At 47.8% G+C, this 129463-nt stretch overlaps 1 protein-coding gene across 1 annotated transcript; it reads right to left on the reverse strand.

Moving 5' to 3' along the window:
• Positions 1-35648: 35648 nt before the first annotated feature.
• Positions 35649-112550, reverse strand: LOC144503027 (NMDA receptor synaptonuclear signaling and neuronal migration factor-like). The gene is made up of 15 exons (XM_078227530.1): positions 112439-112550; positions 107999-108466; positions 102601-102676; positions 87259-87264; positions 87070-87138; positions 85299-85351; positions 74827-74916; positions 72629-72753; positions 69489-69572; positions 65971-66004; positions 61788-61858; positions 57201-57280; positions 56008-56110; positions 41007-41082; positions 35649-36783 (listed from the first exon to the last, which is right to left on the reverse strand). Exons 1-15 carry the CDS (start codon positions 112548-112550, stop codon positions 36686-36688), a joined length of 1545 nt encoding a protein of 514 aa, XP_078083656.1. The 3' UTR covers positions 35649-36685.
• Between the last annotated feature and the right edge of the window lie 16913 nt (positions 112551-129463).

Here is a 129463-nt window from a genome sequence, read left to right on the forward strand (position 1 = left end):
GTCTCTAAACAAGGAGGTGATGGAGGGATATGAGGGGGGAATGGAAGGGAGGGAAGGAAGGGAGTGGAGGGGGGAAAGGATGGGAGAGGGGGAAAAGTGGAGAGGGAGAGAGGGGGAAAGAGGGAGAGGGGGAAAGGGTCAGAGAGGGGGGAAAGGGGGAGAGGGGGAATGGGGGAGAGGGGGAAAGGGAGAGAGGGGGAAAGGGTCAGAGGGAGGAAAGGTGGAGAGGGGGAAAGGGGAAGAGGGGGAAAGGGGGAGGGGGAAGGGTCAGAGAGGGGGAAAGGTGGAGAGGGTGTGGTAAACCACTGTTAGCTTATTGCCTGTGTGTGTGTGACATGCCTGGACATGCCCCTGCTGGCCCTGCCTGAGACTCCTCCCCCCCCAGTCCAGGTATAAAGGTGACTGCTCCCCACCCCCCTGCCTCAGTCTCTGGACCAGTTCATCGGCATGGGTGTGCTCCAAGTCTTTTGCTAATAAAAGCCTATTTGTTCTTGCATACAAACTAGTCTTTGCTTGATTGATAGTGCATCAGAGGGGAAAGGGTCAGAGAGGGGGAAAGGTGGAGAGGGGGAAAGTGGAAGGGGGAGAGGGGGAAAGGGTCAGAGGGGGGAAAGGTGGAGAGGGGGAAAGGGGAAGAGGGGGAAAGGAGAAGAGGGGGAAAGGGTTGGAGAGGGGAAGAGGGAAGGGTTTGGATTTTACATTAAGAAAAAGGTAAAATATTGCGGATGCTGGAATCTGAAACAAAAACAGAAAAATCTGGAAAATCTCAGCAGGTCTGACAGCAACTGTGGGGAGAGAGTAATGGGCACCTTCAACACCTTCTCAGCCTTCAACGTGCTCATTTACATTCCCTTTATCCAATTCCACCACCCCTCCCTCCCCTCATAATATAAATCTCTGCTAACTCTCTTCCTCTCAGTTCTAGGCTTGAAACGTTGGCTCTAACTCTCTCTCCACAGATGCTGTCAGACCTGCTGAGGTTTTCCAGGATTTGTCTGCTTTTGTTTGGATTTTACACATAGCTTGACTCTTCCGCACCTGCATCAAAGCCTCAAAAAGAACTTCAGTTAAGAAGTCCAAATGAAAAGCGCGATGTACCAGTGGTGGTGGAACATGACTCCAGATGTTCAATCTGCACTGGATTCTGCAAAAACTATCAGAGAGATAGTTCACATCAGCTTACTGATCAGCTTACAAGTTCACATCAGCTTACAGTAGACTTGCATATGTCATCTTAAAGAATATTTTCCTAAAGCATTTGAACTAGACAGTTGCATAAGGATCAACATTGCATCAGGAAGACTTCAAAAATTGGGATAGATACTGCTTAAAATACATAGCAAAATCCAAATGGCCTTCAGCTGAAGTTTATTGCAAACACTAACATCCACTTTGTTATATATGGATGCACTGTTTACTGGAATTAGTTGTCATTTATTTTAGTCTTTCTTTCACTTACTGTGTATTACATATATGTTAAACATCTTTTGAAAATATTTACAGAAACGGTTAGCCCTCCCAAAGAATGTCTGCTGCCTCTACTCACTGCAACTAGATCAGAAAATAAGAGAGCAAATCAATAAGGGCAAAAACTTACCTGCCCACAAGTGAAGGAAGTTGGTGCGAGATTGTAGCTCAGCGCTCCAATACAGGCAACTTTACACACCCCAATCAGAGGATCAAACTTGGTGCTCTTTCAGCACGTGTGTGCATGCACTTCCGTGTTAGAATCATAGAATCCTACAGTGCAGAGGAGGCCATTCGGCCCATTGAGTCTGCACCGACCACAATCTCACTCAGGCTCTATCCCCATAACCCCATGCATTTACCCTAAATAGTCCCCCTGACACTAAGCAGCAATTTAGCATGGCCAATCCACCAGACCTCCGCATCTTTGGACTATGGGAGGAAACCGGAGCACCCGGAGGAAACCCACGCAGACACGGGGAGAACATGCAAACTCCACGCAGACAGTGACCCGAGGCTGGAATTGAACCCGGGTCCCTGGCGCTGTGAGGCAGCAATGCTAACCACTGTGCCACCGTGCCACCCCATGCCAACACGCTTGAGTTGGGCACAGTCGGTTTAAGCCGGTATTCAGGCCAGATGTTACGGGCCAATGAATTCATTTCTTCAAACACCATCTTCAACAAAAACAGCAATGCGTTTGTGTGGCTTTGTTACTGTACAAACAATATCTCAAGGTGCCTCACCGGAACAGTGCTGAGCAAGGAAAGGGAGGAGCCTCATTCGTCCCGACCCAGTACTGAGTCCAAATTAATCATTGACTGCCAAGTGATTCAGGGAATTCTGGGTAAATGCAGACAGGAAATTGCACACGTGATCAGCCTTCAATGAAGAACAGCTGCAGGTGGAGAGATGCGTCACTGAAAAGGCAGGACCCGGGCAGTCCAAGCTCTCTGCAACTGAAGACAGCAGTCAGCCTTCCATCCAATCGGTCCTCTGCAAAGCCTCATGGTTCTCAAGCTCCAATCAGATGACACCTGGGCCCGATCTTCATGTCAAAGGCGGGAATCAGGAGCTGGGTCTAATCCTGCCATTGCAATCCTGTCTCCTTCCCAAGAGTGTTAGGAGGCAGGATCTTCAAGGTGCCCAGACCCTGGGTGGCCTGGACATTGGCTCGCCTCCTCCAGCCACAGACCCAGGTGGAAATGGAGATGGCTTAACTCCAGAGGCCAGTGGAGGTGGGCCTGGGACTTCCTATGCAACCGGCAGCTCATCTAAATACAGTTGCATTTTTGATCACTAAACTCATCCATCGAGATGGGTTCCAGGGCCTGGTCCCTTTCTCGCCCACGTGAAAATGGCCAAGAGTGGAAATGGAGATGGGAAATCTGGCCGTCCTGGCTGGCAGCCATTTTCTTCTGGCCCTGCCTCCATTTGGTCCTGATTGGGTGAAGTAACAGAAAGTTGGGTTGTATTGGCTGTACAGTGAAAGGTTAAGGGGGTGACTCGATCAAAGTTTTCAAAGTATTAAGGAGAACACGGGGTAGATAGCGAGAGACTATGTCTGCCGATTAAGGGAGCCTAGTACGAGGGTTTATGGTGTAAAGATTGGAGCAGGACCTTTCAGGATTGAAGTTAGGAAACATGCTAAAAGTTTGGAAATCTCTTCCACAAACGAGAATTGGTGCGAGACCAAATGTTCATGGTAAATTAGACATTGATAGATTTTTTGTTAACCAATGGTATGATGGAATATGGGGCAAAGGAGGGTATGTGGAATTAGGTCACAGATTGGCATGAACTGACTGAATAGTGGGATGGGCTTGAATGGCAAAGTGGCCGATTCCTGTTCCCCAGTTCCCATGTTTCTCTCCATGTCCCAGCTCCGATCGTTTCCATCCTGGGAGCTCGTACTGACACCTTTGCGATTGACTGGGTTGCTCCATACCAGGTGGACCAGGTGGACTCCATGGGCCGAATGGCCTTCTTCTGTGCTGCAATGACTCTACAAGTCTCTGTAGCCTGGGAAGATATTCAGGTGTTTGCCCCGGAGGCCAGATCAATGGGTTCCGAGCTTTCCCCTTTCTTCTGCTGACCTTTGACTCGCACTTTGCGTTCACCTTTGTGATTGGCCCTCCGAAAGGGCAAAGGGCAAATGGACTGCGCATGCCACCTATTCACTGAAATAACTTCCGAGGGGCCCGTATCTCTTCACCAAAACTGATTTGTTTGTAATACTCAGTCAGGTTCTGTCCAGTACAGAGTATTCACCCCGAGTGCCAGTGACCCAGACGCCCCACATTATAGCACTCTGTAGAGCTCCCTCATTGGGCAGCATTAACAGCCTCAGTGAGGGAGCTCGTATTCCAGCAGGTCCAACTCATGGACCTCGTTGAGGTCATTACATTAACCTCCATCACAACTGTGTGACTCAATAGAAGCTAGCAAAGAGAACATGTGACCATCTAGAATGGGGACAGGAGTAGGCCACTAAGCCACTCCAGCATGCTCCACCGTTTGATAGGATCTAACTTGACCCTGACCTTTCATGGTATTTTTTCTGTGATGCGGACATTGAAAAAATTCCTAACTACAACTATCTTTGAGACTGGCCTGGATTATAGGAAGGACGTGGACGCACTGGAGAGGATGCAGAGGTGATTTACCAGGGTGCTGCCTGGGATGGAACATTTAAGTAATGAAGAGAGGTTGAGTAAGCTTGGGTTGTTTTCGTTGGTGTGGAGATGCCGGCGTTGGACTGGGGTAAACACAGTAAGAAGTTTAACAACACCAGGTTAAAGTCCAACAGGTTTATTTGGTAGCAAAAGCCTTGCTACCAAATAAACCTATTGGACTTTAACTTGGTGTTGTTAAACTTCTTACTGTATTTTCGTTGGAGCAGGGAAGACTGAGGGGGGCGACCTGATTGAGGTGTTCAAAGTTATGAGGGGCATGGACAGAGTGGATAATGAGCAGCTGTTCCCCTGAGTTGAAGGGTCAGTCATGAGGGGACATAGGTTCAAGGTGAGGGGCAGGAGGTTTAGGAGATGTGAAGAAAAAGGTTCTTATCCAGAGGGTGGTGATGGTCTGGAATGAGCTGCCTGGGAGGGTGGAGGCGAGTTGCCTCACATCCTTTAAAAAGTATCTGGATGAGCACTTGGCACATCATAACATTCAAGGCTATGGGCCAAGTGCTGGTGAATGGGGTTAGATGGGAGGTCAGCAGTGCTAACCACTGTGTTACCGTGCCGCCCAGGGGAGTCTATGATTCTATCTAAAAATGTAGACGGTAAGTTGAATTGGAGAGAGCAGTGTGTAAATAGGATCAAGTCCACTTTATTGCATGAAGTGTGTTTTAGTCCAATGGTGGCGTTTTCCTTCTCTGCTCCTGCGGCTGTTCCCAGTAACGATCCAGGTTCGCCTGCAGCTTGCAGGCACATTGCCCAGTTATTAACGAGCCCGGTCAGCAAAGCCAGGGTGGAGGAGATGATGGGCTCTGGGATTCTGCCAAACTTTACGATGGGAAATTGGAAAAAGCTTTGCTAAAATTCCAGACAAAAGAATCAACAGTTTCTCTCTGTGACAGCGACTAGGTGGCCCTGATCAAACCTTTCGACAGCACAAAAAAAATGTATTTTTAGAAAGAATATCCCAAAAGGCCATCGCTGTTTCAGTATCAAAAAGGAAAATAATTGCATCAATTATGGAGCTGAGTGCCATTGATTCCCTGCCTGTGCAATGCCACAGGTTCCCTTCCTACTAGCTGCTGGCAAGGATTGGCTGAATCGAATCGAGAGCAGTCTCAGAGAGATACTGCTCATTATTGCATCCCATTTCCCTTCCTGTACAGAGCCATCTTTTTAATTGGAAGCTGAACATAATTGACAGCAAATGGAAATCTAATTTATTAACCAAATTTCCTGCCATAAGTTGTCAATTGTGCTTTAAGATTCAGTGCCCTCCAACTTTGGAGCCATGTTGGGTTGGGGGGGGGGGGCTAGGGAGGGGTTTGTGGGGGGGGGTGAGGGGTTGTCAGGCGAGACCTTCGCTGCTCTGAAAGCAGGCTGATGGAACGGTTAGGCTGCTGCGGGATGTTGCCAGTGAGAGGCCTGCTCCATTTCTCAGGTAAACGTTCAGCTGGGGCAGGGCATTGAATGGGCATTGACCACTGCAGTCCACCGCTTAGTGTCGGGCAGGAAATCAGATGGTCCCTACCTTGAGCCGCAGGGGCAGGGAGCATGACTGCCCCAGAGGAAGAGAATGACAGTGGGGGATGGGGTGTGGAGTGTGGGTTGAGTCTTTTTGTAGAGAGCCTTCCTGCAAACCTACAAACAAAATAAAACCCCATTTCTGGGCATTCCGTTCTGGGGATTCCAGAACTAGGGGTCATAGTTTGAGGATAAAGGGTAAACCTTTTAGAACTGAGGTGAGGAGAAATTTCTTCACCCAGAGGGTGGTGAATGTGTGGAATTCACTACCACAGAATGTAGTTGAGGCCAAAACGATGTGTGATTTCAAGAAGAAATTAGATATAGCTCTTGGGGCTAAAGGGATCAAGGGGGGAAGGGGGGAATCAGGATATTGAATTTGATGATCAGCCATGATCAAAATGAATGGTGGAGCAGGCTCGAAGGGCCGAATGGCCTACTCCTGCTTCGAGTTTCTGTTTCTATTCTGTCGAGCGGCTGGTTAGGTTTATGCATTGACTGGTTCCATTGACATGGGCTCACTATACACCCATTGCACATGCAAACCACAGTCAGGGTCTGAAGACAGATATGGGACCCCAGGTCAAGTATATAACTCCTCTCTCCACCCCCCACTAAAACAAGCAAGTGTACTGATTGCCAAACGCTACAAATGTAAAGTTGGTGAAATTATTAAGTTTTAAACCATCTGAAGATAAAATAGAGCAATGCAATGAAGCGATTCACATGGTCTGTTATTGTGTTCTGCCCAGCAACAGGTTGTTAATTTCATTAATCATATAATGAGGAGATCTTGAATCTAAAGTTTAAGTTTATTTATCAGTGTCACAAGTAGGCTTACATTAACCCTGCTATGAAGTTACTGTGAAAATCCCCGAGACGCCACACTCCGGTGCCTGTTCGGGTACTCTGAGGGAGCATTTAGCACGGCCAATGCACCCAACCAGCGCGTCTTTCGGACTACGGGAGGAAACCGGAGCACCCGGAGGAAACTCACACAGACACGAGGGGAACGTGCAGACTCCACAGTGAATCTGAAGTCAGTCTTTTCCTTAAGTCTTTCCAAGACTATAGAGTAAAGACACAGATTTGTCTCATCCAGTCCCGACACCAAGTGTGAACTGGTTTTTAAACTCTCGCAATGATTCTCTCGTCTTTCCCCATTAGCAGCTCTTCATTTCCAGCTGAAGGCATGTACTCTATTGCAGCATGACCCCAATATTAACTCAAGGTGGCTCGGTCACCATGGAGACAAGGGGGGCCCAAGTCAATAATTACGAAGAACAATGTGCAAAGTGTTCATTCCTGAAACAGACAGGAGCAGGTGGACACAGCTGGAGAGACTGAGTGTGCCGTTGGGACTGAGAGGAAAGCAACACTTCCTGCTCCAGGTAGCTGGACATTGGAGACCCCTCAGTCCTGACTCACTCCACTGAGATTCCTCACAGATCCTCAGCTGACTGTGGGTAGACTTTCTGGGTGGGACTTTATGGCCTCACTCGTCCCGACAGCATAAAATCCCGCCCGGGCTCAACGGACCTTTCCATGGTCCGTCCCTCACCCGCTCCGATTCCCGTGGCGGGCGTGGTAGTAAAATACTGGCCTCTGTCTCCGAGGTTTCAGACAGAAAATGAGAGCGAGAGAGACAAAGGACTACAGCCAGTGTGGTCAGTAAAGAGGAAAGTGTGGTCTTGCTGCGGACAACCAGGCAGAATGCAGGAGGGAAGATGGTCTCAGGTGAAGAGATGCCTTCTAAGGAATCTGGAAAAATTTGTCCTGACTGGCTAGGGAGTTGAGGGCCGGGGGGAGGGTGGGGGGGGGGGGGGGGGGGGGTGGGGGGTGGGGGGTGGGGGGGGAATTAGGAGCCAGGGGAGCGGGGGTGGGGGGGGGGCAGTGGGTGGAGTTGAGGGCCGGGAAGGGAGGGGGCTGGGGGAGTTGGGGGCCAGAGGAGGGTGGGGGGTGGAGTTGGGGGCTGAAGGAGTTGGGGCCGGGGCGTGGGGGTGGTGGGCAGGGGTGGGGAGGGGGGTGCTGAAGAATTGTTAGAGTATGGAACTTCCCTGAAAAGTGAGAGAAGCACCTTTTGAAAGTCACTTCTGACATTATGACTTGTTGAAACGGTGAGAAGTGACCCTGTTGGAAGCTAGGGGTACTGTTGGTGGACTGGTTTCCGTAAAAGCTGCAATTCTGTGGATAACCGCGGTGAAATAAAAGAGTGGCAGGGAGGTTTCAGTCTTGTTAAACAATTAAAAGGGTGGGTTATGATTTCTGCAGTTTAAAGTACTAGCTGCCGACTAAATAATGTTTGGTTGATATTGCTTTTAGTTTGTTTGTTACATTAAAAGGCTCGAAATCTTGTCATGCCATTCCTTTATATGGTACAAAAATAGAAAATGTTGGAAAATCTCAGCAGGTCTGACAGCATCTACGGGGAGAGAACAGAACTAATGTTTCAAGTCTGGATGACCATTCGGCAGAGCTGAGAAGAGCAGTACTTCCTCAGGGAAGGCATTCCTAAAAGAGAAGTGGCAGTGAGTTAAACACTAACATAAAACAAATTACTGTGGATGCTGGAATCTGAAACAAAAACAGAAAATGCTGGAAAATCTCAGCAGGTCTGACAGTATCTATGGGGAGAGATCAGAGCCAACATTTCGAGTCTAGATGACCCTTCGTCAGAGCTTTACGAGGTCACTGGGAATTCAAATAACTTTTCAGAAGTTAACAGACTCTATGGGGAATCGTAATGCAAATTACAGGCCCACCACTGAATTGCATTTTGTGTCCCCTCAACTCTCGATTTTCAAATGATATCTATCCATGTTTTAGATGTGAAACAGTTGTCCAGAGATTGAAAACCTACTTTGGGATTGTTGTACCTGGCTGGAGTGACTAGGTGCGCCTACTGGAGCTTGGAGGAAGGCAACATTGTCTGCCCCAAATAGCTGGACACTAGAGACCCTTTAATGCAGGCCCACTTCACTCCTTACACCTCCACACCCAGTGGGAGACAGGATTCCTCTGTTCAGCTCCCACTTGCCTGAAGTGGCTCAGGCTGGGAACAGAATAGAATGGGGATCAAACATTCAATTATTCCTCGCCTCCTTCCAAGAGATCTGGCACTGGGAATCTCTTCTCAAACAGGATATATGAGTGCGAAGCTCTCCTTGGAAGGGAATCTGATGGCAAGAATCCCCCTGAAATATGAGACTTCAAGTCCCGAATTGCATGGACTGGAGTTCAGTGAAGGACTGTAATGTGTATGGGTCAGCTGTGGAATTATCTCTATATCAGGAAGTTACCCCTCATCATTCTCCCACCTTTCCAACTACAGGTAGTTAGGAACATAGGAATTAGGAGCAGAAGTAGGCAATTCAGCCCTTCGAGCCTGCTCCGCCATTCAATCAGATCCTGGCTGATCTCTCCCTGGTCTCAAACCCACTTCCCCACCTGTTCCCCAAATCCCTTTGATCCGTTTTTAAAATCAGAAATATATCTATCTCCTTCTTGAAACCATTTACTGATTCAGACTCCACTTCGCTATGAGGCAGCAAGTTGTAGTTGCCTAATATATCTTTCTGCCAATGGGTGGATGTATTCATGAGACAGGTGAACACAGGAACTCTTGTATATTTTACATATTTGATTTGTTTCAAAGCAATGTAGTGATGACAGTAGTTTCTAAGTGAGCTGGAATGTTATTTACGGCGTTTTATACAAAGCTTTAAAATGTCTGCCACAGAGCTCCCTCTGTGGATTCTGTTTGCTTTTCTCAGAGTCAACACCCAGGTTTAAGCAATCCAGCACAGTGAGCAAAGATCAGTTACCAGATTCACATAATCAAACTCAGAGCTACTGAACTATTGAACATTCCAGGAACTATGATTTTCTGATGTGTCTTCTGCCATTCATCTCAAGCAATGTTGGGCAAGTGATTGCTTTCAGTCTGTGGTGAACAGTCAATACTTGGGACTGGCGCAATAGGGAAGTGCATCCGATTCCGAGGACTTGGCACAGGGTAAGTCAACATCATTTTTTTTCATTCGTTCATGGGATGTAGGTGTTGCTGACTGGGCCAGCATTTATTGCCTATCCCTAATTGAACCGAGTGGCTTGCTAGGCCATTTCAGAGGGCAGTTAAGAGTCAACCACATTGCTGTGGATCTGGAGTCACATGTAGGCCAGACCAGGTAAGGATGGCAGATTTACGATTTACGTAGATGATTTGGAGTTGGGGACCAAGCGTAGTGTGTCAAAATTCACAGATGACACTAAGATGGGTGGCAGAGATTAGTGTGCAGAGGACGCTGAAAGTCTGCATATAGATAGTCTAAGTGAATGGGCCAGGGTCTGGTAGATGGAGTACAATGTTGGTAAATGTGAGGTCATCCATTTTGGTAGGAATAACAGCAAAATGGACTATTAATTAAATGGTCAAAAATTGCAGCATGCTGCTGTGCAGAGGGATCTGGGTGTCCTTGTGCAGGAATCTCAAAGAGTTGGTTTATAGCTGCAGCAGGTAATTAAGAAGGCAAATGGAATTTTGTCCTTCATTGCTAGAGGGATGGAGTTTAAAAACAGCGAGGTTATATTGCAGCTGCATAAGGTGCTAAAGAGGCCACACCTGGAGTACTGTGTACAGTTTTGGTCTCCTTACTTGAGAAAGGATATACTGGCTCTGGAGGGGGTGCAGAGGAGATTCACTAGGTTGATTCCTGAGTTGAGAGGGTTGGCTTATGAGGAGAGACTGAGTAGACTGGGGCTATACTCATTGGAATTCAGAAGAGTGAGGGGAGATTTTATAGAAATATATAAGGTTATGAAGGGAATAGATAAGATAGAAGCAGGGAAGTTGTTTCCACTGGCGGGTGAAACTAGAACTAGGGGGCATAGCCTCAAAATAAGGGGAATAAGATTTAGGACTGAGTTGAGGAGGAACTTCTTCACACAAAGGATTGTGAATCTGTGGAATACCCTGCCCAGTGAAGCAGTTGAGGCTACCTCACTGAATGTTTTTAAGGCAAGGATAGATAAATGTTTGAACAGTAAAGGGATTAAGGGTTATGGTGAGCGGGCAGGTAAGTGGAGCTGAGTCAGATCAGCCATGATCTTATTGAATGGCGGAGCGGGCTCGAGGAGCCAGATGGCCTACTCCTAGTTCTTATGTCCTTCCCTAAAGGATATTGGTGAACCAGATGGGTTTTTCCAACAATCGACAATGGTTTCATGGTCATCAGTAGATTCTTAATTCCAGATTGCTTTTTATTGAATTCAAATTTCACCATCTGCCATGACGGGATTCGAACCTGGGTCCCCAGAACATTACCCTGGGTCTCTGGATTACTAGTCCAGTGACCATACCACTATGCCACCACCTCCCCTGTGCCACTTCTACCCCGAAAAGCCCTGATGCATTTCTTGACCCCTTCTCCTTAAAACATGTCCTGATGGTGAAACCAGCTTTTAATTGATATGATTAGCTTGGGAATGAATTGATGAGTTAAGGATGGTGCTGTCCAGTCTGACTGGCTCAGGTGACTTGCTCTATGAGCAGGGCTGCTCACACTTTGTTTGCTGATTTGCCCCATGCGCTAGGCAATCTATGCTGATACAACGGCCCTCAAACATTGCTTAAACACAGGCATGCCCTCCTGGAATGAGTGCTCACATCTGTGCAATGATATTAAAGCCTAAGCTAACCTAATGCCTTCTTACTCTTTACGATGTTAAATTAGGAGGACAACCCAGAGATCATTAGTTTCAGCAGCTTTGCAATAATAACTGCAGCTGAGCCTGTAGATTACGTGGAGCTGGCCCCTGGGGAGATATTGGGACTAGAATGATGAAAGACCAAGTGAATCCAATCCAACCAGGTGTCCATTCTAATCCCGAATGCCCTGTCGATACAAAGAGACTGAGTTCAGCCTTGTTTAAAGGCTCTCATGTCTTTGGTCGATGTGTTACACTTTGTGCAATGCTGTCTCTTCTATTCCATCAAACCTGGGAGATTATTACATCGTAAAATCAAACATTTGGAGCTGGCTAAGAGCCATCAGTCTTGGCTTTCAGTTCTTGTAAGGACTAAAGAAGGCGATGGCCGAGTGGTATTGTCACTAAACTATTAATCCTGAAACTTGGCTAATGTTCTGGGAACCCGGGCTCAAATCCCACCACGGCAGATAGTTAAATTTGAATTCAAGAAAAATATCTGGAATTAAGAATCTACTGATGACCATGAAACCATTGTCGATTGTCGGAAAAATGCAACTGGTTCACTAATGTCCCTTAGGGAAGGAAATCTGCTGTCCTTACCTGGTCTGGCCTACATGTGACTCCAGAGCCACAGCAATGTGGTTGACTCTGAACTGCCCTCTGAAATGGTCAGGCACGACTCAGTTGTATCAATCACAAAGGCTGGTCACACTTTGTTTGCTGATTTGCCCATGCGCCAGGTAGTCTATGCTGATACAACGGCCCTCAAACGTTGCTTAAACACAGGCATGCCCTCCTGGAACGAGTGCTCACATCTGTGCAATGATATTAAAGCCTAAGCTAATATCAAGAAGGCAGCTCACCACCACCTTCTCAAGGGCAACTAGGGATGGGCAATAAACGCTGGCCAGCCAGCAACGCCCATGTCCCACGAATGAATAATAAAAAGTTCCTCTGGTCACTGTATGGATCCTGGATAAATATTGTCCAGGGTATCGGTGGAGCACTTCTCCTTCTCTGGGATTCGTTATTTCCATAAGTGGGGGCAGGCAGGACCTCAGTTCAACATTTCATCCCAATGATGGAATTTCTGACAATGCAGCGTGAGTACTGCTACTAGAATGCTGGACACAACCATGAATTCAAGGCTCTGGAGTAGGACTTAATCTCGCAACCTTCTGACTCCGTGTCAAAAAATCTGCCACTGTGTCAAAGCTGCGGGAATCATCAAAACCCAATGTTGATGTTTTCCCACTCGATACATTATCCTCAATTATTACAGTAGACAATAATATAAAGCATGGTTTAGTTTTAAAGAGTTGATCAGAATCTCTCCCCTGAGGAGCCCCAGAGGTGACAGCGTGGGAGTGAGTAGAAAAGCCATTGCAAGCGATGCTCTGTCCATGATTACATAGATAAGAATGGAACTAGGCAAGAGCAACCCCACCCAGCTGGACAACAGGGGATGGTGTACATAGATGTTTCAAAGAATGAGAGAATCCCAACAGTGCAGAAGGAGGCCTTTCAGCCCATCACGTCTGCACCTACTCTCCGACAGAGCATCCTACCCAGGCCTACACCCTGCCCCATCCCAGTAACCCCACATATTTTCCCCGTTAATTCCCCTAACTTACACATCTTGGGACACTAAGGGGCAATTTAGCATGGCCAATCCACCTAACCTGCGGGAGGAAACCAGAGCACCTGGAGGAAACCGATGCAGACTCGGAGAGAATGTGAAAACTCCACACAGATAGTGACCCAAACCGGGAATTGCACCTGGCTCCCTGGGACTGTGAGGCAGCAGTGCTAACCACTGAGCCACCGTGCTGACCAAAGGCTTCAGACAGATCAGAAAGGAGGTTAGTTCACATAATCCCTGTGGCACTCATAGAATCATAGAATCCCTTCAGTGCAGAAGGAGGCCATTCAGCCCATCGAGTCAACACCAACCACAATCCCACCCAGGTCCTAGCCCCATAACCTCATGCATTTACCCTAGCTAGTCCCCCTTACACTAAGGGGCAATTTAGCATGGTCAATCTACCTAACCTGCACATCTTTGGACTGTGGGAGGAAACCAGAGCACCCAGTGGAAACCCACACAGACACGGGGAGAACGTGCAAACTTCACACAGACAGTGACCCAAGCTGGGAATCGAACCCAGGTCCCTGGCACTGTGAGGCAGCAATGCTAACCTCTGAGCCACCATGCCAGCCAAGGGCTGCAGACAGATCAGAAAGGAGGTTAGTTCACATAATTCCTGCTGCACTCGGTCCCATTCCAATTCCCTCACCCACTCAGATCTTTCTGTTTAAAATATTTATTCATTTTCCTGGACATTTGTTTTGGGTTTGATCCTGGCTGGGTCTTTAAATCTGCCTATTCCTCTGGTAGCCCCAGTTCCCAGCATCCCTGGCTATTCTTTGCAGCGAATGAAGTTATGAAATGGTTTATCTATCGGGACAGCTGTGATGATTACTGAGTGAGTGAAAGCTGACTCCTCTGAGCCTCTTTTATTGGAGGCCACTACACTGACCTCAGAGTGAAGCACCAACCTCAGGCGAGCCTTTGTTGCTATGGCAAACGTTTTTGATGGTGGATAATGAGTAGGGTTTAAACTCTCTCTGCTTCAAATTGGACCAATTTAAAACCAATTTGTTTGCCTTCCCAATCAGCTGCCATTTACTTTCCCTTAATTTCCCAGAGTAACCATTTGGACAGAGAATTTCTTATACAAAGCAAAGCAGCCTTGTGCGTCTGGTGGAGCTAACTTTGAGACGAGAGATTGTACAGCCTGAGTGGTGATGTACAATGCCATCTGTTTCAAAGCATTCTGAAAATGCTGCTTCCTTTCCTCCTCCTCATCCATTTTTCCTCATTCTTTCCCCACTCCTCCACCCCCAAAAGTCAACTGATTAGGTTGAGACCACCTGGATGCCAGTAGCCCTAATTCAAACCCAGGTCTTGGCACAGATCACAGTTAATTCCCACCAACCCCCTTGCCCACCAATGGCCCGCCACCCTCACTATCCAGAGGATTAGTTCTAGTAAAGCCTGCAGGATGGTGACTGGGAGAGGGAGTCATGGGCGGCACGGTGGCACAGTGGTTAGCACTGCTGCCTCACAGCTCCAGGGACCCGGGTTCAATTCCGGCCTTGGGTCACTGTCTGTGCGGAGTCTGCACACTCTCCCCGTGTCTGCGTGGGTTTCCTCTGGGTGCTCTGGTTTCCTCCCACAGTCCAAAGATGTGCGGGTTAGGTGCATTGGCCATGCTAAATTGCCCTCTAGTGTCCCGGGATGCCTAGAATAGAGGGATTAGCGGGTTAAATATGTGGGGTTACGGGGATAGGGCCTAGGGGGGATTGTTGTCGGTGCCGAATAGCCTCCTTCTGCACTTTCGAGTTCCTATGATTCTATGAGTCCCGGTCACTATCAGCCAACCAGAGAGAGACTACTAGTCCTGAATTTGATGTCACATCCAATCCAACACGTCAAATGCAAGGGGTGGGATTTACCGGACAAACCCGCTGCTTGTTTCACGGCGGAGGGAGGTGACCCGCCATAGGCCAGTGGTGCGATCTTCTGGTCCCACCGTTGTCAACAGGGTTTCGTACTGAATGCCCCCCCTCGCTGCTGTGAAACCCATGGTGGGGGGGGGGGGGGGGGGGGGGGGGGGAACGGGACGTCATCGACGAGACCGGAAGATCCTGGCGATGTAAACAGCTGGAAAATTCCAGCCAAGGTTTCCAACCCTACCCAGGAGCATCAAATACCTGGGAGACCAGACCTCAATGTTATAGTTTTATACAAAGCCTCCACCCCATGAAAACATGAAACATAAACTTTCAAAAATAATCCCCACAAGATGGATAGGAACATCTTGTTTCAGCATGCGGTCAGGGTCTACACCGAGGTCCAAATTCTCCGGCCGCTCACACCCCAGCACCTAGGTGCTAGGCTAAAAAGTAAGACCTCCAGTGTAGCAATCTCTGGACTGCTCCCGGTGCCTAGTGCAAGTGAGGCTCGGAACAGGGAGATTCTACAGTTGAACGCGTGGCTAAAGGACTGGTGCAAGAGGGAGGGTTTTAAATTCATAGATAACTGGGAAATCTTCAAGTCAGGATGGCAACTGTACAGAAAGGATGGGATACACCTTAACTGGAAGGGAGCAAATATCCTGGCTGGGAGTTTTGCTCGAGTGTTTCGGCAGGATTTAAACTAGTGTGGCAGGGGGGTGGGGAACAAAACAGGAGGTCAGTAAATACTGAGGCTGGGGTCGAGCTGGGGGCCAGGGCAAGGCTAGCTAAGAAGAGGAGCACTCTGGAGGAGGAGGACCTGACTGGGCCTGGAGGTCTGGAGTGCATCTGCTTCAATGCGAGGAGTGTAACGGGTAAAACAGACGAACTTAGGGCCTTAATGCTTGTGCGGAATTTGGATGTGGTTGCGGTGACGGAAACTTGGTTAAAAGAAGGACAGGACTGGCAGCTGAATATTCCGGGGTATCAGTGTTTTAGGCGAGACAGAGGAGGGGCTAAAAAAGGTGGGGGAGTAGCGATATTAGTTAAGGAGCATATTACCGCGGTGCAGAGGGTAGACAACTTAGAGGGGTCATGTACTGAGTCGCTGTGGGTGGAACTCAGAAACAGGAAGGGTGCAGTCACTATGCTGGGGGTGTACTACAGACCACCCAACAGCCCACGGGAAGTGGAGGAAAGGATATGTCAGGAGATTCTGGATAGGTGCAGAAAACATAGGGTTGTTGTAGTGGGGGACTTTAATTTCCCTGGCACAGACTGGAAAGTGCTTAGAGCTGGGGGACCGGACAGGGAGGAATTTGTAAAATGCGTACTGGAAGGTTCTTTGGAACAGTATGTAGATAGCCCGACTAGAGAGGGGGCTATACTGGACCTAGTTCTGGGAAATGAGCCCGGTCAGGTCGTCAAAGTTTCGGTAGGGGAACATGTGGCAAATAGTGACCACAACTCTGTTAACTTTAGGATAGTAATGGACAAGGATGAGTGCTGTCCTACGGGCAGGGTGCTAAATTGGGGGAAGGCTGACTATAGCCGGATTAGGCAGGAATTGGTGGATGTTGATTGGGAGAGGATGTTCGAGGGTAAGTCCGCGTCTGGCATGTGGGAGTCTTTTAAGGAACTATTGATAAGGCTGCAGGATAGGCATGTGCCTGTAAAAAGGAAAGATAGGAAAGGTAGGATTCGAGAGCCGTGGATAACCAGGGAAATTGAGGATCTGATTAAAATGAAAAGGGAGGCGTACGTTAAGTCCAGGCAACTGAAAACAGATGGAGCTCTGGAGGAATACAGAGAGAGTAGGAAAGATCTCAAACGGGGAGTTAGAAGGGCAAAAAGAGGGCACGAGATGTTCTTGGCAGGCAGGATTAAGGAGAATCCTAAGGCATTCTATTCATACGTTAGGAACAAAAGAGTTGTCAGGGAGAAAATCGGACCTCTCAGGGACAAAGGAGGGGAATTATGCTTAGAACCCAAGGGAATAGGGGAGATCCTAAATGAATACTTTGCATCGGTATTCACGAAGGAGAGGGGCGTGTTAACCGGGAGTGTCTCGGAGGGAGGTGTTGACCCGTTAGAGAAAATCTCCATTACGAGAGAGGAAGTGTTAGGTTTTCTAGGGAACATTAAAACTGACAAAGCCCCAGGGCCTGATGGCATCTATCCTCGACTGCTCAGGGAGACGAGAGAGGAAATTGCTGGGCCTCTGACGGAAATCTTTGTCGCTTCTTTGGACACGGGTGAGGTCCCTGAGGATTGGAGGATAGCGAATGTGGTCCCGTTGTTTAAGAAGGGTAGCAGGGATAACCCAGGAAATTATAGGCCGATGAGCTTGACGTCCGTGGTAGGGAAGTTGTTGGAGAGGATTCTTAGAGACAGGATGTATGTGCATTTAGAACGGAACAATCTCATTAGTGACAGACAGCATGGTTTTGTAAGAGGGAGGTCGTGCCTTACAAATTTGGTGGAGTTTTTTGAGGAAGTGACAAAAACGGTTGATGAAGGAAGGGCCGTGGATGTCGTCTATATGGATTTCAGTAAGGCATTTGACAAAGTCCCACATGGCAGGTTGGTTAAGAAGGTTAAGGCTCATGGGATACAAGGAGAAGTGGCTCGATGGGTGGAGAACTGGCTTGGCCATAGGAGACAGAGGGTAGTGGTCGAAGGGTCTTTTTCCGGCTGGAGGTCTGTGACCAGTGGTGTTCCGCAGGGCTCTGTACTGGGACCTCTGCTATTTGTGATATATATAAATGATTTGGAAGAAGGTGTAACTGGTGTAATCAGCAAGTTTGCGGATGACACAAAGATGGCTGGAATTGCGGATAGCGAAGAGCATTGTCGGGCAATACAGCAGGATATAGATAGGCTGGAAAATTGGGCGGAGAGGTGGCAGATGGAATTTAATCCGGATAAATGCGAAGTGATGCATTTTGGAAGAAATAATGTAGGGAGGAGTTATGCAATAAATGGCAGAGTCATCAGGAGTATAGAAACACAGAGGGACCTAGGTGTGCAAGTCCACAAATCCTTGAAGGTGGCAACACAGGTGGAGAAGGTGGTGAAGAAGGCATATGGTATGCTTGCCTTTATAGGACGGGGTATAGAGTATAAAAGCTGGAGTCTGATGATGCAGCTGTATAGAACGCTGGTTAGGCCGCATTTGGAGTCCTGCGTCCAGTTCTGGTCGCCGCACTACCAGAAGGACGTGGAGGCATTGGAGAGAGTGCAGAGAAGGTTTACCAGGATGTTGCCTGGTATGGAGGGTCTTAGCTACGAGGAGAGATTGGGTAGACTGGGGTTGTTCTCCTTGGAAAGATGGAGAATGAGGGGAGATCTAATAGAGGTATACAAGATTATGAAGGGTATAGATAGGGTGAACAGTGGGAAGCTTTTTCCCAGGTCGGAGGTGACGATCACGAGGGGTCACGGGCTCAAGCTGAGAGGGGCGAAGTATAACTCAGACATCAGAGGGACGTTTTTTACACAGAGGGTGGTGGGGGCCTGGAATGCGCTGCCAAGTAGGGTGGTGGAGGCAGGCACGCTGACATCGTTTAAGACTTACCTGGATAGTCACATGAGCAGCCTGGGAATGGAGGGATACAAACGATTGGTCTAGTTGGACCAAGGAGCGGCACAGGCTTGGAGGGCCGAAGGCCTGTTTCCTGTGCTGTACTGTTCTTTGTTCTTTGTTCTTTGAAGGGGGGGAGGTTTAACACAGATATCAGAAGGACATATTTCACACAGAGGGTCGTGGGGGCCTGGAATGTGTTGCCGGGCAAGGTGGTGGAGGCGGACACACTGGGAACGTTTAAGACTTATCTAGACAGCTATATGACCGGAGTGGGAATGGAGGGATACACAAGAGTGGTCTAGTTTGGACCAGGGAGCGGCGCGGGCTAATTGTTCCTTGTTTCTCGTTTCAAGGCTTCATTCTATGATCATCTTGCTGGTGCCAGTACAGAGCGAGACTGCGGATAGTTGGGAACCTGTCTCGGGGGTAGGGAATTCATATGGTGTTCATGGAAGTGGAAATGACTAGGGTTGGGAAGCATTTTCCGATCAGGGCCATTGTGATCTCCTGGACTCGTTTCGATCGCCTCAGGGGGTCGGAGAGGAATTTCCCAGATTTTTTTTTTCCCCATATTGGCCCTGGGGTTTTTCACTCTGGGTTTTCGCCTCTCCCTGGGGATCACATGGTCTGGAATAGGGGGGTGGGGGTGAGTTAATAGGTTGTAATGAACAAAGCATCGTAGCTGTGAGGGACAGCTCGGTGGATAGGATATTGGTATGTAGATAGGCTGGAAAATTGGGCGGGGATCCTGGATTCAGGATTCAATCCTGGACCGGGGAGCGGCGCGGGCTTGGAGGGCCGAAGGGCCTGTTCCTGTGCTGTATTGTTCTTTGTTCTTTGTTCACCACTGCCAGCAAGGATGGAGAATTTAGGCTCTGCTGTGGGTGAGGTCAGGGAATCTGCCCTGGGTGTTTTCCCAAAGTACGCAGCTCAAGGCTGTCGTTCCTTATTTTCCTTATTTTCCAGCGAGTGTGCTGCTTCCAGCTGGAATGTGCCACGAGGTTGGAACTTCTGTTCCGAGACCGTCCTCAGTACTCAGTCATCTGATCTGACATCGTTATGACATCAGCGTCGTGTCTGCTTCTGATGTGAACCCTTTACTTTACATCTCCCCCAAAGTCTTTATTCCCATCATATTTACATCCTCCCACATCTCCCCCCAAGAGTCTCCCTCATCACAGGGGTGCTGTCTGAGGTGCCTTGATCAATCTCCCTGACCTCGTTCTGATCTCCCTTTGAGGGTGAGGATAGTCCGCTCTCTCGTTTCTCTCTGGTGTGAGTGTTCTTCTCCTGGGCTGCTGTAGAGCTTGCAATAAATATTTCCTTATCAGGATCTGAGTACCAGAGAACTATAGAATCATCGAATCCCTACAGTGCAGAAGAGGCCATTCGGCCCACCAAATCTGCACTGACTCTCTGACAGACTATCTTACCCAGGCCCTCTTCCCCACCCTATCCTGTAGTCCCACACATTTACCATGGCCAATCCACCTAACCTGCACGTCTTTTGGACTGTGGGAGGAAACCGGAGCACCCAAAGGAAACCCACGCAGACACGAGGGGAACGTGCAAACTCCACACAGTCACCCAAGGCCGGAACCGAACCCGGGTCCCTTCCGCTGTGAGGCAACAGTGCTAACCACTGTGCCACCGTGCCTACAGTGCAGAACGCGGCCATTCAGCCCAGTGAGGCTACACCGACTCACCGAAGGAGCATCTTATTATTGCATCAGCAAATATGTTCCTGATGTTAACCCTTTACTGTGCAGCTCTGTTTGAGGAAGCTGTGATTCTGGTTTGTTGCCTCTATGCTGAGGTTTCCAGGTTAAGGCATGAGTGGGTAATGTGTTTTTTTCAGTGAGTCTGATCTGCTGTTAATGACAGCGACTGTAATCGAGTGGCGTCAAACTGCTTATGTGCTGCAAACCCGTCTTTCTCAACAGTTTACCTGATAAAGGCCCTAACCCTGTCACTAACTAATAGTGTCTCAGCACGCTGAACAAGGCCACAGTCGGAGGGTCACTATCACATTCTGGCCTCTTGCCAGAGTCCAGTGTTTGCTGCTGCATCAGCAAGCTAGTGTGAGACAGAGAGAAGAAAGCTGAGAGAAGAGAGAGAGAGAAGAGGAAAGAAAAGTCGCTGGCTGGCCAACATTTATTGCCCATCCCTCGTTGCCCGAGAGCAGCTGAGAGTCAATCACATTGCCATGGCACTGGAGTCACATGTAGGCCAGACCAGGTAAGAACGGCAGATTTCCTTCCCGAAAGGACATTAATGAACCAGATGGGTTTTTTCCAACAATCGACAATGGTTTCATGGCCATCAGTAGATTCTTAATTCCAGATACTTTTTATTGAATTCAAATTCCACCACCTGCCGTGGCGGGATTCGAACCCAGGCTGCCAGAACATTAGCTGAATTTCTGGATTAATAGTAGTGATAATACCATTAGGCCATCACCTCCCCCACATTCCATTATCCATAAACTTGAGGACATCCAAAGCTCTGTTGCCTGTGTCCTCACGTTTTTTAAAGTTATTTCATAGGGCAGGGATGTCACTGGCCAGGCCGGCATTTTTACTGGTGGTGAGCTGCCTTCTTGAGCCACTGCAGTCCCTGTGGTGTAGGTGCATCCACAGTGCTGTTAGAAAGGGTGTTCCAGTATTTTGATCCAGTGACAGTGAAGGAACGGCACTATATTTCCAAGTCAGGATGGTGTGTGGCCTGGAGGGGGACCTCCGGGTGGTGGTGTTCCCATATGTCTGCTGGCCTTGTGCTTCTAGATAGGTTGCAGATTTGGAAGGTGTTGGCGAAGGAACTTTGGTGAATTGCTGCACTGCATCTTGTAGATGGTACACACTGCTGCTACTGTGCGTTAGTGGTGATGGAATGGGTTTTGGAGGTGGCAGATGGGGTGCCAATCAAATGGGTACTTTGCCCTGGATGGTGTTGAACCTGTTGAGTTTTGATGGAGCAGCACTCATCCAGACAAGTGGAGAGTATTCCACCACACTCCGGCCTTGTGCCCTGTAGATGGTGGACAGGCTTTGGGGAGTCAGGAGGTGAGTTACTCGCTGCAGGATTCCCAGCCTCTGACCAGACTATAGCCACAGTATATATATGGCTCGTCCAGTTCAGTTGCTGGTCAATAGTAACTCCCATGATGTTGACAGTGGGGGGTTCAGCGATGGTGATGCCACCGAATGTTGGATTGTCTCTTGTTGGGGATGATCATTGCCTCACACTTGTGTGGCGTGAATGTAACTTGCCTGAAGTCCCACTCAGCCATCCCCCCTGTGCTCACTGACCCACACTGGTTCCCGGTTAAACAGCTCAATTTTGAAATTCTCATCATTATCATTTTCACATGCCCCCAGGGACTCGCCCTCCCCATCTCCATGACCTCCTTCAGCCCCAGAACCCTCCCAAACAGCTTAGAGTCATAGAATTCCTGAAGTGCAGAAGGAGGCCATTCGGCCCATTGGGTCTGCACTGACAACAATCCCACCCACACCCTATCCACGTAACCCCACATATTTACCCTATTTATCCCCCTCACACTAAGGGGCAATTTAGCATGGCCAATCCACCTAACCCGCACATTTTTGGAGTGTGAGAGGAAACCGGAGCACCCGGAGGAAACCCTCGCAGACACGGGGAGAATGTGCAAACTCCACGCAGACAGTGACCTGAGGTTGGAATTGAACCCAGGTCCCTGGTGCTGTGAGGCTTATGGTATTTGCTACCAAATAAACTTGTTGGACTTTAACCTGGTGTTGTGAGACTTCTTGCTGTGAGGCAGCAGTGCTAACCACTGTGCCACCGTGCTGCCCACCTTCACTTATTCAATTCTGGCCTCATTATTAAGTTGCTCCACCATTGGTGTCTGTGCCTTCAATTGCCTGGGCCCTAAGTTCTGGAATTCCCTCCCTAAACATCTCTGCCTCTTTCACACTCTTTCCTTCTTTAAGATGTTCTGTGAAATCTATCACCTTCATATGTGACTTGGTGCCAAGTTGTGCTTTCCCACATTCCTGTAAAACACTCTGGAGCATTTCATTATAATGAAGCTGCTGCTTAAATATAAGTTGTTGTGGTTTGTGCTGTTGAATGCTCTGCCAAGGCACAAGGCTGAGTCTCTGGGGCTCAGCTGCTCCCTTCCAGTCCTTCCCAGATGATACCTTTTTAAGAACTTAGGTGGACCCCTCAGAATGAAATACATAATCATTCATTATGTAAAACGGAGTGTAGATTCACTATGAGCCCATTTCCCACGGCTGGTTTCCCACCAGCCTATGTCTGTGATGGTGTGTGAATGAATAAGAGAGACAGTATAAAGACACAAGTACATTGACTCTCTGGATTGGATTTTATGGGCATCACAGTCCCTTTGGGTTCCCCCCCCACCCCCGCCCCCCCCCCCCCCCCAGCTATCCAGCAGAATGACAACGACCCTGCTGAGCTCTCTCTACCCTGCAAACTGTGTAAACAGAGACCAGAGAGCTGAGTCTATTATCCATGCTTGAAGCTCAGCCAGGCATTTATAATGAGGCCATCTGAAAAAACACGGCTGGCCATCCAGAGTGGCACGGTGGCACAGTGGTTAGCTCTGCTGCCTCACAGCGCCAGAGACCTGGGTTCAATTCCTGGCTTGGGTCACTGTCTGTGTGAAGTCTACACGTTCTCCCCATGTCTGCGTGGGTTTCCTCCGGGTGCTCCAGTTTCCTCCCACAGTCCAAAGATGTGCGGGTTAGGTAGAATAACCATGGTAAATGTGCAGGGTTATGGGGATAGGTTGGGGGAGGTGGTCCTGGGTAAGATGCTCTTTCAGAGAGTCGGTGCAGACTCAATGGGCCGAATGGTCTCTTCCTGCACTGTTGGGAATCTATTCTATCTGCTCAACCTGTTTTTATTGATACAATTATCAACCTAACCCACACATCTTTGAACCGTGGGAGGAAACCGGAGCACCCGGAGGAAACCCACGCAGACATGGGGAGAATCATCATAGAATCATAGAAACCCTACAGTGCAGAAAGAGGCCATTTGGCCCATCGAGTCTGCACCGACCACAATCCCACCCACCCCACATATTTTACATGCTAATCCCTCTAACCTACGCATCCCAGGACTCTAAGGGGCAATTTTTTTAACCTGGCCAATCAACCTAACCCGCACATCTTTGGACTGTGGGAGGAAACCGGAGCACCTGGAGGAAACCCACGCAGACACGAGGAGAATGTGCAAACTCCATACAGACAGAATCGAACCCGGGACCCTGGAGTTGTGAAGCAGCAGTGCTAACCACTGTGCTACCGTGCTGCCCCACTGTGCTACCGTGCTGCCCCATGATTTGCACAAGAATGTGCAGACTCCATACAGATAGTGACCCAAGCTGGGAATTGAACCCGGGTCTCTGGCGCTGTGAGGCAGCAGTGCTAACCACTGTGCCAACGTGCACCCCCTCAGAAGCAGGTACCCAGTGTGACCAATCTCCTGGTTTGACAGGGATTTTGATGTGAGTTCTCAGCCTACTGACAGAGTTTCTTTTTATTTATTTGTGGGACATGGGCGTCGCTGACTGGCCACCATTTATTGCCCATCCCTAGTTACTCTTGAGAAGGCGGTGGTGAGCTGCCTTCTTGAATCGCTGCAGTCCACGGGCTGTAGGTTGACCCACAATGCTGTTAGGGAGGGAATTCCAGGATTTTGACCCAGCGACTGCGAAGGAACCGCGCTATATTTCCAAGTCAGGATGGTGAGTGGCTTGGAGGGGAACTTGCAGGTGGTGGTGTTCCCATGTATCTGCTGCCCTTGTCCTTCTCGGTGGAAGTGGACGTGTGCAAAGATGTTACTCCAGGAGTTTGACGGATTAGTGTCCTAGGCCCAAACATCTTCAGCTGCTTCATCAATGACCTTGCCTCTATCATAAGGATGATTGCAGTGTTTGGCCCCAATAAAGCATTCATGCTATAAGACCTGGACAACTTTCAGGCTTGCGATGGATGATAAGTGGCAAGTAATGTTTGTGCAACACAAGTGCACAATGACCACCTCCAGCAAGGCAGAGCCTAACTCCCCTTGACATTCAATGGCATTACCATTGACCAGAAACTGAACTGGACCAGCCGCATAAGTACTGTGGCTACAAGAGCAAGTAAGAGGTTAGGCATAACTCATCCCCTGACTCCCCAAAGCCTGTCCACCATCTACAAGGCACAAGTCAGGAGTGTGATGGAATACTCCCCACTTGCCTGGATGGGTGCAGCTCCAACAACACTCGAGAAGCTCAACACCATCCAGGACAAAGCAGCCCGCTTGATTGGCACCCCTTCTATCAAACTGAACATCCACTCCCTCCTTGACCCCACACAGTGGCAGCAGTGTGTACCATCCGTAAGTTGCAACTCACTAAAGTTCCCTTGACATTGCTTTCAAATCTGTGATCTTTACCAGCCAGGACAAGGGCAGCAGACACATGGGAACACCACCAATTCTGTCTAAGTCACTCACCATCCTGACTTGGAAATATATCGGCCATTCCTTCACTGTGGCTTAGTCAAAATCCTGGAACTGCCTCCCTAACAGCACTGTGGGTGTACCTATACCACATGGGCTGCAGCAGTTCAAGAAGGCAACTCTCCACTACCTTCTCAAAGGCAATTTGAGACAGGGAATAAATGCTGGCCAGCTGGCGGTTCTCACATCCAGTCAACAAATAAAAAGAAATTGGCTGCTGTGTTTCCAACATTACAATAATGACTACATTTCAAAATACTTCATTGGCTTTTTTTGGGATGTCCAGAGGCCATAAAAAGGTGCTATAGACTAGAATGTCTACAGTGCAGAAAGACGCCATTCGGCCCATTGTGTCCACACTGACCACAATCCCACCCAGGCCCTATTCCCGTAACCGCACATATTTACCCTGTTAATCCCCTGACACCAAGGGTTAATTTATCATGGCCAATCAACCTAACCTGCACATCTTTGGAGCGTGGGAGGAAACTGGAGCACCCGGAGGAAACCCACGCAGATACAGGTAGAAAGTGCAAACTCCACCCAGACATAAAAATGAATACTCTCATTTTCTGTCAGGTCCTTTGGGTGAGATATTAAACTGGGTAAAAATGGCATTATTTGAAGATTAGGGAAGCTTCCCAAACTACCATTTCTCATTGAACCAACCTTACCATAGCAGATTGACATGATTGTGGGATCTTACTGGGTGCTAATTATCTGTGGAATTTTCCTGCATTCTTCTTCTTCTGTGAGTCTGACCCATGATGATAAGTGGAGTAAAAGGTGCGTGTTTTTCTGTAGGATTCTCTGATGTCTTTAGGATGTTTTGAAGCTCCTTCCCAGCCAATAGGCTGCTCCTGGAGTGCCCTTGTCAGGGAGCGGGGTCAAGCTCTAACTCATTGAGCTGCTCCCAGCTCCATCATTCCATAGCCCTCCGACACGAGCAGTAAATAAAACACACAACTATATGTATTTTTTTTCTCTCAAAACAGTTTATTAAATAACATCTCGAAACTGTAAAACGATAAAGATTATCCAAATGGTACAGAATACAGAAAGTGCAGAGCTCCACAGCTCAAGAGGGTCTGTACATTTACATATTAATCAGAGAGTGGTGGGTAAAACACAAGGGGTTGAAAGAGATGGCATCCCCAGACCTGGATCTGGCCAGGCTGCATTGGTAACTCAGTGCTCCACAACACGCGCACCCTGCAAAAGGGTGAAAGGCCACAGACCTGAAACTTCTCTCTCTCTCTCCACACACGCTGTGCTGGACCTGCTGAGTGTTTCCAGCATTTTCCATCTTTATTTCAGATTGCCAGCATCTGCAGTGTTCAGCTTTCACCAAAGGACCTCTCTGTCTGACCACGCTTTCTTTTTAAGGCCAATTGTGTAAGAATGGCACAGGTTGTACTGTTTTGGAAGACTAGGCTATATGAGGGGGAGGGGCTGATCACTCATCTCTCGCTCTGGGTCTTACTGGAACATTCCTGATGCTTGGTGAGAAGCCGGGATGAGGTTTTTAAAAATTCATTTGTGGGAACTGCTGCAGTTGAAGAACGGAGGGAATAAGTGTACTTGCTAAGAAGCTGGGAAATGGGGAGGGGGAGCATATGGATGGGGTGATGGGCAGAAGAACAAAGTTCCAGGGGTAGGGGAGAGAAATTGTTTTCTTGAAACCGAGGAAAAGATTGGGTTGGGGGGGAGGTTAGTTGATAAAATTGGGTTACTTAACAGCAGCACAGAACAAGCTAACACCAGAGAGCAAGCTAGAGCAATGACACTGAGGCAAGAAAAGGCAAATGTTTTTATTCACTTATGGGATACGGGCATCACTGGCAGGGCCAGCATTTTATTGTCTTGAATTGAGTGGCTTACTGGGCCATTTCAGAGGGCAGTTGAGAGTCAACCACATATGGCTCTGGAGTCACATGTAGGCCAGACCAGGTAAGGACGGCAGATTTCCTTCCCTAAAGGACATTAGTGAGCCAGATGGGTTTTTCTGACAATTGACAATGGTTTCATGGTCATCAGTAGATTCTTACTTTAACGTCTTAACATTGGGACGAGGTGGTTGAAACTGGAATCGTCAGAATAGAAAAGGATCCGCGACCCTATGCTGAGGTGCTAAGACACAATTAGCATTAACAAGGAAGACGCTGAAAAAGGGAAATGTTTGCTAGAACTACAAAGTGAATCCACTGTGGAGTTTGGCCAACACCTTGGCACCAATTCAGAGGGATAATCTGCTTTGTTGGCTGTTTGTCTCCCCATGAGTCAGAATGTCCTCCCCACTCCCAAGCCTGTGGAAGCAAGAGTTGAAAAACCCAACACAACCTAGGACTAGGATTTGAAAAAGGGTTCAACCAACCAACAGCCACCCAGTTGGGGCCTCTGTGCCACCAGTTACACTGGCCCTCCCTCCCAACCAGGTTAGCCTCCTTCCCCTCTTAATGAAGAAACTAATGTGAGAAGAGCCAGTGTAAAGGGAGTGAGGGAGCCATCTCTCGTAACGCCAACACTGCACTGTGATTTTATTGCTCCAAGTGTTCAACACAGTTATTTCACGGAGATAAAGTAGAAAAATCTGTGCTTTAAGTAAACTATATAAAGGCAAATCTAAACAAGCTCAGACATATCATGTAGATCAAAAGGATTAATGGCAGATTGGGTCAAATTGTCCTAATCAGCACCATGTCAAATATCAAACCATCTTAACTAGTATCCACACCAATCAAACCATCTTAACCAGTATCACACTAATAAACTCTGCTAACCAGCACTACACCAATAATCTCTGCTAACCAGCACTACACCAATAATCTCTGCTAACCAGCACGACACCGATAAACTCTGCTAACCAGCACTACACCGGTAAACTCTGCTAACCAGCACTGAGTCAAGTATCAAATTCCTACCAACCCAAATATTAAAAACTATTCTTAGCCAGAGTGGCAGCAACTCCAAACCAGTCCAAAGTCAACCATCAAACTCTCCGAATCAGTCTTATACCAAATTTCAAGCACTTAACCAAGGCGCTGCCAAATAATAAACTTTTGGAAAGACCAGTGTGCCATCTTTACATTGTCCGACCCAGTACTGTATCACATTAATCTACAGTAACCGTAATCCCACAGAGTCCAAACTCGTTGCATTTGGTGTTACACATCAAACTCCTGGGTTAGAGTGCACCAAATTTCCAAATCTCAGAATCCTTACCATGCCAAATATTTCTGCCTGAAGCAACCGGATTTAACTACCCAATAGAACTGAAATAGCGAGAACATCAGTGATTGTGTTCCTAGGTCCTGGACTCTAACCGCAATCAGTCCAAGGCTATGTCATTACACACTCAGAAAGCAGCATCTTGGAGCTGAGCTGCTGTCTGTGCAGTGAGCGGAGATTAAGCTGGGCTGACCTTCTGCCAAAAAGCTGCCTTTCCCAATGATCTGCCTTGTAACCTCTTGACTGTTACCAATCAAAGCAACAACAGGGGCTGGTTACTGACTGACCTTTCAAAATACTTCCTGTCCACTTGCCCTGGGAAGCCGTGTGTTCCCCACTGCAGTTTATGATTAGCTGAATGTATGTGCTGTTGCATTGGTGTAGTGCCCATTATTTCAATGGGAAGGATCCCAGATGCTTTATGGGGACGATTTAATCTTAACTCATGATTCCAAGGCATAGATTGTGATTGCGAGGAGTCTCAGAGCGTCTGAGAGATGGCCTCCTGCTAGAGTTTCAGAATCACAGAATCATAGAATCCCTACAGTGCAGAAGGAGGCCATTCAGCCCATTAAGTCTGCGCTGACAACAATCCCGCCCAAGCCCTATCCCTGTAACCTCACGTATTTACCCTGCTAATCCCCCCAACACTAAGGGGCAATTTAGCATGACCAATCCACCTAACTTGCACATCTGTGGAATCTTTTAATAAGTATTTTAACGGCGTGATTTAGTTCTGACACAGAACCAGCGTTCTCACCACCTCTGCAACCTCTTTACGTGAAGTCATTGTATTTGAGCAAATGCTGTTGTGTCCAGTGAGTGCAGAAACCAGTAGGACTGAGGTCAGACTGAAAACTAATCCAGCATAGGAAAAAGGGGGTTTCAGAAACAGGAAAAAGAAGATTTGGGGCAGAGGGGAGTTAACCAAAGGAAGATTTCTTTTTGCAATGTATTGAGGCTAATGTCAACTGCCGTTCAAAACATTAGTTAGCCTCTGACCCAAGACGTGACTCTGGCAAATTCAGCCTGTTTGCCTGAGGGAAATGTACAGCCTCCCTCATGCTATGTGGTCAGGGACTGTACAGAGACTGGAAGTAGATTTTAAATGTATTGAGAATTCGACACTTGCTAAGCAATAACCCAAACTTAGTTACACTGCTTCACACTTTGGACACTGGCACTGTAACTTGGCCAGAGAATCATTTCATACTTACTTCAATGGGCATCGAACCCTGGTGCCAACCTCAACCAGCCTGTATGGGGCAGCAGCTTACCCAGCAGAGGATGGGCCCTTGTGCAGCCCCAATGGTTCAAAAGCAGCAACAACTCTATAGTGCCAACAGCTGCCCCCTCTGACAGTACCGGGGGTAAGGGTAAGTTAATGGGCAGGGTGACCATTTAGCCAAAGTTAAAGGGAAGCTGAAAGGGATTTTAAACAGGCCACAGCAGGTTTGTCAATATAATCACATCAAATGAATGATTCTGCAAATTGACTCTAAATTCCTTTGTCCTTGTGTTTTTATTTGTTATGAGGTGATTTTAGGCGTTTGTATTGTTTTATCATCTGGCTGATCATTACTCCTAGATGCCAATGTGTGCCAGTGCTAATATCGCAGTCTCTGCCACAAGGGCATAGGCAGTGCCATTCTGCTGACACTTTGAACTTTCAACTTTTGCCACCCACTCTGAGTGACGTGGACAGAGAGATCCACAACATTGAGAGTAAATGAACAGAGCGCCGGACTGCAGGAGCCTGGGGCACGGGGATTGTTAATATTCCAAACAAGCTTTCACCTAGATGCTGAAACCAGGATAATGCTAACAGCCCAGGATGAGTCACCACTTCAGTACTGCAGAGTGTTCAGTGGGATTCTTTCTCAGCCGTGACTCAGTGGCTAACACGCTCATCTCTAAATCAGAAGCCTATGGATTCAAGTCCCATTCCAGAAACCTAATTGGGGCAACACAGGGTTAGCACTGCTGCTTCACAGCGTCAGGGACCCAGGTTCGATTCCCAGCTTTGGGTCACTGTCTGTGCAGAGTCTGCACGTTCTCCCCATGTCTGCGTGGGTTTCCTCCGGTTTCCTCCCACAGTTCGAAAGAGATACCGTTTAGGGGCATTGGCTATGCTAAATTCTCCCTCAGTGTACCCGAACAAACACCGGAGTGTGGTGACGAGGGGATTGTTCACAGTAACTTCATTGCAGTGTTAATGTAAGCCTATTCGTGGCACTAATAAATAAACTTTTTAATCACATGATTGAGGCTGCTCAGAGGGAAGCACTGCCGGCGGTGCTACTTTCAGATGAGGTGATAAACCAGAGGCCCTATCTGCCCTTTCAGGAGGAAGTAAAAGATCCCAATGGCATTATGTAAAGAGCAGCAGGGAATTCCCGACCAATACTTATCCCTCAACCAACACCTCAAACAGATGCTCTGGTCATATATTTCAGTGCTGTTCATGGGAGCTTGCTGTGCCCAAATTGACTGCCACTTTTCCCACATTACAACAGAGACTAGTCTTCAAGAAGTATTTAATTGGCTGGAAGGCGCTTTGCGATGTACTGGGGTCATGAAATGCTTGGGGCTGTTGTATCACATCAGGTTCCACTTGCTGGGCGAAAGCTCAGGCTCATGTTAACTTCCTTATCTTGGATGAGGCAAAGGGCAGAAGTTTAATGTTTTTTATCAGCTGATTGAATAATTTTGAAGTTGCAGTCCAGTCAGATTATAAAGCCCGATGCTTGCACTGTAAGCAAAGTCTCTAATACGTTGCCATATCAGAAATCATTCCATTTTCTCTATAATAGTTAACACTCCCACTGCCCAGGAATGGTTCTATCAATTAAACATTGTTAATAAGTTATGGGTGACCTGAGGGTTGAGCGATACAGTGCAACAAACAGACCAAGGGGGGGCTGAGGCAAAGAGAATCGACAGAATAGGTCTATCTCATTGCTTCCTCTTGCCGCATTCACCCAAATACAGGTGTGTTGTGTGGCCAGATATGAAGACATGAAACTCTTACTTTCCCACATTGTAACATAAACAGTCTAATCTTACTGGGACCCAACCGATGTGGGATAGTTTCTACAGGGGCCACTGCTAATGTTAATCCAAGACCTCCACACGGTGGGTGGCAATGATCTGGATGTGTACAGCGCCCATCTGATAGGAGAACATTTCAGAGTGTTTGAGGAGAGGGGAGAAAGCACAAAATGGGAGATGGGGATTGTTCAGTCGGGAGGGTTGCTGGTGATGTGGTGGAGGGAGTTTGAGGGAGCAGTTTTGACCTGAATGGTAAACAGCAGCAGCAAACAGTGCAGCAATCCAAGACTGGGCTGTCCCTCTGGAAGGCACCTTGAACTGGATTCACTGACACAGTCAGTGGTGAAGGCAGTTACAGCTTCAGTGATATTTCACTGTCACCAACAAACTTAAATGTGGCGCAGTGGGTAGCATCCCTGCCTCTGAGCCAGAAGGTCCAGGTTCGAGTTCCATCCCAGGACTTGATGGTCAAGGAAGGTGCGTTCATAACGCGGTCAAACAGGTTGAGTATCAGCCTGTAAATATTTCCAAACACGGCAATGGCTGGCGGTAAGAGCGAGAGAGACTCCTGGTCAGCCATGCTTGATACGGAGTGCTGCCCCTCAGGCTATAAGCCCCCGGGTGACAGACCAGAGACCTGTTCCGGGAATTACTAGCTATGGGAACAGACAAAAGTGTGGGAAAAGAACAGGAAATACGGTTAAATAATAAGGGTGCACTGACAGCAACAACGAATTGGAAAGCTTTCACTGTACACAGTACCTTTAGAATCGGTTGAGAAACCATCACATGCGAGGTAGAAGATGCTTTATCCGTTTGCAACCAATGCATGCCAGTGGGCATAGAATCAGAGAATTCCCTACAGTACAGGAGGGGGCCATGTGGCCCATCGAGCCTGCACCAACAACAACCCCACCCAGGCCCTATTCCCGTAACCCCACATATTTACCCTGCTAATCCCCCTGACACTAAGGGTCAATTTAGCATGGTGAATCCACCTAACCCGCATATCTTTGGACTGTGAGAGGTAACCAGAGCACCTGGAGGAAACCCACGCAGCCACAGGGAGAACGTGCAAACTCCACACAGACAGTGACCCAAGGCTGGAATCAAACCCGGGTCCCTGGCACTGTGAGGCAGCAATGCTAACCACTGTGCCACATTAGTAAATGAGCATTGCTCGGTGAGCAGCATGACAGATATGGTTAGCAGCTGTCACTGGAGAGGACAGTCTGCACCGCAATGGGGAGACAGGGATTGTATTTGAGCTCTGTGAGCCACCGTGCATCGAACACACACTAGCATCCGGGGGAAAAGCAGAACTTCATTCGAGAGAATATCTCCCTCCCCGTTGAGGAGACAAGACACGCAGGATTCTTCTCTTTTGATCCTTTATGCTCCTTCATATCTTTTCTTGGTTGAGCTCATTGTGAAATGAATGAGATGTTCTGGGAGTTGTAACACTGAGTGCCATCTTCACCTTACTGGTGATTAAATCCTTTAAAAATTAGTTCCACTTCTCCCTTCCATAGCCCTCTGGTCAATGTTTAGCTCCTCAAACAGTGGTCAAATTTATCAAATGTGTAAAGGTTTACAACATACCCCACAGGGATTCTTAATGGCTGTGAGATAAGTCAGGTTATAATGGGCAACCCATGGTGAGAGGGTTATAAACAACACACAGCCACTCATTAAAGTAGCCCTCACGTTGCTGCTCAAACGCAAATGCATCTTCTTAAGGGCTTTCTGTTCTTGCCAATCTAGTTTAATAAAAAAATCCATCCCATCGATTTGTCAAACAGCCAGCCCTCAAGCCACACTTGGGTTTTGCCTGTGAGAATTCACATCGATGTTTGGCCTTTGTGCAAGAATTTTATAAAATACAATCGAAATAATATCTCCCACTGACCCACTATCCAGGCAATCCCCATAATCTTTCTGGGCACAATCCGATGGTCCAGCGAGGATGTTGTGAGGTTTGCCATAACAGCTGCCTCACCTCTGGCCAAACATAAAACTGTAATCTTTCTGAATAACACCATTGTTCCTATTACCGGGTGAGTGAGGGGGTGACCCCGAGGACTGTCTTCCCTGGGTTTAGATGTGTCGTGATGACTTATATCTTCATTTAATCAGTACGATTATATTCATCTACTCTCCTGCACCAGACCTACATGAGAATTGATGCAATATTAGTGATTAAGTTAAATAAATCAAACTACAATTTTTCAAGAAGAGACTAACTCAAACTTGAAGGGTTTGTTGAAGGTCTCAATCAATCTTCAGGCCATTGTCTCAGCATCAAATTTAAGGATGGGTCCATTAAGCTATTAGTTTGGCAGCCGCACAGGCCTCAATGCTGAGTAGGCCTTGTGATGTGGAGATGCCGGCGTTGGACTGGGATAAACACAGTAAGAAGTCTCACAACACCGGGTTAAAGTCCAACAGGTTTATTTGGTAGCAAAAGCCACAAGCTTTCGGAGGGCTGCTGATGGAGGGAGCAGCGCTCCGAAAGCTAGTGGCTTTTGCTACCAAATAAACCTGTTGGACTTTAACCTGGTGTTGTGAGACTTCTGGTCGTGTGAGCCATTTTGCATTCAATGCAGGCAGTAATTCAATGAGGGAATTCAGGATTGCCACCTTAAATCACTGACAAAAGGTTTACATTATCCCTTGCTCTCAGGTCAGGTTGCCACCTTTGGAAGGAGGTATGTTGGAAGGGATGGGTATAAGGCCAACTGCTTCAACAATGATGAAAACCATCGAAAAATCTTGTCACGTACAAATAGGTGGGAAAAAAGTTACTAATTTTAAAGACCCATGGGCCTTGATCCCCCCCCCCCCACACACACACACACCAGTGTGTTTTGCAGAGGCAGCCCACCATTGGCTGGGGGTGGGATCTTCCAGTCCCAGCGCTGTCACTGGACTTTCCCGTTGTTCGCACTGAATCGCTGACTGGAACTTCTCATAACTGGACTGCCCCTATACTGGTGGTGGTGGTATTGTCAGTGACGACTGGAAGTGGTGACCGAGGGGATGGTAAGGATGAGCAAGTTAAAATTTGCAATCTGACCTGAAGTTAAATTGCAAACAGAGGACAAGTCGTCACGGGTTGAAAGTAGATAAAAGTAAATATTAAAAGACTGAGGGCGCGATCCTACCAGCCGTTCACGCCACCCTCCCGCTGCAGCGAAGTCGGAGAATCTGGCGCCCAGCCAAATCTTCGTTCGCCGCAGCGGGACGGGAAAATCCCACCGGGCGTGAACGGCCGTAACAGTCTGGCCTGTGTTTCCAGGAGTGGGGGTTGTCTCCGGGCTTTCTGTTTTAATTCTGGTGGAAAATCCACGCTAAAATCCAGAGAAACAGCTCCACACCATTTCTCTCAGGGTACCCACAATCCTTATATTGAAACAGAGCAGGGGATAGTGAGGAAATTCAATCCTCAAGACTGATAATTCTTTGTGACACAGAGTGATCAATGCTTGGAATGGGCCTTTCACACGGAACAGCACAGCAGAAAACCCAGAAATAAGTCAATCAAACAGACACTGAAATAGGGCATGATTGGGTGTTGCTGGAGGGATTAAATAAGAGGAGCTGAATGGTCTTCCTCATCAATAACTACCTTGGGAATCTTGTGTTAATATATTAACATTAGTTTCACTGATTTCCGCTGAGGGATTATGCTGAGCTGATAAACATTGGATATGTCTATCTGAAATGATTGTTCGTTAAAGGAACGAACTCTCTGTTAAAATAGCGAAAAAGATCATTCGACACAATCACTTAGTGCTTACACCACAATATCACACCGAGAAAATGGTGATTCAGGAACCATTTGGTGCTCATTACTCTCTCTGCATGTTGGACTATTTGGACCCTGGATGGTTAAAATGATTAGTGTAACATCTCCCAACAACCAGGGACACAAACGTTACAGTTTGGCGAGAAATTAGCCCAATAGTTGGGAATATTTTACTGAAATAGAGAATGAAACCTTACTGTTGAAAATCGGCTGACGTACCTTCAGAAGAATTAAAGGAATTGCCTGAAAGGTAAGTGACGAAAAATGAGTTTGAGTTTTTCCCCTTCAAATGGTGTAGACTACACTGCAACACATGCTAAAATATTCTTCACTGAAAGGTCTTGGACTACAGTAATATCTTAATAAAAGTGCAGCTTCTAACCTAGACAACCTAACCTATATTGGAGCAACGAAAGGTCTCCATGATGATGCCAAGCAGTCATCTTAAGAATGCTATTTTCCATGACACTATTATGGAATATAAATAATCTTTAAACACAATCTGCGTGTGTGTCTATCAATAAAAGTGAACCATTCACATTCAGACCTTTGCCAGTGCAACAGATCTATCTCCAGTTCAGCTGAATCAACAAAGACCATCATGGTGTCTCCAATGTTGCTGGTGTCCATCATGGATCTAGATTGCAGCCAGCTCCTCTGACTGTCAATACTCTTGTTCAGCGTTTTACCCAATAGAGTCACTTTTCAATTTCTCCTGGTCATTAAGCCAGACCTTCAGCCACTTTGGCTTAAAATGCAATAAAACCCGCAAAAGGTATCGCCACTACTCCGTCACGCCTGTTAGACACAAGAATATTAGAACTGCACTTCATAAACTACGAGGTTCCTTCATCACAGAAAGATACCCTTTGATGCTTCCGCCTAGGGAATCAGCCTTTGAACATTGCGAACAAAGGAATTGTGTCCTTTCATGATTGTTGACACTGTCTGAGTGGCAAACTGAAGGCAATGTTAATGGAATCCACTACATTATACTCTCAAATAGATGAAATATCCTCCTAACTACTGAGACACTCTTACCAAATAAATCCTATAATTAGCACTATTCAATTAAAAATCCAATGTACCGATATTCAATAATAAAACCAATCTTCATGAAACCTGCCTTCAGATCAAGGTCCTCAAGAACATCTCATGGACTCCCCAGGCTACACAGGTATTTCAGGTTAGGCCCATGGATAACTTAGAGGTTTCCACCATTAGAATCTGGTTTGGCACATTCTAGTTTTGCCAGGACTCCAATAGCTGACCTATTCGGTCCTGTCCTTTTGCATAAGAACTTTAGGATGACAAAAAAACCCCTCTCCTGTCTTGACCTGGATTGGTCGCATTCCGCAGAAAGAAATGATTCGATTCCTGCTCCTTCTGCTCAAAGAGACAAAGGCCCTAAGCCTCTCTTCACCCTCCTTTCTGCGACCTCCATTAAATCTTTCCCCTTCCGAACAAGAGAGGTCTTCCGCCTCCTCTCAATCCCTTCGGAGACCCTCTGATTGCTCCAGCATTGAGCAGAGGTCGTTCTCAATAAGAGCGGTGACAAGTGATTCTTCCAATTCTGAGCTTTCCTCTGCATCACAAGATGTCGTCGTAGTCCAGGAGCTTTGAGTGCTGCCTGGATTTCCAGAGTCTATAGAGACGAAAGTCAAAGTATGTCTCTATCATCCGCTTGCCTGTAAGTCAACATGATAATATTGAGTAAATGGGTTCATCAAAGATAATGGTCATTCAATAGGACACTAAAACACGGCCAAATTATCACTGGTAATATATTTACTTAGCATGCAGGAAGTCTGCACTTTGTGAATTTGTCACTCAAGGCTCAAGCATTTTACGTTGAAGTTTATTTATTAGTGTCACAAGTAGACTTACATTAACACTGCAATGAAATTACTGTGAAAATTCCCTAGCCGCCACACTTCAGCACCTATTTGGGTACACTGAGGGAGAATTTAGCATGGCCAATGCACCTAACCAGCACGTCTTTCAGACTGAGAGAGGAAACCGGAGCACCCGGAGGAAACCCACGCAAACACGGGGAGAACTTGCAGACTCTGCACAGACAGTGACCCAAGCCGGGAATTGAACCCGGGTCCCTGGCGCTGAGAGGCAACACTGCTAACCACTGTGCCATCGTGCTGCCCTGTCGTCATGCCATTGCTTAGATGCAGGAAGTCTGCACTTTGTGAGTTTTTCACTCGAGGTTCAAGCATTTTGAAACCTTTGGAGGCTCTTCCTGTAAATACTGGGCTGGATTTTAAGTGGCCCCACCCGCCGGCTTTGTTTTCAGTAGGGGGACATGTAAAATAGGGTGGGTGCCTGGTCCAAACCTTGCCACCCAGCCCCCCGATCGCACCCCCATAACATGGTGGGTGAGCAGGCACCAAAATCAGCAACCCGCTCACCATTTCTAAATAAATAATCAAAGGTCAACTGAGCTCATTAACAAGCCAATTAATCCCAACAGTATGTTGCCCATTCCATAATATGGTTGGTATGGGCAGGCAGGCTGTTTCAGCAGATCTTACGCCCTCTAGTCCGCACCTGCTTACAATCCCATGTCCCCCATAACCCCTCGATGTCAACCTATGCCCCCACCTATCCCCATGCTCCCTCATATGCCCATGGCCTCTCCTTGCCAACTTATGTCACCCCCATACCCGTATGCCATCCTCATAATCGCTCACCCTGTACCCATCATGGGCAGAGCTCAGCAGCCATGTGAAGATGACAAAATACTCCTAACAATCTAATCCATCTCACTCCTACACACTTAATCATGAAAAAACTCTGATTCATGAAACCCATTCAAATCTTTTAAATCTTCCCAAATGTTCAATCCCTTATAAAAGCAAAACTTCTATTCAGACCCCACATCAAAACCAGCTAACCCCTGAATAACCTCTTTAATTGGTCAGACAAGCTTTGAACTCAGATCCTCAACCCATTGAACCATAGAAATCCCACAGTGCAGAAAGAGGCCATTTGGCCCATTGAGTCTGCACCAACCACAATCCCACCCAGGCCCTACCCCCACATTCCCACACATTTACCCGCTAATGCCTCTAACCTACGCATCTTAGGACACTAAGGGGCAATTTTAGCATGGCCAATCAACCTAACCCGCACATCTTTGGACTGTGGGAGGAAACCGGAACACCTGGAGGAAACCCACGCAGACACGAGGAGAATGTGCAAACTCCACACAGACAGTGACCCAAGCCAGGAATCAAACCCTGGTCCCTGGAGCTGTGAAGCAGCAGTGCTAACCACTGTGCTACCGTGCTGCCCTGTGCTACCGTGCCGCAATGATTGAGATCATTGTAGTTTTCAAAACTCAGCCAAGCATTCATAATAATAATCCTTGGGAAATGCTAACAAAGAACTCTACTGAAACTGGACAAATAGATGATCATTTTTCAAACCTACACCAGATGGCCTGTCAATCAAAGCAGTCCAGTTGTTTAAATTCTCACTAACAGCAGCATCCTGTTTTTTCCAAGTTTAAAGAACAGGAGATTTTTAAAAAACTTCGAATCATAACAGTTATACAGACCCTACCTGTCTTTCAAGTGCGTTTACATATATTCCTTCAGTTCAGTTGTTTAAGAAGGGTAGCAAGAATAATCCAGTTAATTACAGGCTGGTGAGCCTTACAACAGTGGTAGAGAAATTATTGGAGAGGATTCTTCGAGAAAGGATTTATTCCAACTTGGAAATAAGTGGATGTATTAGTGAGAGGCATCATGGTTTTATGAAGGGGAGGTCGTGTCTCATTAACTTGATCGAGTTTTTCAAGGAAGTGACAGAGATGATTGATGAGGGTAGGGCAGTGGATGTTGTCTACATGGATTTCAGTAAGGTCTTTGACAAGGTCCCTCATGGCAGACTGGTGCAGAACGTGAAGTCGCATGGGATCAGAGGTGAGCTGGCGAGGTGGATACAAAACTGGCTCAGTCAAAGAAGACAGAGGGTCACAGTGGAAGAGTGCGTTTCTGAATGGAGGGCTGTGACAAGTGGCGTTCCTCAGGGATCAGTGTTGGGACCTTTGCCATTTGTAATATGTATAAATGATTTGGAGGAAAATATAACTGGATTGATTAGTAAGTTTGCCGCCGACACAAAGGTTGTGGATTTGCAGATAGCGATGGGGACCATCAGAGGATACAGCAGGATATAGATCAGTTGGAGACTTGGGCAGAGAGGTGGCAGATGAAGTTTAATCCGGACAAATATGAGATAATGCATTTTGGAAGGTCTAATACAGATAGGAAATATACAGTAAATGGCAGAACCCTTAAGAGTATTGATAGGCAAAGGGATCTGGGTGTACAGGTACACAGGTCACTGAAAGTGGCAATGCAGGTGGAGAAGGTAGTCAAGAAGATACGGCATGCTTGCCTTCATTGGCCGGGGCATTGAGTTTAAAAATTGGCAAGTCATGTTGCAGCTTTATAGAAACTTAGTTAGGCCGCACTTGGAATATAGTGTTCAATTCTGGTCGCCACACTACCAGAAGGATGTGGAGGCTTTGGAGAGGGTACAGAATAGATTTACCAGGATGTTGCCTGATATGGAGGGCATTAGCTATGAGGAGAGGTTGGAGAAACTTGGTTTGTTCTCACTGGAACGACGGAGGTTGAAGGGCGACCTGATAGAAGTCTACAAGATTATGAGAGGCATGGACAGAGTGGATAGTCAGAAGCTTTTTCCCAGGGTGGAAGAGTCAATTACTAGGGGACACAGGTTTAAGGTGCGAGGGGCAAGGTTCAAAGGAGATGTATGAGGCAGATTTTTTACACAGAGAGTAGTGGGTGCCTGGAACTCGCTGCCAGGGGAGGTAGTGGAAGCAAATACGATAGTGACTTTTAAGGAGCGTCTTGATTAAAACATGAATAGGATGGGAATAGAGGGATATGGTCCCCGGAGGGGTAGGGGATTTTAGTTCAGACTGGCAGCATGGTCGGTGGAGGCTTGGAGGGCCGAAGGGCCTGTTCCTGTGCTGTAATTTTCTTTGTTCTTTGTTCATGAATCCCACATTGTGGGTTAAGGCTCTTGGACCAGCCAAATGGAGTCTGTTGGACTCAGCACCAAATTCAAATAGCTCTGCTGAGCTCGGATTGCCTGTGTGATTCACACCGTTTCCCTGCTGGCAAAAATTGGATCTGTTGGAAATGGAGACAGGGCTTCCACACGGTGGCACAGTGGTTAGCACTGCTGCCTCACAGCTCCAGGGACCCGGGTTCAATTCTGGCCTCGGGTCACTGTCTGTGTGGCGTTTGCACATTCTCCCGTGTCTGCGTGGGTTTCCTCCGGGTGCTCCAGTTTCCTCCCACACTCCAAAGATGTGCAGGTTAGGTTGATTGGCTGTGCTAAATTGACCCTAGTGGTAGGGGGATTAGCAGGGTAAATGTGTGGGGTTGTGGGAACAGGGCCTGGGTGGGATTGTGGTCGGTGCAGACTCGATGGGCTGAACGGCACTGTAGGGATTCTATGATTCTACCAGGGTCCATCCAGGTCCCACCCACAAATTTAAAGTTCTGTGGAGTCTTTCCGACTCGATAAAGCTCCAGCCCTACGTGTTTCTTTGGCATGATGGTGGTAGGGATTTTGGATTGGTATCCTGGGCCCTCAAATCAGGCTTCATAATGTAAGAGAAAGAATCAAACCAAAGAAGCATTTTTCAGCATCACCTCCTCGGGAATTGAAATGAATAGTCTGACAGTAACCTTGACAAGACAGCAGACCTGCTACTCACTAGCTCATTGGTGTGAGCTTCTCTAACCTCACCACTGGTATCAGGCATGCGTCGAAGAACCTCAATCCTCCCAACGTTGTCAACGACAAAGGCTGAAAAATTAACTACCTTTAAGGGAACAGGGAGACCTCGACCTACCTTGTGCTGAGAGCTCCAACGGAGACTCAAAGGATATGCGGTGCGGAGTCATCAGATTGGTCAGGCTTCGAAAGAGCTGAAAGCAACAAGCAAGAGATGAGTTTTGTGCAGCACATTCCCCGAACATGGAGCGCCTGAGCCCAGTGTTACACTTTCTGAGAATCTGGGTCAACCAATTGACAAATCGTCTTTTTAAGTCTGTGGTCCCCATGGATGTAGAGTAACCCAGTTAAAATAATTATTGCACACAGTCTTGTGGAAGAGTTGCATTCATGGCATAGTGGCACAGTGGTTAGCACTGCTGCCTCACAGCGCCAGGGTTCAATTCCGGCCTCGGATCAGTGTCTATGCGGATTTGCACATTCTCCCCGTATCTGCGTGGGTTTCTGCCGGGTGCTCCGGTTTCCTCCCACACTCCAAAGTTTCAGGGGGATTAGCAGGGTGAATGTGTGGGAATATGGGAATAGGGCCTGGTTGGGGGGGGGGAGGGGGGGGGGATTGTGGTTGATGCGGACTTGATGGGCTGAATGGCCTCCTTCTGCACTGTAGGGATTCTATGATTCACTGACCGACAACCTCTCCACCTCCCGCCCTTGCAACTCCTCCCCCAACAACTGGCTCATAAAGCATCTATACCTCAGTGTAAGTTCACTGCCCTGAATTGCAGCAAATTCCTAAATCCTGCTGAAAAGAGACATGTTGCTGAAGTTTTTCACCTCGCACTCATCAGGACAAACACAAGAATGCCAAATTTCAAACAATCACGGAAATTTATACTACAGGAGCTTGGTGCTGATTGGTAAACCAGGGTCAACCTGCCAACCAATGTGTTGTCATGGAGAAAACAACAGGGAATTATAGGTTCTACAAAGTTATCGAAGAATTTAAAAATGGCTCAAAGCTTGAACATGATCATTTTGTTCCCAGGGAACAAGTTCTGTATGAATTGACATTGCTTCCAGCAGGTATAAATGAGTCAGGTTATGAGTTTGACTGATGATCTTAAACTGCTTGTTGGTGTGGCTGTATCACACTCAGGATTGTTCAACCAGTGCAGCCTCATTGCGGAATCATATCTCACAGCAGACATTTCGCTTTGGTTTTGCAGCTTAGTCGAGTGCGTTCTGTACCCTGCCCATCTACAACAGGGCAACATGTCTCGCTTCTCATCAACGTACAATCCTAAATGTTACTGTGCGAGTGAGTTGCCTCACTGCGGTATATCAGTGCCTTGCTTACTGAGATTTCTACCGGCCGACTGAGACTTTCAGCCCTCTCCTCATCAATGTTTTGCGTGTCAGAGCTGTTGATTACAGATGCAGCAACTTTGTTTAATGGGTTCTGGAATGAATTTGAGGGTGCAGAACCCCCCCCCCCCCCGCCCCCCCCCCCCCGTCGTCCCCCCGTCACCCCCCACCACAACCAACCAGCCATTGAGTCAAATACAATCAATCACACAGCTCCAGGTGGTAGCAATGAATCAAAAAAAACAATCACAGATTTTACCAGAGTGCTGTCATTCACTTTGAAACCTAAGATAAATCAGCATATTTTTGAAATGATGTAAGGCATGGGGAGCAGCAGCAGGGTTTAGCTTTCCCAGTGCAGCAATCATAAAACACTGGTGAGTGGGTTTTAAAAGTAAATAGGATATTGATCTTTACCTGAAGGGGGCTGGAATCTAAAGGGATAAGTAAGGTTACTGTTCCAGAAGGTTCTGGATAGTGGACTGCATTCAGTTTGGAGCGTCCTACCTCTGGGAGGATGTATTGGCCGTGGAGTGTGGTGTAGATTCGCCAAGTTTATACCAGGGCTCAAAGGGTTAAACTATGAGGTCAGCTTGTGTGAACCACTGCCTGGAACGTAGAACATTAAACAGTAATCTAACCGAGGTGCTTAAATGATTAAAGGATTTGACAGGGTGGATAGAGAGAAAAGATTTCCTTAGGTGACAGAATCTAGAATAAGTGGCCTCATATTAAAATTAGAACAAGACTAAAGAGTAAGGTGAGGAAGCTCTCCTTCACATGCAAGGTCGCAGGAATCTCAATCGCCGGCCCTGCAAACGTTGAGGGTCTGTCAATTCAAAATGTCAAAACTCAGCTTGATAGATGTTTGTTGGAGAAGGATATTATGCAGAACCGAGCTGGATAGACTGAGCTTAGCTACAGAGAACTAAATCTCGGAACAGGTCGAGGGGCTGAGTAGCATTTTCCTGTTCCGGAGATAGACAGATCGGAGAGAAAGGGATAAACACAGAGAAATAGGCAGAGAGAGACGAGTCGGCAAAGAAGAAAGAGACAGACACAGAAACAGACAGGCAGACAGACAGGCAGAGAGACAGAAGCAGACAGACAGGCAGAGAGACAGAAGCAGACAGGCAGACAGACAGGCAGAGAGACAAAAGCAGACAGGCAGAGAGACAGAAGCAGACAGGCAGACAGACAGGCAGAGAGACAGAAGCACAGGCAGACAGAAGCAGACAGGCAGAGAGACAGAAGCACACAGGCAGACAGACACTCAGATACATGCAGATATAGAGACAGCTAGAAAAACACAGCTGGATATGTAGAGAGACACGCAGAAAGATAGAGACAGAGATTGCCAGAGGGAGACAGAGTGACAGATGATAACAAGGCAGAGAAATACAAAGAGGGAGAGAGTTGGAGAGAGAAAGATAGCCAGAGGAAGACAGGCACTGAAAAAACAGACTGAGAGAGAGAAACAGAGACAGGCAGTGAAATTGAGACAGAGAGAAAGAGAGAGGGAGAATGGAGTCAGTGTAAAACACAGGAAGGGGAAAGAGAGACATCGAGAGAGAGACATAGAGAGAGAGACAGAGAGAGAGACAGAAAGAGAGTGACAGAGGGAGTGACAGAGGGAGTGACAGAGGGAGTGACAGAGGGAGTGACAGAGGGAGTGACAGAGGGAGTGACAGAGGGAGTGACAGAGGGAGTGACAGAGAGAGAGTGACAGAGAGAGAGTGACAGAGAGAGAGTGACAGAGAGAGAGTGACAGAGAGAGAGCGACAGAGAGAGCGACAGAGAGAGCGGAGTCAGTGTAAAACACAGAGGGGCGGAGAGACAGAGAGAGAAAGAAAGAGAGAGAGAATGGGTTCTGTGTAAAAGAGAGAGAGAAAGAGAGACAGGCCAGAATTTTACAGTCCTGCCTGCCACGGGAATCGGAGCGGGCGAGGGGCACCCCATGAAACCGTCCGTTGACCTCGGGTGGGATTTTACGGTTTTGGGACGAGCGAGGCCATAAAATCTCGCCCAGAGAGACAGTAGACAGAAATAGACATGGATGGAGAGACACAGGTTTAGTGGGAGAGAGAGACACTGACAGAATGTCACACTTGGGCAGGGATAGAGGGGGAAATCTTCCACTTCTGCCAATGGCAGGAATTGAGGCAGGCAGGGGAGCAGAATTTGGTGAGAGGCCACAGGTCATTCTCCCTCGCTCTGGAAAGGAGTTTGGAACCTCGTTTCCCAACTTCCAGGGCAGCTTAAAGGCAGTTTGAGTGTCCCAGGAAGCTACATTGAGAACCATGATTGAATCTCATGAACGTTCAGTGAAAGGCCAACTCCGGAATCTTGCTCCTCCTTCCAAATGAGGCACTCCGCCAGTGGGAATCTAGAATGCCCTGTTTCACCAGTGTGTGAGAGTGGTGAGCAGCTGGTGAGTAGACATCTTCCCGGGCATTGAGGTCAGTGCACATGGATTCCACTTTCCTTTCACACTCAGTGAGAGATCTCAGCTGCCTATTGCATAAGCTGTACCCAGGCTGGGCACAGGCGAGGGGGCGAGACTGAGGCAAGACTGGAGAGGGGTGCGTGGAGTCAGGGAGCAGAGTGGAGCAGTGAATGGCTGTCCGGGTGCCGTTTAAAATAGTGCCCAGACATTGGCGCCTATGAGATAACGCTGGGGTAGGCTACATTCTGCTTGCCCCACCACGAGATCCGCCATGCTGCTCATGGATGCATAATTAGTGAGGTAAAGAGTGCAGGATCTGGTGCGTTCAGCCAGCCCATTCTCCAACAGAAATCACTCTGATATCTGCTTCCATCACCAGCCTCAGCAAGAGAGAAATGAAGCGGTGAGGGAGATCCACAGAGAGTGTAAGACAGTGTGTGTAAGAGAGTCAGAAATAACAAACATTGGAGAATCAGAGGGGCAAAAAACAGAGAACGACCAAAGTCATTGAATTCCTGCAGTGCAAAACGAGGCCATTCAGCCCATCGAGTCTGCACCAAATCTCTGACAGAGTATCTTACCCAGGCCCTCTCCCCCACCCTATCCCTGTAACCCTACACATTTCCCATGGCTAAACCATCTAACCTACACATCTTTGGACACTAAGGGGCAATTTAGCCAATCCACCTAACCAGCACGTCTTTCAGACTGTGGGAGGAAACCGGAGCACCCACAGGAAACCCACGTAGACACGGGGAGAACGTGCAAATTCTGCACAGTCACCCAAGGCTGGAATCAAACCCGGGCCCCTGGCGTTGCGAGGCAGCAGTGCTAACTATTGCGCCACTCTCAAAGTCACAGTGGGGAAGCAGAAAAGACCGAGAGGGTTAGACAGTCAAACAAACCAAGATGATGAGTCGATGGAAGACAAGGTAGAGTGTGTTCACTGAGGGAGATGGGAATCTGATCGTAAATGAAGTGACTGATCAAATCATCTCAATCAACAAAAATAATCCCATCATCTGGAGGATTAAAGTATGGTATTCAAACAATAAAACTGTGTTTCCATTTGCTTCACAAATACATTCACAATTGCACAAATGCCATGTGCCCAAGGCTTGAAGGAAACAATCTAATTTTATCTTCAGGGTGATTGGCCGAATTGGCCGTAACAACTGCTTTTCTCTCAGTTAATTCCAGAAAAACAAATATCAGAGGTTTGGAAAAGGAGTCACGTCCTTAACCTTACTGATGCAGACTTATTGATGGTCTTTTATGATCTTCACAAAGTAGACCACTTTGTCAGTTTATTGAGCATGACTGATCGATGCTGAATAACACATCACACAGTCACAGCAATGGGACAAGCTCAGGCACTCAGCAGACTGCCAGATCAAAGGAGTAGAGGTCGCTGCTTGGAAGATCGCTGTCAGCCTCTGTGTAACACTCCATCACAACGCAACACAAATAGAGGCCATTCCACCCATCAGACCTTGGCCAACTCTCTGAGAAAGCCATCCAATCAATGCCACTCTGTCGCTCATTCCTCACAGCCCCGCATTTCATTTCAGTTTCGAGTCTATATCGAATTCCCTTCCGTCTTCACCAGCCCCTTCAGGCAACACATTCCAGGTACATAACAGCTCTGCATCAAAACAAATTCTTCTATACACCATTTGGAACATGTCATAGAATCATAGAAACCCTACAGTACAGAAAGAGGCCATTCGGCCTATCGAGTCTGCACCAACCACAATCCCACCCAGGCCCTACCCCTACATATTTTACCCACTAATCCCTCTAACCTACACATCTCAGGACACTAAGGGGCAATTTTAGCATAGCCAATCAACCTAACCCGCACATCTTTGGACTGTGGGAGGAAACTGGAGCACCCGGAGGAAACCCACGCAGACACGAGGAGAATGTGCAAACTCCACACAGACAGTGACCCAAGCCGGGAATCGAACCCAGGTCCCTGGAGCTATGAAGCAGCAGTGCTAACCACTGTGCTACCGTGCCGCCCCGTGTCTATCAGATGTGTCCTGAATCTTTTCTGTTCCAGCTTTTGCAGCTCTCATATTGAAATCCCTCTATCCTGAAATCCCTCTGTCCTGGTATAACTCTGGTAAATCTCCACTGCAACCCATCCTTCCTAAAGGACGGTCCCCGAGCTGAGGCCTAACCTGTGTTCAATAAAGATTTGCTATGACAGGCTGGCTCTATGCATCTATTTTTAAAATCACGAAGCCTGTCTGCGTTTAGTCAGCTCTTCTCAATGCGTTCTTCCATCTTCAAAGCTGTATTTATCCAGAGCCGTCTCTCTGTTCCTGCACCCCATTATAAAATTGTAGCATTTAGTTCCCTCCAGTCTCCCTCACACAATCAATCTCATCACACTTCTCTGCATTAAATTTCATCTCATTTCACCGGCCCAGCTATGTCCTGCTGCGATTTGCTCCATCAGCCTCACCACTTACTACACTTCCAAAGTTTGCATCCAGCTCAAGCATTAAAATGACGCCTCCCCACCACCCATTCCCAAATCCCGGTCACTAATGTGTATCAAAAGGAGCAGTGGGCCCAACTCGGACACCACTGTATAGTTCAAGAAACTCTCCTCTTTCTGTCTCTCGGCCAATTTTGTATCCACACTGCTCTTCCTTTAATCCTACAGGCTGCAGTTTTGCTAATAAGTCTATTGTGTAGCACTTTATCAAACATCCTCTGAAAATCCATCAACCACGCCACCCTCATTGGCCATGATAAATTCTCCCTCAGTGTACCCAAACAGGCGACGGAATGTGGCGACTAGAAGATTTTCACAGTAACTTCATTACAGTGTTAAGGTAAGCCTATTTGTGACTAATAATTAAATGTTAACTTCTTCTCTCATCGATTTCCTTCCAAGAACACAATCTAGTTTGTCAAACATGATTTGCCATTAACAAACCTTTGCTGATTGTCACAAGTTGATCCAGGGTTTATTAAGCCGGCTGGCTACAGTTACCGGCTTTATCAGGAGTGTAACATTAACAATCCTCCAGTCCCCTGGCACCAACTCTTATTCGGATTCTCTGCTATTTCCATCCCTGCTTCCCTCAGTAACCTCGGCTGAAACCCCTTCAACAAAGTGTGTGACTTCTCTACTTTTGGTGCGACCAAACTACTCAGTACCACCTGCATTGGTGGAATCCTCTTCTCCAGTGAAGACGGATGAAAAATCCTCATTCAGTACCTCAGACACATCCTTTGTCAACACAAAAGTTTCCATTTGGTCTCTAATCAGTTCCAGTCTTCCCGGGGGCGGCACGGTGGCACAGTGGTTAGCACTGCTGCCTCACAGCGCCAGGGACCCAGGCTTGATTCCCGGCTTGGGTGACTGTCTGTGTGGAGTTTGTACATTCTGCTCATGTCTGCGTGGGTTTCCTCCGGGTGCTCCGGTTTCCTCCCGCACGCCAAAGATGTGCGGGTTAGGTAGATTGGCCATTTTAAATTGACCCTTAGTGTCAGGAGACTAGCTAGAGTAAATATGTGGGGTTATGGGGATAGGGCCTGGGTGGGACCGTGGTCAGTGCAGACTCGATGGGTGAATGTCCTCCTTCTGCACTGTAGGATTCTATGTTATGAGAAACTCCAGTGTTCCCTTTTCTCAGTTAGCCACTGAACTCCTTTCATACACTCTTTTGGCCCTGATTACTTCTTTTTCCTTTTCTCCTCTGAGCTTGTTGCATTCAGCATGATTCTCCAATGCGTTATGAACCTGACATTTGTCCACAGCCTCATGTTTTGCTGTTGTACTTTATCGAAGAACAACCAAGACTTTTCCAAATGCTGTGGCTGACATTAATCCTTTAAGTGGCAACACCAGTCTGTTCATTGGTTGCTTGTTAGACCTTATCTGCACAATTTGGCTGTGACATTTGCTCACACGACTGTGAATATGCTTCAATTATTTAAAAATTAATTTGTGGATTATGGGCGTCGCTGGCTGGACCAGCATTTATTGCCCCTCCCTAATTGCCCCTTGGGAAGGTGGTGGTGAGCTGCCTTCTCAGACCACTGCAATCCAGATTGCAAAGCATTCTGGGGCAATCTGAGACTGTGATTCAAATCCCCCCATAACTTTGCTTTCCCCCTAGCGTGCTCTCTCTATAAGGTCCCACACATCCTGGACATTCTCTCTTCCACCTCCTTCCTTCAGGAAGTCTGAGTACCAACCGACTCAAGAACAGCTTCTTCCCTGCTGCCATCAGATGTTTGAATGGACCTACCTCATATTAAGTTGATCTTTCTCTGCACCCTAGCTATGACTGTAACACTACATTCTGCACCCTCTCCTTTCCTTCTCTCCTATGTACTCTATGAATGGTATGCTTTGTCTGTATAGCGTGCAAGAAATAATTCTTTTCACTGTATCCCAAAGCATGTGTCAATAATAAATCAAATCAAATCCTCTGCATTCCTGACATTCTGGCTCCCTGTGCATTGCTGATTTTCTGCCTTCCACCACTGCGGGTCTTGTCTTCTGCTGCCTAAAGCCCCAAGCTCTGGAATTACTCCCGTAAGCCTCTTCACCCCTCTGCGTGCTTGAAATGGCTCCTCATAAACAAGTCTTTCTTCATCCAAGTTGGTATTTCTCCAGTCACAAATATGGACTGATAATGGCTCCTCTGACATACCACAAGATACCAGACAAAGATGAGTTGTTGTGACACAATGCTTACTAAATTTTACCTTCCTCTAACCCCACACTGACAGCTTAGATATTCAGAATCTGCTGATCCTAACCAAACGTCATCCACCGAGCCAACTCCATCCTCCGATGTTACTTATTTAAAGAGACGCAATTTGAAAGCAGGCAGCAACCTCATATATGGGAATATTTGTGTTACCACGGCGAGGGGAGAGGAGGACGTGGAGAAAGACATGGAAAATATTAAAAAGGAGGATTTAACATAGAGTCAAAGAGGGTAGCTTCTAAGCGGCTATTTGGGGGAAGACCATCGCAGGATTACCATCGCTGAATCCCCACCATCAATATCCTGGGACTCACCATTGACCAGGAACTGAACTGGAACAACCATATTAATCTGCGGCTACAAGACTTGGTCAGAGGCTGGGAATCCTGCAGTGAGTAATTCACCTCCTGACTCCCCAAAGCCTGTCTGCCCTCTACAAAGCACAAGTCATGAGTGTGATGGAACATTCTCCACTTGCCTGGCACCATCCAGAACAAAGCGGCCCACTTGATTGGGACCCGATCCACCACTTTAAACTGATGCACAGTGGCAGCAGTGTGTACCATCTACAAGATACACTGCAAGAACTCATCCAGGCTCCTTCAACAGCGCCTTCCAAACCTGTGACCTCTACCACCTGGAATGACAAGAGCAGCAGATACCTGAGAACACCACACTTGAGGGTTCCCCTCCAAGTCACTCACCATCCTGACTTGGAAATAAATAATCACTACTCCATTGTCTCTAGGTCAAAATCCTGGAATTCCCTTCCTAACAGCACTTTGGGTGTACCTACACCACAACAGTAGTTCAAGAAGGCTCACCACCACATTCTCAAGGGCAATTAAGGATGGGTAACAAATGTTGGCCTAGCCAGCAACCCCAACCTGTAAATTAATTTTAATAAAGAAATGCTGAGGTAAAGAGGTTTTAGGACAGTTCCATTGAGGAGGGCTGCAGTGACTCACATTTTGGTATCTGATGGTATAGCTGAGTTTAAGGAGTCAGAGGGTAGGTTGGACAATATTCAGGCAAAATGGGGAGATTGTGGAAGGCTCTGAACTCAAGGGACAAGGCCTGGCCCCTTTATTTTATTAATCAGTTGCCTGAGAAACACATCAACAACAACTACAACTTGTATTTACATAGCACCTTTAATGGACTAAAATATCCTCAAGGCCCTTGACAGGAGTGTAATCAGATAACATTTGACACCAAACTATAGATGGAGATATTGGCTCAGGAGAACAGAAGCTTGATCAAGGAGTAGGATTTACGGAGCAACTGATAGGAAGGGAGAGAGGCAGAGAATATTCCAATTCACTCCTGACACATTCTACCCTCCATTAGCTTCAACACTGGACATAGGAACAGGAGTAGGCCATTCAGCCCGCTCAAGCCCAGTCCGCCATTTAATGGGATCATGGCTGATCTGTGGTCTAACTTCATGACCTGCCTTTGGCTCATATCCCTTAATACCTTTACTTAACAAAATGTTATCTACCTCAGATTTAAAATGAGCAACTAATCTAGCATCAACTGCCATTTGTGGAAGAGAATTCCAAATCTCTGCCACCTGTGTGTGTGGAAGTGCTTCCTAACATCTCTCCTGAATGGTCTGGCTCTAATTCTTAGCCTATGTCCCCTAGAATGTCTTGAATCTCCAACCAGTGGAAATAGTTTATCTGAATCTATCCTGTCTTTTCCTGTTAGTATCTTGAAGACTTCGATCTGGTCACCCCTTAACCTTCTAAATTCTAATGAGAACAGGTCTAAATTGTATTACCACTCCTCAGAATTTAAACCCTGAAGTCCAGATATCATTCTTGTAAACCTACTCTGCACTCCCTCCAAGGCAAGTAGATGCTTCCTGAGGTGTCCTGCCCAAATCTACTCACAGTGACTCCAAGTGGGCTCCAACCAGGGTTTTGTTTAACTGCAGTATAACTTCAGTGTCCTTATGCTCCAGTCCTCTAGATATAGCAGCACGGTGGTACAGTGGTTAGTATTACTGCCTCATAACGCCAGGGACCCGGGTTCAATTCCGGCCTCGGTCACTGTCTGTGTGGAGTTTGCACATTCTCCCCTTGTCTGCATGGGTTTCCTCCTGCTGCTCCGGTTTCCTCCCACAGTCCAAAGATGTGTGGGTTAGGTTGATTGGCCATGCTATATTGACCCTAGTGTCAGGGGGATTAGCAGGGTAAATGTCAGGGGATACGGAGATTGGGCCTGGGTGGGATTGTGGTTGGCACAGACTCTAAGGGCCAAATGGTCTCCTTCTGTACTGTAGGGATTCTATGATTCTATAAAGGCTAGCATTCCATTAGCCTTCTTGATTATTTTCTGTCCGGTTTGTGGCATTTTAAAGATCTTTGCACCTGAACCCCCAAGTCTCTTTAGACATCCACTGTATTTAACTTCATACCATCTAAAAAATACTCTGATTGATCCTTTTTTGGTCCAAAATGGATAAGCTTGCTTACATTGAAATCCATCTGCCACAGTTTTGTCCATTCACCAGTTTATCAATATCTCTTTGTAATTTATGCTATAATCTACACGGTCCACAATGCTGCCTAACTTTGTGTCATCAGCAAATTTAGAAATATGACTTTCTATGCCATTAAGTAAAGTTTATTTATTAGTCACAAGTAAGGCTTACACTGCAATGAAGTTACTGTAAAATTCCCCGAGTCCCCACACTCCGGCGCCTGTTCGGATCAATGCACCTAACCAGCACATCTTTCATTCTGTGGGAGTAAACTGGAGCACCCGGAGGAAACCCATGCAGACTCGGAAAGAACGTGCAGACTCCGCACAGACAGTGACCCAAGCTGGGAATTGAACCCGGGACCCTGGCGCTGTGAGGCAGCAGTGATAACCACTGTGCCACCGTGCCGCCCACATTATCCATGTGGACAATAAATAATGTGAACAATTGAGGTCCCAACACCGATCCCTGTGGGACACCACTACTCACGTCCCACCAAGCAGAGAACCTAGCCATTGTCCCTACTTTCTGCAACACAACTAATTTTCCAGCCATGTCAGTAACTTGCCCTCAATTCCGTGTGTCCTACCTTAATTAACAGTCTCTTATGTGGGACTTTATCAAAGGCCTTCTGGAAATCCATATAATCAACATTCCTAGACATTCCTCTATCCACTATCTTAGTCACCTCTTAAAAATAATTCAATGAAGTTTGTCAGGCGTGACCTACTTGTCATAATTCCATGCTGGCTCTCCTTGATTTACTGAACAAGGTTGAGGTGTTTAATGATTCTATCTTTGATTTTAGACTCCAACAATTTCCCCACCACAGATATTAGGCTAATTGGTCTGTAATTCCCTCATTTTCTTCTTTCACCCTTCTTAAAAATCGGAATAACAGGAGCAATTTTCCAATCTAGAGGGATGACTCCTGAATTTAGGGAACTCTTAAGGATTGTAGTTAGGGCATCTACAACGTGCTTCCCCCATTTCTTTAACACCCTTGGATGGAAACCATCAAGTCCTGGGGATTTGTCACTTTTTAGTTTCATTAATTTCCTCATTATCGATGTTATCCTGACATTAATTTTATTTAGACCCTGTCCCCAATCCACTATTAATTTCCTCGGGACTTCCGGCAAGCTATTTCTTTTCCTGCTGTAAATGCTGAGGCAAAGTAATTATTCAAAGTGTCTGCCATTTAGAACATAGAACATTACAGCGCAGTACAGGCCCTTCGGCCCTCGATGTTGCGCCGACCAGTAGAACCAATCTAAAGCCCCTCTAATCTACATTATTCCAATATCATCCATATGTTTATCCAATAACCGTTTGAATGCTCTTAATGTTGATGAGTCCACTACTGCTGCAGGCAGGGCATTCCACGCCCTTACTACTCTCTGAGTGAAGAACCTACCTCTAACATCTGTCCTATATCTCTCACCCCTCAATTTAAAGCTATGTCCCCTCGTGCTAGCCATCACCATCCGAGGAAAAAGGCTCTCACTACAGTCCCCACAGTCGCTGACAATATTCCCACTGTCAGTCTTTAGTGGCCCAACATTGCTCCTGACCCCCTCTTTCCCTTTCTGTAACTATAACATTTCTTCTTATTGATTTTCGTCTTCCTCGCAAGTTTCCTTTCATAATCCTTCTTAGAAACATAGAAAATAGGTGCAGGAGGAGGCCATTCGGCCCTGCGAGCCTGCACCACCATTCAATATGATCATGGTTGATCATGCACTTTCAGTATCTCTCCATACCCCTTGATCCCTTCAGCCACAAGGGTCACGTCCAGCTCCCTCTTAAACATATCTAATGAATTGGCCCCAACAGCTTCTGTGGTAGAGAATTCCACAGGTTCACAACTGAGTGAAGAAGTTCTTCCTCATCTCAGTCCTGAATGGCTTACTCTTTATTCTTAATAGCTTGTATAAGCTGCTTTGAGGTCCTTTGCCGGTCTTTGTATCTTTCCTATTTGGCAGGATCTGTGCTTTTTTTTGCATTTTTGTAAGCCCCTTCTTTTAATTTAATGCTGTCCCTTATCTTGAGTTGTCTGGGGCTGTTTTTTCCATGAAGTGGAGCTTTCCCTTCTCATGGGTGTAACTTGGTTCAGTATTGAGTTAAATGTTTCTTCCTCCACTCTTCTTCAGTTGTTTTACCCACGAGCAGATTTTCCCAGTTTACTGCGGCCAGTCTCAGTCTCATCCTGTTAAAGTCGGCCTTACTTAAATCTAAACTTCAAGTAACTTGCGATCATCCAAAACTCTGCTGTCGGTGTCTTACCCTGCACCAAGTCCTATTCACTGCTGCGGGCACTGACCGACACTGGCCCCTGATCAAGCTATGTCTTGATTTGAAATCTCTCATCCTTGTTTTCCAATCGGTCCATGGTCTCGCTCCCTCCCTACCTTTGTAATCTCCTCCAAACCCACAAGCCTCCAAGATGTATGCACTGCTCTAATTCTGCCACCTTCCGCACCCCCAATTTTAACCATTCCGCCGCCATTGGTGGCTACACCTTCAGCTGCCCAGACTCTAACTCTGGAACACCTTCCCTATTCCTCTCTGCCTCGCTATCACACTTTCCTACTTTGAGACACTCCACAAAATCAAGTTCTTCCAGATAGTTCACGTGGCTTGGTGTCACACCTTTTTTATAATACTCCTGTGAAGAACCTTGGGATGTTCAATAATATTAAAGGTGCTATATAAATTGTTCATGTTGTTGTTGAGAGGTTTAGAGAGGGAGTTTAGGGAGGGGGTGGTATGGTTGGCACAGTGGTTAGCACTGCTGCCTCACAACGCAGGAACCCGAGTTCACTTTCCGGCTTGGGTCACTGTCTGTGTGGAGTCTGCACATTCTCCCCGTGTTTACATGGGTTTCCTCTGGGTGCTCTGGTTTCATCCCACAGTCTGAAAGACGTGCTGGTCAGGTGCATTGACTCAAACAGGCGCCGGAATGTGGCGACTAGGGGAAGTTCATAGTAACTTCATTGCAGTGTTAATGTAAGCCTACTTGTAACTAATAAATAAACTTCTAAAAACTTGCAAAAAATAATCCAGAACCTTAAACCCAGGCAGTCATTCTGACCAGGGCTAAAAATCAGATATGAACAAGGGGCCAAAATTACAGAAGCAAAAACATCTGGCAGAGTTGGAGGAGTGAATCATAGAATAGAATCATAGAATCCCTACAGTACAGAAGGAGGCCATTTGGCCCATCAAACCTGCAGCAACAACAATCCCACCCAGGCCCTATCCCTGCAACGCTACATATTTACCCTGCTAATCCCCCTGACACTAAAGGGCAATTTAGTAAAGCCAATTCACTTAATCCGCACATCTTCGGAGTGTGGGAGGAAACCGGAGAACCCGTATGAAACCCACACAGACACGGGGAGAATGTGCAAACTCCACGTAGTCACCCAAAGCCGGAATCGAACCTGGGTCCCTGGCACTGTGAGGCAGCACTGCTAACCACCGTGCCGCCCTGACCTCAGGTCAGGCTGCATGTAGCCGAATGTTCTGCTCTCGATACGCAGAGACACTCAGGGGTACGGCAGTGCCCTTGGGCCACCCCCCGGCTAAAAACACACAAACTCGTCAAAGTTTGAAAAAGGAACGTGGGGCTGTTCTGGTTTGTGTAGCCAAGCAGAGCCTTCACCCCTGACCAATCGGGGAGCTTCAGATCCATTCTCCTCAGGGAAAGATCCATTCAATTACTCCGTGTCTATTTGGGAGTTATCAGGTTGAAGACTGTCAGCCGTACAGAATGGAATACTCACTGGGTCTGTGATGAGAGAGATTTTTGGCATTCCATAAAAATCACCTTCCTAAAAAACAGATCCCTTGTGACTCCATCATTTTCTTGTGCTGAATGTTCCTTACAAGGTGCAGTAAGGGAGGGAACCTGGATGTCGGGTCGGGCAAGTTCTTGGGTATGGGTGCAGAGAGATGTGGAGGAAGACAGCCCCACCTGGAGAGACAGGATCCCCCCCCCCACCACCCCCCACCTCCCCGCCCCCGACCACACCCCCGCCAGCCTGTTTGCAATGAAGATGCTGCCATTTACCTTTTCTCCATTGGGATTCCCCAGGACGTAGCAGCCCATTACGTGGATGACATTTGGCTCTGTGTTGATCTTACTCATCATTCTGCTCAGTCGCTTCCAAAACCTGCATGAAATGTGAATGTAAAACTGTTACCCCAGCCATTTTTGCCGCTGTCAGTGAACTGGAATCCCAACGCCCCTGGCTCCAAATGAGGTTCCTCCCAGTCCCAACGTACCCTCGCTCCCGATTGGCTCGACTACTCGCGTGGCCTTTCCATAATGTCCGGCTCGATCATCCCTATTTTATTCTTTTTTAAAATTCATTAGTGGGGCATGGGCGTCACTGGCTGGCCAGCATTTATTGCCCATCCCTAATTGCCCGAGGGCAGTTGAGAGTCAACCACACCGCTGTGGCTCTGGAGTCACATGTAGGCCAGACCAGGTAAGGACGGCAGATTTCCTTCCCTAAAGGACATTCATGAACCAGTTTTTCTGACAATCGACAATGGTTTCATGGTCATCAGTAGATTCTTAATTCCAGATATTTTTTATTGAATTCAAATTCTACCATCTGCCGTGGCGGGATTCGAATCCAGGTCCCCAGAACATTAGCTGACTTTCTGGATTAATAGTCTGGCGATAATACCACGAGGCCATTGGCTGTCCCAATAGCATACACATCCAGCTGGCAGTGCCTGTTGTCTTTGTCACATCAGCACGTTAGCTGGGTTGTGTATTTCACCCCGAGTGTGGAGTTTTACTTTAAAAAATTTCTAATACAATCATACAGTTTCAAATCCCTGTAAAAGTCCCTTTTGATGTAATCATTAAATCCCTTTAAAGGTCCCTTAATAAACCGTACTCACTATTTCCCTAATAAATTGTAATAAACCATATTCATTATTCTCCTCTTACACTCAGTGAGTGGTAATGATCTGAAACTTGCTGCCCATGAGAGAAGCAGAGACAACCAGTGATTCCAAATGGAAATTGGATGGATGCTTAATGAAACAAACCTGCAGAGCTAGAGCTAGACATCAAGCAGAGGAGTGGGACTGGATGGATTGCTCTGAAGGAGCTGACATGGGCTCGATGGGCCAAATCACCTCCTCAGGACTGTAACCCTAAAAGCAACACTGCTCTAAACTTGGGCCTTGCAATGATAGTCTTGGCCAAGCCAAAGCCTAACAGCATATGAATTGTGATTGGCTTACATGATCAGGTCCTCCTCTTTCTCCACTTTTGCAAAGGTAGCGACCTTGTTTTTCAGCAGATACAAATGGCCAGGTCCCCCCTACAATCAAAACACAGGAGTCATCAATACAGAACGGACACGGCAATATCACACCAAAGCAGCACAACATGGCAATATCACACCAATGCAGCACAACATGGCAATATCACACCAAGATGTGGAGATGCCGGCGTTGGACTGGGGTAAACACAGGAGTCTAATAACACCAGGTTAAAGTCCAACAGGTTTATTTGGTAGCAAACACCACTAGCTTTCGGAGCGCTGCTCCTTCGTCAGGTGAGTGGGAGATCTGCTCATAAACAGCAAACAGGGCATATAAAGACACAAACTCAATTTACAGAATAATGAATAATGATTTACAGCTAATCAAGTCTTAAAGGTACAGACAATGTGAGGGGAGAGAGCATTAAGCACAGGTTAAAGAGATGTGTATTGTCTCCAGACAGGACAGCCAGTGAGACTTTGCAAGTCCAGGCAAGTTGTGGGGGTTACAGATAGTGTGACATGAACCCAAGATCCCAGTTGAGGCCGTCCTCATGTGTGCGGAACCTGGCTATCAGTCTCTGCTCAGCAACTTTGCGCTGTCGTGTGTCGTGAAGGCCACCTTGGAGAACGCTTACCCGAATATCAGAGGCCGAATGCCCATGACCGCTGAAGTGCTCCCCAACAGGAAGAGAACAGTCTTGCCTGGTGATGGGTGAGGTCCTTAAAATGATTACTATTACTAAAGAGGTAGTGCTTGGTAGGCTAATGGGACTAAAGGTAGACAAGTCCCCGGGCCCGGATGGAATGCATCCCAGGGTACTGAAAGAAATGGCAGAAGTAATAGCAGATGTGTTGGTTGTAATTTATCAAAATTCGCTAGACTCTGGGGAAGTGTCGGCTGATTGGAAAACAGCTAATGTGACGCCACTGTTTAAAAAAGGAGGTAGACAAAAGGCGGGTAACTACAGGCCGGTTAGCTTAACGTCCGTAGTTGGGAAATTGCTGGAATCCATCGTTAAAGAAGAAATAGCAGGACACCTGGAAAAAAATGTTTCGATCAAGCAGACGCAGCATGGATTCATGAAGGGAAAGTCGTGTTTGACGAATTTACTGGATTTTTATGAAGATGTAACGAATGCGGTTGACAGAGGGGAACCGGTGGATGTGGTGTTTTTAGATTTCCAGAAGGCATTTGATAAGGTGCCTCACAAAAGATTGCTGCAGAAGATTAAGGTACATGGAGTTGGGGGTAAAGTGTTAGCGTGGATTGAGGATTGGCTATCTAACAGGAAGCAGAGAGTTGGAATAAATGGGTGCTTTTCTGGTTGGCAGTTGGTGACTAGTGGCGTGCCACAGGGATCGGTTCTGGGGCCTCAACTGTTTACCATATACATAGACGATCTGGACAAGAGGACCGAGTATAGGGTAACAAAGTTTGCGGATGACGCAAAGATGAGTGGGAAAGCAAATTGCGTGGAGGATGTGGAAAGTCTGCAGAGAGATTTGGATAGGCTAAGTGAGTGGGCGAGGATCTGGCAGATGGAGTATAACGTTGACAAGTGTGAGGTTATCCACTTTGGAAGGAATAATAGTAAAATGGACTATTATTTAAATGGTGAAATATTACAACATGCTACTGTGCAGAGGGACCTGGGGATCCTTGTGCATGAATCACAAAAACTCAGTTTGCAGGTGCAGCAGGTGATCAAGAAGGCAAATGGAATGTTGGCCTTTATCGTGAAGGGGATGGCGTATAAAAGCAGGGAGGTCTTGCTGCAATTGTACAAGGTACTGGTGAGGCCGCAACTAGAGTACTGTGTGCAATTTTGGTCCCCTTATTTGCGGAAGGATGTATTGGCCTTGGAGGGAGTACAGAGAAGGTTCACCAGGTTGATTCCAGAGATGAGGGGGTTAGCTTATGAGGAGAGATTGAGTAGATTGGGCCTGTACTCGTTGGCGTTTAGAAGGCTGAGGGGAGATCTTATAGAGACATGCAAGATAATGAAGGGGCTAGACAGGGTAGAGGCAGAGAGATTCTTTCCACTTAGAAAGGAAACAAGAACTAGAGGACACAGCCTCAAAATAAGGGGGAGTCAGTTTAGGACAGAGTTGAGGAGGAACTTCTTCTCTCAGAGGGTAGTGAATCTCTGGAATTCTCTGCCCATTGAAGCGGTGGAGGCTACCTCGTTAAATATGTTTAAGTCACAGGTAGATAGATTTCTGATCAATAAGGGAATTAAGGGTTATGGGGAGCAGGCGGGTAAGTGGAACTAAACCACTATCAGATCAGCCATGATCTTATTGAATGGTGGGGCAGGCTCGAGGGGCTAGATGGCCTACTCCTGCTCCTATTTCTTATGTTCTTAGAGTCGCTGAGCAGAGACTGATAGCCAGGTTCCGCACACGAGGACGGCCTCAACCGGGATATTGGGTTCATGTCACACTATCTGTAACTCCCACAACTTGCCTGGACTTGCAAAGTCTCACTGGCTGTCCTGTCTGGAGACAATACACATCTCTTTAACCTGTGCTTAATGCTCTCTCCACTCACATTGTCTGTACCTTTAAGACTTGATTACCTGTAAAGACTCGCATTCCAACCATTATTCATTATTCTGTAAATTGAGTTTGTGTCTTTATATGCCCGTTTGCTGTTTATGAGCAGATCTCCCACTCACCTGACGAAGGAGCAGCGCTCCGAAAGCTAGTGGCATTTGCTACCAAATAAACCTGTTGGACTTTAACCTGGTGTTGTTAGACTCCTTACAGTATCACACCAACACAGCACAGACATGGTAACATCACATCAATACAGTACAGATATGGCAATATCACACCAATACAGCACAGACATGACAATATCACATCAACACAGCACAGACATGGCAATATCACACCAACACAGCACAGACATGGCAATATCACACCAACACAGCACAGACACGGCAATATCACACCAGCACAGCACAGACATGGTAATATCACACCAACACAGCACAGACATGGCAATATCACACCAACACAGCACAGACATGGCAATATCACACCAACACAGCACAGACATGGTAATATCACACTAACGCCACCCTGACAACACTGACACAAGAAATTGTGGCAAGAAGGCAATTTCCCAGGATACATTTAGCTCAATATTTGGGAGTCTCCATTTTGGTTGTTCTTGGTTGGGGGGTGTGGGTGATTTGAAGGGGTAGAATGCAGGGTAAATACCCTATGCCAAAACACTGAGCTCCGAGACACAACTAATATCAGGCCCAGACCTGTTCATCTTGGATGAACTCAGGCATGGTGGTACAAGCCCCAGGTGAAGAGTGACGTTAGGGATTGAATGAGACGATGCGGGTCAGGTGTGAGGGCTGAAGGTCGGGACTGCAGATTGGGTCCAGGAGTCTTGAACTGCAGAACCTCAGACGGAGCTGCCTGTGGACCTTCCAGGCAGATCCATTTTAGCCTTCAGCGAACAGCATTGGGACTGTTCGTGAAGCCATGAAAGCATCAAATGTGCAGTGACCGAGCACAGGTCTGTCCCCTGTCTAATCACACCCAGGGCCCAAGTGGTTGATGGGGAATCATCCGATTATATGTTTAAAGTTTATTTATTATTGTCACAAGTAGGTTTACATTAACATTGCAATGAAGTTACTGTAAAAATCTCCTAGCCGCCACATTCCGGCGCCTGTTCGGGTACACTGAGGGAGAATGTAGCATGGCCAATGCACCTAACCAACACGTCTTTCGGACTGTGGGAGGAAACTAGGGCACCCGGAGGAAACCCAAGCAGACACGGGGAGAATGTGCAAACTCCACACAGACAGTGACCCAAGCCGGGAATCAAACCCGGGTTCCTGGCGCTGTGGGGCAGCATTAACCACTGTGCCTCCCATATGAGGACAAGAAAGCAGGAATTTTGCTGAACTCTTATTCAACTCGTTAATAACTGAAGGGTCTTGTCTGACCACCCCACCCAGTATGGCCCTCGGACCTGAGACAGACCAAGTTGTGGTCGAGTGAGCACAGGCAGTGTCAGCGATTGCTAGCAAGGGATCACCTTCACGCTTGTTAGGGTAGCGATCAGAAACCCCCAAGGTATGTTATGAAGCCAGACTAGACTCCAACAGATTTTCTATTTTGGCCTTAGGGTGAATATAAGATGTTTCACTCCAGTGTGATTCTATTGACCCACTGGGAAGCTTTTAGCAAAACAAACTTTATTTTAACAATACAATTTAACTATAACCAATGAACTAACTTAACTTTTACAAATTAAAATACTTAAACATGACGAGATACATTCTTAACTGCCACTCTGAAACCCCAGGGTAAAACTCAAATAAACAAAAATGCATTTGCTCAGATTACCATAGAATCAACGACACGGAGGCAAGCCCTTTGGCCCAAACTGGTCCATGCCGACCAAAATGCCTATCCGCCTGGTGCAGACAAATTGGCACCGTGTAAAACAGTGCTGAATTCCAAACATACCCCTCACAAGATACATGATATGAATACATTTCTTAAAGGCCCAGTATCATCACACACTCACCTGACAAAAAATCAACAGCTTCCAGATCTTGCAGCCCCTCCGATAGGCAGTCAGCTTTTTCTCAATCTCCTCTGCAGAGACACAGACCAGTCAGGTTATATTCCACACACTTTGCCAAAAAAACAGTACAAGCAACTACACCTCAACAAGATCGAATCACCCATTTGCATCACAGTATCACAGGGGAGATCCCATCACTGTGACACAAAAAGACCTGCTGACATTGTCACTGTCTTCTGGCAGGGTCAGGGTCACTCTTATGGCCATTAACCTGGAGGCAGATTAAGGCAGGCTCTCGAACCAACCACACTGTCAACAGCACAAAGTTCCAGTCGCAATGACAACTTCCAACAACCAAAGCTACAAGGGCTAGATTCTAAAAGGTAGAAAATAGGAGTAGGAGGAGATCATTCGGCCTTCGAGCCTGCTCCGCCATTCATTATGATCATGGCTGATTATCCAACTCAATAGCCTGATCTGGTCTTCCCCTCCATATCCTTTGATCCTCTTCACCTCAAGTGCCGGGGGAAAACTATCCTCTTGGATCTATCCTGTCAAAATCTCTCAGAGTCTCATACCTTTCAACAAGATCAACCCTCATTCCTACAGAAATCTTGAGATTGTAGACTCGATACAGCTCTCTTAGTTCAGGAATCGTTTCCCCACCAGGGATCCTCCAACACATTACACAACAATATTAATCCTGGGTGAAGCTGTGATATTGATTGGATTTGAGAGACCGTGGAATTAGGGGCAATGTTGGCAACCCGGTGGGGGGGGGGGGGGGGGGGGGGGGGGGGGGTGGACACGACATGTGACCCATCAGGCTTCTGAGCGCAGCCCACAATACAGTCAGTTGACCGTTGCCCACGTGTAGGGTTGCCGCATTCCACTAGAATCCCTACAGTATAGAGGGAGGCCATTCGGCTCATCGACTCTGTACCATATACAATCCCACCCAGGGCCTATTCCTGTAACCCCACACATTTACCTTGCTAATCTCCCTGATGCTAAGGGGCAATTTAGCATGGCCAATACACCTAACCCACACATCTTTGGAGTGCGGAAGGAAACGGGAGCACCCGGAGGAAACCCACGCAGACACGGGGAGAAGGTGTAGACTCCACACAGACAGTGACCCAAGCCGGGAATCGAACCCGGGTCCCTGGCGCTATGAGGCAGCAGTGCTAACCACTAGTTTCCGTCAAATAGATCTTTCCTTACCGCTGTGACTGAAGTGATAAGCAATTAAAGCAAGGGCAAGTGGTGAGGCGCGTGCTGATTACAAACAACATTGACTCTGAGAGCCCTCTGCATCCAATCAAACCGTAAATATTTCTTTTGTTTTTGAATCTGATGACTTTTCTATTAATATATAAATGATGATACATTCTCTATAATTCATTATGAAATTTCAGCATGCATTAAATAGATTTAATCTTATTCACGGGGTCACGGTTGGTGAACAAGCCCAATTTAAAATCTTGCGGCCCATTGAGATGAGGGGGGGCCACTCATGCGGCCCACTCCCTAGTCTGGGTTGCCAGTCACTGGCTTAGGGGCAGATTACTGGACCAGGCGTGACTGGGGGTAGTAATCACAATGTGAAGGTGGTGATTATTCTACAGCAAGTCACAGCCTGTGAGCAAACTCTTGCAGTTTCCCCGATAGTCCAAGAGCAGTTTATTTGATGGTAAAGTTCTCTCTGGTGCCAGGGGATCCTGATCAGAGTGTGGGAAGCAGTCCCTTGAGAGGATAAATGATTGACCACAGCAATAATCATAATTTTGCAGTTAACGTTTTCCTTTAACAGACCCCACAACAAAATGAATCAAAGAGCGAGTGCAAACACTGTCAAAAAAATAAAGTTCTGCATTTATAAACCATCTTTCATAATATCTCAAAGACTTCACAGTTAATTAGTCATTTTTGCAATGTAGGAAACACAGCAGCCAATCTGCACACAGTCAGACCTGACAAATAACACTGCTATAATGATCCGATCATTTGTTTTACTGCTGCAGGTTGAGAGATAAATATTTGCCAGAACCTGGGGAGAAATCCCTCGCCCCTCTTCAAAATGGTGCCATTGAATCTTTTACTCCATCTGAGGGGAGAGGCAGGGCCTTGGGTTAGTGCCTCATCTGAAAGACGGCACCTCCAACAGTGCAGCACTCCATCAGTAACATTTCCCACCATCAGTGTGCAGGGAGAGCCACACAGCAACCCGAAAGGTGGTATGTCTCCAGGCGGGGTACAACTTGAACCCGCACCTTTCGCAATCAAGGGCAAGAGGGTTACCACTGGACTAAGGCCCACACCTTAAGCCAGTGTTTTGGAACAATCCCTTCCGATTTGCAATTTACAAGTGACTCAGTAGCAGGAGACGTTGACTGAGTGACAACATTGTCACCTGTGAGTTAAAACATCATGGATTCAAGGTTCGACTATGAAATCTGTGCTGACACCCCAGTGCAGTACCGAAGGAGTGCTGCACTGTTGGAGCTTCTGCCCTCAAGGTAAGATGGTAAACTGACTTTGTGGGCTGAAGGGCCTGTTCCTGTGCTGTACTGTTCTTTGGAAACTGAAGCAAAGATAGAAAATGTTGGAAAATCTCAGCATCTTTGGAGAGAGGACAGAGCCAACTTTTCGAGTCTGGATCATTCTTTGGCATCTGCAGTCATTTGTTTTTTTTATGGTAAACTAGGGCTGTGGTTTCCTGTGGAGGTCAGATGCAAAAAAGTTTGTGGCACTTAGTTTGAACAGCACAAACTTCTCTCAAAGTTCTGACGAACATTTGTCCCTCAATCAGCAAATCCAAACACAGCGGGACGGTGGCACAGTGGTTAGCACTGCTACCTCACAGCACCAGGGATCCAGGTTCAATTCCGGCCTCAGGTCACTACCTGTGCGGGGTCTGCGTGGGTTTCCTCCGGGTGCTCCGGTTTCCTCCCACACTACAAAGATGTGCGGGTTAGGTTGATTGGCCATGCTAAGTTTGCCCCCGAGTGTCAGGGGGATTAGCAGGGTAAATATGTGGGGTTATGGGGATAGGGCCTGGGTGGGATTGTGATTGGTGCAGACTCGATGGGCCAAATGGTCTCCTTCTGCACTGTAGGGATTCTATTCTATGACAGCCGATTTATCTCAATGATGTTTGTGTGAGTTTACAGCGAGGAAGTGGCTGACACATCTGCCCACAACACAACGGGGGAGACACCTCCAAAGCAATTCATTGGCCGTGAACAGTTTGGGGTGTGAAAGATGCCATTTAATTAAATGCCAAGTGCAAGCTTTTTCCTCCATTATCCAAAATCAACATACAAGGAATCAAGATTCTGCAAATGCTGTGATAATTGCCATTTAAAATGATTACATTAAAATCCTGGCCATGGAGCAGCTCAGTATGACCTTTTGGCAGTAAGGAGTATACACTCAAAATAAGGCTCTGGAGAATGACAGGCCTTAGGGTCAACACTCCTTTGTCCAAGCTGTCATCCATTTTGGAAGATGGCCTGGAAATCACCTAAGGAAGCAGTCATTGACCATTCACTCTGACTCTGTTCTGTTAATGAGGTTGTGCATTTATATAACGCCTTTCACTACCACAGGTAATTCCCAAGTGCTTTACAACCAATTAAGTACCCTTGAACTGCAGTCATGGTCTGAATGTAGTGAACATGGTGGGCAATATGTGTACAGCAAGATCCCATAAACGGCACTGAGATGGAAGATCAGATAATCTGTTTTTGCAATGTTGGCTAAGGGATAAATATAAGCCAGGGTACCGGGGAAATTCCCTTCCTCCCCCATTTCAAAATAATGCCACAGAATCTTTTACACACACCCAAAAATATAGACAGAGTCTCAACATCTGAAAGATAGCACTTCTGACAGTGCAGGACGCCCTCAGTAGTGTGACAGGAGTGCTAGTCTAAATTCTGGCCTCAATTCACTGGAGGGGACTTGAACTCGCGACCCTTTGGTTCAGAGGTGACACTCTCACCTCTGAACCACAGCCGAAGCTCAACTCTTTTGGTGACCCCTTAGAGGGTAGAATTCTCTCCTGGTTTAGTTTAGGATCTGGAACTTAAGGCTAACGGTGTAATTTTTGAACAGTGCTTTATCATTCCGACCACCATGTGACAGCAACAGCCAGTGAAACCCATTGAAATCCACTCACCCAAGATGTCATCGAAGGTGGCATGCTCATGGTCCTGTAGGAGAAATGAGAGCCTGTGTTAACCCTTTAAATGTTCAGTTCTTTCGAGTGACCCCTCAACCCATTTGATTTGAATTTTAACTTGTCTGTAGGTGTGGTGAACCATTGTTGGTTCCCACCAGGTAGTGCTGAGCCATGGTCTGGCCAGTACTATGAGTCTGTAGATATGTTACTGTTGGGGTTAGGGTTGGGCTGTTCTACCTGTTAATATAGTCGTTAGGGTACACCCCAGTCGGCTCCGCCTCCTGGGAGAGGTATAAAGGTCACTGCTCTGCCTGGTGACCCTTTAGTCTGGGATTGTATACTGTATATAGTAGCTCTGTTATTGTTGGCAATAAAAGCCTTTATTTCCCGAGTACATCCAGCCTCCCGTGTGTTATATCACGCATCAGTAGGCAAGACCCAAAAGCGTGAGATGTCAAATTAAAGCTCAGAACTCTCTTGTATTTCAACCCTCTAGCTATGAAGTGAACAACAGAAAAGAAACATGTTCTGGAAGATGGGCGTGCAGTGGATTTGGGGACTGGCCTTTCACCTCTGCGATAATGGTTCAAATCCAGCCCTGACCAATTCAATTCTGCACGAGCACCACCAAAGTGATTTGGACATTTTCCAATCACTTCTTACTGCCATCTCAATTTGTTCCCGGGATGCAGAGTGTATTTATTGTCCATCCCCAGTTACCCCTGTAGGTACTAAGAGTCAAAATGTGGAGATGCCGGCCTTGGACTGGGGTAAACACAGTAAGAGTTTTAACAACACCAGGTTAAATTCCAACAGGTTTATTTGGTAGCAAATGCCATTAGCTTTCGGAGTGCTGCTCCTTCGTCAGATGGAGTGGAGGTGGGGGGGGGGGGCTGCGGGGGAGATGATGGGGAGGTGGGGGGGAGGTGGAGGAGGGGAGGTGGGGGGGAGGTGGAGAAGGAGGTGGGGTGGAGGTGGGGGGAGGTGTGGGGGAGGTATGGGGGGAGGTGTGGGGGGAGGTGGGGGGAGGGGAGGGTGGAGGTGGGGGGAGGGTGGAGGTGGGGGGAGGGTGGAGGTGGGAGGAGGGGAGGGTGGAGGTGGGGGGGAGGGGAGGGTGGGGGGAGGGAGGTGGTGTTGGGGAGAGGGGGGTGGAGCTGGGGGGAGGGGGGTAGAGGTGGGGGGGAGGGGGTGGAGCTGTGGGGAGGGGCGCTTGGGGGGAGGGGAGGTGGGGGGAGGTGGGTGGGTGGGGTGTGGGGGTCGATGGAGGGGGTGGGGGTGGGGTGACCCTTACAACAACCTTACCCGGTTGTGGGTAAATTTCCAAAAGGGATATTGACCATGACCTTAAGACCTTTATGAAGTATTTGTGTGAGCATTTGAAATAACATTACATTCAAGGATATGGTACAAGTGCTGGGATTAGTGTGACTTTAGTGGTAGATATTGCCAGTACAGATTCGATGGGCTGAAGGGCCTTTTCTGCGCTGTATGAATCTATGGGCAGGATTTTCCAGCCTCGCTCGTCCCAAAACCGTAAAATTCCACCCGAGGTCAACAGACCTTTCCATTGTCCAGCCCGTCACTCGCTCCGATTCCCATGATGAACGGGGTGGTAGAATCCTGGCCTGTGACAGCGGGACGAGGCTTTTAACTGGCCAGTAATTGGGGTCACGAGAGTTGGTGGGAGTGGGCAGATGATGGGCAAGGTGCTGCTGCAATGTTACATGACACTCCTGCCTGCCTTCTGGCCACGGGAGGCCAAAGAATTCAGCCCCACATGCAGAGTGCACCCCATGAATGGGGCAATCTCGCCCTGTGAGCCCACAAGGTTGGCAGTCAGGGAAAACATGAAATCATCCTGGGAGAACTGGACTGCGATTGGCACTAAGGAATGTTGCTAGTTCTGAGTAAAAGGAGATTGTACCCATCGAGGTGCCTCCTCCTAACCTGGGTGCTTCCAATGCCAAGTGGATTCCCAGAGTTAAAAGGTGCTGATAATTCTGACGGATAGACAAAATTCATCAAAGATCCACAAAACCAAACAGCACTGGAGGAGGACATTCAGCCCATCGTGCTCACACCAGCTCTTTGAAAAGACTATCCAATTCATCCCCCCTCCAACAAATAGATGGGGCCCATAGCCCTGCCAATTCACCAATTAAATTCTGTTCCTCTTGCCTTCTTTAAAAACGTGACTTAAGTGAAACAACGTTAAGTGACTTTCCCGTAAGAATTAATATAAACTGGATTTAGTTTCCCAGTGAGTGGTGCTTCGGTCACTGAGGGGGGCATCAGGAGTGATGTAAGAGTGACTTTAACGGGACATATCCCCATTGTATTGGTGACGTCAGAACAAAGTAAACCAAACAAATCAACAGTAAGCGAGTTAGTTCTGTGGTTTTAAAAGCTGTTCCAGAACCATCATTACAGCAATAGTGGGACAACGATTTACTTCCAGCTCCCATTGCACCTTGCTATCAGCAAGGATTCGTTTCTCATCAGAGTGTAGATCTGTCAGGAGGAAGTCTCTACTTCCCATCAATACCCCCTTAAGAAAAAGGAAGGTCTCCAATCGAATTTATCGGCTGGATCACAAACATTGAAGTAAAACCAGAAAACCAGTGTACCAATCAATGTGGGAGAAAGGTAAATCAGTGCTCTGGGCAGAAATATTCAGGATTTCTTTGTTAAACACTGAAAATTATTAAGATCTGGTTTGCACTGGCTGAACAGATGGTGGGAGGTTTTTTTTGTTCATTCATGGGACATGGGTGTCGCTGGCTGGCCAGCATTTAATGCTGATCCCGAGTTGCCCTTGAGAAGGTGGTGGTGGTGAAGCTGCCTTCTTGAAACGCTGCAGTCCACATGCTGTGGGTTGCAAGTTAGTGGCTTGCTAGGCTATTTCACAGGGCAGCTGAGAGTCAACCACATTGCTGTGGCTCTGGAGTCACATGACCAGGTAAGGATGGCAGATTTCCTTCCCTAACAGGACATTAGTGAACCAGATGGGTTTTTCCGACAATTGACAATGGTTTCATGGTCATCCGTAGATTCTTAATTCCAGATTTTTAAAATTGAATTCAAATTCCACCATCTGTCGTGGCGGGATTCGAACCCGGGTCCCCAGAACATTGGCTGAGTTTCTGGATTAATAGTCTGGCAATAATACCACTAGGGCCATCACCTCCCATTCCAATTACAATTTTCAAAAGGGAATTGGATAGAAAGTTGAAAAGGAAATATTTCCAGGGCCATGGGGAAAGGTCGGGCTCCTGGGATAGCACTTTCAAAAAGCCTTCTGAGGTACTTTTATAACAAATAAACAGAAATGAGACAGAGTCTGTTTTCAACGTCTCTGTGGCGAGGTTCCTGGGTGCTGTTGGGTTCTGAAGATTCACCTTTAGTCTCTGGAAACTCCAGGGACGACACACAGTCCTCTGACGGTTGAGTGGGATTCATCGAATGGAAAAGGAGACACAAACCCTGAAAGGCAACATCCAAAGTGGTGTACTCACATAGAGGATGGGGATAACGGAGGGGTCGTCTCTCCGGATGATGGTTGGGATGTACTCCGCCTTGGGAACCTTGGATGAAATGAGCTGCAAATGAAGCAAGGCAATTATCTGACTGGATGGTCACTGTGTGAAGGAGTCTGATCCGAGCGCGCTGTGATCCCCTCAGGAGCATGAGAACTCGGACAATTAAACTGGGCTCTGACTCCTGCTTTCCATTATGAAGCAGCACATTTGACTAAGGTGGAAATGGCAAAGGCAAGGTTAAGCTTACAGTTGTAATTCCGCAGGGCGGCACAGTAGCACAGTGGTTAGCACTGCTGTTTCACAGCTCCAGGGACCTGGGTTCGATTCCCGGCTTGGGTCACTGTCTGTGTGGAGTTTGCACATTCTCCTCGTGTCTACGTGGGTTTCCTCCGGGTGCTCCGGTTTCCTCCCACAGTCCAACGATGTCCGGGTTAGGTTGATTGGCCAAGCTAAAAATTGCCCTTAGTGTCCTGGGATGCATAGGTTAGAGGGATTAGTGGGTAAAATATGTAGGGATATGGGAGTAGGGCCTGGGTGAGATTGTGGTCGGTGCAGACTCGATGGGCCGAATGGCCTCTTTCTGTGCTGTAGGGGTTCTAAGATCTAAGTTTATAATATCACTCTTTAATTAAAAGCTGCACTATTCTTGAGAAACACCCAGTGCATAAGCAACAATTCCACAGTTTGATGGTGGACCTCTTTTTGGATATTTTATTGGACTGTTGTAATTGTGTGATTTTACAATTCCATAGAATCCCAACAATGCAGAAGAAGGTCTTTAAGCCCATTAAATCTGCACTGACTCTCCGAAAGAGCATCCCACCCAGGCCCACCTCCCCCGCCCTTTCCCTATAACCCCATGCATTTACCATGGCGAATCCATCTAATTTACACATATTTGGACACCAAGGGACAATTTAGCATGGCCAATCCCCCTAACCCACACATCTTTGGAGTGTGGGAGGAAACCAGAGCACCCGGAGGAAACCCACGCAGACACGGGGAGAACGTTGTTCCTCTGTTTAAGAAAGGGAATAGAAATGACCCTGGTAATTATAGACCGGTTAGTCTTACTTCGGTGGTTGGTAAATTGATGGAAAGGGTCCTTAGGGATGGGATTTACGACCATTTAGAAAGATGCGGATTAATCCGAGATAGTCAGCACGGATTCGTGAAGGGCAAGTCGTGCCTCACAAATTTGATAGAATTTTTTGAGGAGGTAACTAAGTGTGTTGATGAAGGTAGGGCAGTTGATGTCATATACATGGATTTTAGTAAGGCGTTTGATAAGGTCCCCCATGGTCGGCTTATGATGAAAGTGAGGAGGTGTGGGATAGAGGGAAAGTTGGCCGATTGGATAGGTAACTGGCTGTCTGACCGAAGACAGAGGGTGGTGGTGGATGGAAAATTTTCGGATTGGAGGCAGGTTGCTAGCGGTGTGCCGCAGGGATCAGTGCTTGGTCCTCTGCTCTTTGTGATTTTTATTAATGACTTAGAGGAGGGGGCTGAAGGGTGGATCAGTAAATTTGCTGATGACACCAAGATTGGTGGAGTAGTGGATGAGGTGGAGGGCTGTTGTAGGCTGCAAAGAGACATAGATAGGATGCAAAGCTGGGCTGAAAAATGGCAAATGGAGTTTAACCCTGATAAATGTGAGGTGATTCATTTTGGTAGGACAAATTTAAATGTGGATTACAGGGTCAAAGGTAGGGTTCTGAAGACTGTGGAGGAACAGAGAGATCTTGGGGTCCATATCCACAGATCTCTAAAGGTTGCCAGTCAAGTGGATAGAGCTGTGAAGAAGGCCTATAGTGTGTTAGCTTTTATTAACAGGGGGTTGGAGTTTAAGAGCCGTGGGGTTATGCTGCAACTGTACAGGACCTTGGTGAGACCACATTTGGAATATTGTGTGCAGTTCTGGTCACCTCACTATAGGAAGGATGTGGAAGCGCTGGAAGGAGTGCAGAGGAGATTTACCAGGATGCTGCCTGGTTTGGAGGGTAGGTCATATGAGGAAAGGTTGAGGGAGCTAGGGCTGTTCTCTCTGGAGCGGAGGAGGCTGAGGGGAGACTTGATAGAGGTGTATAAAATGATGAAGGGGATAGATAGAGTGAACGTTCAAAGACTATTTCCTCGGGTGGATGGAGCTATTACAAGGGGGCATAACTATAGGGTTCGTGGTGGGAGATACAGGACGGATATCAGAGGTAGGTTCTTTACGCAGAGAGTGGTTGGGGTGTGGAATGGACTGCCTGCAGTGATAGTGGAGTCAGACACTTTAGAAACATTTAAGCGGTTATTGGATAGGCACATGGAGCACACCAGGATGATAGGGAGTGGGATAGCTTGATCTTGGTTTCAGATAAAGCTCGGCACAACATCGTGGGCCGAAGGGCCTGTTCTGTGCTGTACTGTTCTATCTAACGTGCACTCTGCACAGACAGTGATCCGAGGCTGGAGTTGAATCTGGGTCCCTGGCGCTCTTCTTAGTGACTCTGTGTAACAACCTTCTTGACCAAGAGTGTCATGTGACTGATGGGTTTATATTGCTTTCTGGTAATCTCACAGTTTCTGAGGCTGGGGGAGGTTGCGACGGTAGTAAGAGGACAGAGGCTTAAGCGGATTTGAACACAAGGATAAAAATGTCGATAAAAATTCTCCGGCCGTTCATGCCAGTGGGATTCTCCAGTCCCGCTGACAGCGCACCCCTGCCTGTGGGTTTCCGCCGGTGTGGGGTGATGTCAATGAGAATTCTCACTGAGAGCGGCGGGACTGGAAAATCCCACTGCTAGCAAACAATCCGCCCTCTCCCGCTGGGAGGCTGGAGACTCCCGCCCGTTAAATCTGAAGCATTGTTGCAGTGGGAATCAGTGTCGATTAGCAAGCACAGGGACAATGGGTGAACAAACTGGATATGATTGTTCAATAGAAAGGACATTTACATACAACCCCAGAAACGTATCTGACAAGCAAACCCGGGCCACTATCAGACTGCTACTTGGAGAACAGGAGCACTGGCAGTGAATGGGTTAACTTGGCTTGATCAGCAACTTTAGAAAAGGCTTTTGTTGAAAGGTTTGGATTTTGAACGCGGGGCTTTGCTCTGAAATTCTTACCATAATCTTGGGCGGGACAAAGTCTTCACCTTCACACGAGAGTAGCTCCAACTCCTTCTCCGCCTCCCAGCTGAGATCGTCAAAGTCATCATCTAAAGCTCCGCACGAGGTCTCCAACTCCTGACCTGGTGTGACGCAAAAAGGAGAATCGGCACGGGTTACCATGGAGACATGGGCTTGGTTACGGCTGAATAAAGGTTTCATAAAGAAGCTCAGTCAGGGCTGGGCGGGAAATGTTCCCCATCTGTTCCTCGGATGTTTTGTGCCTTTACTGCGTGAGGCAATGAGCATCTCTCGTCAGAGAGGCGGTTACTGTCACTCCTGGGCACTGGGGCCAGTGAAATAGACGGTGAGAGCAACATTCAGGGATATGGATGATCAGATCACTCCAGGGACTGACAATCTGAGAGTGACACACACACGCATGCACTAACACACACACACGCATGCACTGGCACACACACACGCACAAACTGACACATATGCACACACTGATACACACATACGCACTGATACACACTCGCCCGCATGCACGCACTGACACACACGCACGCACTGACACACACGCACGCACTGACACACACGCACGCACACACTGACACACACATGCACACACTGATACATACACGCATCCACTGACATACACACATACACATACACTGACACACGCACGCCTGCCTGCATGCACTGACACACACGCACGCACTGACACACACGCACGCACTGACACACACGCACGCACGCACTGACACACACACACGCACGCACTGACACACACACACTGATACACACGCACGCAGTGACACACACATGCACACACTGATACACACGCATGCACTGACACACACGCATGCACTGACATACACACACACTGACATACACACATGCACACACTGATACACGCACTGACATACATACACACATGCACTGACACACATACATGCACTGACACACATACATGCACTGACACACACGCACGCACGGACACACACGCACGCACGGACACACACGCACGCACACACTGATACACACGCATGCACTGACATGCACACACTGATACACACGCACAGACATACACACATGCACGCACTGACACACACACACGCACTGATACACACACATGCACTGACATACACACACGCACACACTGACACACACATGCACACACTGATACACACGCACGCACTGACACACACGCACGCACTGACACACACGCACGCACTGACACACACACATACACACTCACTCATAAAATCCCTATCGTGCAGAAAGAGGCCATTCAGCCCATCGAGTCTGCACCAACCGCAATCCCATCCAGGCCCTATCCCTGTAACTCCACATATTTACTCTGCTAATCCCTCTAACCGACACATCCCGGGACACTAAGGGACAATTTAGCATGGCCAATGCACCTGACCTGCACATATTTGGACTGTGGAAGGAAACCGGAGCACCTGGAGGAAACCCACGCAGACACGGGGAGGATGTGCAAATTCCAAACAGACAGTGACCCGAGGCCGGAATTGAACCCGGGTCCCTGGCGCTGTGAGGCAGTAATGCTAACCACTGTGCTACCCCACACACATAGACACTCTCACACAGACACACACTCTCTCTCATACACACGCACACTCACAAATAAAAAATAAAATACAACACAATAATCTCCCCTTCCATTGTTCTGTTCAGTCACTGAAGGCCAATGATTCAACATCTTCCTATAGAACAGGGATAAACTCAAGAGCCAGAACTTGGAGAGAAAATGGTGCCGTAAGGAGATGTGGAAGAACAAAGAGAGGAAAGTTGTTGTTAGATGTCAAACTGTATCAGGTTTTCAAGCTATCCCAAATTGCTGCACTTCCACCAACCCCTTTCTGAAATACAGCCAGCAGATATGACCACCATTTTTCACACAGTAAGATCCCACAAACGGTCCATTAACTGAACAATCAAATAAGCAGTTGTGGTGGCGATGTTTGAGGGAGTAATGGCCAAAATCCAGGATCTCCACTCACTTTTAAAAGATTGTCTGGGATGATTTACATCCACATTAACAGGCAGGTTCAGTCTCATCCTGAAGACAGCTATGCAGCCAATCTGAATTCCGTGCCCAAATTACAAGTGGGGCTTGAACCCCCAACCCTCTGGATGAAAGGTGAGATAAATGAAGTGTTGTGTAAAGTACTGAATGAACCTACTGTCTCGAGGGTCACATATCAGATCAGACTTCACTGGCGTAGGGTCACTCCAGGAACGGCCAAAACTTTTCTCTTGTCGCTCAGAAAGACCTGAAAATTGGAAAACAATCAAATATACCAAACTGTACACACACACACTCATACACTAACACACATACACTCACATACTACACATATACACACACACACTACACATATACACACACACACTACACATATACACACACACACAAAGACACAAATGCTCACATGTACACAAGCATGCGTTATCTCACACACCAAAGACACAGACATAAATACATTCAGCGAGACACACAAACACAGAAAATATATTTCACACAATATGTATCCTGGTAGGGCACACAGACAGGTATATGGTATAGAAACACAAATATCATGTACAAATCAAACACCTATAGTAACTGTATACACACACACAATGCAGTCCTGGTATATAGAGTGTCACTCGCTGGGAAAGCAGGTTGGGAAATTGTTAATGCACTGCCCCCAATTTTCCCATCCCTTCGTTTTATATCCTGTAAACATAGTGGGCAGGTTTTGTGGTGGCAGAGGCAGCCCGCCATTGGCCTGTGGCAGGATCTCCTGGTCCCGCCGCTGTCAATGGGACGGGTTCAGTTAGCTCAGTTGGCTGGACGGCTGGTTAGTGTTGCAGAGTGATGCCAACATCGCGGGTTCAATTCCCGCGGCTGAGGTTATTCATGAAGGCCCTGCCTTCTCAGCCTTGCCCCTCGCCTGAGGTGTGCTGATCCTCAGGTTAAATCTCCACCAGTCAGCTCTCCCACCTCAGAGGGAACAGCAGCCTTTGGTCATCTGGGACCGTGGTGACATTACCTTTACCTGTCAGCGGGCTTTCCCTTTGAATGTACCCCTCTCCGCCATGAGACCCATGGCGAACGCGCACCATCAGCGGGACTGGAAAATCCTGCCGGCATGTATGGCTGGAAAGTCCCGGCCATTATATACAGTTAACAAGTTTTGTTTAGACTGAGCCAGGAATGAGCTGATTGCTGTCACCAGCAACAGTGGAACAAAGTAACATTAGACCCTTCCCCTCACCCTGACCCCTTCCCCTCACCATGACCCCTTCCCCTCACCCTGACCCCTTCCCTCACCCTGACCCCTTCCCCTCACCCTGACCCCTTCCCTCACCCTGACCCCTTCCCTCACCCTGACCCCTTCCCCTCACCATGACCCCTTCCCCTCACCCTGACGCCTTCCCTCACCCTGACCCCTTCCCCTCACCCTGACCCCTTCCCCTCACCCTGACCCCTCCCCTCACTTTGACCCCTCACCATGACCCATCATCTTTACCCCTCCTACTGGCCCCTCACCTCTCACCCTGACCCCTCACGATCCCTCCCCTCTCTCCCTGACTCCTCACCCTGACCCATCCCTTCCATCCACTCCGACCCCTCCCGTCGCTCCCTGACCCCTCCCCCTCACCCCTCTTTCTGACCCCTCTCCTCTCTCCCTGATCCCTCATCCTGACCCCTCTCCTCTCTCCCTGACCCCTCCCCTCTCCCTGACCCTTCCTCTCTTTCCCTGACCCCTAACCTCACTCTCCCCTCTCTCTGTGACCCCTCTCCTCTCTCCCTGACCCCTCCCCTCTCTTCCTGACCCCTCCCTTCTCTGACCCCTCACCCTGACCCAGACCACAGAATCCTGGCAGGATAGCTGCAATACCATTGTGGATCTTACTGTATGATCGAAGGTAGCCCCTGGGAAAGAGGCTTTCTGTAAACCTCCCTCTCCCCTGCAATCAATCACAGAGGCAGTGGGGCTCCCCCTGCTTACTGACACTGAACTCACACAGTGTCCCTTTCCCAGTCCCTGCACACCTCAACACATTCACATAGCTCAGGGGAGGGGTCAGGGTGAGGGGAGAGGTCAGGGTGAGGGGAGAGGTCAAAGCGAGGGGAGAGGTCAGAGTGAGGGGAGAGGTCAGGGTGAGGTGAGGGGAGGGGTTAGGGAGGGGTGAGGGGAGGGGTCAGGGCGAGGGTAGGGGTCAGGGTGAGGGGAGGGGTCAGGGTGATGGGAAGGGCACAGTGAGGAGAGGGGTTAGGGTGAGGAGAGGGGTCAGGGTGAGGAGCGGGGTCAGGGTGAAGGGAGGGTTCAGAGTGAGGGGCAGGGTCAGGGTGAGGGGAGGGGGTCAGGATGAGGGGGGCACGGTGTGGGGAGAAGGGGTGGGAGAGGGCAGAAATATAATTATTGATTATAAAGTTTGTGTATAGCTGCCATTAAAGGCTCAAGTCTGGAAGCCTCACGCCCAACCTCCGAATCTTGGTTATCTAAGGTCAGAGAGCCATTTGAGATGGAAAGAATCACACATGCATTACACTCACAAACTGAAACAAAATCTCTCGATTGTGATGCCAGTAATGGCAATGTTCCTCGCATTAACTAATCCTCATTAACTCATCCATCATGTGAGGTGAAGGGTCATCAGATTGGTGGAGATTGAAGATTAGTGGAGTTGCTGATAGTGCCGGGGATTGTCAGAGGATACAACAGGATATCGGTAGATTGGAGACTTGGGCACTAAAATGGCAGATAGAGTTTAATCCGGACAAATGCAAAGTGATGCATTTTGGAGGATCAAATTTAGGTGTGAATTATACTGTAAAGGCAGGACCCTTAGGAATATTAACATACAGAGGGATCTGAGCATGCAGGTCTACAGTTCCCTAAAAGTGGCAACACGGTTGGCCAAGGTGATTAAGAAGGCATCTGGCATGCTTGCCTTCAACAGCCGAGCATTGAGTTCAGGAGTCGGGGAAATCATAAAAGCAAAATACTGCAGATGCTGGAATCTGAAACAAAAACAGAAAATCCCAGCAGGTCTGACAGCATCTGTGGAGAGAGGATGTTGGCTCTATTCTCTCTCCACAGATGCTGTCAGACCTGCTGAGATTTTCCAGTATTTTCTGTTTTTGTCTGTAGTTGGGAAATCAAGGGGACGATACTCCCAAAAGTGCTGAATTGGCGGGAAAATTGCTCTCAATCCGGACTGTTTGTCAGTTCAGCTTCTCACGTGAATCTCCGCACTCTGTGCACTGCAGAGATCCCAGTCGTGAATCTCATTAAAAACCCCTCCCCTGAGCTATTCATGCTGGAGGTTGACAGTTCTGGAACTCTGCGCATGCGCAGTGGCCCTGATCGGTCAGACTCCCCGTTTGCTGGTCAGCCCAGGACCCCCGCAGTGCTGCCCCTCCAGCGCCTGCTCCCACAGCTCGATCACGGCCCCCACAACAATTCCCTGGCCAGCCCCGACCACCCCCCTGTCCCAGAGCACCCTGATGCACAGCCCACCCCCACCCAGCAGTGGCAATCTTCCCACCCCTTCACCCCGGCAGACCCCCTCTGCTGACCTCCCACCACCCCCCACCCCCCCCCCCCCCCCCCCCCCGGGGTTCATCTCCCCCGGAGGCAGCCTCCCCCCACCCGGCAGACCACCATCCCCCCCAATCACTGCCCTCCCTCCATCCCAGACGGATCTTGTCTGTAGAGTGGCAGCAGGACCCCCCACCGATCGCCCCCTAGGCCACGCCCACAATAGGACCCGCCCCCTTGGCACTGTCCGATGCCCAATGCCAAGGTGCCCCATGGGCATGAGCACTTTGCTTATTATTTTCAGTTTCTGTTTCTTAAACCTCAAATACAAAATTCTCAAGCTGCCATGGTGGGATTTGAACTAATTGTTTCTGGTTTATGAGTCCAGACTTCTGGAATACTCTGTACCATGGCCGTTCAGAATCACAGAATCGTTACGGTGCAGGAGGAGGCCATTTGGCCCATTGTGTCTGCACCGGCTCCCCCAAGCAAGCCAGAGGGCACAGGCTGGCACTGCCAGGATGCCCATGCCCAGGGGGCACCACCCCACCGCTGCCTGACCCCCTGGGGGGCCCCGATTGACCCCCCTTCATTCCGGCGGGGTCTTCCGCTAGCTCCCCGAATGTGGGGAGCTTCTCTAAACCCCGCTGGGATGAAGTACTTCTGGTGGGGTGGGAGATTCAATCGGGACCGGAAAGTTCCCGATAATGAACTGATAAACATACCTAAAATACATTTAAGAAGATTGAAATTACTTCCCTGCCTTCCCGCCAGTTTCCAGCATGGTCTGACCGGTGACTGTTCGCCGGCTCTGGGAGATGCGCATGCGTTCCCGGCGCATGCGCAAATCCTGGTTCAAGGGCGGCGACGCACAACTCCCACCGCGACCCACCAGAAAAGTTACAGGTCGCGAAGGGAGAATCGCGGCCCAAGTTTCAGCTATATAAAACCTTGGTTAGGCCGCATTTGGAGTATTGCGTGCAGTTCTGGTCACCACACTACCAGAAGGACATGGAAGCTTTGGAGAGAGTGCAAAGAAGGTTCACCAGGATGTTGCCTTGTCTGGAGGGTGTTGACTACGAGCAGAGGTTGAATAAACTAGGATTGTTTTCACTGGAAAGACGGAGACTGGGGGGAGACCTGATAGAGGTCTACAAAATTATGAGAGGCTTAAACAGGGTGGATAGTCAGAGGCATTTTCCCAGGGTGGAAGTGTCAATTACAAAGGGGGCACAGGTTCCAGGTGAGAGGGGGAAAGTTTAAGGGAGATGTGCAGGGGAAATTTTTCACGCAGAGAGTGGTTGGTGCCCGGAACCTGCTTCCAGAGGAAGTTGGGGAAGCAAGCTCATTAGCAACATTTAAGAGGCATCTGGATGGGTACATGAATAGGGAGAGAATAGAGATACAGACTGAGTCAAAGCAGAAGATATTTTTCTTTTAGTTAGGGCATCATGAGCTTGGAGGACCGAAGGGCCTGTTCCCGCGCTGTACTTTTCTTTGTTCTTTGGTTATCATGAGGTGAGGGGTCAGCATGCGAGGTGAAAGGTCAGTGTGTGAGGTGAAGGGTCAGTGTGTGAGGTGAAAGATCAGCATGCAAGGTGGAGGGAGGATCAGTGTGCGGAAGGGAGTGCTCAGCATTCCTACTCCCTGTGCTGCTGCTACACAGCGCCACCCTGCCAGCGTGAGAAAGCTCTCGAATCTAATCGTACAGCTGACCGCTCACCACCCAGGTCCATCTTATTAATTTCCCATGCGTGTTGCCGTCATTAGTGTTGAGTCTCACCATGAATAAGCTGCTCAGCATTCTTAATCAAGTCTGACACTGACGCCCAAGGGGGTGTCTTTAATTAGTCTAACATAAGCAAGGCAATAAGGTACTTAAAGTACAGATTACCATTAAATAATGATGAAAGGACTGGGCTGGAGAAAGGTGCTGAATCCACTGGAGAATTTAATAAGCAGCTTCCACATACTGTGGGATAGGAGCTGCTGGCCTGCCCTCGATCACAACTCAAAGCCTATTTTTAATCCCCTTTTTTCTGCTCCTTCCTTTCCTGAATTTGGCATCTCCTCTTGGCCCCTGCGGTGCCCACTGCCCTCCCAGCTTAGCGGCTATTTCCCAGTGGGAGCTGCACTATGGCACGATGGGGGGATCGATCTCACCCCCATCCACCTCCGACACCCAGGCATTCTGAGATGGTCAGGTGTCAAGGGCAGGAACTGTGAACCATGTCCCCTCTCTGGCCCAGGACCTAACCCCAAACTGATGAAAGGACGTGCATCTATGAAGCACCGTGACTCTCAGAATGATCCTTTCTTAAAAAAAGTTAAAGTTTATTTATTAGTCACAAGTAAGGCTTACATTAACACTGCAATGAAGTTACTGTGAAAATCCCCTAGTCGCCACAGTCCAGCACCAGTTCAGGTCAATGTACCTGACCAGCATGTCTTTCAGACTGTGTGAGGAAACCGGAGCCCAGAGGAAACCCACATAGACACGGGGAGAACATGCAGACTCCGCACAGACAGTGACTCAAGCTGGGAATTGAAACCGGGCCCCTGGTGCTGTGAGGCAGCAGTGCTAACCACTGTGCCGCTCCATGATCTGGGCAGATCCTGTTGTTATACGCCGCCAACACCAGGCTGGAACTTACCGGATAAATGATGGATGTGTATTAATGACATGATGTTAATGTACAAACTGTCCAGCAGTTTTCAGGGACTTCAGAGATACACAGTTAGAAACCTCTGGACTCTATATACCACTTGTTTCACACTTAGCCTCTCCGTGACTCTGAAGAACTTTCTGGATTTTCCCATTGAAATCAGCATGGAAAGTTAAGCCTGATAATGAACAGTATAAGTACTTTTTAATAATGATATCATTGTTTACGATTGCTAATCGAACTCTCTGGCCAGGAAATTGAACAATTTAACAATGAACTCTCATCCCCTCAGGTACAGAATTGTTGGGGACATCGAGTGTATTTTTATAGTTTTTATTACTTTTCCTTTTCTCACGCATTTTTTTTTGTCTCTCTCAATCCAATCTTCCAACCTTTCCCCACAGCTTCCAGTCTTTGATTGCCAGGACCCTGACCTCTGGGGGAATTGCCCAGGACGTCTGAACTTCCAATGGGCAAATCCCCTGCACCCCATGACCGATTCGGAGTCAGAGTCAGAGACTTTGTGGGATGGTTCTGACTTTACTACCTGGATAGTTACTCAGGAATTGTTTGACAAAAAAATCTCAGTCTAACCTCTTGGATAACTATACAACTGATCCCCCAATCACTCACACTGAAGCCCCCCACACCCGCCTCCCGAGACCCTAACTTCCCCAGACCTGACCTGACTAGCCCCTACCACCCCACCCCGACACTCTCCCCTGACCCAGTCTGACTAGCCCACTACATCCAACTACCCACCCAGATTACCATCCCCCCCCTCACTGTCTCCTCCCTGACCCGTCCTGACAACCTCTCCCAGCCAGATCCGACTCCCCCCCCAACTCACAACTCTAACATTTCACCCACTTGGCATCCTACCTACCTGTCACTCTGCCATCCTAACCACCTGCCATTCTTCCCACCTCACCACCTGCCCACTTACCTCAAACCGACTCACTCTTTCACCAATGTTCACGTTGGACATTTCAACTTTACCCTCAGGCAGCTAGTGCGGCACAAAGGGTGTGTGTCTTTTGCGCTGCTCCCATGCCAAGATTCCCGCACTGAGGGAGCTTCCTCTGCATCAGTGGATCAGAAGTTGGAGCCTTTACAACGTCTGCAGCTAGGAGGGTAGTTTTCTGTCTGATCCGTGTGAGGTTCCAACTCTGATCAGATATTTATTTCAATTCTATATCTGATTTGACTCTAAGTCATCCTAATTCTTTCTGTTTCCTTCTCAATCCTTAACCCTCTTTGTTACAGAGGTAGATGTTTGATCTCATCCTTTCCTAAAGTCCCAGATGCTCCACTGGCCTCGCTGTATTCCTGGGGAAATATGTCTGGACAATGATGGAACGCTCTCTGTAATATGCCCACTCCAGCTCAGTGTGTCACACTTAGCTCAATCCTGTCCATCAATGGGTTGCAGTCTAAGCTGACACTACAGTGCAGCACTGAAAAAGTCCTGCACTGCCAGTGGTGCCAAATTTCAGATGAGATGTTAACCCGTCTGCCCTTTCGGGAGAAAGCAAATGATCCCGTGGCGCTGTTTCAAAGGAGAGTGAGGGAGTTCCACTCAGTGTCCTGGTCAAATCCTAAAATAATGTCACTAAAATGGATTATCTGTTCATTTATCTATCGCTGTTTGTGGGAGCTTACCGTGTGTCAATTGGTTGCGGCGTTTCCGATGTTGGAAGAGTGGTTTACTGGGAAAGTACTTCATGGGTGCTATCCTGTATCTGAACTAAAGGCAGAAGATGTGTTGACTCCGCAGGCACTGGCCTCCTAGTGGTGGGATGTTGTCAGACTGACACACTGCTCTCAATCTTCCTCATACTGTCCATTGAAAGGAAGCCCGTTCAGGGACTGTTTTTGGAAGGTGGTACTATCCCAGCATTCTTGGAGGAAGTAGCAGGGCCCAATGAAAACGATGGTATTTGTCGTTTCAATATGAGTGCCAATTTGTTTTGTTCCCTTCAGTCTTGGGCATTGCAGCTAAGGGCAGCATCTATTGTCCATCCCTGTCCCCAGAAGATGTTGGAAGGGTCACTTTGTGAACCACTATGCTCTGTAGGATGAAGGTATTCCTCGCAGTTTGAGACAACTGAGTGGCTTACTAGGCCACATCAGGAAGCAGCTCAGAGACAATCACATTGGCTTGGGACTGGAATCACATCTGGATCATACGAGGCAAGAATGAGGGCTTTCCTTCCTGAAGGACATCAGTTCATCAGCTGGGAGGTTCTGAAACAAAACTGATACTAGCTTATTACTTTCAGTTTCTGTTCCTTAAACCTCAAATATAAAATTCTCAAACTGCCATGGTGGGATTTGAACTAATTGTTTCCAGTTTATGAGTCCAGACTTCTGGATTAGTCTGTACCATGGCCGTACAGAATCACAGAATTGTTACGGTGCAGAAGAGGCCATTTGGCCCATTGTGTCTGCACCGGCTCCCCCAAGCAAGCATCATGGCTTAGTGCCATTCCCCTGCCTTTTCCCCCGCACCCCTGCACATTGTTTCTAATCAAATAATCATCTAATATGCTCTTGAACCTGCCTCCACCACACCTCTGGGTTGTTACACACCCTAACCAGTCACTGTGTGAAAAGTCTTTCCTCTCACATCACATTTGATTCTTTTGTAAGTCATTTCAAGTCTGCGTCCTCTCTTTCAGGAGCCTTTTACAAGGGGGGACAGTGCCTCCCTCTCTACTCTGTCCTGCCACAGCATCCTGGAATTCAGTTAAGCTTCCTCCTCCCCGTCACAGCACACCGATTGGATGGAATGCTCAGTTTGCAATCTGGAGCTCTGTGTGTGGGAATGGTGGGTACAGACCTGTGCCCCATCACCAGCATTCTGGGGGATTGTCCCTGTGATTGTGTTGAGTTAGTGACTGACAGCACCCAGTCCCCATGGCTTCACCACAGAGAGTGAGACTGCACCCATCCACTGATGGTTACTCTCTCTGGATCAAACTGCCACTGGCAAGATAACCACCGGGCGGGATTTTCCAGCCCCGCCTGACCCGGGACTGGAAATTCCTGCCCAAGCTCAACAGACCTTTCGCTGATCCATCAAATTCTCCATCCTGCCCATGACAATTCTTGCGGCGGCCAGGACTGCAGGGTTGAGGCCGTTGTCTTGGTTGAGAGCGCGACATGAGTTTGAAGCATCTATTCTGTCTCAACGCCCCCACCCCCCCCCCCCCCCCCCCCAAACTGCACTAAATCAGCCAAACATCATAAATAGAAATACAGATAGAGGCAGGAGACAAGTTGGGAAAATCAATCTGCTTCCTTCCACACTCCACTTCACCAGTAGACAGCAGGAAGAGTCTGAAGAATTGACATACGGCCAATGACACAGCTCGGATAAGCTCCGGTTCCTGCTGCACTGCTTCAGTCCAGTGGGGAACACTTTCTCAATGAAACAAGTCCCTCATTCCTGGATCTCAAATTGTTAGACTCAGTCCAAGGATGTGTGGGTTAGGGTGATTGGCCGTGCTAAATTGCCCCTTAGTGTCGGGGGATTAGCTAGGGTAAATGCGCTGGATTTGAGAGATGGGGCCTAGGTGGGATGGTGCAGGCTCGATGGGTCAGGGTTCAGTCATAGAATGCCTCCTCCTGCACTGTAGGCATTCTATGACTGAACCCTGATCCCAGACCCAGTCGGCAGGGAACACTGGAGGAGAATCACAGGGGCAGCTTCAACACATCCAACATGGCAGAGACCACTCGCTGGTGCTGGTTTACACAATGGAATCTCCGTTGTGGGATTCTTAAAGATGTTTCTTATCCACTCACCGACATCGAAATGCTCCTCTACCCTGTTAATCCAGCTCACTCCGAGTCAGGAACAGCACAGGCCAGACACTTAGTAAGAAGCATTAACATGGAGTCCTCGAGGCATTGTAAAGTGCTTTACTGATGGGTCGTTATTCCAGAGCCCATGTCGCTGCCAAGTTTCTGACAGTGAATCCACACAAGCAACAATGAGATGAATTATCAGTGAATCTGTTTGGAGATGCTGGTCGAGAGGGAAATTGTTGCCCAGGACAGCAGGAGAGCTCCCTATCCTTTCAAACACTGCATGGGAGACCTTTCATATCAGGGCCTGACGCACAAACAGTCAGAAAGACAGACAGACTGACTCACACTCACAGGGAGAAAGACAGAACAGACTGACACACATCACAGGCAAAATAACAATGATGCAGAAATAGACAGAATGACAGGTAGATTAGCACACAAGCAAAAAGAGAGAGAGGCAGAGGAACAGACAGACTGACAGACAGAGCAACAGACAGACGGGGAGCAGTCAGACAGACAGACGGAGAGGGCAGCAGACAGACAGACAGCAGAGCAGACAGACAGAGGAGCAGACAGACAGACAGAGGAGCAGACAGACAGGGGAGCAGACAGACTGACACACAGTCCACCGCTACTTACTCTGAACTCTGATCCTTCGACTCCCAACCATTCGAAGGTGTTTGCGAAAATTTCTGTGGGTAAATAACAGAATACCTAAAATTAAGGTAGTTAATGTGAGCATCTTAAAGAGCACAGCTGGGTAATGATGCCACTGTGAAACTATTTATGTCTGTTTATTACAGTGATAATAATAGCCATGCACAGTCACAATGTACTGCAGCGGCAAACAGACTGCACTGTAAATGGGTTGGTTGAGAGAGTGTGTAGTACCACATATTCAGAGAGCCCGTCATGGCTGCGTTGGCCCATGGGCCTCTGCAATGGGTGGTGGGAGAATCTGTCTTCAACCTTTCTCCCCCCCCCCCCCACACACACACACACACACACACACACACACACACACACACACACCCAGTGGTGTTTTCCGGTTGGCACTGGAGCCATGGGAATGCATCACCTGGTCACCCTTTCACCCAATGACAGTGCCTCATATGGAGACACCACAGCTTCCCAGAGGAGGGAACTTCCTGAGGGGGTGGTGGAGGCAGGTTTGATCGAGGTATTCAAAAACCAATTGGATTGCTACCTCAAAAGAGAGAATGTGCAAGGTTACAGGGATGATGCAGGGAGTGGGTTCACATAGAATACTCTTTCAGAGAGTCAGTGCAAACTTGATGAGCTGAATGGCCTCCTTCTGAACTTAAAGATTGTGTGAGACAGAAAGCTGTCAATGCTGGAACACGCTCCCATTCCATCACTCACATCCAGTTTCAAGCACGGTCGGATAGCAGAGTGCAGATTCCTTTATCCTGCTGCAACAGTGTTCCTCAGCATCAGCGGGGGAGTGGAGCCCATCTCTACATCAATCTGACATTTCTACTGAGGGGTTAAGGTCCTGGCTCCATTGTCCCGGTGTGTGCAGAGTGTGTGCCCCTGCAGACATCTTCCCGTTCACCAAATAATTCAGAGCCAGGAGTCTGCAAATTCACCATTCTTGTTCTCACCAGTGTGAGAGCTGGAATATTTACCCCACTGTGTGTCAGTTAGCGCTGAGCGAGGGGTGGGGGCTTTCTGCTGCTGTCCCACAGCTACAAAGAGCTGGACTGAGAGTGACCCAAACACATTGCAATAGGACCCGGCACGGTGGCACAGTGGTTAGCATTGCCGCCTCACAGTGCTAGGGACCCAGGTTCAATTCCCAGCTTGGGTCACTGTCTGTGCGGAGTTTGCATGTCCTCCCCGTGAGTGTGTGAGTTTCCTCTGGAGGCTCCAGTTTCCTCCCACAGTCGAAAGATGCACGGGTTAAATGGATTGGCCATGCTAAACGTCCCAGGGTGTGTAAATTAGGGGGATTGGCGGGGTAAATACATGGGGTTACAAAGATAAGGTCTGGGTAAGATGCTCTATCCGAGAGAGTCAGTGCAGGCTCAATGGCCTGCTTCTGCAATGTAGGGATTCTATGGTTCTCAAAGTGGAGAGAGGAGACAGTTACCTTGGGCTAAAGCAGAAGGACATTGTGTAAACCACAACACCACGACTCACATGGCAATAGTTTTGGTTGTGTGACAGCACGTTAAGTCTTTGATACCCAAAGATATGCGGGTTAGGTTGATTGGCCCCTTAGTGTCAGGAGGATTAGCAGCGTAAATATGTGAGGTCACGGGGATAGGGTGGGATTGTTGTTGGTGCAGGCTCGCTGGGCCGAATGGTCTCCTTCTGTACTGTAGGGATTCTATGATTCTGTGATAAGAGGAGCCAGAGGGGTTTAGCAGTGCAAAGAGCCACATACCTCTGGATGACAGTGGCACACTCATTCTCCCGCTTTCTCCTCTTCCTTTCCATGCAGCCTCGGAATGCCCTGCGGAAAACGTGATCAACATCTCCCTCAAACTGAGTAGCATATTGAAAATCAAAGCACCGGGTTTGCTAGACAAAGAGGAAAGAGTTGCTATGGAAATAGAAAAACAGAAGTACTTACGATATCCTTTATGACAGGAAGGTTGATTGGCAGCAAAAGAGAAAGAAAAGATCCTATTAATGACCCTGATAACGGAGAGACTGTTAAATAACTCTACACAAAGACCAACAAATCCATCCTACCCACCAGCCCCTCATCCTATACACAAACCAAACAATAATCCCCCATTTCTCAGCTAATGTTCGAGACTTGGTCGGAATTCTCCGATCTCATTTTCCCCACCATCGCTGCCAGTGAAAATGGAGAATTTGGCGCTCAGCCCAAACACCATTCACAGCAGCGGGACTGGAGAATCCTAGCGGCGGTCGGAATTCCGGCCTACATTTCAATGCCACATTGTCTTATAACCTGCTCCTTTTTTTAGAAGGTTTAAGAGACATTAAAGGCGGGATTTTCCAGCCACGCTCACCCCAAAACCGGAAAATCCCGCCCGAGGTCAACGGACCTTTGCATGGTCCTGTTCCCCCCCACCACTGTGATTCCCATGGTAGGCGGGACAGGAAAATTCCCCGCCTGGAACTGAAATAATGGCTTGCATTGTGGTGCCAAATGTTCATTCTTCGGGCATGCCAGGCTGGCATTTATTGGACATGCTAAGTTGCCCGGTGAATGTTGCAGTGGGCCTTTCTCTTGAACTATTAGAACCATAGAACCATAGAAAATTACAGCTCAGAAACAGGCCTTTTGGCCCTTCTTGTCTGTGCCGAACCATTTTATGCCTAGTCCCACTGACCTGCACCTGGACCATATCCCTCCACACCCCTCTCATCCATGAACCCGTCCAAGTTTTTCTTAAATGTTAAAAGTGACCCCGCATTTACCACTTTATCCGGCAGCTCATTCCACACTCCCACCACTCTCTGCATGAAGAAGCCCCCCCTAATATTCCCTTTAAACTTTTCTCCTTTCACCCTTAACCCATGCCCTCTGGTTTTTTTTCTCCCCTAGCCTCAGCGGAAAAAGCCTGCTTGCATTCACTCTATCTATACCCATCAAAATCTTATACACCTCTATCAGATCTCCCCTCAATCTTCTACGCTCCAGGGAATAAAGTCCCAACCTATTCAATCTCTCTCTGTAACTCAGCTTCTCAAGTCCCGGCAACATCCTTGTGAACCTTCTCTGCACTCTTTCAATCTTATTTACATCCTTCCTGTAACTAGGTGACCAAAACTGTACACAATACTCCAAATTCGGCCTCACCAATGCCTTATATAACCTTACCATAACACTCCAACTTTTATACTTGATACTCCGATTTATAAAGGCCAATGTACCAAAGGCACTCTTTACGACCCTATCCACCTGTGACGTCACTTTTAGGGAACTCTGTACCTGTATTCCCAGATCCCTCTGTTCAACTGCACTCTTCAGAGTCCTACCATTTACCCTGTACGTTCTTCTTTGGTTTGTCCTTCCAAAGTGCAATATCTCACACTTGTCTGCGTTAAATTCCATTTGCCATTTTTCAGCCCATTTTTCTAGTTGGTCCAAATCCCTCTGCAAGCTTTGAAAACCTTCCTCACTGTCCACTGCACCTCCAATCTTTGTATCATCAGCAAACTTGCTGATCCAATTTACCACATTATCATCCAGATCATTGATATAGATGACAAACAACAATGGACCCAACACCGATCCCTGCGGCACACCACTAGTCACCTGCCTCCACTCAGAGAAGCAATCCTCCACAACCATTCTCTGGCTTCTTCCATTGAGCCAGTGTCTTATCCAATTTACTACCTCCCCATGTATACCCAGCGACTGAACCTTCCTAACTAACCTCCCATGAGGGACCTTGTCAAAGGCCTTGCTGAAATCCAGGTAGACAACATCCACCACCTTCCCTTCATCCACTTTCCTGGTAACCTCCTCGAAAAACTCTAATAGATTGGTCAAACATGACCTACCACGCACAAAGCCATGTTGACTCTCCCTAATAAGTCCCTGTCTATCCAAATTTTTGTAGATCCTATCCCTTATCACACCTTCCAATAACTTGCCCACCACCGACGTCAAACTTACTGGCCGATAATTTCCCGGATTTCTTTTGGAACCTTTTTTAAACAACGGAACAACATGAGCCACCCTCCAATCATCCGGCACCTCCCCCGTGAATACTGACATTTTAAATATGTCTGCCAGGGCCCCTGCAAGTTCAACACTAGCTTCCCTCAAGGTCCGTGGGAATACCCTGTCCGGTCCTGGGGATTTATCCACTCTGATTTGCCTCAAGGCAGCGAGCACCTCCTCCCCTTTAATCTGTAAAGGTTCCATGGCCTCCCTACCAGTTTGCCCTATTTCCGTAGACTCCATGCCCGTTTCCTCAGTAAATACGGATGCAAAAAAACCATTTAGTATCTCCCCCATCTCTTTTGGTTCCATACACAGTGTACCACTCTGGTCTTCAAGAGGACCAATTTTATCCCTCACTATCCTTTTGCTCCTAACATACCTATAGAAGCTCTTTGGATTTTCCTTCACTCTGTCTGCCAAAGCAACCTCATGTCTTCTTTTAGCCCTCCTGATTTCCCTCTTAAGTAGCTTCTTGCACTTTTTATACTCCTCGAGCATCTGATGTGTTCCTTGCTGCCTGTACATTTCATACAACTCTCTCTTCCTCTTAATCAGTGTTACAATCTCCCTCGAGAACCAAGGTTCCTTATTCCTATTTACTTTGCCTTTAATCCTGACAGGAACATACAAACTCTGCACGCTCAAAATTTCTCCTTTGAAGGCCTCCCACTTTCCATTTACATCCTTACCAGAGAACAGCCTGTGTCAATCCACACTTCCCAGATCCCTTCTCATTTAATCAAATTTGGCCTTTTTCCAGTTCAGAACTTCAACCCGAGGACCAGATCTATCCTTATCCACGATCAGTTTGAAACTAATGGCATTATGATCACTGGATCCAAAGTGTTCCCTCACACTCACATCCATCACCTGCCCTAACTCATTTCCCAATAGGAGATCCAATATCGCATCCTCTCTAGTTGGCACCTCTATATACTGATGTAGAAAATTCTCCTGAACACATTTTACAAACTCTACCCCGTCTAAACCTTTAACAGTATGCGAGTCCCAATCTATATGTGGAAAATTAAAATCCCCTACTATCACAACTTTGTGTTTCTTTCAGTTATCAGCTATCTCTCCGCTGATTTGCTCCTCCAGTTCTCGCTGACTATTGGGTGGTCTATAATACAAGCCCATTAATGTGGTCATACCTTTCCTGTTTCTCAGCTCCACCCATAGGGCCTCTGTAGACAAGCTCCCTAATCTATCCTGCCTGAGTACCGCTGTAACATTTTCCCTGACCAACAATGCCACCCCCCTACCTTTTATCCCTCTGCCTCTATCCCGCCTGAAACATTGGAACCCTGGAACATTGAGCTGCCAGTCCTGCCCCTCCTGTAGCCAAGTTTCACTAATGGCTATAATGTCATATTTCCACGTGTCTATCCACGCCTTCAGCTCACCTGCCTTCCCTACAATACTCCTGGCATTGAAATAGACACACCTCAAAAAATTATTTCCACCACACTCTACCCTTCCATTTGTGATTTTGCTCGAACTAACCTGTCTTTTTACCCCTGCTCCACTATCTGCTCTGGCACTCTGGTTCCCACCCCCCTGCAAATCTAGTTTAAACGCTCCCCAATAACACTAGCAAATCTCCCTGCAAGTATATTGGTCCCCTTGTAGTTTAGGTGTAACCCGTCTCTCTTGTACAGGTCCCACTTGCCCCAGAAGAGGTCCCAATGATCCAAGAATTGGAAACCCTGCCCCCTGCACCAGTTCCTCAGCCACGTGTTTATCCGCCCAAGCATCCTACTCCTGCCCTCACTGGCATGTGGCTCAGGTAGCAATCCTGAGATTACTACCCTCGGGGTCCTGCTTTTTAACTTCCTTCCAAGCTCTTTGTACTCACTCTTTAGGACCTCCTCACTCTTCCTTCCCACGTCATTGGTACCGACATGTACCACGACATCTGGCTGATCACCTTCCCTCTTTAGAACGCTGTGCACGCGATCAGAGACATCGCTGATCTTGGCACCTGGGAGGCAACAAACCATGCGGGAGTCTCTGTCCCGACCACAGAACCTCTGGTCCGTACCTCTGACCATCGAGTCCCCTATCAGTACTGCTCTCCTCTTCTTCATCCCACCCTTTTGCGCTGTAGAACCAGACTCAGTATCAGAGTTCCGGCTGTCGCAGCTTGTCCCAGGTAAAGCATCTGCCACAACAGTATCCAATTCAGTATACCTGTTGTGGAGGGGTATGTCCACTGGGGAACCCTGCTCTGCCTGTCTTTTCACACTGCCATTTCCTCTCCTTACAGTAACCCAATTTCCTGTGCTCTGCTGCTTAGGTGTAACTATCTCCCTAAAGCTACTGTCTATATACGTCTCATTCTCCCGAACTAGATGGAGGTCATCAAGCTCCTTCTCCAGTTCCCTAACACGCTTAGCTAGCAGCTGCAGCTGAATGCATCTTTTGCAGGTGCTGTCGTCAGGGATACCGGAGGTCTCCCTGATCTCCCACATCCTGCAAGAGGAGCATTCCAACATCTTGCCTGGCATATTTTTTTTTGCTCTGGGGAAATACAGGAATAAACTTTCTGAAAAGAAAAAAATAACCTACTCTCGCCTCTGCCTGTTCTCGCCGAAGCCTGTTTTGAGCCAAAGCCCTTCAGCTCTCACTCTGTCCCCTGCTCACTCCGCTGCCCGCTCAAAGGTGCGGCCTACTTTTAAACCCTCCAAAACCTTCCCAGGCTGCTGCTGGGCCTATTTCCTGTTTTGAAAAAAAACCTCCGATTTTTTTCACAAATTTAACTGAAAAATAATTAAATAAATTAGTGCACAAACAAGCTCCCTTACCCTCAGCCTGCTCCTGTGGAACAATGAGGCTGAAACCTCCAAGTTAAGCACTTTTAAACCCTCCAAAACCTTCCCAGGCTGCTGCTGGGCCTATTTCCTGTTTTGAAAAAAAACCTCCGATTTTTTTCACAAATTTAACTGAAAAATAATTAAATAAATTAGTGCACAAACAAGCTCCCTTACCCTCAGCCTGCTCCTGTGGAACAATGAGGTTTGATAGAGGTTTGATAGAATGGAGGATTAGCTGGGCATATTAGACAACGGGTAAAAGTCAGCCATATCAGTGTGGGATTGGAGCCACATAGGTCAAATAAGGATGGACAATTTCCTACCCTAAGATGTAAGGGGAGTAAATTTGAGCACAGTCAGATGTAATTCCTTTGGGAACTATGTTTGGTGATACCTCAACTAGGTTAAAAAGTTAACTAGAAAAGTTTTCCCCAAATCTCAATTCTCCGAGGATATAAAACTGGTTAAAAATAATCTCCTGTTGATCACGCATCACTATCATCACACATTGTGGCAGTGTGGTTCAGCTGGATTGTAAATGGAAGTCTATTCAGGGAGCCCAGCCTGAAAGTAGCAGTCACAGTATCTGCTGTGTTAACCATTCTGTATCTTAGCAGGGACTACGAATGCCTGCTTAGCAGGGACTAAGAATGCCTGCTCATTATTTTAGCCATGATGTGGAGATGCCGGCGTTGGACTGGGGTAAACACAGTAAGAGGTTTAACAACACCAGGTTAAAGTCCTACAGGTTTATTTGGTAGCAAAAGCCGTGGCTTTTGCTACCAAATAAACCTGTTGGACTTTAACCTGGTGTTGTTAAACCTCTTACATTATTTTAGCTCCACCGCTCAGTTGATTCATATCCGCAACCCCCTGAATTCTAGGTGCTGCACTTTCAGTGATTTTAATTAGTCAATTTACTCTCTATGTACAGAGGATGTGAGCTATTGGATACTGGGAATAATGGGACTCCATGTTGGGTAGAGTCTTGGCTGCATCCTGTATATCAGTCAGCTGATTCAGAGGCAGCCTAGCGACATTTGCTGTGTTTGAATGAATATTATGTAAGGGGCAGGTCCCTACTTCTGTGTGCAATGGTGATCCTTTGGTGAACAAGTCTTTGGTTATTAATATCTTTCCCTTTACACATTCAGCAAGCACATTGGCAGATAAATCAGTGTTGACAGAATCAGAACGTCTGCCTATCAGTCTGTGAGAAAAAGCCTGGATAACACTGTGATATTGACGCTACTAGTGAGGTCGAACGTTTGAAAGTGTTTCTACACCAAACTGGACTGCCCATGGCCAAAAACCCCAAAGGCAAACTCTTCCATCGCCTTGACTTATCTCCTCCATGTCTTTCCCTCCACTTCCCACCCTTTCTCCATTCCCCCTCCCTGCCTGGGTCAAACCCCGCTCTTGGCCTGAAAGCTTCCTGACTTCCCATGGTCTACACCATGGTCCTTTAAAACTGAGGTGAGAAGGAATTTCTTCAGCCAGAAGGTGGTGAATCTGTGGAACTCATTGCCACAGAGGGCTGTGGAGGCCAGGCCATTGAGTGTCTTTAAGACAGAGATAGATAGTTCTTGATCAATAAGGGGATCAAGGGTTACGGGGAGAAGGCAGAAGAATGGGGATGAGAAAAATATCAGCCATGGTTGAATGGAGGAGCAGACTCAATGGGCTGAATGGTCTAATTCTGCTCCTATATCTTATGGGGAGTTTGACTGGCAGTTAGAACCATAGAACATTACAGCACAGAAACAGGCTTTTTGGCCCTTCTTGGCTGTGCCGAACCATTTTTCTGCCTAGTCCCACTGATCTGCACCTAGACCATATCCCTCCACACCCCTCTCATCCATGTACCTGTTCAAGTTTTTCTTAAATGTTAAAAGTGAGCCCGCATTTACCATTTCATCTGGCAGCTCATTCCACACTCCCACCACTCTCTGTGTGAAGAAGCCCCCGCTAATATTCCCTTTAAACTTTTCCCCCTTCACCCTTAACCCATGTCCTCTAGTTTTTTTCTCCCCTAGCCACAGTGGAAAAAGCCTGCTTGCATTCACTCTATCTATACCCATCATAATTTTATACACCTCTATCAAATCTCCCCTCATTCTTCTACGCTCCAGCGAATAAAGTCCTAACCTATTCAACCTTTCTCTGTAACTCAGTTTCTCAAGTCCCGGCAACATCCTTGTAAACCTTCTCTGCACTCTTTCAACCTTATTAATATCCTTCCTGTAATTAGGTGACCAAAACTGCACACAATACTCCAAATTTGGCCTCACCAATGTCTTATACAACCTCACCATAACATTCCAACTCTTATACTCAATACTTTGATTTATAAAGGCCAATGTACCAAAAGCACTCTTTACGACCCTAAATACCTTTGACGCCACTTTTAGGAATTATGTATCTGTTTTCCCAGATCCTTCTGTTCTACTGCACTCTTCCGTGTCCTACCATTTACCTTGTATGTTCTACCTTGGTTTGTCCTTCCAAAGTGCAATACCTCACACTTGTCTGCATTAAACTCCATCTGCCATTTTTCAGCCCATTTTTCTAGGTGGTCCAAATCCCTCTGCAAGCTTTGAAAACCTTCCTCACTGTCCACTACACCTCCAATCTTTGTATCATCAGCAAATTTGCTGATCCAATTTACCACATTATCATGCAGATCATTGATATAGATGACAAACAACAATGGACCCAGCACTGATCCCTGTGGCACACCACTAGTCATGATGTGGAGATGGAGGCACAGGCCTTCACTCAGAGAAGCAATTCTCCACTACCACTCTCTGGCTTCTTCCATTGAGCCAATGTCTAATCCAATTTACTACCTCTCCATGTATACCTAGCGACTGAACCTTCCTAACTAACCTCCCATGCGGGACCTTGTCAAAGGCCTTACTGAAGTCCATGTAGACAACATCCACTGCCTTCCCTTCATCCACTTTCCTGGTAACCTCCTCGAAAAAATCGAATAGATTGGTTAAACATGACCTACCAGGCACAAAGCCATGTTGACTCTCCCTAATAAGTTCCTGTCTATCCAAATATTTGTAGATCCTATCTCTTAGTACTCCTTCCAATAATTTACCTACGACTGACGTCAAACTTACTGGCCTATAATTTCCCGCATTACTTTTTGAGCCTTTTTTAAACAACGGAACAACATGAACTATCCTCCAATCATCCGGCACCTCACCGGTGGATACCAACATTTTAAATATATCTGCCAGGGCCCCTGCAATTTCAACACTAGTCTCCTTCAAGGTCCGAGGGAATACCCTGTCCGGTCCTGGGGATTTATCTGCTCTGATTTGCCTCAAGACAGCAAGTACCTCCTCCCCTTTAATCTGTATAGGTTCCATGACCTCCCTACTTGTTTGCCTTATTTCCATAGACTCCATGCCAGTTTCCTTAGTAAATACGGATGCAAAAACCCCATTTAATATCTCCCCCATTTCTTTTGGTTCCATACATAGCCGACCACTCTGATCTGCAAGAGGACCAATTTTATCCCTTACTATCCTTTTGCTCTTAATATACCTGTAGAAGCTCTTAGGATTATCTTTCACCTTGTCTGCCAAATCAACCTCATGTCTTCTTTTAGCCCTCCTGATTTCTTTCTTAAGTAGTTTCTTGCACTTTTTATACTCCTCAAGCATCTTATTTGCTCCCTGTTGCCTATACATGTCATACATCTCTCTCTTCTTCTTTATCAGAGTTCCAATATCCCTCGAGAACCAAGGTTCCTTATTCTTATTCACTTTGCCTTTAATCCTGACAGGAACATACAAACTCTGCACTCTCAAAATTTCTCCTTTAAAGGCCTCCCACTTACCAATCACATCCTTGCCAGAGAACAGCCTGTCCCAATCTACGGTTTTTAGATCCTTTCTCATTTCTTCAAATTTGGCCTTTTTCCAGTTTAGAACCTCAACCAGATCTATCTTTATCCATGATTAAGTTGAAACTAATGGCATTATGATCACTGGAACCAAAGTGTTCTCCTACACATACTTACTTCACTTGTCCTAACTCGTTTCCTAATAGGAGATCTAATATTGCATCCCCTCTCGTTGGTACCTCTATATATTGATTTAGAAAATTTTCCCTTTGTTAAAGAAAGAAAATAAACTTGCATTTATATAGCACCGTTTGCAACCTTATAGCATCTCAAAGTACCTCATGGTCAATTGAGAACTTCTGAAGTACAGTCACTGCTGTAATGTAGCAAAAGTCAATTACGCACAGTAAGGTCAGGCCAGATATTCTGTTTTCTAGTGTTGGTTAAGGGCTAAGTATTGAGCAAACCACTGGGAAAACTCCACCATCCTCTTTGAACAATACCATGGAATCTTTTACATCTAATTTGCATTTGGAGTAGTAGATGAAGGATCATCCAGACTCGAAACGTTGGCTCTATTCTCTCGTCACAGATGCTGTCAGACTTGTTGAGTTTTTCCGGCATTCTCTGTTTTAGTTTGAGACAACAGCTATTGATGTAGATGGGCAACGGAAATCCCACGGTGAGTTATCTGCATGAAATTCCCCAGGTTAACCTGTGCCTAATGCTCCCTCCACTCACATTGTCTGTATCTTTAAGACCTGGTTGGCTGTATTCGCATTCTAATCAGTATTCTGTAACTTGATTTTGTGTCTCTGTGCCCTGTTTGAGAGCAGATATCCACTCCATCTGACGAAGGAACAGTGCTCCGAAAGCTAATGGCATTTGCTACCAAATAAATCTGTTGGACTTTAACCTGGTGTTGTTAAAACTCTTACTGTGTTTACCCCAGTCCAGCGCTGGCATCTCCACATCAATATTAATTCATCACGGAACACCTCAAGCAAATGTTTCATAGAATCATAGAATCTCTACAGTGCAGAAGGAGGCCATTTGGCCCATCAAGTCTGCACCAAACACAACCCCACCCAGGCCCTGAACCCCACATATTTACCCCTGACACTAAGGGGTAATTTAGCTTGTCTTTGGACTGTGGGAGGAAACCGGAGCACCCAGAGGAAACCCACGCAGGCACGGGGAGAACGTGCAAACTCCGCACCGTCACCCGAGGCTGGAATCGAACCCGGGTCCCTGGTGCTGTGAGGCAGCAGTGCTAACCACTGCGCCACTGTGCCACCCATTGTTTGTTTTGATTTATAGCATGCTTATATTATAGAGTAGGATTTCAGTCACCCAAATACATCGATCTTTCTCTCTTTGCACTTCAACGTCTGCCTACACCACAGGTTAATTGGTCTTTTACCCCATTCACAATTTGTGGGAGTTTCCTGTGTGAAATTCTGACTCCACACTATAAAAGTACTTCATTGGCATTTTGGGCTATTCTGAGAATGTAAACCTTTATATCTTTCTTTCTCTCCCTCTGCTAATAGTTTAAAGTTTATTTATTAGGGTCACAAGTAGGCTTACATTAACACTGCAATGAAGTTACTGTGAAAATCCCCCTCGTCACCACACTCCGGTGCTTATTCGGGTACACTGAAGAAAATTTAGCACGGCCAATGCACCTAACCAGCACATCTTTTGGACTGTGGGAGGAAACAGGAGCACCCGGAGGAAACCCACGCAAGCACAGGGAGAATGTGCAGACTCCATATAGATAGTGACCCAAGCCGGGAATCGAACTTGGGTTCCTGGTGCTGTGAGGCAGCAGCACTAACCACTGTTACACCGTGCTGCCCCATGTACTCTATGAATGGTATGCTTTGTCTATATAGCACGCAAGAAACGATACTTTTCACTGTATACCAATACATCTGACAATAATAAATCAAATCTAAGGTATTGGTAGATTAAACCCAAAGTTCAACAGTAGCAACAAGTTTGCATTCATTGATACATAACTGACAATCTCTGTGAATGGTTAGTGTGCAAAATTGTGTCAATTCAACGAGGTGAATATTATCATAACTATCGGGCGCACAGTGGTTAGCACTGCTGCCTCACAGCGTCAGGGACCTGGGTTCAATTCCCGGCTTGGCTCACTGTCTATGCGGAGTCTGCATGTTTTCCCCGTGTCTGTGTGGATTTCCTCCGGGTGCTCCGGTTTCCTCCACAGTCCAAAGATGTGTGGGTTAGGTTGATTGGCCATGCTAAATTGCCCCTTAGTGTCCCGGGATTAGCAGGATAAATACATGGGATTATGGAGATAGGAGTAATTGTCACCCGAGGTCAGGTGGCAGAAAGGGTGGGATTGTGAGTGTGTGTGTGTGTTTAACCCATTGCCTAGGTAACACACAGAGGAACAAAAAATTCTGGGGCATGCAAAGCACAAGTGATAGTGTCAGGGCTTTGAAAGCTCTCTGCTTTCACGATCAGAGCGATTACCGATCCTTTGTATTACTTGATCTGTCCACTGCCAGGGTGGATTATCATCAGGCAGGCAATAGGTTGAAAGCCTGCAGTTATTACATAATGCATGGAGCACAGCTGGTATATTACATTTACATTTTGTTGTAAATGGAGCGCTGGCTGTACATGCGAGCTGTCTGAACCCTCTGCTTTTCAATATTCAGCGTGAGCTCATTAAACACCAAGCTGAGCTCTCAAGTGCTGGCATATCTCACACATTCAGCACAGACCCACTGATAGGAAGAATAGGTCAGAGGTGCTTCAGCGAAGGCTTGAATACTGGACAGCACCCAATTAGTTCCAAATTACTGGAATGCTATTTAGGGTATGGAGCCCCCAGTGCTTAAGCCCCAGCAAGTTCACGCAGCTTCTGTTATTGCTGGATTCAGATGCAGCTTCCTGCACGTACTGTACAGAGCGGATAAAAGGGAACACATCCTCACAAGAATAACTGTGCTGCTTATGATTGGCTCCATTTCCTCTCCTGTACATTATAGCTGTACACAAAGACCAGGATACGGTACATTTCATCTGCTACCCTGCAGCTCATGTAGATCTCAGTGTTAGCTCTTGTACGTGTATATAAGGAATCATTCATTTTCTGTTACCCATATCCTTACACTCACCAAGTCCTGTTCACCCTCCACCATTGTGCTCACCAGCTTACATTGCTCCCACACCCAGAACACCTCAATTTCAAATTCTGCTCCTTGAGTTCAAACTCTCCATACACTCATCTTTCCCCATCTCTTTAGACCTCCTCTGGCCTTACAAGATATCTGCATTCCTCCAATCCATTCTCTTATGCATCCCCCACTTGCTTCATCCCATTTCTGACAATGTGGATTTAGCCATCTTTACCCTCAGCTCTGGAATTCCCTCTCTAAACCGCTCCACTTATTAAATTGGTACCTGGGCTGACAGGATGTCCTATGATAAAGGGTTGAGTAAATTGGACTTACATTGTCTCCAGTTTAGAAAAATGAGAGGTGATCTCATTGAAATCTGCAAAATTCTGTTGAAGTTTGATATGCTGGATGCTGAGCGATTGGTCGAGAAATCATAGAATCACAGAATTGATGCAGAAGGAGGCCATTCGGCCCATCATGCCCGCACTGGCTCTCCAAACGAACATCATGATTTAGTGCCATTCCCCTGCCTTTTCCCCGTACCCCTGCACGTTGTTTCTATTCAAATTATCCTTTAATACCCTAATGAAAGCCTCGATTGAGCTTGCCCCCATTACATTTCCAGGCGGAACATTCCAGACCCCAACCACTTGTGTCAAAAAGATCTTTCTCACATCAAATTTGCTTCTTTTGCAAATCAATTTTAATCCGTGCTCTCCATTTCTTGATCCTTTCACAAGCAGGAACCATTTCTCCCAATCTACTCTATCGATATACGCTACAGCACCCTCACGATTTTGAACATCTTTATCAAATCTCCTCGTAGCCTTCTTCTCTCCAAGGGGAATGGCCCCAACTTTTCAATCTATCCTCATAACTGAAGCTTCTCATTCCTGGAACCATTCTTGTAAATCTCTTCTGCGCTCTCTACAATGCATTCACATCCTTCCTATAATGTGGCACTCGGAACTGTACACAATATTCCAGCTGTGGTCTAACGAGTGTCTTGTACAAGTTCAGCATAACCTCCTTGCTCTCGTACTCTCTGCCCCTTTTAATAAAGTAAGAAGTCTCACAACACCAGGTTAAACACCAGGTGACACTTCTTACTGTCTTTACCCCAGTCCAACGCCGGCATCTCTACATCATGGCTATCTTTTAATAAAGCCCAGAATACTGTGTGCTTTATTAACTGCTCTCCCCACCTGTCCTGCCACCTTCAGTGATCTATGCACATATACACCCAGGTCCCTCTGATCCGGCATCCCTTTAAGAATTTTACCCATTATTTTATATTGTCTCTCCATGTTCTTCCTACCAAAATGCATCACCTCACACCTCTCTGCATTGAACTTCTCCACCTTGAACTTCATCCACCCCCCCTGCAATATGGTGGCACAGTCTCAAGACAAGGGGCCGATCGTTCAGGACTGAGATGAGGAGAACGTTCTTCACTCAAAGGGTTGTGAGTCTTTGGAAATCTCTACCCCAGAGGGCTGTGGGTGCTCCGTTGCTGACTATATTAAAGACCAGGATCCCTCAGGGAATTAAGGGGTGTGGGGGGTGGGGGGGAATGGGGTGCGGGTTGGAAAATGGGAGTCAAAATCCAAGGTCAGCCATGATTGTATTGAATGGTGGGGCAGGCTCGATGGGCCCAGTGGTCTGGTCCTGCCCCTATTCCTTCTATCCTCATGTTCTCCGTTAAAACTGATCTCTTAATAAGCTTTTATTCAAATACCTCCTTTTTAGACTCGGTGCCAATTTTGATCAGATTTCACTGCCGCACAGTGCATTGGGATGTTGCTATATGAATGCAGCTCATTCTGGTGCTGCTGTATGGCTTGTGCAGGTCTCAGTATTGGCTTTATTAATTTACAGCATATAGAGGGCTAAATACTCCCTCAGGTAGTGTCAGGGGAGGCACAGTGGCCCTGCTGCCTCACAGCGCCAGGGACTTGGGTTCGATTCTCGGCTTGGGTCACTGTCTGTGCAGAGTCTGCACATCCTCCCCATGTCTGCGTGGGTTTACTTCGGGTGCTCAGGTGTCCTCCCACAGCCTGAAAGATGTGTTGGTTGAGTGCATTGGCCATGCTAAATTCTCCCTCAGTGTATCCGAACAGGTGCCGGAGTGTGGCGACTAGGGGATTTTCACAGTAACTTCATTGCAGTGTTAATGTAAGTCTACTTGTGACACTAATAAATAAACTTTAGCTCCAGCAAATGTAACGTGGAGTTTTAAAGGCAATGGTTCTTTCCTATCATGGTATTGTACAGCTTATCGTCTATCAGCTCCTGCGCAAAAACAGTTTGAAAAAGGGGCGCCTCACTCCCATTCATTACTACCCACAGGAGCCTCAGATGTGTTGGTGTCTCAGTGTTGGCCACAATGCCTCACAGTGCAGAGAGAATGACTGGAACAATACAACTAACGATGAGTGGCTCTTCTGTCTCAGTTTCAAACAGGGATCATTATCTCTGCCATGAGTCAGAGCTTAGTTCTGAGAAATTCCCACGGCAGGGAATTTTTCGCTCTTGTGAGGCCCCAATGCAATCATCGAACAATATGTCAGTGAGCCAAAGGGGACTTCCAACACAGTCTGGCTGATTGGACCTTGCAACCAATGGTGCTCAATTAATGAAAGAATTAGCATTTATATTGCATATTTCATGTGTCCGTGACATCCCGAAGCACTTCACAGCTAATTAATTACTCTTTGCAGTCGCGTCACTATTGTTTCATGGGCAAATGTGGCAGCCTATAGGTGCACCGCAAGCTCCCACAAACAGCAGGCAGATTCTGGTCTGAGTGGAGGGATGAATGTTGGCCAGGACACTGCTGAGGACATGCCTGTTCTTCTTCAAAACAGTGTCTTGGACTTTCTTTACCCATCTGAGAGGGCAGGTTATTTAAAAGATAGGAGATCGGCAGCACAACAACCAATAAACACATCCTTTGCTTTGAATGTTGTGCACAAGATTAAGTTGCGATCCTTTATTGAATAATGCCACATGGTAGCTAACGGCGGTTAGCGCTGCTGCCTCACAGCGCCAGGGACCTGGGTTCAATTCCCGGCCTCGGGTCACTGTCTGTGTGGAGTTTGCACTTTCTCCCCGTGTCTGCGTGGGTTTCCTCCGGGTGCTCCGGTTCCCTCCCACAATCTGAAGGATGTACTGGTTAGGTGCATTGCCCATGCTAAATTCTCCCTCGGTGTACCTAACAGGCTGGAGTGCGGCAGATCGAGGATTTTCACAGTAACTTCATTGCAGTGTTAATGTGAGCCTACTTGTGACACTAGTAAATAACCTTTAAAAGCAGACGTGACTTTTTTTCTCTCTCAGCAACACTGGCCCAACAATGATCAGACACGCTCTGGGTTCTTCCACATGACCACAGCAGATTGAGAGGACAGTGTGTTATCATACTCACGCCTGCATCGTGGTGGTCGCCGTCTGAAAGTTGAAGAGGTTTTCCTTTGGGAACCAAGTCCGAATTGGAACGTCATCTGAAAAAGGAAAACACATTTCACTCAAGATTATCCAGCCAGGGATTATTAGCAAAGTGATTTCGTAAAGGTCATTTTAAAATGGAGAGCTGTGAAGTGCCTGTAGAGCTAATGTGGCAGCGACAGGGGCCAGTTGTTGAAGCTGATGAGACACAGAGGATGGAGGGACTTCCAATAGCCATGTCAGTGAGCGAGGACACTTGGAAATTATCCAGATCAGCGTCCTAGCTTTCTTTCCCAGCTTCAGGGGAAGAGGGTGGCGAGAGAAGCCCAAACGTACAGGTACTTTTACAAAACCAAAGCCTCGAATCGCAGCGGCCTTGTCCTACTGTATAAAACTGTCCAAACTTGTGGACTACCCAGATACAAACAATGTAAGTTCCTAAATCGCAATCCCATTGATTTACTTATACCCCGAATTGTTGAATCTAACAGAACTTTGAATCATAGAATGATTTTAGTGCATAGGCTAGTGCTAGCTATATAAATATTGGAGCAATATGGATGTTAGTCTGTGATGCTGACACAACCAAAGCAGAAGCAAGCCATTTGGCTCATCATCTCTATGCCTATTCTCTGTAAGAGCATCCCTCGCCTTCCCCCCTGTAGCCATCGAAATGTTGTCTCATCAGATAATGATCCAAATCTCTTTTGAAAGCCTCCACCACATTCTCAGTCAGCGTGTTCCAGATCCTCACAACCCTCTGCATAGAAATGTTTTCCTCGTGTTGGATCTAAGTTATTGGCCTCTGGTTCTCGCCCCCTCTGCTGCTGGGTTTTTCTCGATCTACTCTGCCTAGGCCCCTCAGGAGCTTTGAACAGCCTCCTCTCAGTCTTCGCTTCTCTAAAGAGAACAGTCCCAGCTTCTCCAATCTATCCTTGGAACTGAAGTCCCTCAGTCCTGGAACCATTCTCTGTTCCCTCTCCAATGTCTTCTCACCTTTCCTAAATGTGGAGCCCAGACCTGGATGCAGGGCGGCACAGTGGCACAGTGGTTAGCACTGCTGCCTCACTGCGCCAGGGACCCAGGTTCGATTCCCGGTTTGGGTCACTGTCTGTGTGGAGTTTGCACATTCTCCCCGTGTCTGTGTGGGTTTCCTCCGGGTGCTCCGGTTTCCTCCCACAGTCTGAAAGACGTGCGGGTTAGGGTGCATTGGCCATGCTAAATTCTCCCTCAGAGTGCCCAAACAGATGCCGGAATGTGGCGACTAAGGGATTTTCACAGTAACTTCATTGCAGTGTTAATGTAAGCCTACTTGTGACACCAATAAATAAGTAAATAAACAGTTGAGGGTGAACCAGTGTTTTGTACAGGATTAACATAACGAGCTTGATTTTGTACTCTATGCCTCGATTTATAAAGTCCAGGATCCTGTATCATAGAACTTACAGTGCAGAAGAGGCCATTCGGCCCATCGAGTCTGCACCGACTCTCTGACAGAGTATCTTACCCCAGGGCCTCCCCTCCATCCTATCCCCGTAACCCCATGGGTAACCTCCCTTACCTACACATCTTGGGACACTAAGGGGCAATTTAGCATGGCCAATCCACCTCACCTACACATCTTTGGAGTGTGGGAGGAAATTCACGCAGACACGGGGAAAACGTGCAGACTCCGTACAGTCAGTAACCCAAGGCCGGGATTGAACCCAGGTCCCTGTAGCTGTGAGGCAGCAGTGCTAACCATTGTGCCAACATAATGTATGTCTTAGTAAATATTTTCTTAAGCTGTTCTATCACCTTCAACGCTCTGTGCACATATACGCTCAGGTCTCTCTTCACCTGGACTTCCTTTAGATATGTACCCTTTATTTTATATTGCCAATCCTTGCCCTTCCATAACAAAATGCATCACCTCAACTTTCTCTGTATTAAATTTCATCGGCCTCATGTTCCACCTATGTCATCTTGTCGCTTACACCCTCACAGTTCACAACACCTCTAAGTCTGTGTCACCTGCAATGCTCTGGTCCCCACACATTGGCAAGTAAAGAACTAGAAATAGGAGGAAGGAGCAAGTGAATGTGTGGCTGGAGAGATGACGCCGGAGGAAGAGCTTTCCATTTCTGGGACATTGGGACGAGTTCTGGGGGAGACAGGAAACTTGATTCATCCAGCAGTGAGGTAGCAGCATCAAATTTGCCTGATTCTATGTGGCGGTAGGTGCTGGAGGCTGGAAGGCAGATGAACAGGGCTCGGAAGCTGTACATGGCCCTCCAGCCTCCGGGTGGACATCCCTATCCTGGCACACCCATGGCCCGCACCTCAGCTCCCACCCCTGAATTCCATAGTTTGAGATTCCAGGAGTCTGGTCTTCAGGAACGCACAGGTCTTGTCTCTGAATTGTAAAACACCTGGTCACAATCCAGCCAGACCTATCGTCAGATTGTTCTGCTGGTTTCATAAGATAGAGGAGCAGAGTTAGGCCATTCGGCCCATCGAGTCTGCTCTGCCATTCAATCATGGCTGATAAGTTTCTCAACCCCATTCTCCTTTCCCTGTGACCTTTGATCTCGTGACCAATCAAGATTCTATCTATATCTGTCGTAAATATACTCAATGACCTGGCCTCCACAGCCTTTTGCGCCAATGAATTCCACAGATTCACCACCCTTTGGCTGAAGAAATTCCTCCTCATCTCAGTACTAAAGGGCCGTCCCTTTACTTTGAGGCTGTGCCCTCGGATCCTCATCTGTCCCACTAATGGAAACATCTTCCCCACGTCCAGCCTATCCAGGCCTTTCAGTATTCTGTAAGTTTCAGTGAGATCCCCCCCCCTCATCCTTCCATAGAGTACAGCACAGTTTCTAATTGGGAGCAGATTCCACTGCAAAGCAACAGCTTGCAACTCTCCTCCCCCGTTAACAGGTTTTAGTGAGAGAGAATGCAGTGACTGGACTAGTAATCCAGAGGCCCAGGCTTGTGTCCTGGGGACCCGGGTTCAAATCCCACCACCGCAGCCGGTGAAATGTGAATTCAATTAATAAAATCTGGAATTGTAAGCTAATCTCTGTCATGGAAACCATGAAACTGTCAATGAGTGTCGCAAAAACCCATCTGGTTCACTAATGCCCTTTAGGGAAGGAAATCTGCCGTCCTTATCCGGTCTGGCCTACATGTGGCTCCAGAGCCACAGTGATGTAGTTGACTCTGAACTGCCCTCTGAAATGGCCAAGCAGGTCACTCAGTTCAAGGGCAATTAGGGATGGGCAACAAATGCTGGCCCAGCCAGCGACACCCACGTCCCTAGGAAAAATGTGACATGCAGTCCACTTCTCATATGTTCAGGAGGTCTGGGTGGGGGAGACTGATAGAAAATGGTAATTGAGTCCATTATGGTTAATAGTAGATTCTATTCGCAATTACCCAAGATTGGCAGCCAACAGGTCATGTCTGCATTGTCCATTCAGGTGGTTTCGCATTGCAGGTGTAACTACTCGATTGTATTTAGACAGGAATATTGTAACCCAGTAACCCAGACTACGTTACTACATCGTATATGCAGCCTGCAGTTTCCTAGCAACAAACTGCAAATTATTTCTCAATAGGATTGCAATCGTAGTGCCAGAATGGTAATGCAATTGTTTTGAACTTGATTCAGAGTGGGGGGGGGGGGGGGGGGGGGGGGAGGAGTTACGACTCTCCCTCAACACCCAGGGCTTGAATTTGCCTCCAGAGTGAGCTTTCCAATGGCGGCAAGTCCAGGCCAGCACTTCCCTGCCCCAGATCCAACTTGTAGCTTGGCAAAGATACCAGGCAGGGAGCAGATAAGTCCTGGCAAAACTCCTTCCACACACAGAGATGGCGGCCAAGGAAATGATAAAGTGCTGGTCACTCACTGTAACGTGGTGAAGATGGACTGTAACATTTTAAAAGGAGTGGGGAGAGGGGGGGGGGAATGTCCCAAAGAACTGTTCCAAAAGTCCTTTATTCCCAATTATTTGGCGAGGTTGCTTGATGGTTAGCGTCAACAGACCCACCAGTCGGTGCTTAGAAAATTTCTCCAGGGTCCTTCCTGGAGTGGTACGATCTCAATGGGCCTGGGCTGATGAGGTGCTGACCCCTTGTTGCTGAGGGCCTAGTTCAGTTCCCACCAGGGCGAAAGCTTGAATGTCGACAGGAATGTGAGGGTAACCAGCCAGCAGCTATTTTCGATAGGCTCCATCGTTGTGTTCCTGCCTCGGTGGGGGTAGGGGGTGTGGGAGGGGGTCCACCATCTCTCGTGTTCCTCAGTGGCTGTCCATCCAATTCTGGCTTGGCTTTGCCAGCGCAAGGTGTCCCTCTCTCTCCTCAGGCAGTTCTCCCCATTCATTCACCATCCTATCCCTTTGCTCAGCATCTGTCTTCTGTTCTAACACAATCTAGCATTGGATTGCTCCTGACTTTACACCTCTGACACTGCCCAGAACTAAGGACCATAAGTAGCAGCTAGACATTAACAAATCGAATAAAACCTTCAAAGTGTTGGGAATGTGGAACTTGCTACCGTACGATATTATCAGTGTGTTTGGATAATCACGAGAGGGAATGGAACGGCAGGAAATGTTGATGCTGGAAGATATCAGAGGGTGAGAGGAACCTCATGCACAGGTTGGTCCCAATGGTTCTGTGATTCTATCGAAAACAAATTCTCTCTAACTCCGCCCTGTCCAGTCTCTCTCCTGGTGGGAAGGTCGGTACCTGTTTGCCTGCTTTAGGTTTGCAGCAGATACCAATTTCTGAACGTGAGATCCCGTGTCCAACTTGTACAGACAACACAGAACAGTACAGCACAGGAACAGGCCCATCAGCCCACGATGTTGTGCTGAACATGACACCAAATTAAACTAATCCCTTCTGCCTGTCCTTGACCCATATCATAGAATCCTACAGTGCAGAAGGAGGCCATTTGGCCCATTGACTCTGCACCAACAACAATCCCACCCATGCCCTATTCTCGTAACCCCATGCATTTACCCTGCTAATCGGCCTGACACTAAGGGTCACTAAATTATCATGGCCAATCCACCTAACCCGCACGTCTTTGGAGTGTGGGAGGAAACCCATGCAGACACGGGGAGAATGTGCAAGCTCCACACAGACAGTGACCCAAGCTGGGAATCGAATTGAACCCCTGTGTCCCTGGCGCTGTGAGGCAGCAGTGCTAACCACTGTGCCACCGTGCCGCCCGGCATGTTGGCTGCCAACATGTCAACCTTTGCTGTTTTAAGTGGGTCTCTGAATTTAACTGTGTGAAAATGGGTGTAAATTCCATGACAAACTATTTAAAATTCCACCTATTTCTTTCCCTACTTCCTGCAGAGGCCTAAGCGGCTACTCACCAGACACTCTGTCCACGCTGTACATCCTCTCCAGCTTCTTGCGATGGCGCGCTGCCTCGCGCGTCTGCACGTGCTCCATGTCGACGGAGTGCTGGGAGGTGAGGGGGGCCTTCGCGCAGCCAGGGCATTCCTTGGAGCCCTGCCTGCTGCCCGCCCAGCTCCGGCACCGCCCGCTGTGCGAGCTGCTGGGCCCCTGCGGCGCCGCTTGGCCCGTTTTGCCGGGCCGCGTGCCCTTGGCCGGGGTCACCACCGTGGCCTCGTTCTCCCTTTCTGACAGCAGCTGGCTCTCTCCGGAGATGGTGTACACCCGGGACTTCTGAGCCTCGGCTGCTTTCTCGGCTCCTTCCTCGGAGAAACTCCTGTCGAATCTTCCCTGAGAGATCATGGAAAGCCGCCGCTTGTTCTGTGTGGGCTGTTGGGTCTGGGAGCGCTCCTCCGGGTCTATCAAAGTCTCAGCCACCAGGTGATCTGTAAGGCAAGGAGAGGGGCAGTTTATACCTCTGGCTGCCTCAACTTCTCTCTTTCAAAGTTCTCCCCCCCTATCCTTTTGCTAACCTTTCTCTGAACTACCTCAGTTTTCCCACATTCACCTCTGATTCAAAGGGTGGCACAGTGTGCCAGGAACCCGTGTTCGATTCCAGCCTCGGGTCACTGTCTGTGCAGAGACTGCACATTCTCCCCGTGTCTGTGTGGGTTTCCTCTGGGTGCTCTGGTTTCCTCCCACACTCCAAAGATGTGCAGGTTAGGTTGATTGGCCATGTTAGATTCCCTTAGTGTCCCAAGATGTGTAGGTTAGGGAGATTACAAGGGTAAATATGTCTGGTTACGGGGAAAGGGGCTGGGTGGGATCGCTGTCGGTGCAGGTTCGATGGGCCAAATGGCCTCCTTCTGCACTGCAGTGATTCTATGATTCAAAGGACTGTAGACTCAAACCTTGCTCCAAAATCTGGAACTCAGAAATCTACTCCAGTACTGAGGGATTGCCACACTGTCAGAGGGTCAGTACTGAGAGAGTGCCGCACTGACAGAGGATCAGTACTGAGGGAGTGTCAGAGGGTCAGGACTGAGGGAGTGCCGCTCCATCATACATGCTGTCCTTCAGATGAGATGTTAAAACAAGGTCTGCCCCTGAGGTGACAGTGAAAGATCCTGTGGAATTTTGTTGAAGAAAGAAAACATTTTTTTCCTTTGTGTTCTGGCCAATATTTCAGTAAAACAGGTTATCGGATCTTTTATCTCATTGCTATGTATGGGAGACATTGGCTGCTGTGCTTCCTATATTACCACAGCGAGTACAACACAGGCTGGGAAGTGCATTGGGATGTCATGTTCATCATTGGGTGCTGATCTCCAGTCGATAGCATGTGTGAGCCTATTGGCATGTGTGTGTATGTTGGTATGTGTGTGTATGTATGTTGGTATGTGTTTGTATGTTGGTATGTGTGTATATATTGGCAAAGGCCAAGAACAGAATGGGTGGCACAGTGGTTAGCACTGCTGCCTCACAGCGCCAGGAACCCGGGTTGGATTCCAGCCTCGGTCACTGTCTGCGTGGAGTTTGCACATTCTCCCCGGGTCTGCGTGGGTTTCCTCCGGGTGCTCTGGTTTCCTCCCACAGTCCAAAGGTGTGTGGGTTAGATTGATGGGCCATGCTAAGTTGACCCTGGTGTCAGGGGGATTAGCAGGGTAAATGTGTGGGGTTACAGGAATAGGGCATGGATGGGATTGTGGTCAGTACAGACTCAATGGGCCGAATGGCCTCCTCCTGCACTGTGGGGATTCTAACAGGACTTGGCTACAATGCCGGTTATGGTTGCACAGCCTATTTGATGCCTGGCATCCCGGTTCCCACACAAAGAATGGGCCACTTGTGTGATGTGGAGACCTGGCTGCCATCGGTGTGGAAGACGGTCGGAACCAAGGACCGGGGTGACGGTCGGTACCAAGGTCCGGGCTGGCGGTCGGAACCAAGGTCCGGGCTGGCGGTCGGAACCACGGTCCGGGCTGGCGGTCGGAACCACGGTCCGGGCTGGCGGTCGGAACCAAGGTCCGGGCTGACGGTCGGAACCAAGGTCCGGGGTGACGGTCGGAGGAGGGAAGGGTGTTTTATGGAGCTGTTTGAAGCAGTCAATGTTTACAGTGCGCAACGTAACTGGAGAGAGCAACTCAGCTCACAAACCTGGTCCTGTTTGGGTTCAGGACGTGGTTTTAGACACGGACACACTGCGAATGTCCAACAAGCTTGGAATGAAGGTTCTGTTCGGAAGCTATCACCATCCAGAGCTTTACACAATTCCCATTGAAAAATCTCTGGTCCAACCCCTCCTGTTGATTTCAGCAGAGGAAGTAGATTCAGAGCTCCTGATAGTCACTAGCCCACTTTGACCGACATTTTCTTTCTTTACTTTTTCACAATAAGAAATGCCAGTTCTGAGAACACAGGGCGCAGCGGAGAGATTCTTTGTGTTTTCTTTGCCCAGTCGGTCAGGGCACATTGGGGTTCCGGCTGGGTGAGAGGCTCATGCCACACAGAGTGTAACGTAGCACTTATACAATAAACAATACTGTCACCCACACGGGGCCAGCCATCCCGTAGCACATAGCAGCGTCGAACCATCGAAACGTTACATCACGGAAAGAGGCCATTCAGCCCACCCTGTCTGTGCCAGGCAGAGATCCTCAGTTATTTTCACATTGCATAACTCATTGCAAGAAGAACTCTTTCATTCTCTGGAGTCAGTGAAGCAAGTGACAGAGGGAAGCCCGAATCTGTTCAAACACATCCGCGGATAACCGCACCTGTTCAGTGTACACTGCTGATAACACAGACCAGCTTAGCGTACCATCTTAATTACTTGTAGCTATCAGTGTACGTCCACTATCATTTATCTGCTCAGTACGTAATCCTAATAAACTCAGATCTGTTCACTGTGTAATCCTGACAAGTCGCTCATCAAATGCTCCTGCTAACTCGCACCAACACACTAGTTCAGTACAACGCTCATACTCTATGTAATCTGACAGTCTTTCTGACCTCAGTGTATCTCTGACAGCCAGGCCATCGAGGAGAATTCTCCTTCAAAACAGTGTTAAAGGACTTGGAAATATATCGCTGTTCCTTCACAGTCGCTGGGTCAAAATCCTGGAATTCCCTCCCTAACGGCATTGTGGGTCAACCCACAGAACATGGACTGCAGCGATTCAAGAAGGCAGCTCACCACCACCTTCTCAAGGGCAACTAGGGATGGGCAATAAATGCTGGCCTAGCCAGCGACACCCTTGTCCCATGAATAAATAAAAAAATGGATCTTTTACAGTCACCTGAAAGAGCAAATAGTTGAATGTGGCATCTGCAAGGCAGTACCTCTGACAGTGCAGCACACCCTCAAGCACCACATCAGTGTCAGTCGAGATTTTATGCTGAAGTGGGGCTTAAACATTTGACTCAGAGGTAAGATATCATCTGAGCCACTTGGACCAGTAAATGGGCAGTGTCCCGGGATGAATGAGCAATACCAGGGGAAGAGGGGATAAAACTGGGGAGAACAACAACCTCAAATATCAAATACCTGCACAGTGGAAATGATTCAAAGAAATCCTTTGTTAATACCTGAGTCCTATTTTAATCATCCTAGGAACCTATACCGCCATGCACCCATCCTCCCCTCCCACCCCCTCCTCCTCCCTCTCCTCCCGCAAAAAGCAACTATTTCTGCTGTAAGTCAATGGTTCAGCCTCCACTCATGCCCCCGTATCAATGCAAACACCATTAAAACCTGGGAGCACAATTGCTGCCACTTTTCACTGTTCACACTCTCTCACTCTCTCACACACACAAGCAGCTGATTCACTGGCAGCTTTGAGGGCGAAAAATCAATTGAAGCCATGGGTCGTGCTGCAGGAGGAAATGAAAAGATGCATTTCACAGCGAGAGCTCGCCATTAACCCTTCCTCCACTCACCGCACCACCCACTCCCATTAACCCTTTCTCCACTCGTCCCGCCACCCACTCCCATTAACCCTTTCTCCACTCGCCCCACCACCCACTCCCATTAACCCTTTCTCCACCCGCCCTGCCACCCACTCCCATTAACCCTTTCTCCATTCACCCCCCACCCACTCCCATTAACCCTTTCTCCACCCGCCCTGCCATCCACTCCCATTAACCCTTTCTCCACCCGCCCTGCCACCCACTCCCATTAACCCTTTCTCCATTCACCCCTCACCCACTCCCATTAACCCTTTCTCCATTCACCCCCCACCCACTCCCATTAACCCTTTCTCCACTCGCCCTGCCACCCACTCCCATAAACCCTTTCTCCACCCGCCCTGCCACCCACTCCCATTAACCCTTTCTCCACTCACCGCACCACCCACTCCCATTAACCCTTTCTCCACTTGCCCCCGCCAGCCACTCCCATTAACCCTTTCTCCACTCGCCCTGCCACCCATTCCCATTCCTGCCTTTCACTGGCTGTCGCTGTTGTCCGTGAACTAACGGGAAATGTTTCACTTCAGTCAGGGTGATGTACTGTGAGTGAAATGGGGGCATTTCGGGAAGCATCACCAGCACTACAGCATGTACAATGTTCGGGGAGGTTTGATTGACAAACCAAGGGACTGAGTGACAACATTCATGCAGGTGTAGTTAACGAAAATAGACACATGTAAAGATGCAGAGCAATGAAAGCATGGGTTCACTGTCATAAACATGCACACACAAACACACAAATACACACACGTGGACATAAATAGGTGTGCACGCAAACAGACACATACAAAGACATGTAGAGATGGACAGTGACAGCACGGACTCATACAGATACACATAAATACAAACACACACACATGCAAACATGCACACATTTATTACACACACACAAATATGTGCAAATACACACATGCAAACATGTACATACAACCACACATCTGTACAAACACGATGGCCGGTATTCTATGATCTTGCTCGGGCGAGGTTCGTAAAATCCCGCCCGAGGCCCATGGAGAATTCTGTTCTGTGAGCCACAGTCGCCCTGATTCCAGGGCGGGCGCGACGGTACATTTCCAGCCAATATATGAACGCACATGTATATATGCAAATATACACATATATATACCCATTTGCTACATATCTATAAGCATGTATGAAAATATATGCAAGCAATGTGCCACCTGGCACGGTGGCACAGTGGTTACCACTGCTGCCTCACAGCACCAGGGACTTGGGTTCGATTCCTGGCTTGGGTCACTGTCTGTGTGGAGTTTGCACGTTCTCCCCGTGTCTGCGTGGGTTTCCTCCGGGTGCTCCGGTTTCTTCCCACAGTCCAAAGATGTGCAAGTTAGGTGGATTGGCCGTGCTAAATTGCCCTATAGTGTTAGGGGGACTAGCTAGGGTAAATATGTGGGGTTACAGGGATAGGGTCTAGGTGGGATTGTGGTCGTTGCAGGCTTGATGGGCCGAATGACCTCTTTTAGCTCTGTAGGAATTCTACGATTCAAATATTCTCCAGACAAGTTTATTTACATTAAAGCACATGAGTACAAATGCCAACATTTACATAACCAAGCACGTATACAAGTCTACAGATACTAATACATATACAAAAACACAGACTAATGGTCAGTGACGTATATATTCTGACAGATATACGCCCACAATTGGCAAGATCACATACAAATTCACACCCACAGGATAGGAACAAACACAGGGAGAATTACGGAAATGTACCAGTGCAAACACAGAGAAACAGCCACAGGTACAAGTGGCTGGAACTTGTTTTTGACTTGGATGGAATCAGAACCCACATGCTGACTGGCTGCGGACACCAGGCTCTGGGCCAACTCACTCCAGCTTCACAGCAGCAATTAGCCGCCTCATTGTAATTACATTTAATCGCTGGCTGCAAAGAATCTGCTGGGATTCTGTCTCACTCAGAAATGGAAGCTTAAAACCACTTTTCCCTACAGCGTATATATAAAATCAGATATTAATCTGTCTGACCCCTTCCACCAACCCTTACACAATACACCTCAGAGACAGTGACGCAGAGCAAGCAACTGAGATACAGAATCATTCAGGAACATCAACACTTAAGCCACCATTGCAAGATTCTCTTCTCAATGCACACCACACCCACAGGTAAACCACAGGTTAAGGATGGGAAGTGAGAGTGGCTGGATTGCTTCAGTTCAGGGAACTCTGAGTACTGGGTGTCAACCCAGCACAGGTTTTTCTGTGTTGTTACAGATGAGGGGGTTGGTCAGCCACACAGTGCTCAGGAATATGGAGAGACACTAACTTTACCTGGGATACATTACAGAGCCGTTGCAAGCCAGCCTTAGATAGACTGGCTCTTATTCAGCTCCCATTGCTCAAATTGTGAGGAAACTCCGATGGTTTGAGTCATACTTGGCACAAAGGAAGATGATTCTGGTGGTTGGGGGACAATCATTTCCAGGACATCACTGCAGGAGTTCCTCAGAGTCGTGTCCTCGGCCCAATCATCTTCGTCAATGACCTTCCTTCCATCACAAGGTCAGAAGTGGGGGTGTTTGCTGATGATTGCACAATGTTCAGCACCATCTGCGACTCCTCAGATAGTGAAACAGTCAGTGCTCATATGGCAGCAAGATCTGGACAATATACGGGCTTGGGCTAAGTGACAAGTAACATTCATGCCACGCAAGTGCCAGGCAATGACCACCTCCAACAAGAAAGAATTTAACCATCACCCCTTGACATTCAATGGCATTACCGTCGCTGAGTCACCCATTGATGTTCTGGAGAGACACCATTTAACCAGAAACTGAACTTGACTAGTCATGTAAATACTGTGGCTACACGAGCAGGTCAGAGACTGGAAATCCTGCAATGGGTAAATCACCCCCTGATTCCCCAAAGCCTGTCCACCATCTACAAAGCTCAAGTCAGGAGTGTGCTGGAACACTCTACACTTGCCTGGATGAGTGCAGCTTCAACAACACTCAAGAAGCTTGACACCATCCAGGACAAAGGAGCCTGCTTAGTTGGCACCCCTCCCACAAACTTACACAGCCACTCCCTCCACCACCAATGCACAGAGGCAGCGGTGTGTACCATCTACAAGATGCACTGCAGCAACTCACCAAGATTCCTTCAACAGCAACTTCCGAACTCATGACCACTACTGCCTGGGAGGACAAGGGCAGCAGACACATGGGAACACCACTACCTGCAAGTTTCCTGCCAAGTCACTCACCATCCTTACTTGGAAATATATCACCATTCCTTCAGTGTCACTGGGTCCAAATCCTGGAACTTCCACCCTAACAGCACTATGGGCGTACATACACCACATGGACCGCAGCGGTTCAAGAAGGCAGCTCACCCATTATCTTCTCATAGAATCATAGAATCCCTACAGTGCAGAAGGAGGCCATTCAGCCCATCAAGTCTGCACTGACTCTCCGACAGAGCATCCCACCCAGGCCCTATCCCCGTAATCCCATGTAGTTAACCCACTAATCCCCCTAACCAACACATCTTTGGACACTACGATGTAATTCAGCATGGCCAATGCACCTAACATGCACATCTTTGGACTGTGGGAGGAAACCGGAGCACCCGGGGAAAACCCACGCAGACACGGGGAGAACGTGCAAACTCCACACAGACAGATACTCAAGGCCGGAATTGAACCCGGGTCCCTGGCGCTGTGAGGCAGTGGTGCTAACCACTGTGCCACCGTGCTGCCCTAAGGACAATTGGGGATGGGCAACAAATGCTGGCCTAGCCAGTGACGCCCACATCCCACAACTGAATTAAAGAACAGGACACCTAGATACAGGGAAACAAACCATTAAGAAAAATCAAAAATGCTGCAAATCAGGAGATGATAGAGGATGCCACTTAAAGTCTGATTGTGAAAAAGTTGATTAAGTGTGTATGGGAGGCAACCAAGGGTCGGAATCAAAAACGTTAACCTACTTTCACCTTCATAACTTATTCATTCTTCTGGGCGTGTTTAACAAATTTATCCTCTGGATTTCAGTATGAGAAGAGCTTTGTCTGGTTCTCACGCATAGCCACAGGACACTACATACAAAACACATCAGGAAATGAGGAGGAGGAGGTGATAGGCAAGGTTTGTGACAGGTATATCCTCGAAGCTAAATATCACCACACAACCCCGCACTCAATGGGAACCGGAGCACATTGCTAATGATCGGAATTTTCCGGCCGTTCTCTTATCCCACTGCAGTGGGCGGAGATTTGGCTGAGCACCAAGTTGTCCATCCTCGCTAGCAGCAGCGGCGGGGCGGGAGAATTCCATCCGTTACGTCCCTGGACTCGTAATCCAGAGGCTCCCAAAACATGGATTCAAATCCCACCATGGCAGCGAGGCAATTTAAATTCAATTGGTGATTTAAACCCGCAATAAAAAGCTAGTCTCTGCAATGGTTAGAAAAGATTTACTCGATCACTAATGTCCTTCAGGGAAGGAAATCTGCCATTCTTGTCTGATTTAGTCTTCATGCAATGTAGTTGACTCTTAACTACCCACTCAGTCCTATCAAACTGCTATAGAAAAAGGTAGAATAAGAAAAAAGCTGGCAGACCACTTATTACTGACATAAACATTGGACTCGACAAAGGCCGATCCGGCACAATCAATCCCTCAGAGGCCTCCTCAACAACATCTAGGGATTTTTACCAAGGTCAAGAGAGCTGTTCCACAGCCTAGTCAAACAACAGCCTGACATGGTTATATTCAGTGAATTATACCTTACAGCAAGTGCCCAAGACACCTCCATCACTATCCCTGGTATAACCGGTCCCGCTGACAGGACAGACCCAGCAGAGGCGGTGGCGGCAGCACAGTGGTAGACAGTGGGGAGGGAGTCCTCAACATTGACAGTGGCCCTTGTGAAGCCTCATGGCATCAAGTCAAACATGGGCAGGGAAACCTCCTGATGGTTGCCATGTATTTTGCCCCAAAGAACAAACTGATTTAAACTGCAGCTCGGGGTGAAAAATTCTACTTGATCTCAGCCTCACCAATCTACCTGCCACAGGTGCATCTGTCCATGACAGTATTGGTAAGAGCAATCACCACATGGTCCTTGTGGAGATGAACTCTTCACACCGAGAATACCCTCCATCATGTTACTCTGCACCTTGCTAAATGGGATTGATTTAGAATAGATCTAGCACATGACACACATGAGGTGCTGAGGGCCATCAGCAGCAAGATTGTAACCTGTAAACTCATGGGCCATCACACCCATAGAATCATAGAATCCCTACAGAGCAGGGGGAGGCCATGTGGCCCATTGAATCTGTACCAATCACAATCCCACCCAGACCCTATTCGCATAACCCCACGTATTTACCCTGCTAATCCCTCTGACACTAAGGGGCAATTTAGCATGACCAATCCACATAACTCGCACATCTTTGGAGTGTGGGAGGAAACTGGAGCACCCGGACGAAACCCACGCAGATACGAGGAGAACCTGTCGACTCCACACAAACAGTGACCCAAGGCCAGAATTGAACCCGGGTCCCTGGCACTGTGAGGCAGCAGTACTAACCACTTTGCTATCGTGCCGCCCAAATTCTTCACCTAACCATTGCCATCAAGCCATGAGACCAACCCTGGTTCAATGAGAAAGGCATGAATTCAACAGACATAGCTAAAAGCACAGAGCCAACCTGATGGAGCTACAACACTGGACAACTTACAGATAAATGGCAGAAGCACCGTGCAATAGACAGAGCTAAGCGATTCCAGAGCTAACAAATTAACTCAAGCTTCTACAGCCCTGTCACAAACTTGAGGAAAAGGAGGTTCCACAAATATCTCCATCCTCAGTGATGGAGGAGCCCAGTACATCAGTGCTAGAGATAAGGCTGAAACACTTGTACCCATCTTCAACCTAAACTGCTGAGTGGATGGTCCACCTCGGCCTCCTCCAGTCATCCCCAGCATCACAAATATCAGGCTTCAGCCAATTCAATTCACTCCACATGATATCAACAAACGGCTGAAGGCACTGAATACTGCAAAGGCAAAGGGTCTGGAAAACATCCTGGCTATTGTACTGAAGACATGTCCGGAACTATCCACACCCTTAGTCAAGCTGTTCCAGTACAGCTCCAATACTGGCATCTACCTGACAAAATAGAACATTATCCAGCCATGTCCTGTCCACAAAAAGCAGGACAAATCCAAACCAGCCAATTACCACACCATCAGTCTCCTCTCAATCATCAGCAAAGTGATGGAAGGTATAGTTGACAGAGCTACCAATAGCATAGCAATATCACAGCAATAATCTGCTCACTGACACTCAGTTTGGGTTTTGCCAGGGTCACTCAGCTACTGATCTCATTACAGCCTTGGTTCAAATATGGACAAAAGAGCTGAATTCCAGAGGTGAGGTGAGAGTGACTGCCCTTGATATCAAGGCCGCATTCGACCGAGTGTGGCATCAAGGAGCTCTAGCGAAGCTGGAGTCAATGGGAATCAGGGGGGAAGCCCTCCATTGTCTGGAGTCATACCCAACACAAAGGAAGATGGTTGTGGTTGTGGAGGGTCAGTCATCTCAGCTCCAGGACATCTCTGCAGGAGTCCCTCAGGGTAGTGTCCTCGGCCCAACAATCTTCAGCTGCTTCATCAATGACCTTCCCTCCGTCACAAGGTCAGAAATAGGGATGTTCGCCGATGATTACCACTTGCAACACCTCAGACAATGACGCAGTCAGTACCCACAGGCAGCAAGACCTGGAGAATATTTATCCTGGGCTGGCAAGTGGCAAGTAAATCTCACAACACACAAGTGCTAGGCGCTGACCATCTCCAGTAAGAGAATCTAACCATCTCCCCATGACATTCAATGGCATCACCATCACTGAATATCCCACCATCAACACCCTGGGGGTTACCATTGACCAGATACTGAACTGGGCTAGCCATATAAATACTGTGGCTACAAGAGCAGGTCAGAGGCTAGGAATCCTGTAGCAAGTAACTCACCTCCTGACTCCCCAAAGCCTGGCCACAATTTATGAAACTCAAGTCAGGATTGTGTTGGAATGCTGTCCACCTCAGTGGATGAGGGCAGCTCCAACAGGACTCAGAGTGCGACACCAGTCAGAATAAAGAAGCCCCTTGCTTTGTCACCCCATTCACTACCTTAAACATTCAGTCCTTCCACCAATGGTGCACTGCAACCACCCATCAAGGCTCCTTCGACAACACCTTCCAAACCCACCACCTCTCCTACACAGAAGGGGATAAGGGCAGCAGATGCATGGGAATGCCACCACTTGCTCTGAGTCACTCGCCACCCTTGGAAATATATCGCCATTCCTTCACTGTCACTGGGTCAAAGCCCTGGAACTCCCTCCCCAACAGCACTGTGGGTGTACCTACATCTCAGGGACTGCAGCGGTTCAAGAAGGCAGCTCACCATCACCCTCTCAAGGGCATTCAGCGATAGAGGATAAACATTGACCTAGTCAGCAAAGCTCATGATTGAACAAAAAGAAAATTTCTCACTGACGCACAGTCCCACATCTCAAGGCCTGCAGTTTGCTGCATCAGTGAAATTCGGTTATGGTGGGGGAGGGGGTTCATATCGAGCTGAGCAGTGTGTTCTATGAAAACAGCAAATCAGCTGATTCTCCCTCTGGGGAACACTGTGCTTTTCGCAATGATGCTGCTTAATGTGGGGATATTCTGATTAAAACTGGGACACGGACACGTGGGCACACATATGCTACTGGGACAGGGACACGTAGGTACATACCTCTTACTGGGAAAGGGACATGTGGGTACACACCTGTCACTGGGACAGGGACACGCGGGCACACACCTGTTACTGGAACACGCAAGCACACACCTGTTACTGGGACATGCAGGCACACACCTGTTACTGGGACAAGGACACGCGGGCACACACCTGTTACTGGGACATGCAGGCATACACCTGTTACTGGGACAAGGACACGCGGGCACACACCTGTTACTGGGACATGCAGGCATACATTTGTTACTGGGACATGTGGGCACACACCTGTTACTGGGACAGGGACACGTGGATACACACCTGTTACTGGGACAGGGACATGTGGGTACACACCTGCTACTGGGACAGGGACATGTGGGTACACACCTGTTATTTGGACAGGGTCATGTGGGCACAAACCTGTTACTGGGACAGGGACCCACGGGCGCACACCTGTTACTGGGACAGGGCCATGTGAATACACACCTGTTACTGGGACAGGGACACGCAAGTACACACCTGTTACTGGGACAGGGACAGGCAGGCACACACCTATTATTGGGAAAGGGACATGTGGGTACACACTTGTAACTGGGACACATGGGTACACACCTGTTACTGGGACACGCGGTTACACACCTGTTACTGTTACAGGGACACGCAAGTACACACCTGTTACTGGGACAGGGACACGCAAGTACACACCTGTTACTGAGACAGGGACATGCGGGCACACACCTGTTATTGGGACAGGGACACGCGGATACACACTTGTAACTGGGACGCATGGGTACACACCTGTTACTGGGACACGCGGTTACACACTTGTTACTGGGACAGGGACACGCGGGCACACACCTGTTACTGGGACAGGAACACAAAGAATAAAGAACAAAGAACAGTACAGTACAGGAAACAGGCCCTTCGGCCCTCCAAGCCTGTGCCGCTCCTTGGTCCAACTAGACCAATCGTTTGTATCCCTCCATTCCCAGGCTGCTCATGTGACTATCCAGGTAAGTCTTAAACGATGTCAGCGTGCCTGCCTCCACCACCCTACTTGGCAGCGCATTCCAGGCCCTCACCACCCTCTGTGTAAAAAACATCCCTCTAATATCTGAGTTATACTTCGCCCCTCTCACCTTGAGCCCGTGACCCCTCGTGAACGTCACTTCTGATCTGGGAAAAAGCTTCCCACCGTTCACCCTATCTAGCAGTACTCCAAATGTGGCCTAACCAGCGTTCTATACAGCTGCATCATCAGACTCCAGCTTTTATACTCTATATCCCGTCCTATAAAGGCAAGCATACCATATGCCTTCTTCACCACCTTCTCCACCTGTGTTGCCACCTTCAAGGATTTGTGGACTTGCACACCTAGGTCCCTCTGTGTTTCTATACTCCTGATGGCTCTGCCATTTATTGTATAACCCCTCTCTACATTATTTCTTCTAAAATGCATCACTTCGCATTTATCTGGATTATCTGGATTTATCTGGATACGTAGGCACACACCTGTTACTGGGACAGGGTCACATGAGTACACACCTGTTACTGGGATAGAACACACGAGGACACACCTGTTACTGTTCCAGAGACACATGGGCACATAGCTGTTTCTGGGACAGGGACACATAGGTACACATCTGTTACTGGGACAGGGACACGCGAGTACATGCCTGTTACTGGGACAGGGACATGCGGATACACACCTGTTACTGGGACAGGGACACGTGGGCACACACCTGTTACTGGGACAGGAACATGCGGGTACACACCTGTTACTGGGACAGGCACACGCAGGTACACACTTGTTACTGGGACGGGGACATGCGGGTACACACCTGTTACTGGGACAGGGACACGCAGGTACACACTTGTTACTGGGACGGGGACATGCGGGTACACACCTGTTACTGGGACAGGGACATGCGGGTACACACCTGTTACTGGGACAGGGACACACAGGTACACACTTGTTACTGGGACGGGGACATGCGGGTACACACCTGTTACTGGGACAGGGACACGCAGGTACACACTTGTTACTGGGACGGGGACATGCGGGTACACACCTGTTACTGGGACAGGGACATGAGGGTACACACCTGTTACTGGGACAGGGACACACAGGCACACACCTGTTATTGGGACAGGGATATGTGGGTACACACTTGTTACTGGGACACGTGGGTACACACCTGTTACTGGGACAGGGACACATGGGCACATAGCTGTTTCTGGGACAGGGACACATAGGTACACATCTGTTACTGGGACAGGGACACGCGAGTACATGCCTGTTACTGGGACAGGGACATGCGGGTACACACCTGTTACTGGGACAGGGACACGTGGGCACACACCTGTTACTGGGACAGGAACATGCGGGTACACACCTGTTACTGGGACAGGCACACGCAGGTACACACTTGTTACTGGGACGGGGACATGCGGGTACACACCTGTTACTGGGACAGGGACACGCAGGTACACACTTGTTACTGGGACGGGGACATGCGGGTACACACCTGTTACTGGGACAGGGACATGCGGGTACACACCTGTTACTGGGACAGGGACACACAGGTACACACTTGTTACTGGGACGGGGACATGCGGGTACACACCTGTTACTGGGACAGGGACACGCAGGTACACACTTGTTACTGGGACGGGGACATGCGGGTACACACCTGTTACTGGGACAGGGACATGCGGGTACACACCTGTTACTGGGACAGGGACACACAGGCACACACCTGTTATTGGGACAGGGATATGTGGGTACACACTTGTTACTGGGACACGTGGGTACACACCTGTTACTGTTCCAGAGACACATGGGCACATAGCTGTTTCTGGGACAGGGACACATAGGTACACATCTGTTACTGGGACAGGGACACGCGAGTACATGCCTGTTACTGGGACAGGGACATGCGGGTACACACCTGTTACTGGGACAGGGACACGTGGGCACACACCTGTTACTGGGACAGGAACATGCGGGTACACACCTGTTACTGGGACAGGCACACACAGGTACACACTTGTTACTGGGACGGGGACATGCGGGTACACACCTGTTACTGGGACAGGGACACGCAGGTACACACTTGTTACTGGGACGGGGACATGCGGGTACACACCTGTTACTGGGACAGGGACATGCGGGTACACACCTGTTACTGGGACAGGCACACGCAGGTACACACTTGTTACTGGGACGGGGACATGCGGGTACACACCTGTTACTGGGACAGGGACACGCAGGTACACACTTGTTACTGGGACGGGGACATGCGGGTACACACCTGTTACTGGGACAGGGACATGCGGGTACACACCTGTTACTGGGACAGGGACACACAGGCACACACCTGTTATTGGGACAGGGATATGTGGGTACACACTTGTTACTGGGACACGTGGGTACACACCTGTTACTGGGACAGGGACACGCGGGTACACACTTGTTACTGGGACGGGGACATGCGGGTACACACCTGTTACTGGGACAGGGACACGCAGGTACACACCTGTTACTGGGGCAGGGACACGCAGGTACACACCTGTTACTGGGACAGGGACATGCGGGTACACACCTGTTACTGGGACAGGGACACATGGGTACACACCTGTTATTGGGACAAGGACATGCGGGTACACACCTGTTACTGGGACAGGGACACGCAGGTACACACCTGTTACTGGGGCAGGGACACGCAGGTACACACCTGTTACTGGGACAGGGACATGCGGGTACACACCTGTTACTGGGACGGGGACACATGGGTACACACCTGTTATTGGGACAGGGACATGCGGGTACACACCTGTTACTGGGACAGGGACATGCGGGTACACACCTGTTACTGGGACAGGGACACATGGGCACACACCTGTTATTGGGACAGGGACATGCGGGTACACACCTGTTACTGGGACAGGGACATGCGGGTACACACCTGTTACTCGGACAGGGACATGCGGGTACACACCTGTTACTGGGACAGGGACACGTGGGTACACACCTGTTACTGGGACAGGGACACGTGGGTACACACCTGTTACTGGGACAGGGACACGCGGGTACACACCTGTTACTGGCTCTGTTCTCACCAGAAATTCTGCTGACTTTTGATTTTAGATATTGAAAGATCAACGTGGCGCGATGCGAGGTTTTGGCCCTCCTGATGTTTTCTGCTCCCTTTTTGTTTGTTTGGACACCCAACTCAGGGGAAGAGATGGCATTTAAGATACACCAGAGGTCACCACAGCTCTCTGCCTCTCTTTTTAAATCTCCCTCACTTGGTCTTTCTTTCGCTCTCCAAATCTTCCTCAATTTCTATCTCTTCCTTTTTTAAAATCTTTCTCTCACAATCTTTCTTTCTCTTTTCCTTCCCTCTCATTTCCCTCCCTCCTCCCTCAGTCTCTCTGTCTCCTCCTCTCTCTCTCTGTCTCTCTCTCTGTCTCTCTGTCTGTCTCTTTCTCTCTGCACCTCTCTCTGTCGCTCTCTGTCTCTCTCTCTCTGTCTCTCTCTCTTGTCTCTTTCTCTCTGCATCTCTCTCTGTCTCTTTCTGTCTCTCTCTGTGTCTCTCTCTTTGTCTTTCTGATTCCCTCTCTCTGTATCTCTCTGTCTCTTTCTCTCTCTTTCTCCTTCTGTCTCTCTCTCTCTCATTCCCCCTTCTCTCTTTCAGTCTCTCTCTTTCTCTCCCTTTCTCTCTCTCTCTGTATCTCTCTCTCAGTCTCTCTGTCTTCCTGTCTCTCTCACTCTCTCTCATTCTCCCCTCCCGCTCTCTCTCTCTCAGTCTCTCTCTCTCTGTCTTTCTCTCTCTCTATCGGCAGTTCTAGGTTGTGTGATTTCTACATAACACGTGTTCAGATACAAAGGCCACTTTTCATTCAGCTAAGTGTCTAACAGAAGGGTAACGAATTACACTGAAGGGCGCTCACTGGATTGTTGTCGATTGCTAACTCATTACAGATGTGCAATATTTATTCAGCATTTATCATTCGCATCCAGATAAATAATTGGCCACTGCTGCATCTCCTGAGGAAAGACTAGATTTGACAGGACAATCCTGAGCCAACCTCCACACAAACAAAACTTTCGAGCTTTGTATTTTCCCAAAGTTCTAAATGCTCAGACTGAGAAGCGACCGGTTCCCCGAACTCTCTCACCGCTGTGTAACCTGCCCAGGGCAATCCCAGAACCGCCCGGGTTCAGGCTGCTATCAGCCAGTCACTCAGTGGTGGCACACTCAATGCCTGTCCATTCCAATTCCCCTCCAGCAAGTAATCCTGCAGTGCTGCGGGAATGCTGCACTGTCAAAGGTGCTGTCCTTTGGACAAGACAAGCCAAGGCCACCTCTGCCCTCTTAAGGGGCATGAAATAAATCCCATGACACTACTTTGAAGAAGACTAGGGGAGTTTTCCCAAAGCCCTGGCCCGTGTTTATCCTTCAACTACCACCAATAAAAACAGATTACCCACTTATTATTGTGACGTTCTTTGTGAGATTTTGATGAGCGCAAATTGGTTGTCGCATTACAACGGTGACCACTATTACAATAATTTCTACATTACAACACTGACCACTATTACAACAATTTCTCCATTACAACATTGACCACCATTACAACAATTTCTACATTACAACGGTGACCACTATTATAATAATTTCTACATTACAACACTGACCACTATTACAACAATTTCTACATTACAGCACTGACCACTATTACAACAATTTCTACATTACAATGGTGACCACTATTACAACAATTTCTACATTACAACACTGACTACTATTACAACAAGTTCTCCATTACAACACTGACCACTATTACAACAATTTCTACATTACAACATTGACCACTATTGCAACAATTTCTACATTACAACGGTGACCACTATTACAACAATTTCTACATTACAACACTGACTACTATTACAACAATTTCTCCATTACAACACTGACCACTATTATAACAATTTCTCCATTACAACATTGACCACTGTTACAACAATTTCTCCATTACAACATTGACCACTATTACAACAATTTCTCCATTACAACATTGTCCACTATTACAGCAGTTTCTCCATTACAACATTGACCACTATTACAACAATTTCTCCATTACAATATTGACCACTATTACAACAATTTCTCCATTACAACATTGACCACTATTACAACAATTTCTCCATTACAACAGTGACCACTATTACAACAATTTCTCCATTACAACAGTGACCACTATTACAACAATTTTTCCATTACAACAGTGACCACTATTACAACAATTTCTACATTACAACACTGACCACTATTACAACAATTTCTCCATTACAACATTGACCACTATTACAACAATTTCTCCATTACAACAGTGACCACTATTACAACAATTTCTCCATTACAACGGTAACTACATTTAAAAAGCACTACATTGATTCTAAAGCACTTTGAGTCATCCTTATGTCATAAAAGGCGCTACATTAATGCACATGTTGTTTCTTACTCTGCAAAAGTATAGGGTGACATGAGTAAATTCCTCTCCTGTAAGGAATCGCAGGCCCTGTCTGACTGTCTCCCTCTACTCCTGTTTCCAGACTAACAGTTGTGCATTACTGTCCCTCCTCCACACGTCACTCCAGACTGGCTGGTCCAAGCTGCACAGAATAATGAGGTGAGCCAGTTGTTGTGCATGAGAACATGTGCAGCCCACACAATCTCATAGATATACAACTCCACTCAATCGCCACTCACGGCGGGAGGCTGCGTGCCATTTGCTGGCTGTGGGATCTTCTGGCCCTGCCGTTGCCAATGGGGTTTCCCAGTGCCTGCACCCCACACTGCCAGCAAACCCGCAACAGGGGTGCACCGTTAGCATGAACAGCCAGAAAATCCCGGCTGATGTCTCACACAGAGTCACACACACAGTCTCACACAGAGTCACACACAGTCTCACACAGAGTCACACAGAGTTTCACACGCACACACAGTCTCACACGCACACACAGTCTCACACAGAGTCACACACACAGTCTCACACAGAGTCACACACACAGTCTCACACAGAGTCACACACACAGTCTCACACGCACACACAGTCTCACACAGAGTCACACACACAGTCTCACACAGAGTCACACACACAGTCTCACACGCACACACAGTCTCACACAGAGTCACACACACAGTCTCACACGCACACACAGTCTCACACAGAGTCACACACACAGTCTCACACGCACACACAGTCTCACACGGACACGCACACACAGTCTCACACAGAGTCACACATACAGTCTCACACAGAGTCACACACACAGTCTCACACAGAGTCACACATACAGTCTCACACAGAGTCACACACACAGTCTCACACAGAGTCACACACACAGTCTCACATGCAAACAATTTCGCGCGCACACACAGTCTGACGTGCACACACAGTCTGACGCGCACACACAGCCTGATATGCACACACACGGTCTCACACGGATACACAGTCTTGCACACGCACAGTCCCACACACCCACAGCCTCACACACCCACAGTCTCACACACCCACAGTCTCACATACCCACAGTCTCACATACCCACAGTCTCACACACCCACAGTCTCACATACCCACAATCTCACACACACACAGTCTCACACAACAGTCTCACACGCATGCCCAGTCTCATACGCATGCACAGTTTCACATGCATGGACAGTCTCACACAGTCGCACACACACAGTCTCACACAGTCTCACACACACAGTCTCACATGCATGCAGTCTCACATGCACACACAGTTTCACACACACAGTTTCACACACACAGTCTCACACACACAGTCTCACACACACAGTCTCACACGCACGCACAGTCTCACACACACAGTTTCACACACACAGTCTCACACACACAGTCTCACACACACAGTCTCACACGCACGCACAGTCTCACACACACAGTCTCACCCACGCACAGTCTCACACACACAGTCTCACACAACAGTCTCACCCGCACACACAGTCTCACGCACACAGTCTCACCCGCACAGTCTCACGCACACACAGTCTCACCCGCACACAGTCTCACACGCACACACAGTCTCACACGCACACAACCACACACACAATCTGACTGATATCCAATCCCAATCAGAAGAGAGATGAGGAGATTTTTTACACTCAGTATTTTTAGGATCTAGAACACACTAGCTGAAAAGGTGGTGGAAAATGATTCCATAAAGAATTTTATAAATAAATTGGACAGGTACTTGGAGATGAGAAACATGCAGTGTTACAGACAAAAGGTGGAAGTGTGAGCCCGTGCATAGCTGCTCCTGCAGCACAGGAACAATAGGCCAAATGGCCAGCTTCCATGCTGTAAATTCTTATGATTCTATGATCTGCCTCTTTCTCTCACACACATGTACAATCTCTCAGAGTTACAATCCTATTTAGTCCTGAGGATCAAGGAGATTCAGGGGGCCATGTACAGAAGGCACATGGCCTGATGGACAGGTAGAAACATTAATTTTAAAAGCCGATGGAGTGTTAGCCTTAATCTTAAAAAGGATGGAATGTAAAAGGGTGGAAGTTATTCTCTAGTTACATAAAGCTCTGGTTACACCCCATCTAGAAGACCGTGTTCTGGGCACCATACTTCATAGAATTATAGAAGTGCAGAAGGAGACCATTTGGCCCATCGAGTCTGCACCAACTACAATCCCACCCAGGCCTTTTCCCCGTAACCTCATGTATTTACCCTGCTAATCCTCCTGTCACTAGGGTTAATTTAGCATGGCCAATCAACCTCACCCGCACATCTTTGGACTGCGGGAGGAAACCGGAGCACCTGGAGGAAACCCACGCAGATTCGGGGAGAACATGCAAACTCCACACAGACAGTGACCCGAGGCTGGAATTGAACCTGGGTCCCTGGCGCTGTGAAGCAGCAGTGCTAACCACCGTGGGCCACTTCATGAAGGATATATTGACCTTGAAGGCAGACACAGTGCAGATTCACCAGAATCGCGCCAGGGCTAAAATGGTTAAATTCCAAGTGGGACTGCAGTCACTGTAAGATGGAGGGATGATATAATCGGGGTGTTTAAGAAGAATAAAGAAGATTATGGGGTAGATCGAGAGAAACTGTTTCCTCTTACGGGGGAGTTCAGAATAAGTAGGCACAATCTTTATTGTTGAGTTAGACCCTTCTAGAGTGACATCAGAAAGCACTTGTTCACACAAAAGCCGGTGAAAATACAGAACTTTCTCCCTCAAGAAGCAGCCAATTCAAAATGATAACACTGAGAAACATAGATTAGGCAAGGGGGTACGGAGGAAAGGCAGATAACTAGAGCTGTGAGACAGATATTGAATTAATGGCAGAATGGTCTCGAGGGGTTGAATGGCCTATACCCTGTTCTTCATCCCCCTGTGTCTCTCAGGCACACTCAGGTGAAATCTCACAGAGATCCCAGCCCAAAGTGTACCACTCCAAAAATGCCACAGAGTCCTGTGCGTGTGGCAGGAACCCAATGGGGAATCAACAACAACCTGATGATAAGAGCCAGGGGACATCCGAGAGAGAGAAAGAGAAGCAGCACCACAAACAACACCCAGCACAATATACATCACCAGGCTGTGGTCTCAGCCACTCTTCCACCAATGGAGACA

This window comes from Mustelus asterias, chromosome 13 (assembly GCF_964213995.1).
Source record: "Mustelus asterias chromosome 13, sMusAst1.hap1.1, whole genome shotgun sequence".
NCBI classification, from domain to species: Eukaryota; Metazoa; Chordata; class Chondrichthyes; order Carcharhiniformes; family Triakidae; genus Mustelus; species Mustelus asterias.

Bases quoted from the DNA above. Each gene is read 5' to 3' on its own strand.
- LOC144503027 (XM_078227530.1), bottom strand. From the start codon at position 112,550: ATGCCCCCATTTCACTCACAGTACATCACCCTGACTGAAGTGAAACAT. The intron at 57,281-61,787 runs GTGAGTGTGTGA...TTTTGATTGTAG, and splicing joins AGCTGTTGATTTTTTGTCAG to GGGGGACCTGGCCATTTGTA. The intron at 36,784-41,006 runs GTAGGTCGAGGT...GTTGACTTACAG, and splicing joins GTTGGAGCTCTCAGCACAAG to GCAAGCGGATGATAGAGACA.